Raw genomic sequence first — 144179 nt, 5'->3', positions numbered from 1 at the left:
ATGGTTGTTCTTTAATGCAACATGGGAAATTTAGTGCGTATGCTTCGAGGCAATTGAAGGTGCATGAAAAGAATCATCTGACTCACGACTTGTAGTTGGAAGCGGTAGTTTTTGCTTGGAAGATTTGGAGAGATTACCTATATGTTGTTCACGTGGATATGTTCACAAACCATAAGAGCTTGAATTATGTATTCACCTAAAAGGATTTGAATCTTCCCTAAAGGAGATGGTTGGTGTTATTGAAAGATTAGGATATGAGTGTCCTTTATCATCCGGGTAAAGATAATATGGTTGGGTATGCCTTAGTTGACTATCGATGGGTAGTGTTGCTTATGTTGAGGATAGTAAGAAAGAATTAGTTTCCGATGTTGATAGATTAACCCGATTGGGTGTCTGTTTGGTTGGTTCTAATGAGGGTGGTGTGATTGTTCAAAATGGTATGAAATATCCTCTTTTTTCAGATGTGAAAGCTAAGCAAGATCTTGATTCAATTTTGGTTGATTTGAAGAAGTCAGTTTTTGAAAACGCCATTGAGGTTTTCTCCTAAGGGGGAGATGGTGTCCTTCGATACCAAGGTCGGTTATGTGTTCCAAATGTCGATTAGTTATGGAATCAGATATTGTTGGAAGCTCAGAGTTCTCGATATTCTATTCATCTGAAAGCCACCAAGATGTACTGCAATTTGTGGGAGGTCTATTGGTGGAATTATATGAAGAAGGATATTTCAAAATTTGTAGCTAAGTGTCCTAATTATCAACAAGTAAAAGTTGAGCGTCAGAAACTGGTTAGCTTGGCTCAAGACATTAACATTCCTACATGGAAGTGAAAAGATTTGAATATGAACTTCATTATGGGTTTACCTCAGAATCATTGTTAGTTTGAATTGATTTTTCTTATTTTAGACCAAATAAGGAAGTTTAATCATTCTCTTTCCGTGTAGACTGATGCTTATCGTGACCAACGACACTATCCTACGATATGAGTGTCTATGATAGTTGATAATATAGTAACCCAACCAAGGGTTGGGGTCGTGTCCCAAGGGAGCGGTTTTGAGAATTAATAGCCAATTAGAATTTCATTCAAATTAGTCGTAGTTAAAGACATTTGCGATAAAAGACATTGTAAATTAAAGGGTTGACACAAAAGTGTCAAATATCAAAGGGGGGGGGGGGGGTTTTGTAACAAGTAAATGAACAACAAAATAAACAAGAAAATCAAGTATGGGGAAAGGTTCTTGGGATGTGACCGCAATACAAGTTGAGATAGATTGTTGGGTACATGCTTTCGATAGGAAATTTGCAAAATAATAGTGACTAGGCTAAGCTTTAAATGGAAATAAGTTCCCTCTCGGACACCCATTTGCCGCATGAAGACCAGTCTACGCTTTACCTTAATCACTCTCTCGGGTTGAGTGTTAGGATATGGGACTAGGGCTCACCCTTTCGGGCTGAACCTCATGTTGACCCACCTCTTAGGCCATCAGTCTAGTGGTTTTGGTTTCGCGACCTCCCTCTCGGGCAAGCCGAAAACACATGGGTGGATTTATGTTTGCAACTACAAACCCTTTAGATTAAACCACAACCACCAGGTGAAATCACCATTAAAATACATCTACCCTATCAGCAAGCAAGACCCAACAAGAATATCAACCCATATTTGCTAAATCGCACCCCAAGAATGGAGTTTTTAGCCACATATCAAGAAATAAGAAATTACACCTAACATGATAATGAAATCAACTGGGTATAAGAAATTAAACCTTGAATTAAGCAAATGAAGATGAATAGAGAAGACCCACTTCCAACTTGGGGAAGATGAACTCCTTTCTTCGAGTCTCCACAAAACCCTCTCCAAACTTGAGAGAAAAATATAAGCTAAAGTATGTCTAAGGTGAAAAATAATAGTTCCACACTAAGTCTACAACTCTACTACTATTTATAGATTTCACAGATTTTGCTGCGGAGGATTGTTCGGCAACGTTAGTCGAGTTCACCTATTGACTCGGTGACTCGCCCTTCTTCAGTTTCATCGCCGTTTCATGCTTACCTTCATCATCTTCAAGTTCTGGACCATTAGGCGGTGTAGTACTGCTTCGCGAAACTACTCGGCGACACACCGACTGCTCCTTTCATCGCCTTTTGATCCACTTCCTATAGGACTTCGCATACTGGAACATAGGGCGAAGTGTGTTCCTTCGGCGATTCGCCAAGCGAACTTGGCGATCCTCAGGTGTTCATTTCTTTGTTCTTTTCAGCCCTTTTTGCTCTGTTTTGCGCCTAAGCATCCATGTTTCTAGTAAAATTTCAAATACCTGAAACTTAAGAGTTTTCATCAGATATTGAGGCAAAATAAGCATTCAAGGACACTATTTTCATTAAAATAAAGCCCTAAATGAGTCCAATTTGTGGACAGACTTCATTTTCAGCTGAGGATTATGCCAAGAATTATATTCAGGAAATGGTAAGGTTGCATGGAGTGCCTCAATCCATTATTTCTGATCGTGGTACTCATTTTACAGCTCAATTTTGGAGGTCTTTCCAAAAGGGTCTCGGTACTCAAGTGAATCTTAGAATGATTTTCCATCCTCGAACCGATGGACAAGCCGAGTATACTATTCAAACTTTGAAAGACATGTTAAGAGCTTGTGTGATTGATTTCAAGGGTAATTGAGGTGATCAGTTGCCTTTGGTTGAGTGCTTATAATAATAGTTATCACTCAAGTATCCAAATGGATCCATTTGAGGCTCTCTATGGTAGGAGGTGTAGGTCTCTTATAGGATTGTTTGAAGTTGGTGAGGTCTCTTCGATAGGGCCCGAGTTTGTGCATATGCTATGGTAAAGGTTTGACTTATTCGAGAATGGTTGAAAACAACTCAAAGTCGACAAAAGTCTTATGTCGATGTTAAAAGAGAGCTTGAATTTGAAGTTCATGATTGGGTTTACTTGAAAATCTCACCCATGAAAGGTGTGATGAGATTCAAAAGGAAAGGGAATCTTAGTCCCCGTTATGTAGGCCCATATCATATTTTGAGGCGTATTGGAAAGGTTGTTGATGAATTAGAGTTACCTACTAATTTTGGTATCGGTACATTCGATATTCCATATCTCTTGGTTGGAAAAGTGTGTTGGAGAACTGACGTCTATAGTGCCATTGAAAAATTTGGGAATTAAGAAAAGTCTTTCGTATGAAGAACATTCTATGGCTCGTAGGAAGGGTTCCGTAGAAGAAGTTTCAGACTTTATGAAAATTTTGGTAATAAGGGTTCTACAGAAGAGGTTTATGGAGCATAGAAAAAAATTGACTAATTGTTAAAGGATCTCGTAGAAGTTTTCCAGGATTTTGGATCCTATCACTTGACTCTACGCTTTATCGGGACGACCCATAGAAAGTCCTATGGACCGTAGGTCAGAACAGTATGAGTCATATGACAGTTTTTAATTAAGGGTATTTTGGTCTTTTCCTACCTAATTAAACCCTAAACTATGTTGTTTTGACCCTATAACTACCCCTAAAATGTTTTTTTACTCTTCAAACCTAACCAATTCACTCAAAATCACAAAAACCTTTTAAGAGTTTGTTCTTAAATTCTCTCTCAAGCTCCAAGGAAGAAGACTAGGGTTTAATCAAAGGTTTCAAGGTTATTCTAGAACTCTTAGGGCTTTGATCATCATGGTATGTGGTAATTTACTATGGATCTCTTTCATCTGTTGGGTTCCAAAAGAAAACTCAAATCTCCAATTTAATTTCACCCAATTATCTAGAGTTTTTATGCTATTCTTTATGGGTCATATTTATTTAGATTCAATTGATATTATTTGATCTTATTATGCATGATTCAGTTCAATTATATGTTTTTCTAATTGATTTCATAAGGACCCATGTTTTACACTTGATTATGACTACAAACTTATGAACTTCAATTTATGAATTGATTATGGATTTATGCATGTTATATGAAAAGAATGACTTATGACTAAAATATGCTTTTACTATAAGTATCAACGATTTGTGAACGGTTTCCTCACATTTGAAAGGAATCGTGATTTAGATGCTTATTAGAAAGGTAAGCATCTATTATGAACATTTTATGAAATCATAGTTTTTGAAAGAAGCTATTCTATTATGGACTTATGATTGCATTGGTAGCCTTTAATTTGTTTCCTTTCTAAGTATTTTGATATGATTATGTATTTTTCGTTGGAATTTACTTAGCAACAAGAAGACTTTGGAATGGACACCTTACTGTTAGTAGAGGTTTGGTGTTTAGTAGCAATTCCCTTGTCCCAAACTTCATGCCCCGTAGGATTGTCTTAAATGACCTAGCTAGTGGATCCACCTTAGCATTTATGAATGATACGAAGTCAACCTTTGCAAGTAGACCCTCTCTTCTTAGTGTGAGGCTTTCACCGAATTCTATGTTATAGCTCACATGGTGTTATTATCGGTTAGTGGTAAATATCCCACAAATAAATTATGTTTTCTTCAAAGAAATTGTGAAAGCTTTCTTTATGATTTTAAGATACATTGACCTTGTATACACTTTAAGATTTGGCTTTCTAACTTCACTATGTCTTTACTTAGTCTTGCATATCTATGTTTCTAACTCATTACGATATCAAATTTACATATATGCATATTTCCCCATACTTAGTACATTCATCGTACTAATGCATATTTATGCTTATATTATCTCATAATATAGGATCCAACGATCCTCCACCTAGACACACTTAGGTGGATTGCTCCACTTTTGACTCTTTGCATTGGTGTTGCCTCATGTTTCGAGGGCTAGGCCATGTACAATTTTATTGAGCTTTATCACCTTTTCAGTTTTTAGATTATGTTCGTGTCTTAGGGGTTTGTCCTATTCACATTTATTAATTGAAGGCTTATGTCATGCTTAGCAGTATTCCACGTATTCTCTTATATACTCTATTGGTATATTTTGTGTCATCTTATGATTTGAGACTTATATCGAGTATATCTCTTGGATTGTATTTCATTACATCATACTTTTGTCAAGTGGCTAGTTTAGGATCTCTTGGGGTTTTATTTTCCATGTTACGTCTAGGATGTACTTTTGGTTATGACAAACTTGGTATTTAGAGCATCATGTTTACAGAAGGGTCCTAGGATGTATGACAAGACACAGTGAGAAGAGTCTTGTTCATGAGTGTGAAACATGCAACATTTATGAATAGGAAGCTACAAAGGAATTTAGAAAACTTCACTTCTTTCACTATTCTAAAGTCGTTCCATAGAGTTTAACTCTATAAAAGTCTTTCTCCTTAATATTTTCCAATGATTTTCAGGATATGCCTCTTCAAAGAGCTAACACTAGAAGAAATGCAGGTGACAATGTGGAGCCTGAGGTTCCTCAAGTGTAAGTCGATCCTTTGGCCGAGCAAATTTCACTTGCCAAATTTTACACTACCTTCCTAGTGTTGGATAAAGCTATGAAGACCCAAGCTAATAAAAGTCCATTGATCTCGTGAACCAAAATGTGGGTAAGACAGTGACAAGGGTGAGGGACTTCACTAGGATGAATCCCCTGAAGTTTCATGGGTCGAAAGTAGATGACAATGTTGACACAAAAGGAGGTAAAAATTTTATGGTCGAAAGCTTGTGAGAAGAGTTTCCAAAAATTGATGCAACCTGGGATAGTTATTGCGTATGCTTTGAAGCAATTAAAGGTATATGAAAAAAACTATCCAACTCAGGACTTGGAGTTGGTAGCGAGTGTTTTTTCTTTAAAGATTTGGAGACATTACCTATATGGTGTTCATGTGGATGTGTTCACCAACCATAAGAGATTGAAATATGCATTCACCCAAAAAGACATCAATCCTCCCCAAAGGAGCTGGTAGGAGTTATTGAAAGAGTACAATATAAGTGTCCTTTATCATTCGAGTAAAGCTAATATGGTTGCAGATGATTTTAGTCGACGATCAATGGGAAGTTTTCCTCAAGTTGAGGATTGCAATAAATAATTAGTTTATGATGTTCATAGATTGGCCAAATTGGGTGTTTGCTTAGTTTATATTAATGAGGGTGGTGGTATTGTTCAGAATGCTTTAGAGTCGTCTCTTATTTCTTTATTTGATTTGAAGAAGTCGGTTTCTAAAAAAACCATTATGGATTTCTCCTAAGGAGGAGACAGTTTCCTTTTATACCAAGGATGGTTATGTATTTTTAATGTGAATGAGTTGATGATTCAAATTTTGATGGAAGCTCACAGTTTTGATATTCTATTCACCTAGGAACCACCAAGATGTACCGTGATTTATGGAAGGTCTATTGGTGGAATTGGATAAAGAAAGTTATTGTGGAATTTGTTGCTAAGTGTCCTAATTGTCAACAAGTTAGAGTTAAAAAACCAAAATTGGTGGTTTGGATCAAGACATTACCATTCATACTTAGATGTGGAAAGATTTTAATATGGACTTCAGTACGGGTTTACCTTGTACTCTTCTTTAGTTTGACTCGATTTGAGTTATATGGATCGAATGAAGAAGTCAGCTTATTTTCTTCCTATGAACACTTCATTTCAACCGAAGATTACGCTAAATTTTATACTCGGTAAATGGTAAGGTTGCAAGGATTGCTTTTATCCATTATCTCTGATTGTGTACTCTGCTTACATCTCTATTTTGGAGGTTGATGAGTGATAGAATTACACTTATCTAAGGACTTTTTAGTTCAACGATTAGTGTCCTCAATGCGTAATTATGTCCTATTCTCATGATATTTTGATGATTTGTAGCTATACTAAAGGACAATGCAAGAATGAATACTTGAAAGAAAGGCCAAAAACATTGAAAGAAGTATAAACTCCACACTAGAAGTTACCTAATCAAAAGGGCAGATCACCCAAATGGCATGACCTCGTCCAAAGTGACAGTGCTAAAATTTGAAGATAATCGAGGCAGGTCGGTGAACCAAGACTGAAACAGCAACTCATCGAAAATGAAGGGCAAACAAGATGACCATCACCAAAGGTGACATGACTTGGATAAAAAATGAAGGCGTAAAAGGTGAACTATGGTGGTAATCGGTGATCTGCCAAATGTGAAAGGCAGACTCAAATAAGCTCGCCAACTGAAGTTCAAACACCTGAAGCCTGAAGCAAATGAAAGGCAAGTTGAGGAATAGAAAGCGATCCATCGATCATGTTCAGTGAGCTCAACAAATGTCGTTGAGTTTGTCACACAGTGAATTTTGTGCCAAATTTGGGAAACTATAAATAGCCCAAAGGAGAGAGAAAATAGAGAGTTGGAATTGTGTATTTTTTCAGAGCTTTTGGAAGAATCCTTAGAGAGTTGTGTATGAGATATTTGACCTTGTGAAAAATATCTCTAGTTTGAGGTTTTTTCAATTTTACTCTTGCTTTGGAATTTGAATTCAAAGTGTATGTTGATTATAATTGCTTAATCTCATCGCATCCATGGTTGCTATCATGATAGGTATAATTACTTTACTTTTTGTTATGGGTTGCTAAAACCTCATGTCTAGGGGTGCAATTTTGGGGTTAGGTGTTGATTTAATGGAGTGGGTATTATGTTTTGCTCTGTTTTACTGATGTTCATTCATGAATTTAGGTTAATTAGCATGAGGTTAACTTACGAATTATGGTTGCAAATTTAATCCTATTTTTTATATCTGATTGATGCTCGAAAGAGATCTATTGGAGTGGATAATTAGTTTGATGCATGCAATTTAGGTTTGATTTCTATAGTTTGCTTGAAAGAGGGATTATGGTACAACTCTATTTGCCCCAAATCTACTCGAAAGAGACACATTGTAATGTAATGAGTTGTTTTTTTATTCACATAGATGAGACAAAAAAGAGATTCTGTGAACTGATGCTATGAGATCAAAAGAAGATTAGTGTCATTGAAGATAACCCAGCATATCCATGATTGTTTAGCACTATTTAGCAACACAATTACCCCCATGTGACATTGATTCCAATCCCGACACCCTTACATTACTTGTTAATTACTTGAATTTCCAAATTTTAGTTTAATTGTGACAATTGATGCTATAAACTCTTTTAGTAAATTTAGTGGAATCATCCACTCATTTGTCTTAACATACTACAATGAACAAGTCCACATTCTTAACTTCTTAGTTGAATTCTTATCATTATACAGTTCCTTGTGGGATTCTACCCCCGACTCCTAGTTGAGTACTTTTATTGACAGTGACCACTTATCCTTCAAATATTTTGAGGGTAGTTTGAGAATTATAAAAAGGGTGTCATTGCCGGGGAATGGTGCCTAAGAATTCAATTAGAGAAGTTAGTTTATAAACTTATTAAATTGTAGTAGATTGTTGCTTTTTGTTGTGGTTTTGTTGATTTGTAGGTATAAATCATGAGGGATTATGGTAGTGACAATGATAATCATTACGGGAAAAATGAAAATAAGGGCGACATAAATGACATGTACATGAATGTCATTGCAACCAATTGAGCAATCTGATTACGGCCTACAACAGGGAGAGCGATGTTCCATGTAACATGAACAATGCTACAGCTACTCCAAATGAGAGGAATGTTAGGAGGATTGGATCATAAGGACTCTCATGAGCACCATCAAAATTTTGTGAGGATATATGTGGGCTGTTCGTCTTTAAGAACATCTCACAAGAGTTTATTCGATTGAGATTATTCCCTTTCTCTTTAATGGGGGAAGCCACAAAATGGTTGGCGGATTTGCCGAATGATTCTTTCACTTCTTGGGAGGAATTGACTGATGCTTTCTTAGAGATATTCTTTCCTCCCTCCAAAATGGTTAAGTTTAGGGACAACATGAAGAACTTTAAAAGAGGTGGAGGTGAACCTCTTCACGATACATGGTTGCATTTCTGGAAATTGCTTCTACAATGTCCAACACATGGTGTTTAGGAAAATTTGTTGATGCAATACTTTTATTGTAGCCTTGATTCAGTCAACAATGGATTGGCTGATCAACTTATTCAAGGTGAACTGATGGTACAACTGTTCGATGTGGCAATATTATTGCTAAATGAGTGAATTGAGCATGACATACTATAGACAATTAAATATCTTCTCAACAATGGGGCACAAGTAAGGAGAAAATGGAGAAGGATCATGAGCACGATGAAAACATGTTTAAAATGATGAACCAACTTGTCTTGGCGTCCAAACACATCATGGGAGGTGAATTGAAAATGGTAAATGCCATTGGAACCAGCAGTGGGCAGTGCCTGGAGAGTGCCAAGTTTGAGGCATTGTACAACGAAGAGGTAAACTATATGGAAAATCATCTGGGAGGTTCTCATCCTAATCACCAAAGACAGGGTGGGAATCAAGGTTGGAACAAGGATTGACATAATGGTTTGAGAGAGTTTAGAGATCAAGGTGGCAATTGGAGAGATAGGAAAGCTAAAAAAGATAGGTATGTCCCGCCTCATGATCTGCCAAACCCAAAGAAAAATATGGATCGAAGGGAAAACAAGCTGAGAAAATGCTAACAAGGCCTTTTAACAGGGTTGAGGGGTTCGTCAAGGTGTTGAAGGATTTAAAATATGAGTTCTCCACCTTAAGTCAACAATTACTTCTCATTCAGTTTCAATCAAGAAGCTGGATACTCAAATGTGTCAGATCTCCACCTATATCTATCCAAGGCAAAAGGGAACGTTGCCTAGTGATACCGTCCCAAATCGCAAAAATGATTGTTGATGAAGTGAGAATTGTGTCATGTCACGATATTAAATAAGACACTTCTTTGGAGGCAACCCAAGTTTATTTTATTACTTTCAATAACGTGTTCAGGTTGAAAAAAAGTGAAAATGTTGAAAAAGATAAATTTGATGATGCCAGAAACCATGTTGGCAACTCCTAGAAATCATTGTGCGAACATCTTCATGGTTGCCTTCTGTGCTGAAAATTAAAAAAAATGGTACTGTCAAGTTCGACCAATAGGGATCTAGTCGGCGATTTGTCGAAGTGCACTAAGCGGACTTTCTCGAGTCCATCAAATTGTCTGTAGGTTTTGTACTTATTCAGGCCTTATCAGCAAGGTTAAGCACCTTCAACGATTCATCTAATTCTTTCAACGACGTTAGTCACAGTCCGTTGAGTGCGACTCAGTTAAATAGGCCAAGAGTCTTTTCAAGTTCTAAAGGAAAACCTTTCATCTTTTTGAGCTCCTTTTCTTCCTAAACTCCCTATACCTTTGTTTTGGTGCTTGTGTGACCTCTTTTACATAGATTTTGTTGTTTAGAGTGAATTGTAGTGTTTGCTTCTCAACTCCATACCCTTTTCCTTTGATATTGTGCTTATTGGTCTTTTCTGAGGTTGGTTTTTGAAGTTTTCATCAATTTTTTTGGTTAATCGTGATGCTTATGTTGTGGGTCTCGTAATATATTGCCACTAGCTGTTTAATTTGATTGGGTCTTGCTAAATGTGCTTACTGACCTGTGCTCTTGAGTTATGATAGTCATTTTAGTGCCTGAAATTGTAATAATTAATTGTGAAGGTTAGAATTCAAAATTGACTCTTTGAATGTACTAGGTCTTGCTTGAATTGATTATGGATGAAGTCTAGATAGCCTAGAGTTTCACCAAACACTTTAATTTTCCCAATGACATATAGAGTAACAACTTTCTTAAGGGGAAATCATCAATTTGGGTCGTACTTTGTGAAATCTGGGGAAATTCTGAGTACCCATTGGTAAGTAAAACATGTGGGTAGACTGTAATACTAATTGGGTGATGTCTATTGTTACGTATTGGTATTGAAATTATGAAAATAGGCAGTGGGCTAAGAATTTCCTATTCGGCGGGCTTGTCTTTGCTTGCTAAGATGATTAGGTAAATCACCAAGTAAGACCCAAATCACCTTTTTTGCTTGAATGTGTGACCTGGGTACTATCCCATTAGGCGATCTTGTCTTAGATCGCTGAAACTCACTCAGTGTATCGCCAAGTGGGCGTGGACGTTGCCTTTTGTGCCTGTTCCTCTTTAGTTTTGCACTATCACTTTTGGCGGACTTGTCTTAGTCCATCAAAACCAACTCGGTACATCACCGAGTTAGAAAGGACTCCACCTATCTTGCCTGAGTTAAATTAAATTGTGGTTTATCAACTTCGGCAAGATCATCTGAGCTCGCCTAATCTGTTAGGCGAATTTCTTTCCCAATCGATAAGCTTCAGAACCTATATTGTGTTTCTACTTGAGTTTGATTTCAACTAACCTTCACCCGATCTATGTTTTTAATTTAAAATAAAGGCGTAAAAGGCAAACTAAGGTGGTTATCACTGATCCGCCAAATGTGAAAGACAAACTTGAACGCGTTTGCTAACTAAGGTTCAAACACCTGAAGCTTGAAGCAAATTAAAGGTGAGATGAGTAACAAACATCGATCCACCGACCATGTTCGGTGAGCCCGACTAATGTCGCCGAGTTGATCACGCAATGAATTTTGAGCCAAATTTTGGGAAACTATAAATAGCCCAAAGAAGAGAGAAAATAGAGAGTTGGAATTGAGTATTTTTCAGAGCTTTTGGAAGCATCCTTAGAGAGTTGTGTATGCGATATTTCCCTTGTGAAAAATATCTTTAGTTTGAGGTATTTTCAATTTTACTCTTGCAATTTACAATTGGAAGTTGAATTCAAAGTGGGTGTTGATTATAATTGCTTGATTTTATCGCATCCATGGCTTCCATCACGATAGATATAATTTGCTTATGTTTTGTGTTGGGTGGCTAAATTACCAAGTCTAGGGATGCAATTATGGGGTTGGATATTGATTTAATGTAGTAAATACTGTGTTTTGCTCTGAATTATTGTTGTTCATTCATGAGTTTAGGCTAATTAACATAAGGTTAACTTATGGGTTAAGGTTGCAAACTTAATCCTAATTTTGATCTCCGATTAATGCTAAAGAGATCGATTAAAGTGGGTAATTAGTTTAATGCATGCAATTTATGTTTGATTTTTATAGTTTTCATAAAAGAGGGATCATGGTTCAGATCTATTTGCCTTAAATCTGCTCAAAAGAGAGACATTGTAAGATAATGTTTTTTTTTATTCACATAGATAAGACCGTAAGGAGATTATATGAACTGATGCTATGAGATCGAAAGAAAATTAGTATCATTGAAGATGACCCAGCCTATCCATGATTGTTTAGCACTATTGAGCAATACAATTACCCCTATGTGACATCGATTCCAATTCCCGCACCCTTAGATTAATTGAATTTATAAGTTTTAGTTTAATTATGACGTTTGATACTATAAAATCGTTTAGTAAATTGGTGGAATCGTCCACCCATTTTTCTTATATACTACAATGAACAATCCCACATTCTTAATTTTTTAGTTTAATTCTTATCATTATACAATTCCTTGTGGAATTCGACCTTGAATCTTAGTAGGGTATTTTTATTGACGACGACCACTTACTCTTCGAATTTGTTTTTGAGGGTCGTTTGGGTGTTATAAAAATGGTACTAGTATCGGTGAATGGTGGCTAAGAATTCAATTAGCGAAGTTAGTTCATAAACTTATTGAATTGTAGTAGATTGTTGCTTGGTGTTGTGGTTTTAGTGATATGCGGGTATAAAATATGAGTGATCATGGTAGTGACAACAATAGTAACTATGAGAAATATGACAATATGTAAATGACATGCATATGAATGTAATTGCAACCAATTAAGCTATCCGGTTACCTCCTACAATAGGGAGGACAATGTTCCATGTAACTGGAACAATGCTAGAACTGCTTCAAATGAGAGGAATGTTCGGAGGACTGGCTCATGAGGACCCTAATGAACACCTTCAAAATTTTATGGATATATATGGTCCATTCGTCTTCAAGAATATCTCACAAGAGTTTATTTAGTTGAAATTATTCTCTTTCTCTTTAACGGGAGAAGCAACAAGATGGTTGATGGAGTTGCCGAATGGTTCTATCACTTCTTTAGAGGAGTTGACAAACTCTTTATTAGAGAGATTATTTCCTTCGTCGAAAATGGTTAAGCTTAAGGACATCATCAAGAATTTTAAAATAGTGGGAGGTGAACCTCTTCACGAGACATGGTTGTGTTTCTGGAAATTGCTTGTACAATGTCCAACATATGGTGTTCCAAATAATTTACTGTTGCAACACTTTTCTTGTAGCCTTGATTCATTCAATAATGTATTAAATGATCAACTTATTCAAGGTTACTGATGTGACAACCGTTCGATGTGGAAATTGTTGCTAGATAAGTGAATTGAGCATGGCATACTAGAGATGATCAAGTATCTTCTCAATAATGGAGCACAAGAAAGGAGAAAATGAAGAAGGATCATGACCGCGATGAAAATATGGCTAAAATAATGACCCAACTTTACTTCCCATCCAAAAATGTCATGCGAGGTGGATCAAAAATAGTAAATGCGATTAGACAAGCAGTGGAAAGTGACGGGAGGATGCAAAGTTTGAGGCATTGGACAACGAAGAGGTAAACTACATGAGAAATCAATTGGGGGGAGGGGGGTTCTTATCCTAACTACCCAAGACAAGGTGGGAATTAAAGTTAAAACAAGGATCACGATAATGGTTGGAGAGAGTGGAGAGATCGAGGTGGCGATTGGAGAGATAGGGAAGCTGAAAAAAAATAAGTATGTCCCACCTTATGATCGGCGAAAACCAATAGAACCAGCTGGACCGGAGGGAAACCAAATTGAGGGAACGCTAAGAAGGACCTTGAACAAGGTTGAACGGTCCGACAAAGTGTTGAAAGATTTGAAAAATGACTTCTCCACCTTAACTCAAACATTTATTTCTCGTTCAGTTTCAATCAAGTAGCTAGATACTCAAACGTGTCAGATCTCCACCTATCTCAATCCAAGGAAAAAAGGAACGTTACATAGTGACACCGTCCCAAATCCCAAAAATGATTATTGTGAAGTGAGAACTGTGTCGTGCCACAACATTAAATAAGGAGCTTCTTGGGAGGCAACCCAAGTTTATTTTATTGCTTTTAATAACGTGTGTTGTGAGTGCCGGTTGAAAAGTTGAGCATACTATTCAGACTTTGGAAGATATGTAAAGAACTTGTATGAGTAATTTCAAGGGTAATTGGAATGATCATTTTCCTTTGATTCTGTTTGCTTATAATAATAGGTATCGCTCATGTATCCAAGTGACTCCATTTGAGGCTCTCTATGCTAGGAGGTGTTCGCTTATATAGGCTAGTTTGAAGTTGGTGAGGTCACTTTGATTGGGCCAGAGTTAGTGCATGACGCTATGGAAAAGGCTTGACTTATTCGAGGAAGGTTGAAAACGGCTCAAAATAGATAAAAGTCTTATGTTGATGTTAGAAGAAAGGAGCTTGAATTTGATGTTGATGATTGCGTTTACTTGAAAATCTCACACATGAAAGGTGTGATGAGATTTGAAAAAAGGGAAGCTTAGTCCCCTTTATATGGTCCCATATCGGGTTTTGAGACGTATTGGTAAGGTTGCTTATGAATTGGAGTTACCTTCCAATTAGGCATCAATACATCTGGTATTTCATATCTCTTTGTTGAAAAAGTGTTTAGGAGATCCGACGTCTGTAGTGCCATTGGAAACTTTAGGAGTTAAGGAAATTCTTTTGTATGAAGAGGATTCGATTGAAGTCTTGTATAGACAAGTTCGGAAGTTAAGAAATAAAGAAGTTGCATCCGTGAAATTTTTTGGTGGAATCAATTAGTTGAGTGGGCTAATTGGGAAGGCGAAGCTGATATGATGTCCAAGTATCATTATCCTTCTCCCTCTGCTCCTATTCTACCTTGAGGTATTAGTTACTCATGGTTCATTCTTTTGGATTCATGCATTTAGTCATTCTCATGTTTCATATGCATGCATGTTCATGAAAAGTTGTTTAAAAGTTAATGATTTAGCTTGGAGTTGATTTCTCCTTGATTGTGTGCATTGGATGTGATTTGCATTCATGTTGGGTTATTAGATCTCCCTCCCTACTCTATTCATGCTATCTTGAGTCCCATTCAAGGACAAATGTTCCCATGAGGGAGATATTGTAACACCTTGGAAATCGGAAGATGAGATTGGGAAAGAAAGTTGAAGAAATTCACTAGTTAAAATCCTACTAGCCCATCTACGTACCTTACAAGGTCCTACGGTTCACATAAGGCACTCATGGGAAGGGCCTTGAAATAAGATGATATTCTGAGTTTCTAAACTTTCCTACGGACCAACATAATGATCTGTAGAATGCCCTACAACTCGTAGGAAGGGGTCCGTAGAAGAGGTTTTAGACTTTGTGAATTTTTTTTTAATAAGGTTTCTACGAAAGAGGTCTACGGACCATAGAAGAAATTACTCATTGAAGGCTCTCGTAGAAGTTGCCCAGAATTTTGGACCCTGTACTCGACTCTACGCTTGACAGAGATATCCCATAGAAATTCCTACAAACCGTAGGTTAGAACAGTAAGAAAGTGCTCAAGAATTTTTAATTAGGGGTATTTTTGTCTTTAAATACATAATTAACCCTAAACTATGTTGTTTTGGCCCTATAACTACCCTTATAATTGTTTTTACTCTTCAAACTTAACTCATTCCCTCCCATTCGCTCAAACTCAAAAAAATCTCTTTAGGGTTTCTTCTCAAATTCTTTCTCAAGCTCCAAGGAAGAAGACTAAGGTCATCAAAGGTTTCAAGGTTAATCTATCACTTTTAAGGCTTTGATCATCAAGGTATGTAGGAATTTACTAATGGATCTATTTCATCCATTGGGTTCCAAAAGAAAACTCAAAAATCCAATTAAATTTCACCTAGTTATCTAGAGTTTTCATGTTATTCTTGATGAGTCCTATTTATTAATATTCAATTGATATCATGTGATCTTATTATGCATGGTTCAATTCAATTATATGTTTTTCAATTGATTTCATATGGACTCATGCGTTTTACTTGATTATGACTACGGAGTTATGAACTTCAATTTATGAATTGATTATGGATTTATGCATGTTTTATGAAAAGAATGACTTATGACAAAAAGTTCTTTTAAGATAAGTATAAAAGATTTATGAAAGGTTTTCTCATATTTAAAAGGAATCATGATTTAGATGCTTAGAAAGGTAAGTGTCTATTTTGAACATTTTATGAAATCGTGGTTTTGAAAGAAGCTATTCTATTTTTGACTTATGATTGGATTGGTAGCCTTAAATTTGTTGCCTTTCCAAGTATTTTGATATGATTATGATTATGTATTTTCCATTGGAATTTACTTATCATCATGAGGACTTTGGAATGGAGGTCTTATTGTTAGTTGAAGTTTGGTCTTTAGAAGCAATTTTTTTGTCTCAAACTACGTGCCCCTGTAGAATTGTCTGAAATAACCTAGATAATGGATCAACCTTTGAATTTATGAATGATACAATGTTTAACCTAGGAAAGTAGGCCATCTCTTATTAGTGTGAGGATGACACCAAATTCTATGTTATAGCTCACATGGTCTTATTATCGGTTAACAATGAATATCCCACAAATGAACTATGTTTTCTTAAAAGATTTTATGCATGATTTCTTTATTATTATAAGATGCATTGACCTTGTATATACTTTAAGATTAGGCTTTCAAACTTCACTTTGTCTTAAATTAGTGTTGAATATCTACGTTTCTAACTCATTATGATATCATATTTATGTTTACACATATTTTTCCATACTTAATACATTCATCATACTTATGCATATTTGTTCCTATATTGTCTCATAATATAAGTCCGGCGCTCCTCCACACAACCACACGTAGATGGATACTCCACTATTGACTACTAGGATTAGTGAGTCCTCATGATTCGAGGCCAAGGCAATGGACAGTTCTATTACACTTTATCATATTTTTCAGTTTTCAGATTATATTTGTGGCTTAGGGTTTGCCCTATTCATATTTATGAATAGAAGAATTATGTTAGACTTGTTAGTATTCTGCATTTTCTATTATGTACTCTATTGGTATATTTTATGCCATCTTATAATTTGAGACTCATATGAAGTATATCTCTTGGATTGTATTTCATTACATCATGGTTATGTCAAGTGGCTCATTTAGGATATCTTGGAGTCTTAATTGTCATGTCACATTTAGAGTTTACTTTGGATAGTAACACCCTCTCTTGAACCAAAACCTCCTTGAAGCACTTAGGTGTGGCCATGAACAAACTTACGGAAAACGACTTAGTTGGTGGTGGTGTTAGTATCAGGTAGAACAAGAAATTGGAAGTGAAAGAACTTGGAGGCGTAATACATCCTTCTTGAGAATTCTAGCACCTTATGAGAATTGAGGAACCCGTTCCTTATAAAAAAGGAGAAAAATAAAGAAGATAAGAAAAATGGAGTTTTTTTTATAGATAAATAAGGGGCTCTTGTTGAAAAGTTTGAGAGAAGTAAATGTAGAAGTGGGCATCCAAAAATAATTTCATCACCTATCCAAAGTATGTCAAGTGGAGTGGATGCCAATAGGTGAGAAAGAGTAAAGGCTAATGATGTGCTTCAAGAATGTAGCGCCACTATAACAAGTGGTATCCTACCTTACCCATTGACTACACTACAAGACAACAGAAACCCTTTTCGATCTCCAACCTAACATGTCTCAATGTAGCGTAATGGAAAATATAGGAAATTGTATAGAATGATGTTCTTTTATTTGATCCTCTTTGAGAGCATGCACGAATTGTGTTAATCCCTTGTGTGTCAAAATGATCGCATTGTGAGAAGGGGTATTCTTTGTGTGAGGATACTCAAGTTGCACTGATCTAGCAGATTGAAAAACCCTGATAGGTACACATGAGCATGTACTTGATTTGGAAACAAATAGTCATTTCTTGAAGCTTGTGGTTTATAAATTGAGTGTGTGATCATCAATGCTTGTGACAATGTTTTCAAAATCATGTGGCCAAAGTTATTGTTAGAAAATGGTATGTGTTCAAGCTCCCAAGTAGTAATATATTTGAAGGCATTGTTGTTTTGTTGTGTGTACAATGATTTGCTTGAGGACAACTGAAATTATAAGTCGGTATGGTATGACTCATTTACCTTAATTCTGACATGAAATCAATGTCTTCAATGCCATTTTAAAACATTTATAATGCTAGTTTGTTTGAATATCCGGTTTGAAGTAAAAACAAAGTATCAAGCAACAAAAAGAGGGAAAATAAGTCAAAAAGTGAAAGAAGGGGAAATTAGTTGAAAAGCTACACCACCCAAGGAGTTTGGCGTGTCGTCAAAATGTTTGTGGGTCTCCAAAGGAAACAAATAGACCAATTGATGTGCTTCAAAGATTGACGAAGTGAAAACTAAATCTAGTTCAGTGTGTCCCCAAAGAAGTATGGTGAAGCCAATAAATATCACAAATTTAATAGTCTTATGATGAAAATCCAGGAGAACAAGACTAGTTTAGAGGAAAAAAAAGGAGAAGTTTGGTGTGTCGCCAAAATGTTCGGTGAGCCCGACTTAGATTGCTTGAGTCACGTAGTGGAAAAATTGTAAGTAACTTTGCCTCGATTTCCCTCAGCTGTAAATATGAAATTTTAACATGAAAACCACACATTTTCATACTTCAAAATATTTCAAGACTTTTGAGAATCTGAGAACCTTGCGAACAAAGTATACAAGCTTTTGGTGAAGACTAGTGTATCATGATAACAACATAGTATATGTATATACTATCATGGTATTAGTCGGGTCTACTTCTTTCCTTTAGTGAGACTCATCGGTCCTCCATGATACTATCATAGTATGTTTATCTAATGATATGGTATTATTGATGTATTCTCCAGTTCTTCAATAGACCACAAGATTCAAAAATCTTCTTTACTTTTCTAAATATCGTGTTAAGTCAAAACCTGACATACAAATTGAAATAGAGGAAGTATATTTTTGTTTTCATTTGCTAAAGCGAAAAAAGATAAAAAGAAGAAGATATTTTTCATTAATTTAGATATAATAAATAAGATAGTGGACTTAATTTTTTATTAATTATTTCTTATTGTAGTATAGTTATTTAATTTTTTTTTATTCATCTAAAAGATGCTTGTTAATTTTTTTAAAAAAGAAAAAAAATATAGAAAAAGAGATTTTTTTAAAAAAAGAAAGAGATAAAAGCATTCTGAGAAAACTGAAACAATAAAAATGTTACCATATGAATCTCTAATAAAGTATGAAAGGAGATAAAAGTATAAAAGTAATAAATGAAAAAAATAATAAATGTAATAAATAAAAGAAAATGAAAAATATTAAAGAAAAGTAAAAAAATAAATGCAAAGATAAAAAAAATAATATGAAAAGAACACTATCTCGGATAAAAAGTATCAGCGGATGCAATTAAGCTAAGGAAAGCAATGAAAAAGCAATAAAACAGTAAAGAAGCTTAGAAAAGAAAAGAAAGATAAAAGGCAAATAGTAAGAGACAAGCTATTCTCTATTTAGCTAAACAATTATCTACATAAACTGCAACAAGGACAATTACAATGCTCAAGTAGCGAAGGCATGCCTTGGAGATAGTACAAAACATAATTGTTAGCATTAGACCTAAAGTGTCCAATCCTTAAGCATATCAGGCAATTTGAACAATAACAAAAATTGACTTTAAAAATCTATTGGACTAAATTGTACAGTATGAAACTATATTTTCTTAAATGAAAATCTAACAAACTTAACGGCTAGGTACAACCCCTCAAGTGCACAATACACTCTTCTTAAGCTTATGAGTTCATTCTTGCATCATTTCCTCTTCCTTAAAAATTTCTTGTGCTCAAGAAAAGAAATCAGGAAACCTCAGATTTAGTGTGGGCATAATCTTTCAATGTTGCATCATCTCCTGATCTCATTTAACAAGTATATGTGGAATGATGTATTGCTCTCTTGATCATCTCCTTTCTAGAATCTCTTTAGGCTGCACACAATTTGGGGAAGACAATACTAGGGGATGATTAAAGTGTGTAAGCTGTCTAGGGAAGGGCATTAGTTGGAATACATGAAATCTGTCATGGACAGCCACATGAGAAGGAAGTTATAACTTGTAAGCAACATGTCGACTAATAAGGACCATAATACTTAGTTGATAGTTTATAAAATGTCTGGTTAGAGATGGTGAGCTGTCTATATGGTTGGATCTACATATATACTCATGCTCATTCCTTAAGCTGTCGATCATTCCCGTGTAAGTTAGCTATGGACACCATTCTCTATTGAGCTCTAGAGATATGGAAATTGAGCAATTCAATCTTGAATTCTTTAGTGATAAGTCTCATGTCTATCTCTTCTTCTGCTAAATCTCCTGGAACATAAGGAATATGGATGGTGGGGTTTGTCCATCTAAAGCTTCAAAAGGAGTGGTTTGGATTGCTGAGTAAAAAGGTGGTGTTATACAACCATTCTGCCAGTGACAAAATGTAACACCTCGGAAATGAGTGGGTTGAACTAGAGCCTAAACGTGAGGGTTAACGTCAAGGGTTAAGGGCATGGGCCAACGGTTTTGGTGAAGGCCATGGCTAGGGGGCCAAGGCTGCCTAAAACTGGCCTAGCCACTGCCTACCATGACCACGAGGGTCTTCACAACCCGTGGTGGCCACCACGAGTCGTGGTGCCACCCGTGGTTGGTGAGGCAATGTGCACCCAAAAGGTGTCAAGCCAAGGCTTCCCTTCACGATCCACTTCACGGCTCGTGGTCATGACAACGGGCCATAGGAAGGCTCGTGGGGTTGCCTTAGCCACATGAAAGTTGTGTGATGTTGAAGGAGCTACTGGTCAATGGACCACGGGCACCACCACGAGATGTGGCGCCCTTGACGAGTCGTGAAGGGTGTTCGTGAAGATCCCTTAGGCGCATGGAGGCAAGGCTTGGAAGCCTAGGTGCTGCCTAAAAACCACGACCTTCACCATGATTCATGGTCTTGACCATGGATCGTGGGAGGTATCGTGGTCATGCCTCCTATTTTTAAAGACCAAGACCCCAAGTCAAAGCCACTGCCCAAGGACCACGACTCGTGAGGCCTCTCGTGGTGCCTGGGAGTGGGCTGCCTAGTTGAGGGTCAATTGGTAATTTCCTATTTAATTACTTATTTTATGGGGTCGTTTTTAATTGTCGTATTTCACATATAGAAATGGTTTTAAGTTTTTAAACACCCCATTTATTTCATTATTCCCAAACACCCAAAATAGTTCATCTTCTCCAAAATTTCTCTCTCTAGAAGTTCCCAAAGAAGAAGAAGAAGAAGTGGAGGTTAGGGCTTGAAGAACCAAGGCGTTTCTTCTCAAAATCTAGAGAAAAACTCTATTAAGGTATGGTATTTTTCATCCTTGGTTAGTTTACATCCAAGGAACCCCTTTAAAAGATGATTTCAAAGTTTCCAAAATTCTCCAAAAATTAGGGTTTTCACTCTTAGTCATGGGTTCAATTTCTAAAAGTTTTAAAAGGTTTAATTATGATATATTGTGATTGAATTCATGAATTAATGTTGTTTTAAGATGAAATTTCCTTATGAACCCATGATTCCCTCAAAATACTATATTGTGAATTGTGATTTAGGATTGATTTATTATGGAAGCATGTGAAGAGATTTAGTTTATTGAATTACATCATTATTCATGCCTAAATTGTAGTATTCTAGGTGTATTGGTGAGTGATTTATTGCCTTGAAGGGGAAATTATGAAGGATTGATGTATAATCATGATGTTATGTATGTGCTTTGTGATTTCAATGCAAGTAATGTGATCATGTCTAGAATGCAATTGTGTTATTATTGAAAGTTTATTCTCAACTTGACACTTATGAATTATCATTATGGAATGTGAAAGGTTTCTTCAATGTAATGTTATACCTTGAATCAATAGACTTAATGTTGGTGGCCCTTTCATGAGGAGTCTATGAATGAATGAAAGAATGACAAACCTTGAATCGGTAGACCTAATGGTGGTAGCCCTTTCATGTATAAAATGATGAACCTTGAATCGGTAGACCTAATAGTGGTGGACCTTTCTTGAGGATTCAATGAGCTATCCTCATAATGTACCTTGAATCGGTAGATATAATGGTGGTGGCCCTTTCATGTGTAAATGTACCTTGAGTCGGTAGACCTAATGGTGGTAGCTCTCTTAATTATAATAATGTTAATGAAAATGAACTACTCTATGGGAATGGAGGCTAAGTACCGAGTGGATATGGTAAGATGGAAGCTCTCCCTACGTTAGGCCGGGTTTCGATGAACATCTTTCTTACCCCATAACTATGTGCCCACATAGGTTTATAGCTACTGGATCCACCTAGGCTAAAATACATTTAGTTCTACCTTAGGCAAGTATGGTACCTTCTTTCGGTGTGGTGTTATACGGCACCGGATTCCATGGTTTGCTCTCATGGTCTATGTCGGTTAATGCTTATTACCATCATGTGAGACACGTGCTATGGTTGCTTGAGAGGTTATATGAAGTGTGAGTGGTATTATGGGATGCCATTCATGCATTGCACGAGTAGGCTTTGAGAGGGCTATGGTGTGATTCTCCAATGTCTAAATGTCTAATGAATGAATGTGCTCTTAATGAAGCTAATGAGAATGTTGATTTAAATGCTTAATGAAATGATAAATGCTTTACTTGGGTTCTATTATGAGTTACCCTTCCTTGTCATGACTTATGAAATGTATGTGTTCCTTATGTATGAGTATTGACTAAAGATGAGTATGAAAAAATGGTAAGTTCATCTAAGGTGACCTCAAAGTTGTACTTAGTAGGAATAGTAGTATGGGATGCTATTCTTACATTGCATAAGTGTAGCTTAGGGTTACTTAAGGTAAAGGTTCCAAAGTGTGATAATGGATTATGTGTTTATTATGGTTGTATCTTATGATACTAATGTTCATGATATTTCTAAAGAAATTGGCATAATGCATGGTTTTAACCAAAATGTCCTTTTTAAGCCTGGTTTTTGCATGACTATCATACTTAGTACATTTTTGTGTGCTAACCAATATTTCTTCTATTTTAAAACAAAGTGTAGGTTCCGGCAATTGAGTTGAGTTCTCCTAGTTCAAGCTTGAGTTGACTATTCATCAATTTGTGGTATATCCTCATGGATCCGAGGACAAGTTCTTTATTGTCATTTCATTTCTTCATTGTATTAGACATTTATTAGACTTTCTATTGTAAGAGTCGTGACCCTAGTTTTGACTCAAGATGTTTTTAGATGGCCATGTGCGACTAGTAGACTTCCACTGTTTTAAATGAAGTTTTTTCGATTGTATGGATTCAAAGAAAAGTTTTAATATCGCACTATTTCATATGTCTTATGTTATGAATGTTATGAGGCTTGTATGAGTCTCTTCGGAGTCTTATACGTCGTGTTATGTTTGGGGGTAGACTCGGGTCGTGACAAACATGGTATTACAACACAAGGTTTTGGGATGGTTTTTAAGATTGATGTTTCACAAGCCATGTCGAGTAGAGTCTTGTTCATGAGTGTGAATCGTGACACATTTATGAATGAGAAGCTATAAGACGTAAGGAAACTTCACTTCTTTCATTACTCTTTAGTCGTGCCCAAGAGTTTTAACTCTATGAATGTCATTTTCCTAACCCTTCCTTTGTGTTTATAGGATATGAATACAAGAAGGGCGAACACAAGAAGGATGGAAGAGGAGATTGTCAATGAGGGAGTTCCTCCCCAAGGTCCTCAAGGTAACCAAGTTCCTCAAGGCAATCAAGTTCCGGTTGATCCTCCGGCCATGTCTAATGAGGAAGTTAGATCGGCTCTTTTGATGATGGCTCAAATTGTAGCTACTCAAGCCCAAGCCATGACGGCCCAAGCTAATAGGGGTGTAGAAACTCATGTGAACCCTAATGTGAGCACTATGGCTTCTAGGTTGAGGGACTTTGTGAGGATGAACCCTTCGATGTTTAGGTTCCAAGGTGGGAGAGGATCCCCAAGAGTTTGTGGATGAGGTGTATAAGGTAGTCAATGCTATGGGGGTGACTTATATAGAAAAAGCAGAACTAGCCACTTATCAATTGAAGGATGTTGCCCAAGTTTGGTTCACTCAATGAAAGAGCAATAGGCCGTTAGGAGTGGGTCTCATAGATTGAAAGGTGTTTAAGAAAGCATTCCTTGATAGGTTCTTTCCCCGTGAGAAGAGGGAAGCTAAGGTGGAGGAGTTTATCAATCTTAGGCAAGGTAACATGAATGTTCAAGAGTATTCTTTGAAATTTACCCTTTTGTCTAAGTATGCTCCATCTTTGGTGTCTAACCCAAGGGATGATATCAGTAGATATGTGATGGGTGTTCCCGACCTAGTTGAGGAAGAATGTCGTATGACAATTCTCCATGAAGATATGAACATCTCTAGGCTTATGGTATATGCTCAATCAATTGAGGAGTCCAAACTTAAGAGAAATAATAGGGAGATGAAGAGAGTTAGATCCGATGAGCAGGGTCAACCAAGGTTCAAAAAGAGAGCTCCAAACCAAGATTCTTCCAGCACTCCTAGGGTTAACCAAGAGAAAAGTGGTGGACCTCCATTTTCTAAACCTACTTGCACCAATTGTGGAAAGAAGCATTTTGGGAAGTGCCTAGCCTGTACTAATGGGTGCTATGGTTGTGGAAATATTGATCATCAAGTGAAAGATTGTCCTACTCTTAGGGCCAAAGGAAAAGAGGCCAAACAAGCTTCTCTTAATGGCTCGGATCCTAATGCTCCAAAGAATAGTCGTTTCTATGCACTTCAGGCTAGAGAGGACAAAGGAGCCCTTCCGGATTAAGGCACCGGTATGTTATTAGTTCTTTAAAGTTGTGAATGTTGTTTCTAGGTCCCTATGTGTTTGTGTTATTTTCATATTAGCTTTAGTATGGGTTTACTCCCAAGGGGGAGATGGTATGTTGAATAGTAAGGTTGTTGAGAGTTCCGATATCCTTATCACTTTCTTCTATTCCTATTCAAGCTTGAGACCAAGAGTTCCTTGTGGCTTGTTTCATGTTTTGGAGTCATGTATGAGTTATGTGTTTTCATGATCTCCTTATGATATTCATGTTTTTGATGAATGTATGTTTAATGAGAAATTGAGTTTTCATGATTTTTATTCCTCATGTTGATGTGCATCTATAATGAGTTGCCTAAATGCTTCACAAGTTGAATTGTTGAACATGCTTAAATGTGTCTTTGAGAAGAGTTGCATAAACTGCCTAATGATGTTATTATATGAATTGGAGAAGGAAATTCCTCCAATGAAATGAGAAATGTTGATGTTTCATGCATAATGAGTTTGTAGATGTAGTTCCTACTTCCTTGTGTTGCATTGAGCTTATTGATGTGGAGTTGATGTTTTCTCCTATGATTTGTGCATTTTATTGATGTGTCATGCATGATAGACTGCTAATCTTGAGTCTATAATTCCATAAGGTGTCTAATGTGTCATTCAAGGATGAATGTTCCCAAGGGGGAGATAATGTAACACCTCGGAAATGAGTAGGTTAAACTAGATCCTAAACGTGAAGGTTAACGTCAAGGGTTAAGGGCATGGGCCAAGAGTTTTGGGTGAAGGCCATGGCTAAGGGGCCTAGGATGCCTAAAACTAGCCTAGCCACTGCCTACCATGACCACGAGGGTCTTCACGACCTGTGGTGACCACCACGAGTCGTGGTGCCACCCGTGGTTAGTGAGGCAGTGTGCCCGCAAAAAGGGCCAAACCAAGGCTTCCCTTCACAAGCCACTTCACGGCTCGTGGAGTTGCCTTAGCCACATGGGAGTTGTGTGATGTTGAAGGAGCTACTGGTCAAGGGACCACGGGCACCACCACGAGCCATGATACCCTTGACGAGTCGTGAAGGGTGTTGGTGAAGATCCCTTAGGCGCATGGAGGCAAGGCTTTGAAGCCTAGGTGCTGCCTCAAGACCACGACTCGTGGTCTTGACCACAGATCGTGGGAGGTCTCATGGTCTTGCCGCCAATTTTTAAAGGTCAAGACCCCAAGTCATAGCCACTTCACAAGGACCACGGACAGGACCACGATTCATGGTCTTGACCACGACTCGTGGTGCCTGGGAGTGGGCTGCCTAGTTGAGGGTCAATTGGTAATTTCTTATTTAATTACTTATTTTATGGGGTTTTTTTTAATTGTCCTATTTCACATATATAAATGGTTTTAAGTCTTTAAACACCCATTTACTTCATTATTCCCTAACACCCAAAATAGTTCATCTTCTCCAAAATTTCTCTCTCTAGAAGTTCCCAAAGAAGAAGAAGAAGAAGTGGAGGTTAGGGCTTGAAGAACCAAGGCATTTATTCTCAAATCTAGAGGAAAACTCCATTAAGGTATGATAGTTTTCATCCTTGGTTAGTTTCCATCCAAGGAGCCCCTTCAAAAGCTGATTTCAAAGTTTCCAAAATCCCCCAAAAGTTAGGGTTATCACTCTAAGTCATGTGTTCAATTTCTAAACGTTTTCAAAGGTTGAATTATGATAAGTTGTGATTGAATTCATGAATTAATGTTGTTTTAAGATGAAATTTCCCTATGTACCCATGATTCTCTCAAAATACTAGATTGTGAATTGTGATTTAGGATTGATTTATTATGGAAGCATGTGCAGAGATTTAGTCTATATTGATTTAGTTTATTGAATTATGTCATTATTCATGCCTAAATTGTAGTATTCTAGGTGTGTTGGTGAATTGTGATTTATGGCCTTGAAGGGGAAATTATGAAGGATTGATGTATAATCATGATGTTATGCGCTTTGTGATTTCAATGCAAGTAATGCAATCATGTCTAGAATGCAATTGTGTTATTATTGAAAGGTTATTCTCAATTTGACACTTATGAATGATGATTGAATGTGAAAGGTTTCTTCAATGTAATGTTATACCTTGAATCGGTAGATCTAATGTTGGTGGCCCTTTCATGAGGAGTCTATGAATGAAAGATAAACCTTGAATCGGTAGCCTAATGGTGATAGCCCTTTCATGTGTGAAATGATGAACCTTGAATCGGTAGACCTAGTGGTGGTGGACCTTTCTTGAGGATTCAATAAGCTATCCTCATAATGTACCTTGAATCGGTAGACCTAATGGTGGTGGACCTTTCTTGAGGATTCAATAAGCTATCCTCATAATGTACCTTGAATCGGTAGACCTAATGGTGGTGGACCTTTCTTAAGGATTCAATAAGCTATCCTCATAATGTACCTTGAATCGGTAGACCTAATGGTGGTGGCCCTTTCATGTGTAAATGTACCTTGAGTCGGTAAACCTAATGGTGGTAGCCCTCTTAAGTATAATAATGTTAATGAAAATGAACTACTCTATGGGAATGGAGGCTAAGTACTGAGTAATATGGTAAGATGGAAGCTCTCCCTAAGTTAGGCTGGGTTTCAATGAACATCTTTCTTATCCCATAACTATGTGCCCACATAGGTTTATAGCTAGTGGATCTACCTAAGTTAAAATACATTTAGTTCTACCTTAGGCAAGTAGGACACCTTCTTTTGGTATGGGGTTATACGACACCGGATTCCATGGTTTGCTCTCATGGTCTATGTCGGTTAATGCTTATTCCCATCATATGAGATACGTGCTATGGTTGCTTGAGAGGTTTTATGAACTGTGAGTGGTATTATGGGATGCCATTCATGCATTGCACGATTAGGCTTCGAGAGGGCTATGGTGTGATTCTCCAATGTCTAAATGTCTAATGCACGAATATGCTCTTAATGAAGCTAATGAGAATGTTGACTTAAATGCTTAATGAAATGATGAATGCTTTACTTGGGTTCTATTATGAGTTAACCTTCCTTGTCATGACTTATGAAATGTATTTGTTCCTTATGTATGAGTGTTGACTAAAGATAAATATGAAAAAAATGGCAAGTTCATCTAAGGTGACCTCAAAGTGGTACTTAGTAGGAATAGTTGTATGGGATGCTATTCTTACATTGCACAAGTGTAGCTTAAGGTTACTTAAGGTAAAGGTTCCAAAGTGTGATAATGGCTTATGTGTTGATTATGGTTGTATCTTATGATACTAATGTTCATGATATTTCTAAAGAAATTGGCACAATGCATGGTTGTAACCAAAATGTCCTTTTTAAGCATGGTTTTTACATGGCTATCATACTTAGTACATTTTTGTGTGCTAACCCATATTTCTTCTATTTTTCTACAAAGTGTAGGTTCCGGCAATTGAGTTGAGTTCTCCTAATTCAAGCTTGAGTTGACTATTCATCAAGTTGTGGTATGTCCTCATGGATTCGAGGACAAGTTATTTATTGTCATTTCATTTCTTCATTGTATTAGGCATTTATTAGACTTTCTATTGTAAGGGTCGTGACCCTAGTTTTGACTCAAGATGTTTATAGATTGCCATGTGAGACTAGAGGACTTCCGCTGTTTTAAATGAAGTTTTTTCGATTATATGGATTTAAAGAAAAGTTTTAATTCTGCACTATTTTATATGTCTTATGTTATGAGTGCTATGAGGCTTGTATGAGGCTCTTTGGAGTCTTATACGTCGTGTCACGTCCGGGGGTAAACTCGGGTCGTGACACAAGAAGTTGGCCCAATCCTTTTGCCTATCAGCACAAAAGAACCTTCAGTAAGTCTCTAGTGTTCTGTTGAGTCCCTCTGTCCGACCATCTGTTTTAGGATGGTATTTGGTAGATGTACTTAAGGTCACACCTTGCATTGCAAAAGGATTATGCCATACCTTGCTCATAAATATTAGATTCCTATCACTAATGATATTTTCTGGCATCCTATGGAGTTTGTAAACTTGATCCAACTATAGTTGAGACATATAACTAGTTATATATGGGGGCTAATTGCTATGAAACGCCCATGTTTAGTATGTTTTTCCACCACCACTAAAATAGTAGTTTTACCAGTTGATTTAGGTAACCCATCTATGAAATCTATACTCACACTCACCCATGCAACAACTGATATCTTCTGAGGTTTGAGGAGACCTGAATAGGCAACACTGTCATGCTTTCTCCTTTGGCAAGTTTCACAACTCCTTACCATATTTGTCACATCTTCTCTTTATCCTTTCCAATAGAACATATTAAAAACTCTCTTGTAGGTGTTCTTAATACCAGAGTGCCCACCAACAAGTTTCTCATGTCACATTATACGGATCTCTTTTCTCAACACTGGATTTTCGTGAGTTGTTGATTTACAAATTTAAACTCCTTGACCCCCTCTTCTTGAGACTCTACCTTGATCAAAAGCTCCTTGATAGTAGGATCTTCTGCCCAAGTATTCTTGATCTGTGAAAATTTTTAGTCATTCCAGAAATCACAACCATTGTAGTCACCTCTTCTAGTTGTAATGTGGACAAGGAATCTGCTACCTTGTTCTCTCTTCTCTTCTTGTACTCAATCTCAAAATGTAGTTGCATCAACTAAGCAATCCTTTTATATGAGAGCATGTATGTAGCTTCTGACCTAGTAAGAATTTCAATTCCCTGTGAATAGTTCTCATAATGAACTTCTTCCCCATCAAGTATTGTGTCTATTTAGTCACAGCTAAGACCAAAGTCAATAGTTCCTTATCATATACATATAATCCTTGGTGCCTCACAGATATCCCTTAGCTTATATAGGCTATTGGTTGCCCTTCCTGCATTAGTATAGTTCCAATTCCATAGTCACATGTATTTATTATGATAATGAACACAACAAAGTTATTTGACAAAGTTAAAACAAGTGCTAAAATTAGTGCTTACTTTTGCTTTTCAAAAGCTTAAGATGCCCCTTCATACCATTTGAACCTATCTTCCTTCATTATATTATTCAAAGGCTTGCTAATTACTCTATAGTGATTGAGAAACCTATTATAATAACCTGTCAAGCCTAGGAACCCCCTAAGTTCCCTCAAATTCTTAGGTAATGGCTATTGTCTGACAATATTAATCTTCTTGGGATTAGCTGCCACCTTTTTAGCAGATATAACATGTCCCAAATATTCAATTGTACTGACCCCAAAAAAGAATTTGGCTTGCCTCACACACAACTTATGTTGCATCAGTAATTCAAAGGTTATTCTAAGATGAACCAGGTGTTTGGTTAAACTTTTCCTAAATACAAGAATATCATCAAACAAGACCAATATGAACTTCCTAATATGCTCTTTAAACACGTGATTTATCAAACTTTGGAAGGAGGATGTAGCATTGGATAGCCCAAAGCGTATGACAAAATACTCATATGGCTTGCATGTGTTGTGAAGGTTGTCTTAACAATGTCCTCATTGGCCATCCTTCTTTGATGATAACCTGCTCTTTAAATCTATCTTAGAATAGATGTTAGAGCTACATAGTTCTTCTAGCAACTTTTTTTATAATAGGGATCGGGAATTTGTCCTTAACTATTTCCTTATTGAGCCCTTAATAATCCACACACAACCTCCAACTCCCATCTTTCTTGCCAATCAGCACCACTGGTGAAGCATATGGATTGGAACTGGGTTCTACAATGCCTTGGATCAAACATTTTTGCGATCAATTTCTCAATAACATCCTTTTATGTGCTGATGAATACCGGTAAGGCCTTAAGTTCACAAGATTACTTCCAAATTACAGAGGTATCTTATGATGAAATGGTCCTTTGGATGGTAGTAACCCCTTTGAATTAGCAAACAACTAAGGATATTCTTCAGTGATGGCCAAGATTGCCACTAGTACTGTAGATTTCATCTTCAATTCTTCTTCTACTAGCATTACCCTTATAATAGCTTACCACCTACCTCAACCATTTTATCCAACTTCTTGGCTACCGTAGACTTTACCTTGTTTACAGCTCCTTTCAATATGCAATCATGTCCCTGATAAGTGTAGCCAGTGTTAATTCCTAAAAATTCATACTTAGATCACTCAAAGGAAGAAACCATTCTACTTCCAAGATTAAGTCACAAGATCTAAGTGGTATCAACAGTAAGGTAGTTGTATACACCGTACCCTGCATCATCCAAGAAAAGGATTTACACAATTCATTTGTATGCCTGTCATGACCAACTGCTATATTAATGGCATGAGTTCCCATAATTTCAACATCTCCTTGGAGTTCCCTTGCCAAACCTTCCTCCATGAAGTTATGAGAACTACCATGATCAATCAAGATGTGCAGTGGTTTCTTCTGGCAATGCTCTTCCACTCTTGAAGTGTGGTAGGTAGGAATTAGAGTGCATGCACTGAAATTTCACAAACCTCCCCTTTGTCCTTTTTTTTTCTTTTGGCTCAGGGTCATCTATCTTCACCTTTTTTTTTCTTCATGGTATTCCTCCTCATCTTCAACCTCCATTAGATACAATGACTTTGATCCTCCACATTTGTGCTAAAGGAAGAAATCTTTATCACTGAAGAAGCACAAACCCTTTTATCTTCTCTCATTCATCTCAGCAAATGATAATCTCTTGCTATTGTTCTTATTCAAATTTAGAGGTGATTCTCTATTAGCCTAGTAATAATCCTTCCTGGATCCATACCTTTTGAAAAGGGATCTGTATGAGTTACTCTTGTACTGAGAATCACTAGCAAAGGAAGAGAATCCAGTAAGCTTGAATTGAGCCTAAACTTGAGCTTCAGTATTTCTAGCCAACTGATAAGCTTACTCTTGTACTGATAACCACTAGCAGAGGAAGAGAATATGGTAAGCTTGAGTTGAGACTATACTTAAGCTTCAGTATTTCTAGCCAACAGATAAACTTGAGGTAGAGAAAATGGCTTAACAGTGAGACCTATCCGAGATCTCAAACCAGTAATGAAACTATTGATAGCATATTTCAGAAGGATTGTTAGCCTACTCATGATCTTATCAAACTCATTTTGATAGATACACACTGTTTAACAAATTTAAGTTCAGACATGGAATCCTTAAACTCAGCTCCAAATCTTTCCATGAAAGCATACATATACTCATCCCAAGTAGGATATGGTAGGTGTTACCTACGCTTGATGTAAGCTAGGTGCCATTTTATTCCTAAATCATCAAATCATAGTGAAACAACTCATACCTTCTAAATTGGAGGTATCTCATTCGGAGAAAAAACAACGGATCCACCTTGTAGACCCAAGACCTTAGATATGTTCAGTTGTACCTTGGAAATTCTATCTTGGATAGCCTAGACATAGGGTGAGTGAAGTGACCTTGAAAGTTAGGTTAGGGTGCTCCTCCTCCAAGACCTCCTATTGGTATCTGGCCATGAAACCCTGCATGAGGTATCTGAGTTAATGCTCCAATAGGCCTCTGGTATAGGACTGAAGTTCCTGGACCCATATGCCCTGCAGATCCTACCCCCTCATAGAAAGGTTTTGATGTATAGGTCCTCTTAACGGTGTTTGAAATTAGGGTAAAAACCCCATTCCAAACTGATATCCACTATGTGTAACCATAGCAAGTGTTCCTCCTATGTGAAGTAAAACCCAAGCCATGGGTTAGCCAGAAGGAGAAGACCTCACCACTTCCTTCATTTTCCTTAGTAGCTTTATACTTATCCCCCTTTTCACAACCTATAAGGATTTCTTAAGCTCAACAAAAGATTTTTCATTTTGGTCTTCTATTTGATTTTACTTAACTGAGAAGTGAGATAACTTCATGGTCATTCTTTCAAGAATGTCCTTAATTTCTCTTCCTTCAGCCATTAGTCTACCCACATAGCTTAAGAGTGTGCTCTGATACTAAACTATGCAATTAAGGTTAAGAAAACAATGAGAAATCAATAAAATAGAAATGAAACAACAAAGAAGCTACGAAAAGAAAATAAAGAGAAAAGGAAAAGAGTAAGAGACAAGCTATTTTCTATTTAGCTAAATAATTCTACGTATGAACTGCAACAAGGATAATTACAATGCTTAAATATCCAAGGCATGCCTTGGAGACAGTACAAAACATAATTGACATCATTGGACCTAAAGTGTTCAATCCTCAAACATATTGGGCAACTTGGAAAATAATAGAAATTGACTTTAAAAACTTATTGGGCTAAACTGAACAATATGATACTATTTTTCTAAAATGAAAACCTAACCAACTTAATGAGTAGGTACAATACCTCAAGCACACAATACACTCTTTCTAAGCTTCTGAGTCCATTCTTGCATCATAACAATAGGGTATTTCCATAAATTACTTTGGGATGGGGCGATTCACGTTATTACTTTCATATTTTGGGTCTATTTTATGTGTTGTTTCCTTAATTACATTAATCTTCATTTTTCTCAAATACATGTAGTTAACTATATAAGTTTCTCATATTATTATTTTTATCTTAAATTCACAAGTTAACTAAATTCTTGTATCTCGCAAATTAAAGTTTCATTCTTCTTTCAAGACAAGGTTCACATCCCAATACTTCCCTTGAACTTTGTAGTTGAAATCCGCAAAATATTCATCATTTCTCAATTTTTTTTGTTCCTCATCTCTTCAAAAATTGCATAACAACGATCTTCTATAGAGTTTGGATGGTTTTTATTTATTCTTTTAAGGAATACCCTTATATTCTCATTTGCTCTGCTCCTCGTATATTTAGAAGACGTTTTCTTCTTGAGATTGAAGTTGTCATTTTACAAAATGTGCTTTAGAATACGCATTATCAATTTCATCAAACATTCATCTTCACTAATGTTCTCCTATATATATTGAATATTTCTCTATAACATGAGGAGTTCTTCTTTACCATTTTCTCAATTATTATATTCATTGTAAAATAAATTTTAGGTTCTACAACAATAGATCGCATTTAAAAGCTTTTTTTTTTTCAAGAATCACTTTTTTAAAATTTCATTGAAGCTAGTGTCATGAAATTAGACAATATGCTTTCTCATCTTTACAACCATAATCATATTTATCTTTTCTTGAGTTTCGTAAAATGATACCTTCTCAAACATCTTTTCATAATTCCTTTGAAAGATGAGATTGTAGATTTTCTCATTCATTTTTCTCATGGTTAAACTATAATCTACTACTTTTCTATTCAAACTTCGTTGTCGTGGAGTAACTACTTTGTTAGGGTTGACTCTCTTGTTGGTATCTTTCCAAAAAAAAAACTCTTCAAAACTTTTTAAACTTTTGAAAACTTGGTTATTTAACCTACCAATACAATTTCTTGAAATTGGTACTTTTCTAACACATCATTCTGATAGCTATAATGATTAATTTCTATCATATTCATTTCATTCTAAAAACTCATTTTTTTGAGTCTTTTGAAAATTTGGGGTTTTTCACAGGTCCCTCAAGACAAATTGTTCTAAGACCAAATCTATAACACCCCGAATTTAGAGAAGAGAAAATATTCACTTCATAGTCGATTCGGCGAAGTAAGTTGATAACGCCGAGTCAACTTAGCGATCTACCAATGAGTAGAGCTCCTCACCTTTTTTGCTCGATTTCAGCATCCAATGTTCTGGAACTTTAGGCGAGCTAAGTCGAGCTTGCCGTTCCGTTCGGCGTGTCACCAAAGTCGACTCCCCATCGCCTCAGTTGACTTAGCCCCCAAGTCGACTCACTGTAAATTTCTGTGAGCTAAAGGCTCACTTGGCGAGTCGTTGAGTGGCCTTTTGCGAGCTCCAACGTGCCTTGTTTCATTTTCTAAGTCAGAGTCATTTTGCCCTTCACTAAGACCCTTATATGAGTGTTTTAAACACCCAAATTAGCCCATTCACTTCATTCTCTCCAAATTCACCAAAAGAAGAACTCTCCAATAATTCTCTCTCTAGAAAGCTTGAAGAAGAAGGATTCAACCTAGGGTTTCAAGTCAAGTCTCAATTCCTCCATTGAAGATTAGCAATTGGCTTCAAAGTATGATAGTTTTCATCCACGGATCCCTTCCATCCATGGAGTTTCCAAAAACTCCTATTTTCAAAGATAGAAATCTCCAATTAAGTTAGGGTTTTCTTCAATTCCCATGGGTTCTCTCCATTATTGATTTAAATAATTGAATTATGATCTCCTATGATTTTATGATGATTTCCCCATGAACCCATGTAAATCCCATACTTTCCCAATTATGATGATATGATGTGGGTTTTTGCTTATGAAAGAGGAGTTTTATGAAATCAAGCATGAAGTGATGGAGTCATATGAATTTATGATGAAATCCATATCTAATCCTTATTTTCTAGACGTGGTGATTGAAAGTAGGTTTTGACCCTTTAAAGGTTAATTATGAGATTATACATGTTCTTATGAAATCTATGTAAATGTTTTAAGGATGCTTGAGAGTAAAGTATCAATGATAATGTTGTTATTGTGTTATTGAAAGGAGTTTCTCATGAACAACGTGGAAATATGATTGTGAAAGGTCTTCTCACCTAATTGAATCAAAGATAAAGAATTATCCTAATGAAACATAGTGTGGATTGGATACTTAATTGTACCTTTCCATGGAAAGCTTGGATTGGGTACTTAATTTTACCTTTCCATGGATAGCTTGGATTGGATACTTAATTGTACCTTTCCATGGATAGCTTGGATTAGATACTTAATTGTACCTTTCCATGGATAGTGGATTGGATACTTATTTAACACCCTGTATCCTAGACAGATCAAAATTCAGATTTCAGAAGTTGCAGGTGCCACTAACGGGCACCACCCACGGATAGTAGGGTGACCCACAGACCGTAGGTGGGGTCCGTGGATGGCCACTTGCAACCTCTCCCCAAAAGTCCAGGAAATTTGTCTAAGGGTTGACCCACGACCGAACCCACAGACCATAGGTCAGACCACGAGCCGTGGTCCTAGTCCATGGATCGAGACCCCCAGAACCCATTCTCTCAAGCCAAGTGACGGTTGACAAGAACGAACCGTCGGTCCATCCACGGTCTGTCGGTCAGTCCGTCGATTGGCCCCGGCAGCTTTTAAGTCAGGGGTTGTTCGGTCTTTTCCCTGTGCATTGGATCCCTAAACTACATCGTTTAACCCCTAAACTACGTAGTTTTGGTCAATTTTAGCCTAGTAACTTAATTAGAACTTACCCTAGTCAACTTATTCCCCAAAAATTCATCAAGTTGAACGAAAAGAAGGAGAAAGAGTGACCAAACCCATCTCCATGAACATAGCAGGTTTTCATCAGTTTCAGCCTCAAAATCGAAAGATTTCTCCGTGGAATTCGTCACCAAGTATGTCGGATTTCACTTGTGGGTTCTTTTTCACCCATTAGGTCCCTAGAATTCAGTTAGATTCTTTATTCTTTACCTCATGATAGACCTACGGTTTCTAGAATTTCAGAATGTATGTTGTGATTCAGTTGTTAGACTAATCCAAATCAGATTATCATGTTTTCGTGGAATTTGGTTCTTAGTTCTTGCTTGAAACTCAGAACCCTAGTTGTATAGATTCGTTTAGTTCATGAATTACACTTGATAGGTCCAAATACTCCGATATACATGTCTTAGTTAAGAATGTTTCATTATCAGTACATTAATGTTGCATTTTCAGTCAGCATTTCGGAATATCGAGCTTTCAAGTTTATTTCAGTTATATTGTATTTTAATGCATTCTATTGGGAGTAGGTTTAAATACCGAGTTGGACTAGGGTCAATCACGCTCATAGTCCCAGAACTACATGCCCCCATAGGTTTATAAGTCCCCTCTGTGGGTATCAATTTAGTGATCACGCCAATCATGCCTCTATACCTCTGGCAGGGTATATTGGGTCCTCTCGATAGGGCGTATACATTGGAATCCATGTTTAGCTCACGTGGTTTTATGTCGGTTATTAGTAGCTCCCACAATCATATTCTAGTGCATTGACTAGGTTACCAGTCACAGTTCAGTATTTAGATTCAGCATGTTATAAACTTGGTCATTGCATTCAGTTAGTTCATGTTCAGTATTTTCAGTATAAAATATCATGTTCATCTTATATCATTGCTCAGTATGCTTTGTTTAGTTATGTTTTGTTCTGTTATAAATATTGACGCATACTCTGTGCTACATCTTCTCGAGATATAGGTTCGGGTCATCAACATTCAGATCACGCATAGATCAGTTCTCGATCTACAGTTCAGCAGCATCAGTGGTGAGTCCTCATTCTTCGAGGATGATTGACATGTTTATTTTTCTACTTTTAGTCTTTAGTTCCAGTTTTTCTAGATTTAGCTTGGGCATGTCCCAACATCTCTAGTCAGTTAGAGACTTTATTTCAGACATAGTTATATTAAGTTTTAGCTTTGGATTTTGATATTTTAGCTGTCATTGAACTGAAAGATTATTTATTCAGATTGTAATGGGTATTCCCCATAATTTAAGTTTTGTGATGTTTTAAGCTTCTGCACAGTATTTTCTTTAATCAGTTTATCTAGTATGCTTATGATATACTAGCTCAGGGTTAGCTTGGGGTCATTGGTGATCCTAGGTCTGGTGTTCGCGTCTTGGGGGTAGCCTCGGGGTGTGACAAACTTGGTATCAGAGCATTAGGTTCAAGTTTTCTAGGATGTTTTAAAATCTGCACTAAGTAGAGTCCTTTTCATGGGTGTGAAGTGCACCACATCTAATGAGAGGGAGGGTACGAAGTGTTTTAGGAAAACTTCACTTTCTTGATATTCTTATCGTGCGTTGGTATGATCTCTCTTTCTAATCTATCATTATACATTTTTAGATCATGCCTTTTCGTAGAGCCTATGGAAGGAATGCTAATGCACGCAATGCTAACACAGCTCCTCCAGTCCCAGATCAGGAAGTTTAGAATGCAGAGTTTCGGAATGCCATTCAGTTTTTGGCTCAAAGTGTGACAAAACAGAAAAATCAGCATGCCCAGTTTCTACTAATACTAATGTTGGGTCAACTGCAGCTAGAGTTTGGGATTTTTTAAGGATGAATCCTCCTGAGTTTCTAGGGTCGCAGGTTGGTGAGGATCCCCAAAACTTCATTGATGAGGTCAAGAAAATATTGTAAGTGATGCAAGTGACTGGAAATGATAGGGTAGAATTGGCATCCTTTCGACTTAAGGATGTAGCTTACATCTGGTTTATTAAATGGAAAGAAAACAGGGGTACGGATGCAGTTCCTATCACTTGGGTGTGTTTTAGTGAGACTTTTCTGGACAAGTTCTTCCCAAGAGAGTTGAGGGAGGCAAAAGCTCAGGAGTTCATGAATTTGAGGCAAGGTAGCATGTCAGTCCAAGAGTACGGACTAAAGTTCATCCAACCCTCCAGGTATGCTCCTTAGATGGTTGCTGATCCAAGGGCACAAATGAATAAGTTTCTGTATGGAGTATCAGACTTAGTGAAATCAGAGTGAAGAAATGCTATGTTGCTGGAAAATATGAATATCTCTAGGCTTATGACCCATGCTCAGCAGGTTGATGGAGATAATCTTAGGGAACATGCTAAGGATAATAAGAAGGCTAGGACAGGAAACTATGAGTATTCTCAGCAGAAATTGGGTGGTGGAAATCGCTCTCAGTTCTAGCAGAAATCTTCAGCTCCAACACCTTCATCAGCTAGTGTTCTATCTTTTAGGTTTTGACAGGATCAGAAAGGTAGGGCATCAGACTCTAAAACTCAAGGGAGTGTTTCAGGCACCAGAACCTACCTAACTTGTCCAAAGTGTGGTAAGAACCATCTGGGCGAGTGTCTTGCAGGGAAGGAAGGATGTTTTGGGTGTGGTCAGACTGGTCACAGGTTAAGAGATTGTCCTTCTTCTAATCAGAGTCAAGGAGGTAATAATTGTAGAGCTCAATCTACAACTTCAGCAGCACCAGCAGGTCGCCCGATTCAGCAGGGTAACTTATCTAGTATAGGTGGCGGTTAGCGCCATAACAGGTTGTATGCTCTTCAAGCTCACCAGGATCAGGAAGATTCTCCTGATGTGGTCACTGGTACGTTACGAGTCTTTCATTTAGATGTTTATGCTTTGTTAGATCCAGGGGCTACTCTTTCCTTTGTAACTCTTTATATAACAGCCAATTTCAGTGTTAGTCTAGAAACTCTTTCAAAATCCTTTTCAGTCTAAGAATCCTTTTCAGTCTCTACTCCAGTCGGTGACCCAGTTATAGCTAGACGAGTATACAGAAATTGCCTTGTCACAGTCTCTCAAAAAGTTACCTCAGTAGATCTTGTAGAGTTAGAAATGGCAGACTTTGATATCATTCTAGGCATAGATTGGTTACATTCATGTTATGCCTCAGTCGACTATAGAATTAGGATCGTTCATTTTCAGTTTCCAGACGAACCAATCTTAGAATGGAAGGGTAGTAGCTTAGCGCCTATGGGTTGTTTCATTTCTTACCTTAAGGCCAGAAACATGATCTCTAAGGGTTACCTCTATCATCTAGTTCAGATTAAGGATTCAATCTCTGAAACCCCAACTCTTGAGTCGGTCCATCCACGGTCCGTCGGTTGGCCTCTACAGCTTTTAAGTCAGGGGTCCCTATGCGACCCCTACACTACGACGTTTAACCCCTAAACTACATAGGTTTGGTCAGTTTTAGCCTAGTAAATTAATTAGAACTTACCCTAGTCAACTCATTCTCCAAAAAATCATCAAGTTGAACGAAAAGAAAAAGAAAGAGTCAACCAAACCCCTCTCCAAGAACGCAGCAGGTTTTCATCAATTTCATCCCCGAAATCGAAGATTTCTCCATGGAATTCATCACCAGGTATGTGGGATTTCACTAGTGGGTTCCTTTCACCCATTAGGTCCCTAGAATTCAGTCAAATTCTTGATTCTCTACATCATGTTAGACCTAGGGTTTCTAAAATTTTAGAATGTATGTTGTAATTCAATTGTTAGACTAATCCAAATCAGATTATCATGTTTTTGTGGAATTATTGCTTAGTTCTTTCTTGAAACTCAGAACCCTAGTTGTGTAGATTCGTTTAGTTCATGAATTACACTTGCTAGGTCAGATTACTCAAATATACATGTCTTAGTTAAGAATGTTTCATTATCAGTACATTAATGATGCATTTTCAGTCAGCATTTCAGAATATCGAGCTATCAAGTTTATTTCAGTTATATTGTATTTGAATGCATTCTATTAGGAGTAGGCTTAAATACCGAGTTGGACATAGTCCCAGAACTACATGCCCCCATAGGTTTATAAGTCCTCGCTGTGGGTATCAATTTAGTGATCACGCCAATCATGCCTCTATACCTCTGGCAGGGTATATTGGGTCCTCTCGATGAAGCATATACATCAAACTCCACGTTTAGCTCATGTGGTTTTATGTCGGTTATTAGTAGCTCCCACAGTCAGATTCTAGTTCATTGACCAGGTTACCAGTCATAGTTTAGTATTTAGATTCATCATGTTATAAACTTGGTCATTGCATTCAGTTACTTTATGTTTAATATTTTTTGTATAAAATATCATGTTCATCTTATATTGCTCAGTATGCTTTGTTCAGTTATATGTTTTGTTCAGCTTTTATTCTATCGTGCATGCTCAATACCTTTCAAGTATTAACGCATACTTTGTGCTACATGTTCTCGTGATGTAGGTCCGGGTCCTTAGAATTCAGATCACGCATAGATCAGTTCCCGATCTTCTATTCAACAGCATCAGTGGTGAGTCCTCATTCTTCGAGGACGATTGACATGTTTATTTTTCTACTTTCAGTCTTTAGTTCCAGTTTTGCTAGATTTAGCTAGGGCATGTCCCCGCATCTCTAGTCAGTTAGAGGCTTTATTTCAGACATAGTTAGATGCAGTTTCAGCTTTGGAGTTTGATATTTCAATTGCCATTGAACTCACAGATTATTTATTGAGATAGTAATGGGTATTCCCTATCATTTCAATTTAATGATGTTTTAAACTTACACACAGTATTTTCTTTAATTAGTTTATCTAGTATGCTTATGATATGTCAGCTCAGGGTTAACTTAAGGTCACTCATGATCCCAGGTCCCGTGTACGCATCATGGGGGGTAGCCTCGGGGCTTGACAACCTTTTCATGGATAACTTGGATGGGATACTTAATTGTACCTTTCCATGGATAGCTTGAATTGGATACTTAATAGTACCTTTCCATGGATAGCTCGGATTGGATACTTAATTGTACCTTTCCATGGATAGCTTGGATTGGATACTTAACTTTACCTTTCCATGGATGTCTTATGACTTATCTTGGATTGGTTATTAAATGATATCTTTCCATGGATAGCTTGGACTAACAAGATGATGTGCCCTTCCATGGATAATAAGAACAAGTTAAGAAAATAACTACTTCCCACATTAATAATGAACTAAGGTTACTTCAAGAAGTATCTCATATGTGTTCAAAGGATTTAAAGATGTTAAGCTTGCATTGACCATGTTTTATGACTTATGTTTTCTAAACTTCTTATATCATGTTTTAGCTTTGTCAATTGCATGTTATGAAATGTCCCATTTTATCACGACTTAAATGTTTTATGCATGGCTATCATACTTGGTACGTTGTTTTGTACTAACGCATAATCATGCCTACATTTCCCTGATTGTAGTGTCTGATATTCAAGGTTCTCAGTTTCGTGGCTAGAGGTTGACTAGGTTGATTTTCGAGCTTGGTGAGTCCTCATGCTTCGAGGATGGATTTTCATTGTTCCTAGTTTCCTTCTTATTTTTAGTTTTGAACATAATGTATAGGCTAGGCCAAATCTCATTCTATTGTATTAGATGGCTATTGAGACAAAGTGTTTTAGACTTTCGCTTTTCTTTATAAAATGTTGGACTTGAAATGTTGTATTTACTTCTTATGTTCTATTTTATGTGTTATGAATGCTAAGTGGCTTGTATGGGGCCTCTCGGGGTCCTATACGCCATGTTACATCTAGGAGGTACCCCTGGGTTGTGACAAACTTGGTAACCAGAGCACAAGGTTTAGAATGGTCCTAGGATGTGTCATAAGCCACGTCGAGTAGAGTCTTGTTCATGAGTGTGAAGCGCGCTACATTTATGAATTAAAGGCTACAAGATGATTAGGAAACTCCACTTTTTTCATTACCATTAAGTCGTGCGATAAGTTTAACTCTATAAGGTCTCTTTCCTAATCCTTACCCGGTGCTCTACATGATATGACTACTCGAAGAACTTTTGCTAGAATGAGTGAGAGAGACAATATGGAACAAGAAGCTCCTACCCAAGTTTCTCAAGCTCCGGCCGACCCTTTGGCCGAGCAAGTGACTAATGTGGAGTTTATGGCTGTTTTTCTAATGTGGGATCAAGTTGTGACGGCCCAGGCCAATAGGAAAGTTGTGGGCTTCATGAACCCAAATATGGGTACGATGGCACATAGAGTGAGGAACTTCACCAGGAGTAATCCTCTGAAATGAAGGTCTAAAAAACTAAAAAGGGCAAGAACCGAGGATAGTAATTGTAGGTCCGGTAGACGTGGTCATTCAAGGTCTCGACGAAGGATTCCTGGGCAAGGTTCTCTAAATAATCCTTAAAGGTTTAACAATGAGAGAGTGTCTAACCCTAAGCCTCAAGGAGGAAATAGTGTGGGTCTTTATTTCCCAATTGTGCTAAGTGTAGAAGAAAGCATGAGGGAGAATGCCTAGCGGGTTCCAATGCTTGTTTTAGTTGTGGTAAGATAGACCACAAGATAAGGCATTGTCCTTCAATTGCTAGGGATGAGGGAGATATTCATCGTAAGGCTCAACCATATCCTTCATTCGGTCCAAGTGGTTCGGGTACTAATGCTCCCAAGCAAAATAGGTTTTATGCTCTTCAGACTCGTGGTGAACAAGAGAGTTCTCCCGATGTGGTTACTGATATGTTGAAAGTCTTTCAATTAGATGTTTATGATTTACTTGATCCCGGTTACCTTGTCTTTTATGACACTATATATGGCTATGAGATTTGATGCGTTGTTAGATCCTTTTCCGGTCTCTACACCTATTGGTGATTCTATGATGGCTCAGATGGTCTATAGAAAGTGTCTCGTCTACTTATTCCATAGAGTTACTTTAGTTGATTCGGTAGAGCTTGATGTGCTAGATCTTGATAGTATCGTTGGTAGTCAAGTTTCAGCTCCCGAATGAGCCTATCCTAGAATGGAAGGGGGGAAATTCTATGCCAAAAGGTCGATTTATTTATTGTCTTAAAGCTAGAAAGATTATTTCTAAGGGTTTCTTGTACCATCTAGTTAGGGTTAAGAAAAATGATATTCCAAAAATAGCTTTAAGAACCCGGTATGGTCATTATGAGTTTTTGGTGATGTCGTTTGAATTGAATAATTCTCCGATGGCATGCATGGATTTGATGAATATGGTGTTTAGATAATACCTTAATATGTTCAGTTAGTAGACACTACCAAGGGTGGTGTTATAGTTCACTATAGTTTAGAATCGTCTCTAGTGACGAATGTGAAAGCTAAGTAATGTCTTGATCCGACCTTAGTAGAATTGAAAGAACCGGTGCTTAGGAAGTCCGTAAAGGCTTTCTCCCGAGGGGGAGATGGTGTGCTTAGATATCAAAGTCGTTTGTGTGTTCCCCATGTTGATGATTTGAGGGAAATTGTAAGGTTGCACGGAGTGCCTTTGTCCATTATTTCTGATCGTGGGGCCCAATTCACCTCTTAGTTTTGAAAATCTTTCCAAAAGGGTCTTGGTACTCGGGTTAATCATAGTATGGTCTTTCATCCCCAAACCGATGGGCAAGCGAAGCGTACTAATTGTACCTTTGCATGGATAGCTTGAATTGGATACTTAATTGTACCTTTCCATAGATAGCTTGGATTGGATACTTAATTGTACCTTTCCATAGATAGCTTGGATTGGATACTTAATTGTACCTTTCCATGTATAGCTTTGATTGAATACTTAATTGTACCTTTCCATGGATAGCTTGGATTGGATACTTAATTGTACCTTTCCATGGATGTCTTATGACTTAGCTTGGATTTGTTATTGAATGATATCTTTTCATGGATAGCTTGGACTAGCAAGATGATGTGCCCTTTCATGGATAATAAGAACAAGTTAAGAAAATAACTACTTCCCACATTAATAATAAACTAAGGTTACTTCAGGAAGTATCTCATATGTGTTCAATGGTTTTAGAGATGTTAGCTTGCATTGACCATGTTTTTATGTTTTTTAAACTTCTTATATCATGTTTTAGTTTGGTCAATTGCATGTTATGAAATGTCCCATTTTATCACGACTTACATGTTTATGCATGACTATCATACTTGGTACATTGTTTTGTACTAACACATACTCTTGCCTACATTTCCCCGATTGTAGGGTCCGATATTCAGGGTTCTTAGTTTAGTGACTAGAGGTTGACTCGGTTGATTTCTAAGCTTGGTGAGTCCTCATGCTTCGAGGACGGATTTTCATTGTTCCTAGTTTCCTTCTTATTTTCAGTTTTGAACATGATGTATGAGCTAGGCCCAATCTCATTCTATTGTATCTGATGGCTATTGAGACAAAGTGTTTTATACTTCCGCTTTCCTTTATAAAATGTTGGACTTGAAATGTTGTCGTTACTTCTTTTGTTCTATTTCCTATGTTATGATTGCTAAATGGCTTGTATGGGGCCTCTCGGGGTCCTATACGCCATGTTACATCTAGGGGGTACCCCGGGTTGTGACAAAATGTTTGGAAGTAAGGGAGGATAATCACTCTCAATCAATATACCATAAATGATCTTTAGTGGAAACTAATTAATGACAATAACTTGATTGTCGCTAAAAATGTATTTTTAGTGGCAATTAACACTTTTTCTAAATGTCCCTAAAGCCTTTAGCGACATTAGATCCAATGACAACTAATTACTACCGGTGCCTTCTTTGGTATTGTGTATATTTATTGCCGCTAAAAGATATTTTTATTGTAGTGATCCACTCAATATTTTTTTAAGACAAGTTGAGAAAATGTCTTGACTCTACTTGCTTACATATATCAGTCACTTAATTTGAAGACAAGTAGACTTCTACCAACTTAAGTTATATTTTGGCCTACCAAAAATATCTATAATATCCATATATTTACATGACTTTTCTAGCATGTATCTCGTTTGGAAAATGTATAATCGTTTAATTCAATTTATTCTCCTTTTATCTAAATACTTGTATTCAACCATACAATTCTTACATTAATGTCCTAAATACATGAGTTAATTAAATTCAGATATCATACAAATCATGAACTCTTTTCTTTCCCAGGAGAAGATCCACATATTTCAACAAACTTTTGAATACGATATTATTTGTAGGCTCACAATCAACAAACGATGGTACTAAATAAAAAGTAAGAGATGTAACATTTTATACAAGTATAAGAAGACATAATAAATTTGAAAAATAAAATAACAAAACATACAGTGCTGAAATAAATAGTATAATTGTATATGAGCATGTGAAAATTGGTTGTTGATAACAAAAAGTCACGTGCAAGCTTATTTACATTTACAACAAGGAGGTGAGACTACTCTCTTTGTCTCATGGAAAAAGAGGGTGGTGAATGGTGATAGTTGATATGTAAGAACAGGGGAAAAACGTCCACACAAGTGACATAAACACAACATAATTAAAATGTGCAAGTTGCTAATCCAGCCAAATTGTATAGTTATACAATATTTTGGTTGTAGTATTTTCGAGGCATTAACTTTGGTCATGCTTTATGCTAGCTAGAGTTCCTTGAATGGGCTACTGCAGTTGTAACCTGATCATGAGTGATGAGTTTCAATCAACACATGCATTTAAATATTGTTTGAGTTATCTATACATATAGAATTTCAGAGAATATTACCCCAAACTAATTTCGCATTCTTGTACTGCTCTATTGACATTTAGTTGTAATGGAACACTACTTGATTCCTTTTCTAAAGTATGTACACTGCAACTTCCTTCTTCAAATTTTATCTTGTCAGTTTCTCCATAAACCTGATCAGAAAAAAACAATTATTTTAATTTGTCCTTTCACACAATCCTAATATGAATGAAGTAGAAAAGGCATCTTTAATTTGTTTTCTAATATAGTAGTACCTTGTTATGAAGTTGTCTATTTTCTTGGTGGATGAGAGTTACCTTGTTAGACAATTCCACATTTTCATGACCAATAACAGCACTCTGCAAATTAAAGTATTGCAGGAGTGCTTAGTATTTACAAATATATATCAATTTTTTTTTTGGGATTGGAGTACTAATTAATATCGATTGCAAATTAACCTTTCGATTTAATTCTTCTATCTCATCAGTTAACATATTTTCCTGCACAAGTGTGATCGTTGAATCTTGATGTTAAATAAGGCATAATACATCTCATCGATATTTATGTATTATGCAGTTAAATTGGATACTCACCTTCTTAATGCGGATATTCTTCAAACTCATCTCCAGTTCATTTTCCAGATTGTGAAGATCGCTTATTCTCATGCCACAAAGTTCTCCCCCCTTCAATCTCCTGCAATATTTTTCTTTGTAATGTACACATTTTGTACCTCTAATCCATCACTGCCTAATTTCTTCTTTCGTAGGTCTTTGCTCATAATCAAACACAATCAACATAATAACTACTTTTGATTTCACTTTAAGTTGACTTTTTGTCTTAAATATGCCTTTTAACTTGGTTTTAGCTCATATTTATGCTCTCCAACTTTGAATGTTCAAAGTAAGCACTTAAACTTGTATAAAGTTGAACAAATAGTCACACGAGTCCTATGTGACATTCTACATGACAATTTTCATCCTACGTGGTGTCATTTTAATATTATGTCACGTATCAACTCATGTGTCTATTTGTTAAAATTTATACAAGTTTAGGTGTATACTTGTGCGAACCCAAAGTTGGATCGTTAAAGTAGAGTACATCCTTTTCTACACAAAGGTATGATCTTTCATATAAAAATTCACCTAGTTTTTAAATGTTCTTAATATTTGTGACCACAACCAAGGTTGAATAGAATTATCTATATGCATGGTAAAAAATGGTTAGAATGTCATGTTATAATTACTATTTTCACTTATAAGAATTCCACTAAATATTTTGACATAATGTGCATATACATTAGAATAACTGCACTAAACATAACTTCGTTAGATGAGGGGGATTATGGATGCTCTTGGCAAATGTAATTTGTGAAATTACCAGTAATTTTCTTGAAGATCATCCAATTGTTGTCTCAGCCTTTCTACCTCCGTTCGCCAGAACTACAAATTAAGAAAAAATAGTTGTTCACTATTTTTATTAACAATATTATTGAGTGAAGCATTTTTTTAATCTTATTTATAAATATTTTTTTGTTAAATTGATTAGAAGTAGTTCACTTATGTCCACCCATGTTTGACTATATTTATCTTTCTTAATATACATTCCTTGTTGCTAGTTCTACAATTATGTTAATTGTTACCTTGGAATAGTGTTTACACTTACCAAAATAGCTATTGTTGACTTACTAACACAATTAGCCTATAATTATAACATACTAACATAATTATTCAAAATGACATTATGATTAAGTTAAGTTATGCAACTTTAATGTATTTCTGTCAATTGTCTTCTGTTAAGATTGGACATGTGGATAATGAAATTTTATTGAATTTAAATTTGTAGAATATAAAGATTATATTAAATTTAAAATATATTAGTCTAGATAAATATGAATTAATATAATTAAATAAATTATTTAAGTCCAATCAATATAAATTCAATCAAAGTCCAATTTCATTCGTCTAGCCCATTAAAGTCATCTTATCCTAGAGGTCTAGTTTGATGTCACGTGTCAAATGGTGCGGTATGCCAAGTAAATTGAAGGAGCCAATAGGATCATATTGTATATCAAAATGACATAGCATATTGCCTAATCAAATCAAATGTCAATGAATATACACCATATGAACAAGTGACATGTTCTGACCAATCAAATGTCACCATATATATCAACTTCAATCTGATTGGTCGAAAAGAATTTATCCTCATCACAACTCTTCTATTCCACAACTATAAAATGAGTCTTCATAATCTGAAAAAGACACTAGAATTCTAACAATAAGCCAAAGAGAGCTCATGGATCAAATACCATAATTTCACTACAAGCTACAAACATTCATGCACTCAAGTATTTCTCTACTAGTTCTAGAGATCAAGACAAAGATTCAACATCAAGATCAAACACCCTTGAATTCAATCACAAGTCAAGATCAAGACCATTAGATTAAGAATCAAGCTTCAATTCCTTAAATTCAAGTACAAGTTAAGATCAAGTTCATCAAAATATAGTATCAAGATAAAAATCCTTTGTATTGGGATTTAGCAAATTTTGATGATTGACAAAGAAAGATGAAACACGTCAGTCAACATGGTCCATAGGTACACTGTCATGAGCAGTTGAACTCTAGAAAGCTTTCAAAACAAATAAAGACAAGAGTGCAGAAATAAAGAAATGGATAATGTTAATTTTGTGATAAAATGCAAGGAATCAAACTAGTGATGAATTGAAGAAAAACAATCAATGAGTTTGATTTGAAGAAGGAGTCTGAAGAGGCAAGGAGTCTTACTTGAAGAAGGAGTCTCACTTGAAGTAGAACTCTTCAAGTTACTGCTGAATTGAAGAGTTGTATTTCGACTACAATACAAAAGAATCAATGAATATGATTTGAAGAAGGAGTCTAAAGAAGCAAGGAGTTTGAATTGAAGAAGGAGTCTTACTTGAAGTAGAATTCTAAGTCAAGAGAGTTCAAGTCAATGAAGCGTTTGAAGTGAACAATAACTCTATGAAGAATTGTTCTTAAATAGAGGCAAAGTCATCTAGAGTACTTGTGCACTTATAGAGCAAAAAGAGCAATTGAAAAATTGACTTCACAAGTGTGACCAGCGAACTGAAGGAACACATCGAAGAACCTGGTCCTTTTTTCCAGAGTTTATGTGCTAGGAGTTTTTCTTTGTTATTGAGTCTTGAAATACTCTTAGTTCAGTGAGTTATAAACTGAATTAGGAGTGTTGTCTTCAGGTTGTGATAACTCAAAGAATTGGGAACACATACCTTAGGATGTTTGTGTTGAAGTTTAGGATTTAGAGTTAATTCTTAGGATTACAAGAGTTGTAATCTGAATTCATAACTTCAAGGTTAGGAATTAGAGTTAGTTCATAGGATTGCAAGAGTTGTAATCTAAATCCATAATTAACTTGAAGTTAAGGAATTAGAGTTAATTCCGTAGGTTGCAAAGTTTGTAATCTATTTTTTGTGGAGACTCAGTGATTTAGTGAAGTTGGAGTTAAATCTTATAGGGGTACAGGTCGTGATTTTTTACACCTTTTGAGCCAGGTGTTTTCAACGTAAAATACTGTGTTATTGCTTACTGTTCTTACTGCTTTGTTGGAACACGTTAGGCAACCTATTTCACACTTGGGTGAAAAGTTAAAATCAGTAAACTACTAGGTCGTGCAAAATAACAATTTGAATTTATATTGAGAAAGAAGAATTAAAGGATTCCATTGAGATTGTAGAATCACTATATTTTAAAATCAAATACTATGATTATTGCAATATTTTTCAATCTTAATTATTATTATTTTTCGACGCAAATTTTACTATCTACATGACCCTTCTTAGTCAAGTCCTATCTAGATCCGTAAAGAGCAACATTAGTACAAAATTACCTTGGCTTCTATTGAGGGTGTCAACAAGCGATGGTGTTCCTTTTCTTCATTATATCTTTGAAATATTGATTCCATGCTAAAAAGAACAAGCTAAAACATTAGTCAAATGTACATGTATAACTCTTGCCATGTATTTGATTTTCTTGAATACACAATGCCAAGATAGACGAAATGCAAAAACATATGCTATTTGGTGAGGAGATTAAGAAAATTATATCTTGTGGAGACATTAATAAGAACTTCAAGATTATACACTAAAGTTGATATGTAGTTTCAAAGACTATGTTAAAGTTTAGACCATTTTACAAAGGAAGACTAGTTTTTTGTCACCTCCTGAATAGGAGAGAGGAAAAGCTTGTTAAAGCCTATAAGCTTATATTGGTGGGGTTGTTCTCACATGAAAAATCTTCAATCGAAAAAATTCTGCATGATTTTACAACTAGGTATCTGCTACAAATTAAGAATGGTGAAAGCAGGCATTACAATTGGAAAACACATATTCATTTATTTATTCCATAATAAAAGAAGATTGTTAGAACATATATTTATGAAGAAAGCTACTAATTAAGGGCTATTTTATATTCAGGACAATATGCTTCAACAGAAAGTCAACATATAATGGAATGAAGAGGGAGATTCTTGCACAAACTGCTTCTTCAGCTCCATTAAACAGAAAAGAAGCGGCAATGCATTATTTCAATAACCTATTCATTGAAAAAAAGAAAGAAAATTCCTAATTTTGGAGTTCTCAAGCACATAGATAGAGAACCTTCTAGATTTGCACAATTTAGACCTATAAGCTTATCTAATAAGATTATTTCTAAGATCTTGGCTATTAGACTGAATAGTTTACTTCCTAAGTTATTATCCGATAGTCAATTGATGAGTGGTAGATTTGCACTCAATTAAGATCTATTTAACTCAATAATCAGTATCCACGATACCTAAATTTGCCATATTCTAATGATTTGCAACAATGAAGGTAAATGGACAAGGCAAGGATTGATGTTTCAAACAATAGCCAAAAATGTAAAGAAAAGTGCAAACTACACATTGTTGATCGCCTAACAAGAAGGGCGATTGATTTAAGTGTTATCATCAATCAAAGTTCATAAATGATAATATCTTACTAACCGAAGAGATCATTCATGGTATTAATTAACAAAGGTAATAAGCCTAATCTTGTTTTCAAATTAGATATGAAAAAAAACTTATGATAGAGTTTGTTGGTTCTGCACAATCTTCTTTCTTAGAATATTTGGTTTCTTTAAAATCTTTACTGACTTTACGTGGAGATTACTATCGGACGTTTGGTACTCTGTCAGCATTAATGAGGAAAGAAGACATTTCTCTAACTCTACCAAAGGGTTAAAACAAGGTGATCCCTTATCCCCTTCTCTCTTTATTTTAGCTACTGAATTATTATCTAAACTGCTCAACAAGTTAAATGACAGGGACAGATTTATAGCCTATGTTTATGATATCGTATACTTCACTTCATGGAAAAATTACTCCCTTAATACATTGTGAAGGAAATTGAAGAAATATGAAGAGGTGTTAGGGTAGAAAGTTAACAAGGACAAAATCCTGTTCATTACATCATCACAGGCCTTCCGATGGTACTCATAATAGAATCAAAAGAAGAACAAGCTTCAGGGCAAGTATTTTTCCTTTCATATATTCTTGGTTGTCCCATTTATGAAACATAGATAAGATCGGAGAAACTGTTCCTAATAACTTGTTCAACATCATTAAAAAAGTCCCATTTTTAACTTGAACATCGCATATACATGCATATGGACTATAGAATATCAACAATGCTGATGCGTTCACTTTCTTTTCTACAAGAGAACTCACTAGACAAAAGAAGAACATGAATGTTACCTACAAGAATCTGTGGAACGGAGTCCCCTTCAAAATCTATTTCCTTAATTGGAGGATCCTTAAAATGAAGTTACCTTTAGATGACACCTTATCCAGCTTTGGACAACATGTAGTATCTAGATGCAATTGTTGTGTTTCTTCTCATTCTGAGACTATATACCATGTATTTGCTGAAGGTGAGATAGCCAATAGAGTTTGGAACTATTATGCTAACCATTTGTCAGTGAAAAATCTAAGTAACACAGAGATAAATTTTATGAAATTGGTGGGCACATGATAGCAAAAATGCACTATAAAGATCCATTTGTTGCATTTTACCATTGTTTATCAACTAGGAATTGTGGAAGAGTAGAGGAGCAAGAAGGTATGGGCAAAACTCTTACTCTATAAACAAAGTCATTAACTTGATAAATTTTCAGATTAATATGTTGCTTTACAAACACTTTAAACAAATTGATCTTCACTAGTATTTGTGCTCTTGCATATAATTACAACTCTCTTATAACCATCAATACAGACTAATGGAATAGGCCTCAAATTCATCAATACAAGCTCAACACATACGGAAGCTCTCTGTGTAGTTTGAAGAAACCCAGCGCAGGAGGGATTGAGGAAAAAATGATCTTATCATACTCTGAAGCTCTCAAATATTGCAGCAATAACGACGGAGAAATTAAAGGTGCACTGATTGGTTTGAGATATAGCTCCAATCTGGGACTAAAAAATCATAAGTTAGAGATGGATTCTAAGGTCATAGTTGATATGATCAAAGGTAGCAACAAAACATCTTGGAAGTTTGAGAAGACTATCAAAGACATTTAATATTGCCTTAGAAGAACTGGTGGATACGTTCAACACATCTACAGAGAATCTAACAGTGTTGCAAATTTATGTCCAAACAAGGATCTAGTATGGTCTAACTGGTGTCTTCCAAGAGTATAACAATCTTCCAAAGAATTCTATTGAATTATATAGGATGGACAAATGTTATATGGACAATTTTAGGATTGGAAAAAAAGAAAGAAGGCATTATTTAACTCGGATGGAACAAATGATAAATCTGTTAGCCTGACAACATATTCAACATTATTTGAGAGCTTACTAGATAAGTGGCAACCCCTCATCTAGCAGGAATGGCATGTCATTCTAGGCTGGGTAGTTCTTATGGGATTACCCTTTTTGTAACTTTGGTTATAACTATTATATAAATTTATTTATTTTTAAAAGAAGGAAAATCTCATATGTAGAAGAATCTGAACAAATCAAGTTATAAATGGAGGAGGATAGGACATAAAATAAAAATACAAGAAACTCTAGCATATATATATAGGTTGTGAAGCTCAATCAGAGGTCAAGACCATGGTCTGGCAGAGCAAGAATATCAAACTCTTATTATTGAATTCTCCTTGTTTGCACGTAATAGCTCATTCTCTATATTGTTTATGATCTTGATATATTAGGATAAGGAAAATATGATGCAAAGATATTAAAGAGAGCAAGGATACATCGACTCTCTTGAATTTCATGTCATAATATATATATACCCGGACTGAGCACTTGACTGTAATGGAAATAGTTATGGATCACGTTATTTTATGTGAGGAACATACATGTAATAAAGTGGCTAGAAATTGATGTACCGCTGACGGCACATCTAATGCTTTTACTAAGGATGTTTGTGAGAACTTAAGTAATAAACAGTGTCATTTTGATAGTTTACGCTATGATAGTCAGGACAAGTGTGAAAACAGAAAGAAGAGTGAAATGGAGCTAAGTGCCAGAAGAGCCGCCCTGACAGCAGCACTGACGGGTCGTCATCCTTGTGACTGACTGCTAGTTGCCTGGTCAACCATGCAGGAAACCCAGGGTCTCAGTCAACTTTGACGATTACTTCGACGAGCTGTCAACCTTGTGATGAGTCGTCATCACTGCGTCAAATCAACATAAGTTAGGCTTAAGTTGCAGAGTTTATTGATGGCCACTAAGACAGACCGTTACTTCTATGACGGGCCATCACAACCTTCGTCAAATGTACCTAGGGAACTGCACTTTTTATTTTTAAAATTGAATTTTTTGGGAACAATAAATACATTTTATAGGGTTTTTATTTGATCATCGTGTTTTTGAGAGATTATTTGTTTTTATCATTGAAGAAGATACTATTCTTGAAAAGTTTTGAAAGAGATTTTGGAGAGTTTATTGAAATCATTATCGTCAATTGTTTTCATCTCTTGTAAGTTTCTACTTTTCTTGAATGAATACAATTATTGTTTTTATTTCATTTAGAATGAGCAGCTAAACTCCACAACCAAGGGTTGTGGGATCCATGACGACTTAACCTAAAGCAAGGGGATTTATGGACTAAAATTTGCACTGTAAACGTATCTCGTTCGCTCTTTTGCTTAAATCGATTTCTAATGGTTGCAAACATTAGGACATGATCTAGGTTTGACTAGTTTGAGTAAAATAGTGTAAAACTTGGGAAAAGAGTTGATGAAAAAATTCAGGGATTTAAGCCCGTCTAACAGTAATGTTGTAGCAATATTAGCTACTTGAGTCACTATCATCAAATTGAGATAAACACTTTTAGTTTGAGAGAACGAACGTGATATGCAGTTGATGTGGTTGAGAAACTATTAACTGTTGTTGAGGTTGATATACCAGTTTATTACACGGTGGAGAATCTAGGTCTATAATTTACCCAAAAAATTGGTTAGAAAGTCATGTTGAACACAATCCTGGTTAATTCTCCATAATTATCTTAAATCAAGAGTTATTGTTAAGCGTTACATTTTACGAATCGAATTACAACTAAATCCCAAAATTTCCCCCATTTCCCATTTTATTTCAGAAATAAGTACCTAATAGTCAAATAACCGCATACGACTTAGTTCTCACCTTATTCCCTGCGAGATTCAACCCCAACCTTGTTGGTTCTATAATTGACAACAACCACTTTATACTTCTTAATTGAAGTGTACATTTGGGTGTATGAAATTTTGTCGCCTCTGCCTAAGAATACAGTTAAAATTAAGTCAACTATGTGTTATTTCACTCTTAGTCTTATTTCTCTAGGTTCTCTACAGGTGACACATGTGACTCAGGTAGTGTATACCAAACACCAGAAGTAAGAGAATACCTTTAATTCCTTACGATTTTGAGCTTGCAAGGTCTATTAGAAAAATGGTTAATGCTTAGGAAATTGAAGCACAAAGGTAGAGAATGAGACTGGATGCTGAGGGCCAAGCTAGGGGTGACACCAATAATTAAAAAGACCCGAATAGCGTGGCCATTGAGGATAAAGAAGAGGAAGAGTTGGCACCTCAGTAACAACCACTAGCCCCAAGGAGAAAGGGCCAACAACAAATACATATAGTTGTTGATGATAAAGATTCATACTTGGATGGGGCTGAAGCTACTGGAGCTATAGTGCTCCCACCATTGCCGCCGGGAGTGATATTCACCATCATCAGCACTATGATTTAGTTATTGAATATGAAGGGGTTGTTTAGAGGTATAGCCGGTGAGGATGCAAATCAACACTTCATGAATTTTATAGCAACTTGCAAGTCAGCTGAGATTCCTGGGGTAAGTCAAACTGCAATGAGACTGAAGTTGTTTCTATTATCCTTAACCAGAGAAGCAACAAACTGTTTGAATAAGTTACCACTTGACTCAATCACAACTTGGGTAAAGTTAAGAGAAGCTTTCATGGAAAGATTTTTCCCAGAAGCAAAAGAGGTGCAATTAAAAGATGAAATGGGCGCCCACAAGCACCTACCAGGAAACGCATTGCATGACACATGGTGGAGGTTTGGCCAAAAGCTAAAGAAATTCCCAAACCATAACTTCACAGACATGCATTTGAGGCAGGTATTCTGTAGATCGCTGAATTTTGTGACTAAGCCTGTGGTTGATGCAATTTATGGAGGATCTTTCATGAATAAGACTTTTCTAGAAGCCGCAATTATTCTTGATGAGATTTTGAAAAATAACATAGCCTGGCACACCAGAGATGCAGAGATTGGTGATCTTGGGTTCACATTTGAGCTTTCGGCAGAGCATCAAAAGAAAGAGGACGAGCGTAACCAAGACATGGACCATATGAAAACTCTGGTGAATTTGCTCACGAAATATCTACTAGCAGCTAGTCAAGAGAAGGTGAATGCACTAGGTGTTGCAGGTAGGTATGAAGACCAGGAGTTTGATTATGATGAGGAAGCCAAGTATCTAAAACCAGAGAGGTTTTCAGAATTATAACTCATGCAACCAAGGTTATTATTCTAGAAATCAAGGTAGGAACTATTATAGAGATGGTCAATATGACAGATCCAGAAACAGGGACAAAGGTAGTTGTCAAAAAAAGGATGATTCAAAAATGACTATAATGGGTCTAGTAGCTCTAGGGTGGAATCCACATATGATGGGGTAAAAGAGTTGATGGGTGATTTTTCCAATATCAGTCAGCTGGTAGATTCACACACAACTTCCATAAAGCACCAAGATCATCAAATGGGGCAGCTCTCAACTTCATTGAATAGAGAAAGAATGGAACACTACCAAGCGATACATACAGAACCCAAAGTAGGATGGGCAATGCATAACTATCACTACTAGGAGTGGTAAGTCACTTATGGGATCAGTACATGCAAGTATTGAGTAGAAGAAAAAGGTTGAAACTGATGATGATGATATAGCAGAAAATGATGTAGATGAAGGAGGTTTGGTAGAGACTAAAGTATCTGAAGAGGTAGAAGTTATGCCAGACATTGTTGAAGAGACAAGGATAATTGAGGATCCTACAGTAGAGGTATCACAACCTTTACATCCAATTCTCAAACCGCAAAGGCTTAAAAAGAAAGATGAAGATGGTAAGTTCTTGAAATTTATTAAAATGCTTCGTCAGCTTTCAGTGAACATTCCATTGTTAGAAGCTTTGGAGCAGATGTCAGGTTATTCCAAGTTGATGAAGGTTTTAGTGACAAAGACGATAGTAGTGAGTTTTGAGCACACAAATAACTTGCACCATTGTAGTGCCATCGCTACTAGGTATCTGGTATAAAAGAAAGAAGATCCAGGTGCGTTTACCATACCTTGCACAATTGGTGTATTTGATTTTGCAAAAGCTTTGTGTGATCTCGGGGCCAGCATCAACCTCATGCCTCTAACAATATACAAGTAATTGGGTCTGGGAGCTCCTAAACCTACAACAATGAGACTGATGATGGCTGATAGGTCAGTGAAAAGACCCATGGGTATTCTATGTGATGTGGTGGTGAAGGTGGAGAGTTTTATTTTCCCTGTTGATTTTGTAATTTTAGATTGTGATGTTGATTTTGAGGTTCCCATAATTTTGGGAATGCCATTTTTGGCCACAGGTAGAGCACTGGTTAATGTGGAAAATGATCAATTGATGTTCAGGTTAAACAATGAAGAGGTGAAATTTAAGGTGTGCAAATCTATGAAACAACCACAAGATATAAGTGTGGTGTCTGCAATAGATGTGGCTTATGACGGGGTCATTGAAGCGTCCATTACGGAAAGGTTCACAGTTGAAACATTAGTTGCGGTAATTATGAATTTTGATAATCTATTCAGAGAAAACTACGTGGAGACAGTAGATGTCTTGCAGGGCATGGGATCACATCCTTATGCTCCTAAGAAGTTGGATCTAGATCTAAAAAATAGGCTTGACTCCCCAGTAAAACGATTCATTGAGGAGCCACCTGCACTTGAGTTGAAAGAATTACATGGCCATCTGAGATATGTATTTCTTAGTGAAAGTAACACTTTACTTGTTATTGTGGCTACAGATTTGACTAATAAGCAAGTGAAAGAACTTGTGAAAGTGCTAAAGAGGTACAAAAGGGCAATTGGTTGGACCATTGTTGATATCATTGGCATATCACCTAGTATTGGTACTCATAAAATCCAGTTGGAAGAGGATTGCAGCCAGAGCATAGAGCACCAAAGGCGATTGAACCTACTTATGCAAGAGGTTGTGAAAAAAGAGATTATCAAATAGTTGGATGCAGGTGTGGTATATCCCATTTCTAATAGTCATTGGGTCAGCTCAGTGCAGTATGTACCTAAGAAGGGCGGAATAACGGTAGTAGCAAATGCTAAGAATGAGTTGATCCCAAAAAAACCAGTCACTGGATGATGAGTTTGTGTGGACTACCAAAAGTTTAACAAATAGACCTTGAAAGACCATTTTCTAATGCCTTTCATGGACCAGATGTTAGACAGATTAGCAGGAAGTGGCTGGTATTGCTTCTTGGTTAGGTACTGTGGTTACAACCAAATTTCTATTGCTCTTGAAGATTAGGAGAAAACCACCTTTACATGCCCATATGGTACCTTCGCATTCAAATGCATGCCATTTGGATTGTGGAATGTTTCTGCTACATTCCAGAGGTGCATGATGACCATCTTCTCGGACATGGTTGAAAATACCTTGGAGGTATTTATGGATGACTACTATGTGGTAGGTGATACTTTTGATGATTGTTTGTTAAATCTTAGCAGGGGCTTCCAAAGATGGGAAGAGGCAAACCTGGTTCTTAACTAGAAAAGTGCAACTTCATGGTCAAAGAAGGAATAGTGCTGGGCCATAAGATTTCTGAGAAAGTTTTTGAGGTGGATAGGGAAAATTTGAGGTCATTGAGAAGCTGCCTCCACCTATTTCTGTGAAAGGCATTTGTAGCTTCTTGGGGCATGCAAGTTTCTATCGAAGTTTTATCAAGGACTTCTCTAAGATTGCACACCCTTTGTGTAAGCTATTAGAGAAGGAAATCAAGTTCACATTTGATGAGGCATGTATGAAAATGTTTGAATGCCTGAAGGAGAAGCTAATTTCAGTTCCAACTATTATTGCCCAGATAGGTCTGAGTTATTTGAGGTAATTTGTGATGTTAATGGTGTTGCATTGAGAGTTGTGCTGGGTCAAAAGAAAGATAAGATCGTTTACCCAATATACTATGAAAATATGGCACTAAATGGAGCTCAGAAGAATTATATTGTCACCAAACAAGAGTTGCTGACAATTGTGTATGCCTTTGAGAAATTCAGAGCGTGCCTTTTGGGAACAAAAGTGATAGTGCACACAAGCAACTCAACATTGATATAACTAATGACAAAGAAAGATGCAAAGCCAAGGCTAATTAGATGGGTACTTTTGCTACATCAATTTGACTTTGAGGTTGAAGGTCGAGGGGGTTGTGAAAACCAAGTAGCAGATCACTTATCTCGTTAGAAGCAGAAAAGAAAGAGGAAGCGGAACTTGAAATTGATGATTCATTCCTAGATGAGCAGGTATTTGCCACTACTCTTGATCTTCTTCCTTGGTTTGCTGACTATGCAAATTATCTTGTTAGTATTTTGATGCCTAAGGATCTGATGTTTCAATAAATGAAGAAGTTCTTGTATGATGTGGGAAAATACTTTTGGGGTGAATCCTACTTGTAAAGGGTATGTGATGATAATGTAATCAGGCGATGTGTGCCTGTATCTGAAATGTTGAATATCCTTGAAGCATGTCACTCTTCCCCAGTTAGTGGGAACCATAGAGGAGTTTCACATGTCATAAAGTGTTGCAAAGTGGTTATTACTAGCCCACTATTCATCAAGATGCATTTGATCTGGTGAAAGGTCATGATAAGTGTCAAAGGTAAGGGGCTATATCTAGACATCATGAGTTGCCTATAACTCATATCTTAGAAGTGGAGTTGTTTGATGTATGGGGCATCGATTTTATGGGGCTGCTTGTGAGTTCTTATTGTCAGAAATATATCATGGTGGTTGTTGGCTATGTATCCAAATGGGTAGAAGCTGTTGCATTGGCAAATGATGATGGTGAGAGTGTGGCTGGTTTCTTAAAGAATAATATTTTCTCTAGGTTTGGCACATCTAGGGTAATTAGTAGTGATGGTGGTTTGCATTTATTTAACAAAGTGTTTATCACACTACTAGCTAAATACGGTGTGAAGCATCAAAAGTGGCAACCCCATACCATTCACAATCGAGTGGGCAAGTAGAGGTATCAAATTGAGAAATAAAGTCCATACTGGAAAATAATGTAAATGCCAACAAGACTGACTGGGAAAGAAAGTTAGATGATGCACTATGGGCATACCAGACACATTTCAAGACATCCATTGGCACATCATATCAATTATTGTTTGGAATGACATGACATCTACATGTAGAATTAGAGCATAAGGCCTTATGGGCGCTAAAGAAATTCAATATGAGTTAGAGTGAAGCAACTAATATGAGGTTGGAGCATATAAATGAAATGGATGAGTTTTGACTAAGAACCTATGAGAGGTCTGCTCTCTACAAAGAAAGGATGAAGTTGTACCATGACAAGTACATTGAGGGAAGAAATTTCAGTCCCGGAGACTTAGTGCTACTGTTCAACTCCAGGCTCTGGCTGTTTCCAGGTAAATTGAGGTCCAACTAGTCAGGACCATTTAAAGTTGCACAGGTAATTCAATATGGAGCTCTAGAGCTTGAAAATGAAAAAGGTGAGTGATTCAAAGTGAATGGCCAGAGGGTGAAGCACTACATTGGAGTTCTCTGGTGGAGGTAATAAAAGTGGTATATCTTGATGAAGTTTGAGTAATCAAGGTATTTGAATCATGATGCGATGTTAAATCAGGAACTATTTGGAAGACAACCAAAAATCTTGTATAAAATATGTAATATAGTAAGTTTAGTATTTGGTTGATGTATTAATAGGGTGTTAAGTGTGCAGGACCAAGATTCAAGAATCAGTTTAAGTGTAGGTCTGACGAACTGTCTAATGGACCATCAAGGCACTGACGGGCCATCGGTTCCACCTTTAGATGCACAGTGTGAATTGCACTACCAACTATTGTTGATGGAAGGGGTTGACGGACCGTCACAACCCTGACCGGCCATAAACCTCGTGACTTAAACCCCAGGTGTGTTTTCAAAAATCTACCGAACTAAACCTGACCCACTTTCTTCCTACCCGACCCAACCTTACCTGACCCATACCCCTTCATTTAAATTGGGGGAATTTCAATTCCCCCATATCAATTACAAAACCCAAAGAGCCGCAAAACCCTCTCCCTTCCCACAATCCCTCTCTCTTCTCTCCATGTTCATTTCCCTTTGCTCCATCTCCAAGCACCTATATAAATCTATCACTCCCTCTCCCACAACTAAGACATAAGAAATAAAATCCAACCCTAGTATTGAAGCTCAAAAGAGCAGTTCCAAAAAGGAGGCACACCCATATTTCATTGTTTTTCCATTCTCAATTCGTTCTCCAGCTCAAGGTATTTCATTCACTTCTTTGATTGATTTCATTGTCATACGAGTAAGTCACTTAAATTATATATGTAGTTGATCTCTGAATGTATTCATTATTGTGTGTGATTGGGTCTGTGATAAATGGGTGGAATTCATAGGTTTGTGTATAATTGATGATTTTGATGGGTCTGTACTTACATTGTGGGGAATTCTAATATAGGTGGATTGATTGGCATTGGTCTTGTTGCATTTCTGCACAACTCTATTTTGTATATAACTAAAAAGAAAAACAATATAAAAAACACATATATTGAAAATAACAAATTTGCTTTGTTTTAAGGGTTACATAACGATTCCCAATGATGGATTGAGTGAATACATTCTTAAGGGAAATCATCATTATTGTATTATTATTGTCCTAATGCACTGGGGAAGTCTGAGTACCCGCTAGTGCGATACTTGGTTGGATTAGGATGAAATTTGAATAACCCTTGGTATGCTAAATTGGTGTGGGTGTTTCGTTACATTATGAGATTTTGGTAACCTTAATATTAGAGTGAAACACCAACAAAAAGATGACATACTACTTGTGAAGCTATGTATGACATGCCGTCGCCTTAGTGATGACCCGTCAAAGGCACCGTCACAAGAGTATTTCACAGTAAAATTAATAAAATTAAGCTGACAAATTACATGATGGCCCGTTACACTTTTCACAGTTCGTCAACCTTGATAGTCAATTGTGCAGGAAATTGTCAAAACTTGCTGAATAATCTGACGATGGGTATAACAGACCATCACAGACATAAGGAGCCGTCAACCCTAAACATCACAAGTGCAGGTTCAACTGTACTTTTCCAGTCATTGTTAACGGAGGGGTCTGACAGACCGTCACACCCATGATGGGCTGTTAACCTCAGAGTCATTAGATCAGTCACTTGCATATGGAACTTATTTGCTTAGATATTCTTCACGCGAGTGTACTAACTTGTTTTTCAATAGGTACAAATCCCTCCAAAGCTAAACCCGACTAGAGGGGGAGCCCCAAAGTGAGTAACCCGTCAAATTCATGATGAACCCTCTAAGTCGAAGCAGGAAGTTGACCTTGATCCTTCTCGACCTAGGACCCAGGCTACTACACGCATGCAAGAGGATTTCCCAGTCTGAAGAGGGGGACATATCATACACAGGCTCTAGCTTTGACTCTTCTAAATATTCCAGTGAAACCCCTACACCACCTAATGTCGAGGCTCATATTGACACCCCGAAACTAGTTCATGGGGGTCATTAAGACAAAGAATGTCAGTTTTTGGGATGGAATGAGATGGACAGTTCCAGGGGTGAAAAAGTTATACATTGAGGGTCTTACACTGAATGTCTGAGAAAACCATCAAAAAAGTATAGAGGATGAGCTACGAGTCATTGCATCAGATCTATTTGAATACCTAGAGATTGAGCGTAAATTCAAGAAGTAGAAGCTTGATTAGATGTCCATAGAGCCAGGCGATTACTATTTGGCCATGGTGAGAGAGTTTTATGGAAATTATGTCATATTACTGGAGAAGGGAAAAAAGTACACCACTCAAGGGAAGCTAGTGCACCTGAATGAGATCATACTCAGAGATGTGCCCACAAACATTTCACCAAAGACTATCAACCAGTTCTTGTTTGTCCCGGATTACTTTTCTCTTCAATGGACTATGGAATATGATCAAGGGATGAGAGACAGACTACACCAGAGCCCGTGGTTTGCACAGGTCATGACAAATGGTTAATCTCTATGGTTGACATAGTTTATGGAGTGCATTCAAAAAGCCTCGCTCATATTTCCTACCAAGTTTTGGTGGGGGGTCGTCTAACATAGATTGTTACCTATTGGGGTGACGACACTCTTTTTTAGGATAAGGCACTCTGGGAAGCGGCATTGATGTTAGATTTTTATGTTGATTTTGGTCGCGTTATTACTGATGAGATCCCAACATGAGTTTCAAGACCCACCACCTCTTTACCTTTCCCATGCCTGGTGACTGGATTCTGCAAAGCTGTTGGGATACCTATTTTGGTTGACATGGATGAGGAGAAACATGCCATAAAGAAGTTTGATCTGTAGAAGATGAAGGATGACTTCAAGCATGAGTTGTGGGCAGAAAGAGTTGAGACCCAGTCTTTGGGCCGAAAGAGAGGCCTGGGACTATGCCTTCACCTACTAATAGGCCAGTGCCAACCTCTAGCTCTTACATGGCTAGCCAAACACATGCCATATCCGACACTCCAGCACCTCAGGGTGACGCTATGTATACCACTTCTTCACCGTAGGTATCACCTTATGCATTTATGCCTGCAAACTTTGTACGGCTAGCAAAATGGGCGGATAAACATGAAAAGAAGCAGAAACTACTTGCGGAATAGATTGACCCATTTGTTGATAGGGAGATTGCAAAGGCCATACAACCATGTTCTAAAGTACATGCCCGGATGGATGCCATGAAGGCTCGTACAAATGATATATTGAAGGAGCTTTCATTTCCTAATTTGGCAATGATGGTCTCTGAGTTGGCCTAGATTAGAGCAAATGTGACCCTGCTGCAAGGACGCCCTATTGATCCAGTCCCGACCCCAGATAGTAAGGAGTTAGAAGGTGATGAAAAACCCTTCTTGTAGTTGATTGGAGAAGTCCCTAGAGATGGAGGAAGAGGCCCATAGAGGTTGATGAAGAGGAGGCACCCTGAGATCAGAACAGGCATAGAGATGAAGAGCACCTGTGGAGGGACACATCAATTGCGGTACGACAATCCCTTTATGAGGTAGAGCTTTTGCGTGATGACCTTAAAGGTCGTCTTGATGGGGCATCTAGTAGCTCTTCACAGCTTGTGGTTGATGACACCCCTGTTGACCTGCCACTAATGGCACCTGCCATGGCTGATGCATCAGAGAAAGCAGAGGACACTACCCTACCATCAGACACGCAATCTGACGCTTAAAGCATCTACAGTAACCCTAACCCTATGATCACTAATTTTCATTTTGGATGCATTGAGGGCAATGCATATTCTTTTGTGGGGGTGGTATCATTTGCCTAGGGGGTTTTGCCACCGTGATTCTTTTTCCTTTTAGGCACTACTAGTAGAACCGATATGTTTAGGATTGTCAAAGTGTATGTCTTTTGTACACAAGTGTGATGTGACATGATGTATTTAGTCAGTCATGTATATATATATATATATATGTTTGCATCAAGTATGATTATAAGCATTGAAATGTATTGATGTTCTGACTCTTTAGAATCTTGGTATGACATCTGTTGAGTATGAATGAAACAACTTGAATTAGTGCATCTTATATAAAATTGACAATTGGAAGTGACAGTGCATACTAAGCCATGTGTGATTGTGGACATTTGTTTTCTATTCTTGCCTTGTATATGCATCTAGAACTTGCCTGGTTTATGTTTTCCATTGATTGAAGGACATTGGTTTAGTAAAGGATTGCAAGACGCTGTTTAAATTAGCCCACTCTTCCTATAAGACCAACCAAATGAAATAAGAACCCCGTTGATCCCAATGTTCGAACCTAAATAATAACTTGTTTGGTGCTAGCCTATTAGCCTTCCTTTTAACTTGCAAAACCTCTTCTTTGGCCCTGGTCCCTTCTTGGACATTATGCACCTTAGCTTAGGTAAAATGCCTAAGTTGAAGGTGGCTAATGTAGTGGAGATATAAGAAAATAGGTATGAATAATGATAGGTGGGTACCATGTAGAATTCGAAAAATGTGGTTTCAAAAATAGAAAAAGAGAAAGATAAAGAGAGCCACATTCAAGGTATTAGAACACTGGGTTATTAAGAGAAATAAGGATGGTTGGAAGAAGGAGAAAAGAAAAGGTGGTAATAAGTAGGGCATAGCCACTACTACCAAATGAACCCCACATTTAGCCTGAGCGTATGATAAAAGCAAAAAAAGTCCTAACGTAATCCTAGTCTAGTTGTCTGAAAAGTTAGAGGGAAGCTAATAAGGGCAAGCCTATGGATTGTGTATACATTGCTTGAATTTGTTCCTTAGTGTTAGTTTTTGTTTTATCCCTCACAAATAAGATCTTGTCATGAGAGTGATATGGATTTCTTTGTGGTAAGGGCATTAGTAATGCACTATTGATGACTAATTGTTCAATACATGTACCAAATTGCTTATTGATACCCAAATGGCAATCCTAGAATCCTTTGAGCTGTAACATTAACTGATATACATATGTATGGATGAGTACACTGCTGCGAATATTGATAGTCCATTTGGTTTTATGTTGCTTGAGGACAAGCAAATATGCTAAGTTAAGGGTGTTGATGTATCGACATTTGACGGAACATCTAATGCTTTTACTAAGGATATTTGAGATAAATTAACTAATAAGTAGTGCCATTTTGATAGTTTAACACTATGCTAGCTAGGAAAAGTGTGAAGATAGAAAGAAGAGTGAAATGAAGCTAAGTGTCATACGATCAGCCCTGACGGCAGCACTGACGGGTCGTCATCCATGTGACTGACTGTCAATTGCCTCGTTAACAATGCAGGAAACCTAGGGGTCTTGGTCAACTTTGATGATTACTTCGATGAGCTATCAACCTTGAGACGAGATGTCATCACTAGCGTCAAATCAACAAGAGTCAGGCTTAAGTTGCAGAGAGCTTATTGATGACCACTCTAACAAACCGTTACTCCTATGACAGGTCACAGGGACTTTATCAAACGTACTCGGGAACTATATTATTTATTTTTACATTTGAGTTTTCTGGGAGTTATTAATACTTTTCTTAGGGCTTTTATTTTATCATCGTGTTTTTGAGAGATTATTTTTTTTTATCATTGAAGAAGATACTGCTCTTGAAAAGTTTTGAAAGAGATTTTGGAGAGTTTATTGAAATCATTTTTGTCGATTGTTTTCATCTCTTGTAAGTTTCTACTTTTCTTGAATGAATACAATTATTGTTTTTATTTCATTTAGAATGAGCAGCTAAACTCCACAACCAAGGATTGTGGGATCCATGATGACTTAACCTAAAACAAGGAAATACATGGACTAAAATTTGCACTGTAAGCGTATATCTTGTTAACTCTTTTGTTTAATTCAATTTCTAATGGTTTCAAATATTAGGACCTCCCCTGGGTTTGACTAGTTTGAGTAAAATAGTGTAAAACTTGGGAAAAGAGTTAATGACAAAATTTGAAGACATGAACCCATCTAATAGTTAATGTTGTAGCAAGATTAGCTACTTGAGTCACTATCATCAAATTGAGATAAACACTTTTAGTTTGAGAGAATGAACGTGATATGCAGTTGATGTGGTTGAGAAACTATTAACTGTCGTTGAGGTTGATATACCAGTATATTACACGGTGGAGAATCTAGGTCTATAATTTACCCAAAAAATTGGTTAGAAAGTCATGTTGAACACAATCCTGGTTAATTCTCCATAATTATCTTAAATCAAGAGTTATTGTTAAGCGTTACTTGTTACTGATCAAATTACAACTAAATACCAAAACTTCCTCCATTTCCCATTTTGTTTAAGAAATAAGTACCTAACAGTCAAATAACCACATAAGGCTTAGTTCTCACCTTATTCCTTGTGGGATTCGACCCCAACCTTGTTGGGTTCTATATTTGCCAACGACTGCTTTATACTTCTTAATTGAAGTACTGTAAATTTGGGCATATTAGTAATATAATTTCTGATAATAAATGAGATCTGGGTCACTTAATTTACCAAAATTTTTGGTTGAAAATATAAGTACACTACCAATTAGTATTAACTAGTCCACGTGTCCATACATACCAATATGGATGTCAATTAATAATGGATACTTCTCCGACTCCTAAGTTTTGCAGTAAATTAGAAAGAGAAGAGTTAGATCTCTTATAATCTAATTGATATTGTTACATGCCCCAAGTTTGTTTCATGTTCATGCAGTCTTTATCGATTTTAGATTAAAAAAAAAGAATTAAGCCATTGGCCCTTTAGAATGACTTAAATTAATTTGGGATTTGTTCTGGTACCTTTAAGGGAGTTTTTTTTAAATGTAAACAAGGGATCATGAGCTGCGTGGTAGGGAACCCGCTTTGGGCTTATGTTGCACCTATCTCAGAAGTTTAGAAACAATAAAAATCATACACAATACACGATGGGGGGAACACCTTGGACCCCCTTGTGGCACATTGGACGGTGCACCATTCCCTCTTCGTATCTAAGGAACTTCAATTATGATTTAGTAGCTTATAGTTCAGTTAAGCAGTTTATCTTTCAGGCAGTCCAGGATCTTGTCCTAAGAGATTCATAGACACTAGTAGTTAGTTGTTTTCAGTTCAGCCATTCACATTTGATCCCAATGTTTTCATTTTTTTTAATCATAGAAGAGATTTTCAGCAGTTTAGTCCATTACTATTATTAGTCCATTACTATCATTCTCAACTTCTGCATTATTCAGCTAAACCACTAGTTAGCGCTTAGCCACCGACTACTGCAGATGTTGAGTTCAGAGGAGCTATTCCAATACTCTCTTAGGTTGTTGTAGCATAGTCTCGATGTCACGGCATAGTTTTCCATGAATGGTAATTTGCATGATTTAGTTGGCACTTGGAGGTTTCGAGAGTTTCTCTACAAGAATCCTCCTGTTTTCATAGGTCAAAGGTTAAGGAAGACCTTTTAAATATCATTGATGAGGTGAAGAAAACACTAAGGGTAATGCATGCCAGTGAAACATAGGGATTTATCTTGCCAACTATCAATTAAAGGATGTAGCAAACACTTGGTATGAACATGAGAGTTGATTTGTGGGGAAGAAGCAACTCCTATTGAATGAAATTGTTTTATGGATGCTTTACTTGATCCCTTCTTGCCTATGTAGTTTAGGGAAGCAAAGGATGAGGAGTTCATGAGTATCAAACAGGAAGAAACGAGTGTGAAAGAGTATAGCCTCAAGTTCATTCAGCTATCTCGATATACTCTCAGAGTGGTGTCGACCATGAGGGAAAGGATGAAGAGTTTGTGTCAAGAATGGAAAGATGTGTATCTAAGGAGTAAGCTGCAACCATGTTTCACATGCAAGGATATGGATATCTCCAGACTTATGGTTTATGCCCAACAGGTTAAGGTGGAAAAGTTGTGTTGGATTGAGAAAGATTTTTATGATTGATAAAAGAGGGAACACATGCAAATAACTGGTTCATCCAAAATGTCCCTAACCAAACAGGGTCCAAGTGGAATTAGGAGAAGAAGGCTTCATCCGGCGAAAGAAAGTTGAGGCGGTAGAAGGCTAAGGCGGTGGATGAAGCATAAAAGGAAATCCAAACCTACAAGGGAAGGGAAGGAGTAAAAGGTCACCCACTTCGACTCAAAGAAGGAGAGATTTAGTACAAGGGTAGGATTTTCTACAAAAAAGGTTTGCGCACTTACATAGAGAAGAGATACAATCATAACACAATCAAGTAAGAGATAGTTCATATTTCAGAGAGTTGTGATTGGAGATTTCAAGGTGCTGCAGAAACAGAGAAACAAAATTGAAGAACCTCTTCCATAGGATTGATTTTTCTAGTTAGGTAGTTTTGTTTGTTGGTTGTTGAGTTATTGTCTTTTTTATTCCATAGCTTAGGCTAGTTTTCGAGTTGGGGTAACTTGAAGACTTGGAGAATATAATCGTGGGGGTTTGTGCTTGAGATTAGGAATTAAAGTTTAGTTCATAAGATTGCAAGAACTGTAATCTAATTTTGTTTTAATTTCGGAGTTAATAGAAGTTGAGTTAAATACTACTATATTGTTGTTTTACAAGCTTTGTAGCTCCAGCTCGCAATCACAGGGGCCCACCCCGCGAGGTCAGAGTGGGCTCAGCGGTCAGCCTCCATTCGAATTATGTTAGGGCGAGCAGCCTTTAAACCAAAAAAAAAAAAAGGAGTCTCTCACTTACTTCCCCTATTTTTTTTATGCATTTCATTCTCTATTTGGCCGGCTTCTAACAAAATGAGAAAAAAGGGTCCGATCAATAGCACAACTCTTTCTTTCCCCGGTCTCCTTTCGAAGGAGAGACTTCACATTCCTAATCCAGTAGGGTCGGATGGCTTTCTTTGCCCCGGCTTGGTGAATCGCATCCGCGCACAAGGACATTCTTTGTTTGTGCGCCACTAACTAAAGAACATATAGAGCATACGTGTTCCTTAGAAGAATTGGGAGGTCTATTCTAACAAGTCCAAGTCAGCCAACAATGGGCTAGTCATCAGAGGTCTGTAATGGCAATAGGACATTGTTTCATAAGAGTTCATCTGGACCAGACTGATTGTCAGCCAGTGGACCAACACCCAAGTCTGGGAATGATAAAATATTTATATCATTAGGCTCTCAATCTCATAGCATTGTTGCAGAAGAGTTCACTTACCCAAGGAAGGGCAATGGGGGATTTAAAGGAGAATTTTTGTATATTTTTTGTTGTGATTATACAAAAGATGACAAATTAGTTATAAGAATTGAATCCACTTTTATTTGGTGGAGGCTCCCACCTAATAAACTACTCTCTCATCAGTTAATTTTTTTTTTTTATCATGATATTCATATTGATTAATCTATAATTATTAACGGGGCTTGAAAAATGATTTGAAATAAGTAGTTAATTAATGCTAAAGCTAAAATAGGAAAAAGGAGTGCTAAAATAGACAAGTAAAATCAAATATTAAATTATTATTAATACAATGAATAAATTTAGGGAAAATTGTATGAAATAACAAACTATTAATTCAAATTAAATGTTATAGCTATAGTTTATTTTAATTATAATTCGCAGCAAACATCCCTTTTTTTTGTCATCTGATTCGGTATACAATTAGTCATTTTATACATTTCATTATAAAATGTATAAAATGCGTTTGTGTTTTTATAAAGCGAGAGAAAAGTGTATATACAAATATAAATACATATATTTTCGTTCTATACACTTATAATTATACAAATACAGATCTTATTATACAAAATACAATGTATAAATGAATTTATACAAAATTGAACAATTTGTATAAAATTTGATGTTTGTAGCGAATTATACAAATCAAAAGTTCTATAGCAAATATAAAATTTGTTATGGAGCGCAATTATACAAACTATAGCTATAACATACAAATATGGTTTTTATGTTTGATATATGTGAAAGTTGCTCATAAATAAAAGTGAATGGATCGTCGGAGGAGTATATATATATGTGAAAGTTGCTCATAAATAAACCTACGATCTAAAGACTTTGGGTGCATCAACTTTAGTTGGATTTGAACCTTGGTGTCACGGGTGGTACTCTTTAGCCTTGACCAGCGGCACAAGGCACTAATATTTTCCTACTCCATATCCTAATTTCTGTGAGTTTTCCATAATAGATATACATATATATACATGACTTTTTCCGAAGTTAATGGGTGGAGGGTCCGCCTCTGGATACAACGAAAATATGATGAAATGGGTTAGTTGCAAAACTAATATATATACTTAATCGATTCAAGATTTATAGCAATATTAGTGTCTTTATTTGAACACCATGACCACATACGAACTTGGTGATTTTTTGGCAAGTCTATGATGAACATTAAAGGAAGCTCAATCAAAAAAGTATTTTTCTAGGACAGCTAGCGATGAAAAGCGTGAAAATGTTCTCCAACACATAGTGTCGTCTCAGGTGGCACTCAAATCAACGAAGATCGATTGAACAAAATGTATAGCATGAGAAGACGACTAAGATTAAAATAAGTGTTCGTAATTGAATGAATATTTTTGTTTTTACAAGGAAATAAAAGAAGATGAATTAAGAACCTGGAAGTTGAGTATTCATAGAGTCGTCCAGTATTAGAAAAGATTGTGAGTCCAACTTCAGCCTCACAAAGGATTGCTAGTTCCTTGGCTTTCTTAACTAACCCACTTTTACGTTTCGAAAACGTCACCTGTCTGCTTGCCGGATTCTCAATTCTTCTGATCACGATTTTCCCTCTTGTCATAATTTTAATTTCACCAGATGTGGTTGTTTTAGAAGCTATAGAATGAAGAGGGATTATACAGTATATGTTTAGGTACAAAACTACTTGTTTTGATAAAACCTTATATTTCAAAAGTGGTTTATGTGAGTACGTATGAGATGACTTCATAACCAAACTTAAGATATATATACGGACAAAAGAGTTGCTTAATAGTCTGCCACGTTTAATACAATAATAATATTTGAATGATGATACCTTTGTTCCATAAATCATAAAGTAACAAAGCACATGAACCTAACGTTCTTACTTTGTTGAACTTTTGCATTTTCAGGGTAACCTTGTAAATACAAGGAGACATACCATGTGATTACATTTAATTGGAATAAGTAAACATGTATATATATTAATAACCAACATGTCTTATCATCAACACATATTCGTTATTATTGATATACAGGTTTACTTATTCCTTCCACTTACGGTTTCAGATGATACTTTTTTTAAAAAATTTATTTAACCAAAATGTGTATTGTTATTATATATGTAGAAGACATCAACAGTTTATTGAAATTCACAACAATAAGAGGGCCATACATACATATACTATTGGAGTAGTGCCGTTGTCATGTAATATATTGATAGTGTATTAATGGTATATAATTGTGCATATATATATATATTGATATAATATTTATATATTGCAAATTAAGTTTTCTTTTTTAATTTCAACCAATTCAAATCTCGTTTAAACCATCTAGGAATGACAATGGGATGGTGCAGGGTGGGAACAAGGTGAGTTTAACAGCTTGGAAGTGTAAAAAATCGATTGAAAGTTGGAATGAGAAAAGCCAGTTGGAAATGTGTGAAAGGTGGACTTGTAAGGATGGATTCAAGGAAGGTGAAAGGGTCCACGATCAGTGAACCCAACCTTGAACCCGAACCTTATGAAAAATATTTTAAGGCGAGGGTCTAAGGAAGGGTTCAGGGACGGTGGAAAGATACACAGTCTTTGAACCCATCCTTGAACCCGAACCTTATGAAAAATATTCTAAGGCAAGAGTCTAAGGAAGGTTTCAAGGACGGTGGAAAGGTCATAAATAAAATATTTTCCGTACTTCTCTTCACTTCTCATTTATTTTTTTCTTGGTTGTGTTGGAGCACCTTCTCTCCAACTTTCAAGTGTTGGAGCACTTTCTCTCCAACTCACAATATTTTTTTTCTTGGTTGTGTTGGTGCACTTCTCTCCGACTTTCAAGTCTTGGAACATTTTCTCTCCAACTCACAATATTTTTTCTCTTGTTTATGTTAGAATACTTCTCTCCAACTTCCAAGGTTGATGCCATTTCCACCAGCGCATTTTCTTTTTGGTTGTTTTTTGTTTTGTTTTTGGTGTTTGAGCACTCTTTCTCCAACTCTCGTTGATGCCCTTCCCATCAACTCCTTTTCTTTTTTAGTTTTTTGTTCTCTCTCTAACTTTTAATTTAGAGAAGAGTTTCTTCCTCTTGTGGTTGGTTGCACTTCTTTAAATCTGCAATATTTTTGTAAGTCTTTTCCTCCTAGTATGTTCTTTTCATGCATATATTATTCGTCTAGCCTTTATCAACATGATCATTGGCTAGACGGGCGGCATATATGTGTCATAACCGCCCGTCGACAGTGAAAACTCTAAGATCTTCTACCAGGATCGTAGAAGCTTTGATACCAATTGTGAAGGAAAATATTTTATTTATAAACACAAAAGTTTGATATGTTTCTGTATATTTCTATATATTGCTATATATTTTTTGTATATTGAAAATAATTAGTAACATCTCTATTTATAAAGGTAAAAACCAAATTAAACTAAGACTAAGAATTATTCTAACTAAAAAATCCTCATTAAACATAAATAACAAATCCTAAACAACTTAGGATTCCTACTCCAACTTTAAATTATTATTTCCAACAAATGTTTTTTTTAAATAGCTTTTTCTGAAAAGTTCTTTTTAAAAAAATAATAATTTGTGTTTGACAAATTCATTTGAGAAGTGCTTTTGATAAGCAATTTGTGTTTGACTATCTTTTAAAAAAGATTATTTTTGAGAGTCAAATTACGAAAAAGGGCAAGTATCAATGTGCTCTTAAGATTATTTTATAGAGAAAAACTATTTTAAATATCTAATACATAACTTTAATTAAATTTTTATTTTAATTAAATTAAAATATACATATTCAAATTATTAATCAATATTATACATAGATAAATAAATGTATAAAATATTAATATAATGTTAACATGATGAGTTAAATATAATTAAAAATATCAAGCAAAATAAATTTAAAAACTATTCCACAAATAAAATCACTACATACGAAAAACTTACCACAAAAATAAATAAAGTTCTTCATACATCATAATTCTTTTCAGTAATTTCATCCCTAATTTTATCACACAATATTTTCATAGTAGTAGATGATCTGTCTTGTATTTCTGAAGGTACCTCTGAAGACCGCCCCCCCCCCCCCATCTTCTTCTTTGATTTCTGTAATAATGTCTTCATTTGCAAAATAGTTGAAGTCTTTATTAGTGGTAGAGCGTCGTTATATGAAATTATGTATAGTCATAGTACTTGTAACAAGATGAAGTGTTCAATTTATAAAATAATATATAAAATATAAATAATAATATATAAACTTAAATAAAATAAAAAGTTTATCATATAAAATAAAAAATAAAATTATTTAATGAAACTTAACAAAGCTTATGAAATATGTTAATTAATTAATAAGAGATATATTGATAAATATGTAAATATATAAGTGATATTTTAGTCTTCAAAAAATAATTTTCTGTTTCTGCTTTTTCCAAGAAGCAGATATTTTAGCTTCTTCCCAACTGCAGAAAAACCACTTCTGCTTCTATTTAAAAGCACTTTTGAGGGTTTGCCAAACACTTGATTTTTCAAAAAAAATAATATTTTTTTCTTAAGAAAAAAGCACTTTTAGGCTTCCAACAGCAATGCAAAACATACTCTAAATTGAAAAAAGATAAAAAAATATATTTAAAGGGTTAATAAGGGTTTCGATTGGAAGAGGATAAATCAAGATAATTAATTTATTACCAAAAGAACCATTGTAGAATAGGGATAATGAAGAGACATGATCAGTTTTAAAACTTGCATCTTTTTGGTGAAAACGTGAAGGTGGGAGTTGTATTTTGCGTGGGTAACTTCTCAATTTAAATAATGTACATATTAATTTAAATTAATTTTTAATATACTGTTTTTTGTTTTACCTCTCTTATAATATATAGATTTTAGTTAATTTTTAATATACTATTTTTTGTTTTGCCTCTCTTATTATATAGATATACAATATAGATATATAAAAAATGTATTTTAATAATTAAATTGAATAGAAGCTATGATTAAAAGACTGTCACAATTTGAATTTTAAGAAACTGTAAAAAAGAATTATTGTAAAAAGTTGAAAAATATAAATTAACTATCAGAATTTATTTTATTTACTTAAAATAAAAATTAAAGGAAAAATAGTAACTAATTACTACCTAACTTAACTAATTTGTCTTAAAATTAACACATGTGTTGATTCTATGTTGCCACTTGGCTTGATCCTAGGCTAGACTTTCTTCCTTTTATTTATATACTACTCCTTCCATTTCAATTTGATTGAATTATTGAGACGTTTTTAAAATTAATTAATTGTTCAATCTTCAAGATTACTTAGAATATTCTTTCAATTTTACCCTTCATTAACTAGTATTGGAAATAGTTATTATGATTAATATTTAGTTATTTTAATCATAAATTTGACAATAATTAATAAGGATAAAAATGAAAAGTTATGCCTAATTTATGTCTTAATCTCCTTTTCTTAAAAGGTATGAAACACCTCAATAATTTAATTAATTTGAAATGAAGGAGTAGTATATATGTGCCCGCGTGATGCATGGATAACGACAAAAGAAAAAAAAATTACATTATACAATATGCACGAACTACTTTATAAAACTAAAGAGTACTTCTGAAGCAATATTGTTTCAACAAAATGTAAATGTAACATAAATATTTAAACAATAATTATGAAATATTCTAAAAGTCTAGATTTATTTAGACTAATATACAAATCAGTATAAAATGTTAGCATATTTTACTCATAATTCAATGCCTTCATTGCATTGGATGAATCACAAGTATACTTTAATAAACACCCATTATCGTAACAATGACCTACAATCAGGGCTGGATTTAGCAAGGGTTATGGGGTGTCACAGAGCACTGCTTTGTCAGAAACTTTTACTAAATAGGTACATACTGAAAAAGGAAAACATATACAAAGGATATATAAGGTATATGTCACACTCCTTCAACCAAAATCATGCGCAATTCAGTTGGTTCGTAGTTGGACCTACGGCAGTAAGTCCAACCGTTGGTGGAGGTCCAACAGTTATTTTTAAGGGCTTTTTGGTCCTTTCTCTAATATTTTTAACTCTATACTAAGTCGTTTTGCCTTATACCCTAGGCCCTATTTAAACATTTTAATTCCCAAATTACCCAATCGAACTCATTCTCCTAATTTTTCAAAGTTCTTCCCCAAATATTTCTCTCTATAAGGAAGAAGAAGAGGAGGAGATAAGGTTCCATTCAAGTCTCAATTCCCACCATAGCTTTTCGACTTTGAACTTCAAGGTATGATAGTATTCACCTATGAAGCTCTTTCTTCCATAGGGTTCCTAAAATCTCCAATTTTGTAAAGTTAGATTCTCCAATCAAATTAGGATTTTTATTCAATTGTCATTGGTTCCTTTCAATGTTGATCCAATTGATCGTTTTATGTCTTTTTATGCATGAATTGAAGTAATTACATGTATTTAAGTTGAATCCCCATGAACCCATGCATGACCCCATAAATTCTAGACTATGATGATATGATGTGGATTTTGAACTATGATAGATGAATTTATGAAGATATGCATGTTTCTTTATCAAATTGATGAAAATGATTTAAGTTTACTTTGAGAGTAAAGCATCAATGTTGTTGTGAAAGAATTTCCCACATACGAATCAAACATGATTGTGAAAGGATTTTCTCACATAAATGATTCATAAGTTTGAAATGTTTTCTCACCTAAGATGAATCAAGTTTAAGGAGCTATTCTAATGATTTCTAGCTTGGATTGACTACTTAATGTGTCTCCCATGGATGATAAGACAAGTGGCGACATCCCTAAATGATAAGACAAGTTAAGATTAATGACTTTTCGTGGGAATTATACTTAGCACCGAGTGGACAAGTGGCGATTACCCATGTTCCATAACTATGTGCCAACATAAGTTTGTCTTAGATGGACATTAACTAGCCAGTGAATCCACTTAAGCTAGAAGTTTATGGTTCTTCCCTTGGCAAGTAAGGAAATATCTCAGACACTAAATTCCATGTTATATAGCTCACATGGTGTATATGTCGGTTAACAACTACTTCCCACAATAATGAACTAAGGTTACTTCTAGAAGTATCTCAAAATATGTTTTAAAGATGTTTAGCTTTTCATTGACCATGATTATTACCAAAAATGTTATTTTATGATTTAGCTTGGACATTGCATGCCATATAAAGTCCTTTTTAGTATGATTTTATAATATTGCTATTAGACTTGGTACATTCTATATACTAACACATACTCTTGCCTACATTTTTTCACTAATGTAGGGTCCGACGCTCCTATTCCGCATACTCGTGGCTAGTTGATACCTTGTAACCATTGAAGATTGGTGATTCCTCATGTTCCAAGGACCGAGACTCTTTATTATTTTATGTCCTTTCTTTTCGAATATTGTATATGATGTATGGGTTACGTTCCAATAACTCTTTGATGTATTAATGACTTTGAGACTATGTTAGATTTTCGCTACTTTTTGTCAAACTCTTATGATAAATTGTCTTTTGAACTCGTTAACTTCTATTATCTTGTATGATGTATGCTAAGTGGCTTGTGTAAGGCATTTGAGGGTCTTATACGTCATGTTACGACTAGGGTGTACTTTGAAGAATTCCATAGGTAGTAGTTGTGATAATATAAAAGAAGCTGAAAGAATTGATCCAAATGGTGTAGGAAGTATTGTTAAATGATTCTTATACACAATTAGTAATGGGATCTGGCTTTCCCTTGTCTTAAAGAGAGAAGTAGATTCTCAGGTAATTAAAAATAAGCTAAGTAGATAAAAAAAAAATAGTAGCTGGCTCTTTTCAGGTAATAAGTAAATTTAGCATGTTGGTAAGTTCTTTTTTTTTTTTGGTGAATAATGCAAAAAGTTAATTATTCTTGTTAATGTTTGTTAACCTTAATCTCGATTGAATATTACCTACGTTAAGTTGTAAGATTTTCTTATCTCTCAAAGCTTAAATTGTCAAAAGTTTTTGTGAAGATATATCAATGATAAGTCAAAAGGTACACAGAGAGAAGCACCTGACCTTCATTACAAGAAAAGAATGAACAATGTTCAATTCCAACAAATTAGAAAAGTTAGTTTCAGAAGTGTGCATACAATTAGCCTGCCTGTATTTCTATTTACGTAAAAAAATTGAATTTTCTTGAGCATATATATGTGTTGCTTAGCTCTTTCTTGCATTTTATTTGGTTCTTTGTTCCTATTTCAGAATGTTACTTTAATAAAGGTTTTTTTCCTTACAAGCAAACATGAGTGTTGCTACCTTCTTGATCACTGTAAAGAACTCAAATTCAATGCAACAATAGTCAACTTCTCAAATGTATTAATAAGAATAAAATTTTATTGCTTCCTTTTCTTTGATAATTCTGATAGAACATACCTAACTATTTTTATTCTTTATCTTCTTTTCTTCTACTTGCTTCAATCAAACATGGCAGCTGGATCCTAACCAAGTAAATAATTCTACGAACGAATGGATCCTTATTGTTTCTCTTGCTACCTTTCTGGGTGGGGATTTTATTTGTACATTTATTTTAGGTTGAATTTCAAAGAGGCTTGGACGAATGGCGTCAAACACAACCTACTTCTGAGGCTGGTTCCACAACCCAACTATCATCTAGTGATATTACTTCAATATGGACAAATGTGGCAGGAGGTGTGAAGAAAGATAGAGTTTACGGGCTTGGAGTACAACCTTCCTCGTTTTATCCATCACCATTATTCTCAAGTGCTTCTACTTCTAAATCTTCGATAGAAATGGAAGAAATGCAAAGATAGATTTCAGAGTTGACATAACGAATTCAGACAACTGAAACTAACTTTGCTAAAGTGCAGAAGTTCATGGAGAAACATATAGTTGAATTTGATGATGGGAAGAAGAGACCGATTCTGATGAAAAGTAGATTGTGTTGTGGTTGTTAAGAAATTTTCTATGAGATTTAGAATTGCTTTAAACTATACTTTTGTTTTGAATAACAACTGAATACTTATTAGACTTGATTTTCATGATGCTTCAATTTTTAGATTCAATTATATTGATTGGAATTTGAAAGATTAAGAATGTGTTTGATGTTTGGTTTGATTGTTGAATTTTTATGGTTGAATGATAGTATTATTTAGCAAGTAGTGTAGTTTTTTCGACTACAATAACCAGCAATATCATATAATTTATTTTTAGAAAATTAAAAATGCCAACTGTAGTTATCGGAAGAGCACCTATATATTTAATAGATGAATTATTTATACTGACTATAGTAGTAAGCAGAGTACTTAAATGATTAATAAATAAGTAAACTCTACCACAATAATCAGAGTATATATTAATTAATTATTTAGATGTTTAACTACTATGATAACAATAGTTGGCATTTTTTAAATTAATAAATTATTATTTTAATAATGTTCCGACTACAGTAGTCGGCCATTTAGGTACTTTGATGGTTGGGTCTTGTTTTTCATATTGTGACTACGGTAGTCGAAAGGGTCAGACTACTATAGTCGGAAAAAATGGTCCAACTATCGTAGTTTAGAAATTAGAGTATTATAATCTCAAGCAACTGAAAACTCCTTTTGGAAGATTTAGTGAATTTTTTGGTCTACTTACAATTTATGTGGAAGTCCCAACGTCAAAAATATCAAGAGCTTTAAGAACTCCATCATCAACTAACCTTTTGATATTTCATTAGAGACATGTGCTAATCTTTTGTGCCTAAGGCTTGATGAGTTCTCATAAATAATACATCGTTCAGTGTCAATTTCCTTATCATGCAAAGTCAAGACATTGTAGATCATTATTTAGTTCGCCGCCGGTCTTGTCCCGGCATCTATCTCTAATTCAGTAGAGACTTCATGGATAAGTTAGTTGAGCCAGCTAACTCTTTAACATTCAGATGTTTTCAAATGATTAAACTGTTGTTAACCAGACTTGTTTATTTTTAAACTTTTTGTATAAAGTGTGATGGAAGTGATTTAAATGCTTAAATTATTTCGACGTTCACCTACTTTTTAAGCTTTCACATATGTGTTTAGTCTTCCGTTCAATAGTAAGCTAGACCAAAGGTTTTTCCAAGACCAACAATGGTTCTGGGTGCCAGCCATGTCCAAGCCCAAGCTGTAGGCTCGGGTTTAGATATGAACACCCTATAGTGAGAAAGACTTTCTCCTTCCATTCAGTAAAGTTGTCACCCGACAAAATTGGAATTCGAGCATTTTTGTGAAATAGAGAAGTAGGAAAAGTTGTATTAACTACAAAACCAGGATAAACATACATAAGCTATAAAATACATAACCATCAAAAGTGAAACGCAAAAATACCGATTTTAAGTAAATTTTAAACCTTCTTGTGGGTAGAGGTTTCAATTTATGCATAAAATTCACTTAACTCTATTGTCCTAGTAAGCCAAATAAAACTAGAGAATAATCCATACTTGTGGGAATATGATAATTTTTAAACTGGAAGGCTTAGTGTCTCATTAGAATTAATTCAACCAAACTTGTCACCTCTATGTGGGTAAGGCTACAATTTTAATAAGAAAATTGAACTTTATCAAATGTCATTAATATATCTTAATCACTTAACTTTATGTGATTAAGTAATTTAATTTTCTTTATGTCATTATACTCGGGAATATTGTGGTTAACTCAAATTTACAATAAAAGAACTCAAATTGACACCCCACAATAGTTAACATTAATAATAATAATAATGCACAAGTACCCCCTAAACTATAACCAAAATTATAGCGACACATCTTAACTTAACTTGGGTCTTATTACCCCCTTCAACTATTTTATAATTGCTATAAAATAAAGCATGTGTAGCAACATAAAATGACAAGAAGAGAAGGAGAGAAAGAAAGAGACACAAAGTAGTAGTAAGTAACTTTGTCACTAATAATAACAATAAATAAAATGATACCTCAAAATTCAAGAATTAAATAAACACTTGATAAATGGACCTAATAAAGTCTACATGTCAAATTGTCTTAATGACATGTAGCATATTTTATGGATTTCAAAAATTAGCATACTCTTTATGTAGATATATACAAATCAGAATTAATGTAACTAGTATTATGAAAGAAGCTTACCATAAAGAAAATATATACAATTACTTATCATTGACAAGTTTGTTAATTGTCAACCTAAACGACATGCCAACGCCACTTCAAAGAATCTTTCATGGCAGAAAAAGCCTTTTGATGATACCAAAAGAAAGTAAAATACTTCTTCAAATATTAGTTTGCTTACCTTTTCAAAGCAACTATAAAACAAGTTATGTTAGTACATATAACATATTATAATAATTCAAGAAGTAAATGATTAATAAGTGAAAGAAAAACAAGTGCAAAATAATCAATAATGTTAGTTAATGTAGGTCAACATAAGAAATTTTAATACCTTTTTATTTTTATTTTGATATGCATTCCTTAAATCAACTATATCTCCTTTAAAAATAATTATGTATTACTAGGTGATAACCACAACAAAGTATCAACCAAATTAAAAATTCATCGTTATGCACTTTTAGTCTTCTAACGATTTTGAGTTCAATTATTCTAACAAGATTATCAATTAAGTATGACTTAATTATCCTTTCAATATTTAGCTCAAAATTCATGATAATATTAACGATAATTATATTAGACACATCAAATTTAGACTATCAAGTATAAGAAGGCTTATATAGCAAAATAGAATATACTCTATACTATTTATGTTTCGGCTAATGCACTATCAAAGATGCTCGTAGATGAAGAGACTCGTGCTGATAACGTGTTATAAAATAAAGTATGAGAAAAACATAAAAAGTAAAGACAAAGTTACTTACTACTACTTTGTGTCTCTCCGTCTCTCTTCTCTTCTTGTCATTTTATGTTACTACACATGCTTTATTTTATAACAATAATGAAATAAGTAAAGTATTCGGTCATTTAATTTTTCTCAAAGTAATGTACATATGGCTTTTTTTTATGGAAAGAAATAATTATGAAAAGTCCCTAGGGATAAAGTTATTTGCCTTAGAGTTTCTAGTCTACTTATAAATACGTTTGTGACTCTATCAATCTAGATACTCTTCGATAGGCATAAGTTAGAAGATTCTAGAGTTTTCTCTCTACCTATTTCTTCTTAAAGTTTTTGGAACACGACTTTCAACAACACATAAATAATAATGGCTAAAGGTACGTTTCAATTTATTTTTTCCATTGCATTGTCCTTGATGTGTGTTGAAATTCAACACTTGTTGACTAATTTTAATGATTTACAAACACACTCAACTGCACAGCTGAATCAGTCTGTGATACCTCATTTGAATTTCAACACAGATCAACAAGAAATGCAAGCAAAAATAAATAGGAAAGTACCCTCAGTCATTATATATTGTTCAAGTATTGTTGATAATAACGTTCGTCTTACCGAAAACTTTTATAAGAATGAGATAGAAAGAAAACCTTAGAATATTAGCCTATGCCTATGAAATTGACTGATGGAATCACAAGCATATTTATAGATAGACTAAGGGCACTAAGCTAAATAACTTTAACCCTAGAGGCTTCATAGTTATTTCTTGCCATTAAAGAAATACCATACATGCATAAGTTGGAGAAAAAATAATTGACCGATTTATTACATTACTTGGGAGACTAGGAACATATTTTACTACCTAAAATATGTAGGTCATATCAAAGTCTCTTGAAAGGAAATTCTTACATACTCCTCCAGGGTTGGCATATGTATAAATAAATTATGTTCTCTGAAACTAACATAAAATTGGACATCTTCACAAGACATCCTAAATCTTCATTCTTAAACCATTCTAAACTAATAAAAAATAGATACCAATTTCTTATTCAAAAATCTACTTCATTTTATGAAAATTTACTAATCTTCAAAAATGGCACCTTCTTCTTCCTTCTAAAAATATTCACCGCAAAATCTCACAACCAATGCTTCAAAAAGCAAAAGTAATCACTACTCAAATAGACGTTGAAGATATATAATTAGAAGTATATATATATAAAAATGTAAAGCCTTGAATGAATATAGCATGACATGATCTAAATCAGATAACTAAATCTTAATTCCAAAGTCTATAATCAACACATATTAAAAAGGAAAAAAAGGGGGTTATATATATATGATCATAGAAATATATATAAACATACGCACAGACGATCCAAATGAAGTCATGGATAAAAAAAGAGCAGAAGCATTTGATTAAAATTAGTTTATCTGCAAAGGGAGCAATGTTCAACCACATAAAGTGAGTCATGTTGAATGTCCACCCAAAACTATTTCTTTTCACAACATCTACCTGCAATTTTTTGCTAGTGAACACAATTTACAAAAAGTAAAAGACACAAAAATAGGACAAACCCCCTTGTTTACCCAAATTTAAAGTAATATTTTTCTTTACAACGGAGGCGGTCAACAACAACCACGATTAGTGTTATTGGCTATTAGAATTCTTCACATGATGGGTTAAGCTCTATGTTGCACTAGTCTAGATATCCTAGGGATGCAGAGAAACATCTCTTATGAATTCTAGCCATCAACATTGTGGAATATCTGGGTTTCCAACTTACAATGGTGTATTTATACACTAAGGTCTAGGTTAAGGCAGGGGATAAATTAATGGGCTAATGGGCTGATTAGCACTGCATATGAGTGGATCCGATCCATTAGATATTTCCTTCATTTGATATGCTGCTATTTATTTGGCAAAATTACTAAACTACACTACATATGTTTACATATTATCGTTTAATCCCTACTCTTTCATAAAAATTCAAAAATCCCTATTTATCCCCAAATCCTCTATTCCGGATACTTTATTCTGAAAGAACCCAAAACCCACCTTTCTCATCCCCAAAATCTCGCCTCTAATCTTTCCCCACTACCAAATCAGTTATCGAGTTCAAAGCAATTTGATTTTCAAACGATTCTATCTCTATTAAACCGTCCAAAGTTCAAAATAGGTATTATCATCTTCTTCATTTTTCTTTCAAAATCAATTTTTGTGTTTCAATCGATTTTGGATCAGTTGACAAAATGGATCATCCGTCTTTTAATATTAGGATTTCCCAAATAATAGCACCTAACAATGATCAAAGTTTTGATTCAGATGACCCCAACTATGCAGAACAGAGGTCTAAAAGTTTGCATGCACCGACATTAATGGCAAATCAAACTTCTACGAAGAGAAAATTGAAAAAGGAAGTGGGGGATCATCTAAAGCAAAGGATGCAAAAACTCAAAAGAAAAGGGGTAGAAAGGTTGCCCTTCCCGTTTCTCAACCAACACTACCCATGGTATGCATTTCTTTTGCTTTTAATTTAGACATTATTGAAAAATAAAGTTTTATTGTATATATTGAAATCAGGAGTTGTTACCCAGAAACATTGATTGTTTTATCAAATGTTGGTATTGAATATAACTTTTACATTTGTAGATGAAATACTATTTTTTGTAAAAATTTTGTGTTGAGAATTGTATCTAAGATAGGCGTTCAATTCACAGTATGATATGTAAGTTGTTTGTTGTACAATGTATCACATTCATAAATTGTAATAATGAATGATACGTAAACAAAATATAATAGATCTGGTAGTTAACATTTTGTATCATATTTAAATATAAGTCAGTGTATATACAAAAGTTATATGATTTTGTGTATCAATCATGTATTGTTATTATGTAGTATAAAATGATCTGAAACATAATATTTTGAATCAATATTTGGCCTTTCCCTTTTAAATCTGTATGCATCATTTATCGATTTAGTGATTGATCAACATCATTTATGTTTATGGAATTGCAGAATATGAAATATGTAATTAAACATATTCCAAAGCAACCCCTAAAGTTTGGTCCTACTTACAACTCAAATTTTAATGAAAACTTAGTGTTGTCAATAAAGGATGAAGGTATGAAATTATTTAAGGATACTATATTTGGCCAATACCTTAACATCCCCAAGTGCCACTACCAAGGACAAATTACCAAGTGTTTATATCTTCTAGACGTTGAGCATGACAATTTAGAAAAAGAAATTCATATTCGTCATGCCAAAGGAAATGTATTGCAATTTAGTATCAGGAAATTTGCTAATATTACTGGTCTGAAGTGTACCGGAAATATTAAAGATTTTACATATCCGAATTCAAAAACTAGTAGGTTGGTTCAAAGATACTTTTCTGGTCCAAATTATAATGTAAACAAGGGACGGCTGGTAGATCGTTTTGATATGGGTGGGTGGGACAACACTGATGATGCCCTTTAGATGGCTATATTATTTTTCATTCATACATTTGTATTCTCGCAACTTGGTTATGCACCAATTCCTATCGAAGATTTCTTAATGGTAGAAGATGGAAGCTATCAACAGTTTCTGTGGGGACAACTTGCATTCACAAAGTTAATGAAATCATTTAGAAAAGAGTACAAACCTGCCAAACAAATGTATCGCTTGAATGGATTTCCATACGCACTTAATATCTGGGTATATGAATGTGTGTCTATAATATATAACGAGATAGCTGTTAAAGAAGGAAATGGTATACCAAGGATATGCAATTGGAAAGTTATGGGTGCTAAGCCTAAATTTGAGATGTTTATAGAAAACATCTTTACTGAGGTAATTAGTACATAACACCCTTTTTTACTTTATTTTTTTATTTGCGATACATTATTTAACTGGTTCTCATGGTGTTTTAATTTTTGTTTCTATAGAATGGTTTTTCTAACGTTCAGCCAACTCATGAGGAAATGAGATCACTTGATTTACCAAATAACAGTCATGTACCTCCAACTCAACCAGCCACATCAGATGTTAATCATGAGGAGGTGCAACCAGACGAGGTTCCTGAATTTGAAGATTTTTCATTAAAACCTCCGGAGCAACTGTTAAGGAGATCAACATGAGTTTCTACCTGAAACGACCCCAAAAAAATGCCCGAAAATGTGCTTCGGAAACACCTATAATTGTAATTTCCATATATCTCAAAATCCGTTTCGTTTTTCGAAAATCCGACTTCATATTCTTGTTTAGGGGGTCAAATTGAGTGGGAAATGGGTCTAACCCAAATTTTAGAGCAACCGTATCAAAATAAAAAATTTCCAAGTGAAGCCTTTTTCGAGGGTCTACTTTGGAGGGTCATATCTCCTAGCACACAAATTATTTGGTGGCCAATAATATATCCATGGAAAGCCCTTTGAGTTAGCTATCTAACGCACTTCGTTTCACCTTATTCGGAGTTCGGAAGAAGAAGTTATGCCCATTTTCGTAAAGTCTGTCCGGCAGAAAATCCAAATTCCAGTAGTTGATTTTACTGTTCATCTACTGTTCACCCGCCTGTTTTTTTTTCTAAGTGTTGGACCCTTTTTTTCAAAGGACTTATATTAATTCCTAAATACCATAATCCAATTCCCATCCCAAAAAAAAAACATTTCCCTCTCTACAATCCTCCATTTAAGAAGAAGAAAAAGTGGGAGCTAGGGCTTTGGATTCAAGGCTTTCTTCATCAATTTTCGTGGGAGATCATAGCAAAGGTATGGGGGTCTTGATCCTTGTCTAATTTTCCATACAAGGAGCCAAATCCAAAGTTACTTCAAAATATGAAAAATCTAGGTTTTCACTCAATCTCATGGGTTCTTCCATCAAATGGTTTTAAAAGGTTTCTAATGGCACTTTATGGTTATATTGTTGTTGTATTGACGATTTAAGATGAAAATACTCCATGAACCCATGATTTCTCTCTATTCCTAGTTTATGCCTTTATGAAGTGGTTGCTAGATAATGAATGTATATGAATCAAACTTGTTTAAAGGTCTTTAGATTGTTGAAGTATGTCATTACCCATGCTTATTTTATGGTGTATTGTTGGTGTATTGGTATGTGAGGCTTATGGCCTTAAAGGCATAGTATGAGAAATTGGAGTGTTATCATGACATTATATGAATGAGAATCCAATGAAGATAATGTGATCATGTTATGAATGTAAAGGTGTTGTTGTAGGTTGTTCACTGTTTTGGTTGCATAATTACTACCCTAATTTCCATGCTCTTTGATTTCATTACATGCCTTCAAGGTGTTTGACAAAATGTCCAACTATGGAGAATTGATAAATTGATGTTTTAAAGCTTGAGTTATGAGATGTATGGAACTTCAAAGATGTGTTGATGACAAACTAAGCTTGTGTATATGTTCATTCCATACGTGAGATTGCATTAGAGCCTAATGAGAATTTCCTATATAAAGTGTTGCATGACCATGCCCGGTCCGGGGGAAAAGAACCGGACAACCATGTGAGAGGTTTATATCTCACCACCTAGGATGTTTGGGGTGTGACCAACATCAACCATGTGAGAGGTTTATATCTCACCACCTAGGATGTTTGGGGTGTGACCAACATCAACCATGTGAGAGGTTTATATCTCACCACCTAGGATGTTTGGGGTGTGACCAACATCAACCATGTGAGGGGTTTATACCTTGCCACCAGGGTGTCCGGGTGTGAACGGCATCCCCCATCCTAAGTTGGGGTTATAGATTGGTTGGATCATGCATACACATATGATATCTACTATTAGTATAGATTTACTTAAACATGTTTTAACTTCACTTTGATCATGCATCCTCATATTGTTATTCATAATGCCTATGAAACTATTTCTTGTATTTCGATTGTGTCCTTGTTTATTGTTGTGTTGCACCCCGCATACTTAGTACATTCCAAGTACTAACGCATATTTTGCCTACATGATGTCACCATGTAGGGACCGAAGCTACTCTTGATCCTTCTCTCCATTCACGTGGCTAGTACGACGCTTATCCGAGTTTGTTGGTGAGTCCTCAATAATTCGAGGGCTATGTTATATTTCTTACTCCTATGTTTTGAGACTTTAGCTTGCAATTGTATTTTAACTATGAGGGGAACCGGTAATATGTCATGGCCCCCGTCCTATCTATGTATGTAGAGGTGTGAGTTGGACAAGTATTTTGTAAACGAGCTTGACTCTTATTCTATGATGTCATTTTGAAATGGTTTGCCTTAGTCCCTATTTCCCGTTAATTAATGTTGAATGTACTTCCGCGACCGATGAAGTGTGATGACAAGTTTGAGAGGCTTGTTTGGGGTTCCTTCGGGTTCCTCATTCGCCATGTCACGTCTAGGCCCTAGGCTTGGGTCGTGACAAGCTTGGTATCAGAGCACTAGGTTGTTAAATCCTCGGAGTCCAACACACCGCGTTGAGTAGAGTCCTAATCATGGTTGTGAAGCGCGCCACGACTATGAATGGGAGGCTACAAAACGTTTTAGGAAAGGTTTCCCTTCTTCATGTTCTATGTCGTGCTTAGAGTGTGATAAGGTGATTCCTCCCTAACGCTTGTTCTTTGATTGCTAGATCATCATGCCAAACATGAGGGGAAGACGGGCCCGATCACCGGAAGAGCCACCCACCAATGGTGAGCTCTGTGATGCACTCACCATGCTTGCACAAGTGGTATCTAACCAAGTGCAACAAGGAGCCCAAGCTCCTCGAACTACCACCCCGGGGGAAAGGGTGAGAGATTTCATGAGGATGAACCCTCCGGTCTTCCATGGTTCAAAGGTGGATGAGAACCCGCAAGAGTTCATCGATGAGGTATGCAAAATCTTGACCATTATGGATGTTGGTGCTTGTGAGAAGGCGGAATTGGCGGCTTACCAACTCAAGGGGGTTGCTCAAATTTGGTTTGATCAATGGAAGGGTGAGAAAGGTAATGGCTATGTGGTGTTGTGGGAGGAGTTTAAAATTGCTTTCCTTAATAGGTTCTTCCCTCTTGAGCTTAGGGAGGCAAAGTTGGTGGAGTTCATGAACTTGAAGCAAGGAGCTATGAGTGTGAGGGAGTATGCCCTCAAATTTGTCCAACTCTCCAAGTATGCACCTCACTTGGTGGCCGACTCTAGGTCGAGGATGAACAAATTTGTGATGGGTGTATCCGACTTGGTTAGTGAGGAGTGTCGGTCCGCTATGCTCATTGGAGATATGGATTTGTCTCGGTTGATGACTTATGCCGAGCAAATGGAGGAGGAGAAATTGAGGAAGAGAAGGGGGCACGAGGCCAAGAGGGCCCGATTGGAGAATAGGTTCCCTAAGGGTGCTAGATTTCATCAAGGCCGAGGAAACCCTCATGTCAACCGGGGATTTGCTATCAATGTTCCTAGACCTCAAGGGGGAGGTGAAGTGGGTTCTATGGATGTATGCCCTAAGTGTGGGAGGAAGCATGGTGGTCCTTGCATGAAGGGTTCGGGTGCTTGCTTTGAATGTGGAGAAGTGGGTCATAAGAGGTTTGAATGTCCCAAGATCCGCAACAAGGTCCGAAGTGCTAACACTACTCCTTTGGGTAGAGGTGCTTCTCAAAGTGGTGCCCCAAGGAACAATCGATTTTATGCTTTGCATGGTAGACAAGGTGTTAATGAGACCCCGGATGTGGTGACCGGTATGTTGCAAATCTTTGATTTTGATGTTTATACTTTGATTGATCCGGGTGCCACCCTTTCCTTTGTTACCCCCTTAGTTGCTAGAAAATTTCATGTTGAGTCGGAATTGTTGCATGAGTCATATGAAGTATCTACTCCCATTGGTGTCTCTATTGTTGCTAGAAAAGTGTATAGAAATTGTCCGGTTTGCATATTGAATAAGTTGTTGCCTTGCGATCTTATTGAGTTGAACATGGTGGATTTTGATGTTATTCTTGGGATGGATTGGTTGCATGCATATTATGCTTCTATTGATTGTAGGACTCGTAAAGTCAAGTTCCGATTTCCTAATGAACCCGTTCTTGAGTGGGAGAGCCGGGATGTTGTGGTGAAGGGGAAATTCATTTCTTGCATTAAAGCCCATAGGTTGATTTCCAAAGGGTGCTTGTACCATATTGTGAGAGTCAATGATGTGGAGTCTAAAGTCCCTCCTGTTGAGTCTATTCCGGTTGTTAATGAGTTTCTAGATGTCTTCCCAGAAGACCTTCCCGGTGTCCCTCCCGAAAGAGAGATAGATCTTGGTATAGACCTCCTTCCCGATACTCAACCTATTTCTATCCCCCCTTACCGTATGGCCCCGGCAGAGTTGAAAGAGCAATTAAAAGATTTGTTAGAGAAGGGATTTATTAGACCTAGTCATTCTCCCTGGGGTGCTCCGGTTTTGTTTGTGAAGAAGAAAGATGGGTCTCTTAGAATGTGTATTGATTATCGACAACTTAATAGGGTCACCGTCAAGAATAGGTATCCTCTTCCAAGGATTGACGATTTATTTGACCAATTGCATGGGGCTAGTCACTTCTCTAAGATTGATCTTCGATCAGGGTATCATCAAGTGAAGGTGAGGGAGTGTGATATTCCCAAGACGGCCTTTCATACTAGGTATGGGCACTATGAGTTTGTGGTGATGTCTTTCGGGTTGACTAATGCTCCGGCTCTCTTTATGGATTTGATGAATAGGGTTTTCAAACCCTACCTTGATTCTTTTGTGGTGGTGTTTATAGATGACATCTTGATCTATTCTCGGGGTGAGGAAGAGCACAAGGGTCACTTGAGGGTGGTACTCCAAAGATTGAGGGAAGAGAAGTTGTACGCTAAATATGAAAAGTGTGAGTTTTGGTTGAAGGAAGTTGCTTTCCTAGGCCATGTGGTGTCGGGGGATGGTATTAAGGTGGATCCTAAGAAGACCGATGTTATTAGGAATTGGCCTAGACCTTTGACCCCGTCGGATATAAGGAGTTTCTTGGGTTTAGCGGGTTATTATAGGAGATTTGTAGAAGGGTTTTCTTCTCTTGCTTCTCCTATGACTAAGTTGACTCAAAAGAAGGCTAAATTTGTGTGGTCGGATGAGTGTGAGGAAAGCTTCCAAACTTTGAAAGAAAGGCTTGTGTCCGCTCCTATTTTGTCACTTCCGGATGGGTTAGAAGGTTTTGTTGTTTATTGTGATGCTTCCCATATTGGTTTGGGTTGTGTGTTGATGCAAAGTGGTAAGGTTATAGCCTATGCTTCTAGGCAACTTAAGGTTCATGAAAAAAATTACCCAACCCATGATCTTGAATTGGCCGCCGTGGTTTTTGCTTTAAAGATTTGGCGTCATTATTTGTATGGGGTGCATGTTGATATCTTCACCGACCATAAGAGTCTCCAATATGTGTTCACACAAAAAGATCTTAACTTGAGACAAAGGATGTGGTTAGAATTCCTTAAGGATTATGATATGAGTGTTCACTATCATCCGGGGAAAGCTAATGTGGTGGCGGATGCATTGAGTAGAGTGTCCATGGGTAGCTTGGCTCATGTGGAGGAAGGTAGTAAAGAGTTGGCTAAGGAGGTCCATCGGTTGGCCAAATTGGGAGTTAGGTTAGAAGGGGTGGATAGTGGAGGAGTAGTTGTTGTTGATGGTTCAAGATCTTCCTTGGTTGATGAGGTGATAGTCAAGCAAGATCTTGATCCTTCTTTGGTAGAATTAAAGGCTTCGGTGAGTAGTGGTAAGGTGGAGGTTTTCTCCCAAGGGGGAGATGGTGCCCTTAGGTACCAAGGTAGATTATGTGTTCCTTGTGTGGATGGTGTGAGGGAAAGAATCCTTGATGAGGCTCATAATTCTTCTTATTCTATTCATCCGGGGTCAACAAAGATGTATAGAGACTTGAGGGATGTGTATTGGTGGGGCGGTATGAAGAAGGACATTGCAAAATTTGTTTCGGGTTGCCATAGTTGTCAACAAGTCAAGGCTGAACATCAAAGGCCGGGTGGCCTAACTCAAGACATTGAGATACCTACTTGGAAGTGGGAAGAAATCAACATGGATTTTGTAGTGGGCTTACCCAAGGCTAGAAGAGGCTTTGATTCGGTTTGGGTGGTGGTTGATCGGATGACAAAGTCGGCTCATTTCCTACCGGTTAAAACTACTTACGGGGCTGAAGAGTATGCCAAGTTGTACATTCATGAATTGGTAAGGTTGCATGGGATTCCTTTGTCTATCATCTCGGATCGTGGTGCCCAATTCACTTCTCACTTTTGGAAGTCATTCCAAAGGGGTCTTGGTACAAAGGTAAAGCTTAGCACGGCCTTCCACCCTCAAACGGATGGCCAAGCCGAAAGAACAATTCAAACCTTGGAGGATATGCTTAGAGCTTGTGTATTGGAGTTGAAAGGTAGTTGGGATGATCATCTTCCTTTGATTGAATTTGCATACAACAATAGTTATCATTCTAGTATCGGTATGGCTCCTTTTGAGGCACTTTATGGTAGACGGTGTAGGTCACCGGTTGGGTGGTTTGAAGTCGGAGAGGTGGCCTTGTTGGGTCCGGATCTGGTCATGGATGCTCTTGAGAAGGTAAGGATGATTAGGGAGAGGTTGAAAACAGCCCAAAGTCGTCAAAGGTCTTATGCCGATGTGAGGAGACGGGATCTTGAATTCAAAGTGGGTGATTGGGTTTATTTGAAGGTTTCTCCAATGAAAGGTGTGGTTCGTTTTGGTAAGAAGGGGAAATTAAGTCCTAGGTATGTCGGTCCTTATGAGATAATAAAAAGGGTTGGTAAAGTAGCCTATTAGTTGGGGTTGCCCAAGGAGATGGAATTAGTTCATCCGGTATTCCATGTATCGATGTTGAGGAAATGTGTTGGTGATCCTAACGCTATTGTACCTCTTGAGGTTGTGGGTGTTGTAGAAGATAATTTGACGTATGAAGAAGTCCCGGTTCAGATCTTAGATAGACAAGTTAAAAGGTTGAGGAACAAAGAAGTGGCGTCTGTTAAGGTGCTTTGGAGAAATCAACAAGTGGAGAGTGCTACTTGGGAGGCCGAAGCGGACATGCAAAGACGTTATCCTTATCTATTCAACTCCACTCAAGCCTAAGATATTAAATCAAGTCCTTTGTACTCCATCGAGTCCTACATTTCAGCCTCTGAATCATTAATGTGCATATATGTTTAAATTGATGAGTTATGGATGCTTTACACTAAGTTTTGAAATCTTGAAGTGATGTTTAAATAAAATTTTTGCATTCATGTTGGGGCTGATATGTTCTTACTAAGTCTTGCCTTGTACGTCTCTTCCACATTCGGGGACGAATGTTCCCAAGGGGGAGATATTGAAACGACCCCAAAAAAATGCCCGAAAATGTGCTTCGGAAACACCTATAATTGTAATTTCCATATATCTCAAAATCCGTTTCGTTTTTCGAAAATCCGACTTCATATTCTTGTTTAGGGGGTCAAATTGAGTGGGAAATGGGTCTAACCCAAATTTTAGAGCAACCGTATCAAAATCCAAAATTTCCAAGTGAAGCCTTTTTCGAGGGTCTACTTTGGAGGGTCATATCTCCTAGCACACAAATTATTTGGTGGCCAATAATATATCCATGGAAAGCCCTTTGAGTTAGCTATCTAACGCACTTCGTTTCACCTTATTCGGAGTTCGGAAGAAGAAGTTATGCCCATTTTCGTAAAGTCTGTCCGGCAGAAAATCCAAATTCCAGTAGTTGATTTTACTGTTCATCTACTGTTCACCCGCCTGTTTTTTTTTTCTAAGTGTTGGACCCTTTTTTTCAAAGGACTTATATTAATTCCTAGATACCATAATCCAATTCCCATCCCAAAAAAAAACATTTCCCTCTCTACAATCCTCCATTTAAGAAGAAGAAGAAGTGGGAGCTAGGGCTTTGGATTCAAGGCTTTCTTCATCAATTTTCGTGGGAGATCATAGCAAAGGTATGGGGGTCTTGATCCTTGTCTAATTTTCCATACAAGGAGCCAAATCCAAAGTTACTTCAAAATATGAAAAATCTAGGTTTTCACTCAATCTCATGGGTTCTTCCATCAAATGGTTTTAAAAGGTTTCTAATGGCACTTTATGGTTATATTGTTGTTGTATTGACGATTTAAGATGAAAATACTCCATGAACCCATGATTTCTCTCTATTCCTAGTTTATGCCTTTATGAAGTGGTTGCTAGATAATGAATGTATATGAATCAAACTTGTTTAAAGGTCTTTAGATTGTTGAAGTATGTCATTACCCATGCTTATTTTATGGTGTATTGTTGGTGTATTGGTATGTGAGGCTTATGGCCTTAAAGGCATAGTATGAGAAATTGGAGTGTTATCATGACATTATATGAATGAGAATCCAATGAAGATAATGTGATCATGTTATGAATGTAAAGGTGTTGTTGTAGGTTGTTCACTGTTTTGGTTGCATAATTACTACCCTAATTTCCATGCTCTTTGATTTCATTACATGCCTTCAAGGTGTTTGACAAAATGTCCAACTATGGAGAATTGATAAATTGATGTTTTAAAGCTTGAGTTATGAGATGTATGGAACTTCAAAGATGTGTTGATGACAAACTAAGCTTGTGTATATGTTCATTCCATACGTGAGATTGCATTAGAGCCTAATGAGAATTTCCTATATAAAGTGTTGCATGACCATGCCCGGTCCGGGGGAAAAGAACCGGACAACCATGTGAGAGGTTTATATCTCACCACCTAGGATGTTTGGGGTGTGACCAACATCAACCATGTGAGAGGTTTATATCTCACCACCTAGGATGTTTGGGGTGTGACCAACATCAACCATGTGAGAGGTTTATATCTCACCACCTAGGATGTTTGGGGTGTGACCAACATCAACCATGTGAGAGGTTTATATCTCACCACCTAGGATGCTTGGGGTGTGACCAACATCAACCATGTGAGGGGTTTATACCTTGCCACCAGGGTGTCCGGGTGTGAACGGCATCCCCCATCCTAAGTTGGGGTTATAGATTGGTTGGATCATGCATACACATATGATATCTACTATTAGTATAGATTTACTTAAACATGTTTTAACTTCACTTTGATCATGCATCCTCATATTGTTATTCATAATGCCTATGAAACTATTTCTTGTATTTCGATTGTGTCCTTGTTTATTGTTGTGTTGCACCCCGCATACTTAGTACATTCCAAGTACTAACGCATATTTTGCCTACATGATGTCACCATGTAGGGACCGGAGCTACTCTTGATCCTTCTCTCCATTCACGTGGCTAGTACGACGCTTATCCGAGTTTGTTGGTGAGTCCTCAATAATTCGAGGGCTATGTTATGTTTCTTACTCCTATGTTTTGAGACTTTAGCTTGCAATTGTATTTTAACTATGAGGGGAGCCGGTAATATGTCATGGCCCCCGTCCTATCTATGTATGTAGAGGTGTGAGTTGGACAAGTATTTTGTAAACGAGCTTGACTCTTATTCTATGATGTCATTTTGAAATGGTTTGCCTTAGTCCCTATTTCCCGTTAATTAATGTTGAATGTACTTCCGCGACCGATGAAGTGTGATGACAAGTTTGAGAGGCTTGTTTGGGGTTCCTTCGGGTTCCTCATTCGCCATGTCACGTCTAGGCCCTAGGCTTGGGTCGTGACACTACCATTAGATCCACCCCACCCCCCAAGAGAACAAAGGTTGCACCATATCCAACAAAAAATAATGTGCCCAAAGCCACACAACCAGATGAGCAACCGAATCAGCCATTTCAAACTCCGGTTTCACAATCGCCACAAGTCGATAATGTATCTGGTGTTCCTCATAATACAGTTTTCCGAAGAACAATTTTGGACAATGCAGGACTTGAGGAACTGAAGGGTCACATGAAGTCTTATGTAAGTAAACATAACTATGTCATTTAAACATTTTCATGTTTATTGTTAATTCCACTTAATATGCTTAATTTGAATTTAGGTTGACAACAAAATTGGAGCTCTTGAGGCGTTAACTATAAAAAATCATTCTGAGTTGATGAAAGCAGTTGGTGCGAAAGATAACAAAAGTGATAAGGTAGTATTTTTATTTTTTGGCTTCCCTTTTCAGTTTTGTGTTAACTGATTTTTTGGATCATGAAGGACAATGGATTTTATGCCACATATAGTGGATGATTCAGTAAACAAAGGTAATGTTGATCCACAATTCGCTTCTGATCAATTCTTCCAACAAACCATTTCACCCATACAAATGGATTTTGCAACTGTTGATCATGATGTTTATGCATCTGTTGTGGAGGTTGAAAAATGACATGTTACCGAAGAAAATGTTGCAAAGGTATGTATATGATACTTCAATTTAATTGTATAACTTAATGTCTTTTAATCATTAGTTAATTCGATTAAAATTATTAGCAATGTATCATTTAATAAGATTGATATTTTAGTAATTTTAATTCACATAATGAAACAAACGTTGCCTTTTTGTGTATCATTGGCTGTACATTATACACTAAAATCTCAGTTGATACTATATATTCTTTTTGGAATCACCATTAATAGATACTTTATGATATATTTCCTTATATACTAATATACAAACACAGAATGGTGAGACATCCATTAAGGAGCATGTTATTAAAGATTCAATAGATGTTATACCCACAACACACCATAGTCATGTTCCGGTAGAAGAGATTGTTCATAATAAGGAAGTGGTAAGTAAAAGTTTTTGAATTGTTATAATCAATTAATTTTGAAAAAAATCAAAATGCTATGTAATATTTTGTTTATTAGGAGGATGCAGGACATGAAGTCCCCCAATTACACACAAAAGTATTTAACGGTGATGAAGATGTTGCTGATACAATTCAACAAGACTTCCAAAAACATGCTTCAAATCCAGTAATTATTGATACATCGGTCTGGTTCTAAATTGTTTACTGAAAAATGTCAATAGTTACGTATGTAAATTGTAATATTTTGTTATGATTCCCTGATATCATGTAGGATTTTACCACATCGGCTTCTATTTCATCTGGCACTGAAGCAGTCATAGATGTAATTGTCTACAAACTTTCAAACAAGCCAATTAATGTCACACCACTGAGTGTAATCATTCCTCTACAGCTAACCAACAATGATGATTTTCTATCTGACAGCCAGCTACCCACCCAACTTCCAGTCAAGGAGTCTGCACACAATCTTGATACAAAGACTCCAGCTCCACGTCACAGAATGCCTTCAAAGATTTTACAGTCTTCTTATGTAAACACCTTTGGATCCAGCGATAAGGGCAAGGGGAAAATAGATGATGACATTCGCCCATATACTCCATTTGAAGGATGTGGCATCACCTATCAAGCTTCATCAGTTTTAATGCAATAGTACTCCCAGTGGATACAGAAAGGACTCCTCAAATCACATGCAAACAAGTAAGTTTTTTTTATTAATGTATCTTTATAGCAAAGCATATGCGAATAAGTAAGTTTTTGTATTATTGTATGTTTATACTTTGATTTTGTATTAAATTATTCTTATGTTGCTATAATCATTCTCATAGGAAACCGTCAGAGGATAAATATAGAGGCAAATCTGCTCTATTTGGGTTTGATTATATGGATTTTGTTGTTGCATTTTCTTTGGACAAAAAACTAGTTTTATACTATGTCACAACCATATAAATGCTGGACTGATCATGTACAATATACAATACAATTATATATATGATACACATGTATAGCTCAAAAATTCAGATTACTACTTGTATTTGCCAATTGTTATATGTATCATTTGCTTTTTATCACATATTGTTGTTTTATGTATTATGTTCTTTTTTTCTTTATTTTTGCAGCACATAGATGTAATTTTTTACTATCTACGCAAGAAGTCAAAACTAAGAAGCATGGATCAATACAGATACACTACCTGCAACTGTTTGTTCAAGTCCTATATCAACAATGCGTACAAAAGATATTATTGCAGTCCTGCAGATGATACTCTTAGTACACATGAACACATTGCTCGAGTTGATGTTGTATCTGTATATGAAAGGTCCATCAAAGACGTCATTAATGAATTTTCTGTCCCTGTTGCTTTACCATGGCATCTGGTAGATGAGGTATATATTCCAATCAATTGTGAAGAATTTCATTGGGTGTTGGCTGTGGCTGTTTTAAGGGAAAGGTTAATACGAGTTTATGACTCATCTTTGGGATCAAGGAAGAAAGTTCAATCTGATGAGATAAAACAGTTGTCTATCATCCTTCCTAACTACCTTCATGATAGTGGATTCTTTGATAAAACCGACATAATTGATTGGGCAGCATTGAATGCATATAAAGACAACAAAACTGGTGAATTGTTGGGTCCACAACGTCCATTTGAGGTGGAATTTGCTCGAGATATTATGCAACAAGAGAGTGATAGCCTGTCAGTATTGTATCCACCCAACTTTACTTACACATTCATTCAATTTATAATGTATCTTCTTTCTATTTGCAGTGATTGCGGAACGTATGTAGCTCATTTTGCTGAATTTCTGAGTGACGAAATGAAGGTCCCATCGATTCCTTTTCAAAGTGACTATCTTCGCTCAAGATATGCAACACTGTTATGAAAATATGGTACCGACAAGGCCAAGGCGAGATACGTTAGCGTGAATGATGATCCTACAAGGCAAAAGGGTGTCTTCATTCCATTGACATATGATGAACTGATTAATGTAGAATAATAGTTTATTTACTGACTTACAGTTAAGATATGAAGTTTTATTTTTTTGAAGATACATTAAGTGTTTTGGAGTATTCCTCCCCAGGTCAACATTATATTTCTAAGTAATTCATACTTCTAAATTTGAAGAGTTTTTATGTCCATAATTTTTATGTCGCTTTTAAATTCGTTTTCAATACATTTTAATACCTTATTAATTTTTGTATATTATAAGTATTATACATATCACTACAGCTTATACTACAGTGAATCTGATACAAAATTTCCACAAAATTATCAAGTATATGATACAAAATTATTTTCACAATAACAAAATTTTATTCTTCACACAACTGGTACAAATTATATATTATAAGATTGGTACAAATCTCAACAGATGATACTAAATCATTATCATTTACATAATATTATGTATATGATATTTAGGTGCTTCAAACATCTCAAATTGATACGATTTTATTATTTCATGCCAAAGTCACAAAGATATTAAGTATCAAATACACAAAAGTGATACCAAAATTACTCAAACTCTTTTTAAGATGATATTAAATTTTCAGAAAATTATTATGTACATGAAATACAATTGCGTACACAAATATCAAAATTGTATGTATATAATATATAATATTGATAAAAAATACAACATCCGATACTTTATTATTAGTAGATACAAAATTTAGAAGAAGATATTATGTATATGATATATCATTGCTTCAAATGATACCTTTTTTACATGTTGTCTCTTTTAACTTTGGCACACATCGTTACAAAGATATTAAGTATCGAATACACAAAATTGATACTAAAATTACTCAAACTTTTTTTAAGCTGATATTAAATTTTCAGAAAATTATTATGTACATGAAACACAATTGCGTCCATATATATCAAAATTGTATGTATATGATATATAATATTGGTAAAAAATACAACTTTCGATACTCTATTATTAGAAGATACAAAATTTATAAGAAGATATTATGTATATGATATATCATTGCTTCAAATGATACCTTTTTTACATGTTGTCTCTTTTAACTTTGGCACACATCGTTACAAAGATATTAAGTATCAAATACACAAAATTGATTCTAAAATTACTCTAACTTTTTTTAATTTGATATTAAATTTTCAGAAAATTATTATGTACATGAAACACAATTGCGTCCACAAATATCAAAATTGTATGTATATGACATATAATATTGGTAAAAAATATAACTTCCGGTACTCTATTTTTAGTAGATACATAATTTAGAAGAAGATATTATGTATATGATATAAAATTGCTTCAAATGATACCTTTTGTATATGTTATCTCTTTTAACTTTGACACACATCACAACTATTGATACTATTATTCTATCCCATACAAAATTTACAAACAATTAAGTGTCAGACACATCAATGCATACCAAACTAACTTTATTAGAAATTCACAATAAAAAAATATAGCCAGAATTCGAAACATAACATTTTTCATATATTGCATCATAAAATAGTAACCTAAAAGTACTTAATAAAGTATCAAATTTGAGAATTATTAGACATGCAACATAAAAGTACTTCTAAAAAGCAAGCATCAAGAATCTTTCGGGAAAAAAGTACATGTTCTTCTATTGTGACTTTCCTGTCCACATTGTCCACAACAGTTCGTGTTTGTGGTAATCTTTCCATCTGGATTTTTCTTGGCCTTCCAGGCATTTTTTTGTATCTTGGTGGCAAGACGACTTCTTCCAAAACACATTCCGGAGCTATCCAATCACTTTTGTTTGACATTGGTTCTATTGGAACTGCATATGTGTTTGTTATTGCATCATGTTTATAGTAATCAGAGCAGTAGGGGTGTACATCTTTAATATTCATCTTCTTCAAAACAGCCATTGCGTGCGCACAAGGTATCTCGTCATGTTGAAATCTACCACATGAACAAGTTTTCCTCTCAAGACAAACAATGTATCTTATCCCACCTTCATGCACTGCAAAAATATATTTAGAAGATGCAACAACCTGCAAATGTTTAAAAATTAAAGACACATTAAACGAATTTTGATTTGGTGTACATAACAATATAATGAGAAGTAAAGCTAGAAACATAATACTTCTAATACAGATATGTACCTTCATTTTTGCACATTTGGATGCGTTTATAATCAATATTTCTTCAAATCTTCTCCCTAATGATTCCTTTGTATAAGATGCTATTTCTCGATTTTTGCAATTCCAAGTACCACATAAAATTCTAGCTTCTTCCAGAAAGCCTATAATAGGTAATTGTCGTGCATCAACAAGGCAATCATTGATACATTCTGCTATGTTTGAAGTCATCATTCTCCCCCTGTTCACTGTTGCATGAGATCTAGCCCACCTTTCATACCCAACATCTTGAAGATACTTCTTAACTCTGCCATCTACTTTTTCCACTTTAGCCATTAATTTTTCAAAATCATCTTTCCGATAAGCCTTTGCCATTAAATAGAACAGATCACTTAGTATGGATCTGCTTCTCCTGAAGTATGTACACACATTTTTCCAGAGGTGCCATATGCATGAAAAATGAGGAACATTTGGATAAACAATACTTACACTCTTCATTATGCGTTCATTTCTATCTGATACAACACACATTTGTTCTCTATCACCAAATACATTTTTAAACTGTTGGAAGAACCATGTCCATGAATAATCATTTTCCGTGTCTACAATTCCATAAGCTAACAACAATATACAACCTTAACATTGAAACACACAACATTATGATTCCTTATACATAATTGTTGCAGGATGTTATATTACTATCTTAAAAAATTAAATTAATAAACAACATGACATACCTTCCCCATCGAGTGTACTTGCCGATACAAATGTCCCTCGATAAGCTCCGCTAAGATGTGAAGCATCAACAACAACAGGCCTATAGAACTCAAACCCTCTGATCATTGGCCTTAATGATATGAAAAGATACATAAACTCATTATTTTTCGACTTGTGCATCCGTATATATGAATTTGGATACAAAGTTTCCAACATATATATGTATTTTGGCATCTGTTTATATCCATCTACAGGTTTATCCCTTATCATCTCCAATGCACATTCTTTAGCACGCCATGCTTGTTGGTAAGAAATTTCAACTCCATACCCTATCCCTCAATGAACATGTATGTTCACTATTGAAGTATCTCACTTTGAATATGTCCGTATTTTTCCTAACAGATGCCTTGAAATTCCAACAACAATCATCTGAATAACATACTAATACGTAGATGCAATTATGCCATATATATTTGTTATTTGATCAGGTTTAATGTATCAATTCATAATATTAAAAATAAAATAATAGTACAACATACATTATTACAAATACTTTTAGTTAAATAGTAATGTGCACACATATCACACAGTTTGATGACGACTCAGTTTATATTGTTGATATACAAATCAGATAACAAATTCAAAATTCACTTATTAACCTGATTTCACTTATCATTCTTAATTGATACTTTAATAAATAGAGCTAACTCAAAATGCACATGATACTTTATTGTATCCAATGAACACAATACACACACCTATCCTTCTTAATTAATACATTAACAACTAGAAGTAACTCAAAATGAACATGATACCTAACACCTACAATTGCACGTAACACATTTTATTTGTGTATCATGATCAACATAATAGCAAATAAATTATAAAAAATAAGAATGTTATAAGATTGAAGTATCACATACCTTTTGCTATCAGATCTTATAACTCTAAAATTGAAGCTATGCTTTATTTGTATTTTTCCATTACAACCAATAGAGTTTCCTTATCCTTGTACAATTGCTTCACTTCCACATTAGAAACATTTGTATATGATATATAATTTTCCACCTCCATTTTTGGTATATAATAGGAATCACAAATGTTCGATTCAACAATGCATAAAGCCTTTGCGTCCCTTTTTCCACCTTCAACACACACAATTGCACCTGATGTTGCATCAAAATTTTGTATCTCTTCATCACTTTTATCCAATGTATCAATGCATAGTGGATACATACCGAATCCTACCTCATGTTTCTTCACTTCTATGTACAATTTCACCCCATATCATTCCGAATACACAATGGAGATGAATTACCTTCTACGACGTTTCTGATCTCCATATTTTTTTGATTCATCAACATTCAATTCTGTTGCAATTGTTGAATTAAGATTAACGAACGCAATATTTTCCCCAACCACTATGCCATCACTTCTATATCGCTCATATCTAACATCACTTTTCCATATTCCTGAATGCCTTAACAAGATCAAAATATTCATTACAAACCTTCACCAAAAAATGCGCTGTAAATTTTTTTGAACCAGCCTTCCAGAGCTTTTCGCAAAACAGGAAGAGAGAATTTCAAAATTTGAAATTTGAAATTTTAGTTCAGTAATCATTTTATGAATGACTGATTTGTAGATGAAAGAAACGTATGCGTGAATTGTGGTAGTCAATTACTATTTCTCTTTTAAATTCCTTATTTAACACACTAAACTGATAAAATCCCCTTTTTAACGCACTAAACTGATAATTACAACTTCTAAATTAAAATATCCGCCCACATATTAAAGAATCCACAAGACAATAAAATAAAGGGAATTTTGTAATTTATGAAAGAGTAGGGATAGGAAGTAATTTGTTTATTATACTATGTGCTTTGTATAATTTTTATTATTTATTTTGATATTTTAATGATGGGGAGGGAGGTTAGTAAAAATTAAGCCCTTACCAATTAAATTTCTTATAATTTGGATAAGTACATTTAATAAATTAATTTTGGTCTATATACACTTTTGGTAATTTTCCTTGATAATTTCTTTTCCTTAGCTTCTCATCTTTCTTTTAAATACCATCTTGGTAAACATTTTGAATTTCTTATTATAATTAGAACTAGTAAAATTACCCACGTCTTGCGCAAGAATTCAATATCACTAAATTTATCAGTCATTAAAACTAAAACACTATATTATCTTATATACAAGATTACGTAGTAACAAACATTAATATTTTTATGATTTATCCTTTTGCTTCCAGGAAGTGTTACTATTTGATATTTTTGGGGAATCAAATGAACATCATCCGTAAAAAGTAAACAAATATTCTATTTTGAACTTGTAAAAAGTTCAACCCCACCTTTTCCTTTACATATATCATTTTAAAGTTTCTAATTTAAATATATCATAAGAAATTATTTAAATGGAAAATTAAACGAAGAATGTATCATATTGGAAATAAATTCAACATACCATATATACTTGAAAGGAAAAAATATTCCACAAAACTATTCAGTTTGTTTGAGTGCTTTTTAAAAATCAGCATATCAGAGTGATGAAGTTCAATTTGAAACTACACTTCTATTCCAATCGCAGTGTCGAGAAACACATCTATTACTTCAAGAAAAGTATTTACAACCTGCAGTAAATTTGAAAATCTATCCATACTTCATATTGAATATGAACAATTAGTTTATTGTATAGTTATCTATGTCTTTGGGATTAAAAGAGGCTCCAGTCTAGTCATATTCCTTTATAGGTCATCCGACACAACATCCTTGAAGCCATGTCAAAAGTTTATTATTCTTGTCATCTTTTGCTGGTTCACTTTGCACATCAAGGTACGATAAGGTTTTTAAGGTTGTTATGTCCTTACAATGACATACCAAATTTTAGTTTGTCTTCAAATATGCTAATATAGATCTTTAAGGGATTTTTTTATTGTACCATCAATAATTTCAATAGTGAAAACTTGCGTGAATACTCAAATAACGTGTTCCATTTAATCCGTACTAACAAATACTTATAACAATAAATTTGTAGAAACATAAAAAACAAAATTTAAATCATGTACTCAAAAACAACAATAATAACATAAGCGAAAATTAATAACTTTAAAAAATATACTAGGATCTGTAACAATAGAATGAAATTGAAAGAAAAAAAGCTCAAAGGAAGTTAGATATGAATGCCGAGCTAGCTAAGAAATAGGCAAATTTGTTTAACTCGAATCAGATGTCTGCAAAAAGAATGAGCCTAAGCTATGTGAATCCAGTCATGAAGAATGGAGAGAAGGTCATAAAGCTGAAGAAAGAGGAAATCGATAAAGCAACAGAGGACTGTACCAATTTGGGTGAAATACCCAAACCTGCCTCTCAATTGCTGGAGTATGGACTCCTTGAGCAGGATAAGTAGTGGGTTAGGTGAACCGCTATATGCTGATGAATGTACTATGAAGGTAGATCGTATATCATATGCTCAAGTACTTATTGAAATGGATGTAGCTAGAGAGTTGCCTAAAAATTTGAAGGTTGAAGATCCAAATGGTAGGATGTTTGAACAAGCAGTGCAGTATGAATGGGTGCCAGAATATTGTGCTGAATGTATGCAGGTAGGGCATAAATGTCATGTGAAGGAGGGGGTAGAACTGCTCCATTAAAGATAGTAAGTAAGTGGCAGCCTAAGGTTGATGGAGGTAACGTAGAGGAGAAACAAGGGGATAAAGATCAAGTTGAAAAACAATTGAATGTGCCCTGGAAATAGATATCAGCAATAGCAGGCAGAAGTCCAAGTAAACAACAAACATATCCTGTGTTGGTGATGAATGGCTTTGAAACTCTTAACTGTGAGCAGGGAAGTACAAGTCAAGAAAGTGGCAAGTAGAAGCATAAGAAGGGTGTGGGAGAAGATATAAATAAATACAGTTATGCAATTAGTAACTTGGAATATTAGAGGGTTAAACAAACCACATAAACAAAAGGAATTAAAGCTGTTTATGAGGGAGAATAATGTTAGTATTATAGCTATATTGGAGCATAAAATAAAGGCAGTAATGCAGAAAAAAGTAACTCATAAAATTGCACCTGGATGGAATTGTGAGGAGAATTATGAATACTCTGATAAGGGGAGAATTCGGGTACTATGGAATCCTCATTTTGTGGAGTGTGTAATGGAGAATAGATCTGATCAATATATCCATACTAGGGTAAAAATAAAAGCAAGGGGAATAGAGTTCAACTTTTCCATGATAACAGAGATCAAGAAAAAGAGATGAGAAAACAACTTGAGAAATGGAGTATGATTGAAGAGGGGGCTATGTGACAAAAATCTAGGGTGAAATGGATAAAGCTGGGAGATGCGAATACATGATATTTTTTTGTTCACATGAAAAATAGATTGGCTCAGAATACTATATCCAGTCTTACTATTGCTGCAGGTATAATTGTGCACTTACACGAGGAGATTGAAAATAAGGCCACTATATTCTATAAAGCACTACTAGGACATACCACTTATAATTTACCAAGTGTGGATATAAACATAATGAAAAAGAGAGGAACACTGAACAGAGAGCAACAACTTCAACTAGCTAGCCCAGTAACAAGAGAGAAGGTGAAATTAGCTTTACAGGGGATAAGTGATCTTAAAGCTCTAGAGAAGGATGGGTTAAATGCAATGTTCTTTAAGAAAGCTTCGTAAGTGGTGGGTGAAGAGATAACAAATGCAATGCTAGACTTTTTTTAACACAGGGATGATGTATCAGGCAATAAGCTGTACAAATGTCGCACTCATTCCTAAGGTCCAGAATCCAACAAAGATAAGTGAGTATAGACCCATATCATGCTGCTCAATAATTTACAAAATCACTTCCAAAGTGATTACTGCTAGATTAAAACTGGTTTGGTTGCAAATGAAGATAAGATTAGGGTCTATTTTGGAGGAGTCAAGCAGCAACAACATGATGAAATCTTGAAGGAATTATAGTTTGTAAAAGGGGAATTACCTTTTAGATACCTTGGAGTCCCATTGAGTACCAAAAGGATCTCCATAGCGCAATCAAGCCACTCTTAGACAGGATGCTTAACAGAATAACCAGTTGGACAACAAAATTTCTATCATATGCTGGAAGAGCTCAACTCATCAAAAGTGTTTTGTTTGCAATATAATGTTTTGGTCCCAAATTTTTACCCTGCCCAAGAAGATCATCTTGATAGTGGAAAGTATATGCAGAAGGTTCTTGTGGACAGGAAATGTTGAAACCTCAAGGAAGGCATTAATTGCATGGGACAAGTTATGTTGGCCCAAAACATGTGGGGGAATGAATTTTCTTGATATCTATACGTGGAACAAGGCTGCAAATAGGAAGATGCTATGGAATTTATGCAGAAAAAAGATAAATTATGGGTTGTGTGGATTCATACTTACTATGGGAAAATGGGCATATGGAATGTACAGGATGGGCAGGCTTCTTGGGTGGTACAGAAGATTTTAAAGGCTGTAAAACACTTGCAAGAGGCTAGCTTTACTGAAGCAAACATGGAAAGTATGGAAAAATACAATGTGAGCAGAGTGTATTTGCAGATTAGAGGCAGAATGGAAAAGGTCGGATGGAGATCACTAGCGTGGAAAAATGTTGGATCTCCTAAGTGGTTATTCATTTTATATCTTGCGGTGATGGGAAGGCTTGCTACAAAAGATAGATTGGCTAAGTGGGGAATAGTTCAGATCCAAACATGCCATTTATGTCAACAAGAGAATGAAGATCATGATCATTTATTTTTCAAATGTAGCTATGCTGCAGAGGTGTGGACTAGTATATTGAAGTGGAAAGGGATAAATAAAAACACCAAGAACTGGATGGAAGAGATACAATGGGCTAGCAAATGTATGAAGGGACAAAATGGTAAAACTATGGTGTACAGGATGGCACTGGAAAATACAGTCTATTGCATATGGCTGGAATGTAATGCCAGGATATTTCAACAGAAGAAGACAACATCAAGCATACTGGTGAAGCACATCATCCAGGAAATACATGGGAGAGGAAGTAGATATGCCAAGGTAGCCACTAGATTAGATGATTTGAACAATTATCCATAAGCGTGGTTAAATGTATTGTGACTGATATGAATAGCAAGGATAGAGTTTATGTCCATGCCGGCTAAATCTTTCTGTTTTGTAAAAGTTTACTTGGTAAATAAAATGTTTACTTACCAAAAAAAAAAAAGAAAGAAAAAAATTGAGCCTACTAAATGCAAAGTATCCCCTTAAGGAAATTATTCTCCTCTAGTATCCGAGGTTTAAAGGAATAGATCCCCTCAGGATCGAATGATTATATTCAACAGTGTATTGATACAAAAATAATGGTGTCAGTGAGCCACTCAACAAGAGAAAAGTCCACGAATATTCAATTGTGTAGAAGAAGAAGAAGAAGTTCAGAATTTTTATTGTTTTAAAATGAGAGGAAATCCATCTATTTATAGACAACAAAGGGTAGTGTGAACAAATATTTATTGTGCCTTATCAGAAAGGTTACAACTCTTTGGAAAAGTTACAACTCTTCGGAAATGTCACAACCTTTCATAAAAGTCACAACTTTTCATAAAAGTCGCAACTCTTCATAAAAGTCGCAACTTTTCATAAAAGTCACAACTTTCTATGAAAGTCGCAACTCTCATATTTCATTCATATCTCTTAAAATCCAACAACGTGTACTGCAGATATTAATTCAAAGCTCTAATAAATGACACTAACATTAAATCTTTATTGTACCACCCCTAGACAAAATGATTAAATCAAATCACCAAAGGTCTTAAGATTATCGAGAAATGGTAGACTAATGCTTGCAACAATGCAAGTATACATAGGATTAAGTTTGACCCAATATTCCTATCTGGCAATCAGTTGCTTAAGTAAGCTAAAAGGAGGGCTAATATTTATACATATGGAAGATTTGGTGGAGGCTTAATTTGTAAGATGGTGGTGACGGCTGTGAAGGTTTCTTAGGGGAGCGGAAGGCTAGTTTTGAAAATAAATAAATTAAAAGAGAATCTTGGTTTGTGCTGGCGCCACGTAGGCGGGATTAGGTTTTTTTTTTATATATATATGTGAAATGATTCCTTGAATAGATAGAATTTACACTAGATAACATATTATTATTTAAAATCTTCGTAATGAAATTATTTAGACATGCAATTTGAACTGGGATTCGCACTAAAAGGGTACAAAAAGTAGGAGTGAGTATTGTGTAGTGATACTCAATATTATAAGCCGATCAAGAAAAGTATACAACTAAACAAGTAAAGTAAAATGTAACCAATGCTTACGATGGTGGGCCTTTTGATATTTTTTTGTGCAATATATAAATGTATGGGTCAAGTTTTACATTTAAAAGAATTTGAAATCCTACATTTTGAAGAATTTGTGATTAAAATTTCAAAAATCAAGATTTATTTCAAATCAAAACTTGAAAGTGGGTTCCTAAGTCCTATGGTCAAACGCCTTCTTAGATTTTCTTACCAAAACAAAACAAGTAAATAAGGGAAAAAATAAGTGTTTGTTTGAAACCACTTATTTAACAAGAAATTTATTTTTAGAAACTACATATTTAACCATAGAAACCATGTCATCTAAGAACTAATATACCATCATTATAACAAACAAATCAAGACTTATAAAAAATGTGTGAAATAACATGAATACAAGTAGCTCATTAATTATGAGAAGGATGTAATAACGATAAGTTCAACAACAAATGAAGAAAGCACGAGCTTTATTATTGCAATATGGGTATCAATGCTCTTGTCTTGGAACCTAGATACCATTTTGAAAATGTGGTATCCTTCACAAGCTTCTCAGGAAGGAAAGCTCTAGTCTAGTGGATTGGTGCACACGCATTTGGCATTCAAGTAGGCTACAACTTACTTTCTCTTAGACTTGGCTCATTGAGGGCATTGGTATGATAACTTGCTAGTTGGGGGGTGGGGCTTTTAGGATTGTTTACCTTGTACTTGCAAATCATGTTAGACTAAGCATATTTGTGCATTTTTGAGTAAAATGTATCATCCCATCCTTAGTTATTTTGTTGCCATCCCTTTGGACTTATTTTAGGTTAATCACGTTAGCGAGACAGTCATTTAGGACTTAGCCTAAATTTTGGATAAATTCTTGCTTCAGATGAGTTTCTCGGAAGTTCTAGTAAGTCTAATACCTTTTCCGCATAGACGTAGAATTTCGACCTATGTTTTTATAGAATAAGAGTTGTAGGGTTAATTTTGAACTTTTGTATTACTCTTCCGCATGATCATTATCTATATTATCTTAGCATATTGATTAAGGACCTATATAAATTATGATTTCTGACTTAATGATTCTTTCTTGGGAAATGCTTCCAAGAGATTGACTTTCTTGAAGGATTATGGTAATTTTAAGCCACGATTCAGGTCGGGCACCGTATATTCTTTGATTACTAGTCCCAGTATATTCTTATTTTTGTTCTTACATAAAACTACCTATTGTCTGTACTCATCGGGCTTTATGCGGGTTGTTGTTTATTTATAATTACTTATTGTGTAAGTGTACCCTCTTGGATTATGGGGTCCATCTAGCTTACAATTAGTCTATCTCAGTTTGCTTTATCAAGTTATTTCATCGTATTACTCTCGATTGATTATTTATGACTCTTTGTTCTCTTCTTCCGCCTTTTCTTTCATACCTTGTTAGTTGTACTCATATTTTTCTATACTTATGTCTTATTTGATCTCAGTCGGCCTATGATATCTATTGAATATCAATTTTTTTGGTAATCATAGTGGACTTTGGCATCTTTTTTTCTTGATGCAGATTCGAGTACGAGTTATGCACATAGACGCTTACATCGTGTTGCACCTGCTTATTAGAGATAAAGATGAGCTTTAAGGCGATCATAATTTTCCACGTGCTTTTACTTTTGACTAGTCTTGTCATATATAAAGAGATAGTTTGTATATTTAGTTTCTTGTCATTACCGAAAATTGGTCCATAATGGCTCCCACTATAACCCTCGAGTAGGCAAGCCTAAACCAAAAACAAGATTGCCGAAGAAGCAGTTTAAGTAATAACAATAAGAATATGCGGAAGTAGAAATATAATATAACAAATGGGCCATATCATAAGTTTGCAATATAATGCAAAATATACAAAAGAGGCCCAAAAGTACCGATATTACAAACTAACACAAGAACCAATCCCATCTTTTTATACTTAGCCAACAACACTTGGGCTTTCCCTCTGAACTTTCTCCTTTCTTCCTCTTCATGGCTCTCGACCTCCACATTGTCCTCTTCATCCTTCTTTTTTGCCCTAAACTCACTCATCTTTTGATACACTTCATTGACTTGAGAGGGTGACATAGGATGAAGGACATATTTATGTTCATCCAACACAAGTGAATATTTTTTGGTTCTTCCCTCTTGTTTGGTTGAACGATCAAATTGCTAAGGTCTTCTGGGTAGTACATGACAAGCTTGTATTGGGACCACATTAAATAGGATCTCATCTTGGTATTTCCTAATTTTGAACTTGATCAACACTTATCTATGAACCCTCAATTTTACACACTCACTCAACCATTGAAGTTTGTAAGGTGTAGCATGCTTAGTGGTAGAAAGTTCCAAGAAATCCACTAAAGTAGTGCTAGCAATGTTTGCAAAACTTCCAGTATCAATGATCAAGGAACATACATTATCTTTGATGAGACACTTGGAGTGGAAAATTATTCTCTCTTTGACTTGGATCAACCATGGCCTTGATAATCATAACTCGCCTTACAACATATTGGTATGATGTACTCTCCTTTTTGAGGCCAAGCTTCTTCAATTGGTGCCTTCCACATCAAACCATTAGGAACGACGACATCTCTTCCCTCAGATAGGTCTTGTTCCTCATCTTCATCACCTTCAAATTCATCATATTCTTGGGTTTCTCCTTCACAACTTCTTCTTGATCTACCCCTTCACCAAAATATAATTCCCCTCCTTGGATTTGAACATTCAACCGATTGGGACATTCACTCATCATTTGACCCCATCCTGTACACTTGTGACATTGAATGCCTTTAGGAAACTTGATTGGGTCTTTATTAACTCTTTCTTTTGATGGGTACTTTGGAGTGTTCCCTTCAAAGGGTTTCTTCTCATAAGGCTTCTTGAAATCCTTATTTTTGTTCCAACCCGAAGATGTTTGAGATCCTTCCTTGTTCTTACTCTAAGAATTTGAAGATGAAAATAGTTGTACTTAGGTACTTTCTTCTCTTTGAGTTTCCATCTCTACCTTATTAGTCACTTCGAAGATGCCATTCAAGCTAGAAAACATGTAAGTAGTCATTTTGGAAGATATCTCTTTGTTCAACCCTACCTTAAAATGAATAACTACATTCTCTTCATTCTCTTTGTATTCTAGCTTCAAGATCAAATTTTGGAACTCATCATAGTAGGACGCAAAACATTTTTTCCTTGCTTCAAGTTGTACAATTTTGCAAGTGACTCTTGTCGATGTCTTTCCAGTACATACTTTACTCTCATAAGGGATTTCTATCCGGTCCATGGTGGAGGGTGTCCATCTTGAAGTACTAGATGATACTTTTTCATGTATTCTCACCACATAATAGCAAACCCTTCAAATTGAGAAATGGAAAAACAACTCTTCTTGACCTCGGTCAAATCATTGACTTGGAAGATCCTTTTACAAAGTGACTCCCATTCTAGATAATCATCGGTATTGAATTACCCTTTGAAAGGTGGGAGATTAGTCTTGATGGAGTTGATTCCAACATCTCAGCCTCAATTTCCACCTTGGTCCCCATAACAGTTTCCTCGGCCCTCACCTACTTTGTTAATGTTATAGTAACCCCTTTGCACTCCCCTTTATATTGGTTAGCCGGAGCAGTAGCCAGAGAAGCAAGAGCAACAAGGCTAAAAGTGGTCTCAGGCATTCCAACTGTCCTTCTCCCAAAATTTGACAGTACTCTTAATTTGCATAAGCTTCCCTTGGTTCTCCACTTTGAGGTTGGTTCCCATATTGTCTTCTCACATGTGGTACCGGGCCAAACTTACCTCCTCGCCCTCTATGCCTCATTTGACCTCTTGGTCTATTCCTTTGTGCTTCATTCCATGGTGCTTGTTCACCTTCACCTTCATATCCTCCTTGGTACTCATCATCCCTCACCTCTACTACTTGGATTGGTTGGTTTTTGTTTTGAGGGGCTTGGTAGGGTGGATATTTTTTATGGCATTTGGTAGGGTGCATTTTGGTTTAGTGGTGTTTGGTAAAAGGTCGGTTATAGTTTTATGGAGCTTCTTGATTGAGTTGGGATTGGAGTGGTCGACTTGTATTTCATACATTGGGACAGAAATTGATTGGTGTTTGGTTGAACGCTTGATGGAAGGTTCCGGGTGTGATAGTAGGAGAATTAGTGTGGGCGTGTCCACTTGTGGAAGCACAATAGGTAGCTTGTGGGGTGAAATTAGTAGAGTTACTTCGACCCTCCACATTAATCATTGCATCATCCATCATCAACACTCATGGTAGTCATTATCAACTCCATTATAGATTCCAAAGTAACCCCTCCCATAAGTGGTTGGGTTTCACTTTCGGTTTCCATGGTACCTAGCAATAAGAAACTCACCAAAAACAATAAACAACATTAGCGTTAGTAAAATGAACTCACAATCACTCGTGTTTACACACCTTTGATTGCCTCTCAAATTGGATCGGCTAATAATGAAGATTGCATATACTCGGTTGTTAACAAACTGTCAATTTCTACTCTTAGTCGGAATGGATTCTTGTTTCAAGAAAGGATGGATGACTTGATTAAAGCAAAACGGACTTGAATCAAAAAGTTACTACGAAGTAAAACGAATAACAACATGAAAAGAAGTGGCACTAGCAAAGAAGAGAATTCAAGAACCAATAATCAATAAGTAGATCAATTACGAGTTGAAAATTAGTTAAGGAATCGTGAGAACGATTGAGAATCAAGAAAAGGAAACTAAGCAACTAGAACCTCAGATTGGTGGCATAAGATGAGTTTCAGGTCGCCAAATTCTATGTTTTCTTCGCCAAATTTGAAGTTCAGCTCGCCAACATGAAGTTCAACTATCCAAAGTTGAAAGAAAGTCTGGGCAATTCGCTGAGCTGGGTGTCAATTTGCTGAGTTGCTGAGCAAAGTCGGGCTCGTTGAAAAGGACCAGTGTGTGCACCTGAAGACCTCAGAATTTTGTGCTTTTGTGGTCCCCTCGTACTTCCTACTTTATTCCTTACCCCTTTTGGTAAATTCCCTTATGCACTAACACTTATCCACTTTCTCTTTCTTTTCCTTTTGGATTTTTATAGATTCCTTCGTCTTGAAGATTTGAATACCCCCTTAAGAACACTATGAACAAGATGAATATCCAAAATAAAACCCTTAACAATCCCCAATACTTTTTATCTTTCAATTCCTCTCCAAATCCTTCAGATTTCAAAACCCATTTGCATCTTCTTCAAGCTTCTTCACCCAACAATGGTGGAATCTTCAATCTTACCCCAAACTCTACCAAATCTCATATTTAGACTCAATTAAGGCTAGGGAACACTAATTAAGCATTAGAAATTTCAAACAAGACTCAAATAAACAGAAAATATTTGTTGGATTTTCTTGAAAATGAATTTGAATCTTTTTTTTGTAGTAACAAATCCAAGACTTGACTTGTAGGAATGAATCTAAACACGACTCTGATACCAAATGATGTAATTCTCACTATGACTTAAGAATAAAAATGTGGAAATTAAAGACAAGAAAGAAAGATAGATAGACACAAAAAGAGGAAATAGAAAGCAACCAAAAGGTATATCAAACCTTAAGACCTCAATCTGTTAACCCTAGAATGAGCACTTACCTTTTACGATGACCTCGAGGGAAATGAATTCACCTTGCAACCAACATTTCTAAACAATAATCAACTACAGCTTGTACCAAGCTCTCAACACTCTTACAAGAGTTTCAAAATATCAAAATTCAAAATAGTCTACTGAAATGAGAACCTAAACTAGCTATATATGGTTTTACGTAGTTACAAAAGAGGCCCAAAATTGGGAAAAGCGCGAGCTGGGTCATCTTCGACAAATGGACTCTGTGAGTCACTGAGTGGGTTATCGAGCTGACTCTTCTTTGGAGCTTCTGGAAATTTAGGCGAGCTTAGGAGCCCTTGCCTAAGCCAGTAGGCAAGTCGCCGAATGAGTCAAGCTCACTCATAGTGGCAGCTTGTTCAACCGTCTTCCCTTCACCTCCTAAAGCAATCTTTAAGGCATGAAACCCTTTATTTTCCATCAACACAAGCTCAAGTACCTCTAACTTTATGATCAAACCTTGCATTCTGTCATGACCCAAGGGTACACCGTAGATATAACATGGCGTATAAGACCCTGAGAGGCCCCATACAAGCCACTTAACTTTCATAACATAAGATAATAGAAATGAGTGGGAATTTAAAACATTTTCAACAATATCAAAGTCTTTATAAAATGAGCGAAAGTCTAATACATTTGTCTCAAACCATCTAAAACTTGAAAGTCTTTGGGACACAACCCATACAATAGTCAAAAACATAAAATGAAACACATAAGGAAATGGTGATCATATCCTCGAATGCTATGAGGACTCACCAATCTTCGAAGCTCAATCTACTATGATCCTAGCCACGCAGATGGAAGTCAATATCGCCAGACCCTACATTTGATAAGAATGTAGGCAAGAGTATGTGTTAGTACAAAATATACTAAATATGATAGCTATCATAATCATCAACATATGAATTACATAAGCGTTAGTCAACCTGAGACATAGGCTATAAGCATAAGAGATAACAACATAAGTCATAAGCATATTCAATGTACATAAATAATCATACTATAAGAGGAACTCTTCTCAAGTAACCTCAACTTATTCTTACTCAATACTTGGGTCATGCACCTCTAGTCATACATATCAAGGAAGGCAACTCAAGTAACAATTCAAGCTAATCTATCATCATGCAAGTAAATCTCATATCAAAACCTGCTTATAATACTTCCTTGAAGTAATCTTGTTTCATCATAACTATGCTACTTTGATTAGGGACTTATCCCTCTTTAGCTATTCTTACTATTCATGGAAGTGTACTTCTTTACTAGTCCAAGACAAGTCATTACTCATGAATGGTTACAATTTATGAATTCAAGGCTATCAAGGAAAAACACCTCATTATGCTAGACCAAGCTATCATGGAAGACATTCTCTCTTGCAAGTCCAAGCTACTCAAGGAAGGGTACTATTTCTCAATCAAAGCTATCATGATATGGTGTGGCCTCACCAAGTCAAGCTACCATTCAAAGCACTCTATTGTGCTTAGTTCAAGCTAACCATAGGAAGGGTACTTATCCTCAATCCAAGGCTATCTAAGAGATCTACTAACTCAAGCTACCAAGCATGGTCTTGTCTTACCAAGTCAAGTTATTCATGAAGGGACCTCATATCACTGCTTCAAGCTATCATTGTTCATACATGCTTTGATTCATTTTAAGTGAGCAAGCCTTTCAACCTAGAATCGTTCTATGTGAGAAAATATTTCACATAATTAATTCATACATACATAAAGTAGTTCATGTGGGTATCTACAAATCAACAATCATCATATACCTTTACTCTCAAAGCCCTACTAAGCATCATTCATCATGTAAGATTTACTCTCAAAGCCCTACTAAGTATCATTCATCGTTTAAGCTTTACTCTCAAAGCCCTACTAATCATGATTCAACATATAAGCTTTACTTTAAAAGATCTACTAATCATCATTCATCATACATGCCTTAGTTTCAAGACAAATTCTAATCTCAAAGCCTACAAGTCATAATTCATCATATATACTTTGATTTCAATCAATTCATGTCTACATGCTTCACTCTCAAGAAATTCATATCTATATACTCTAATCTCAAGCAATCAACAATATATCTCATCAATCCTAGAAGATTATATCTAAATCCTTAATTTCCTCTTTCATCTCATAAAACCCATTTACATCAAATTCACCTTCGAATCATGGGTTAGCTATGGGTACATGCAAATTAATCCTAAAAACATGTAATTCTATCAATTCAATCACAAACAATCACAATCCACTAAATTGGATCAAAACCCATAACACATTAGAAAAACCCTAACTAGAATTGGGGAATTCTTCTTCTAAATTGAGGAAATCATGGGGGCTCCATGGATGAAAAGACATCATATATGTCGTGCTTCGAGCTACCACTGAGATGCGGACACAGGACCTAAGATCACAAGTGACCCCAAGCTAACCCTGCTGGCATAATCATGAGCATACTAACGATAAACTGAGAATTAAAACTGATGCGGAAGCTAATAATAAGTAAATTTGAAATGATGGGGAATACCCATATACTAAATCTGAATATCAAATTTGAGAGTTTAATACATAAGATATATCAACTAGAAATACTAAGCTGAATCTAACTATGTCTGAAAATAGCCTCTAACAGACTAAAAGTGCTGGGAGATGCCCCAGCTAAGTCTAGCAAAACTGAAACTAGAAGATTGAAATGCTGAAATGATAACATGACTATTTTCCTCGAAGAATGAGGACTCACTACTGATGCTGCTGAACTGGAGATCGGGAACCGATCTAAGCGTGATCTGGATGCTGAGAACCTGAACGTACATCACGAGAAGATGTAGCGCAAAATATGCGTCAGTACTTGAAAGGTAATGAGCATTCAGGATAGAATAAAGATGAAATAACATCATAACTGAATAGAGCAATAAAGCAATAATGTAATCTAAAACATAATATAGATACTGAATACTAAGCTAACTAAATGCAATGACCAAATTTAATATGTTGATATTGAATACTGAATATACTAAAATGTGGTCAATGCAATATAGTCTGATCGAACTGTGGGGGCTACTAATAACTGACAATAAAACCACATGAGCTAAATGTGGAGTCCGATGTATACGCCCCATCGAGAGGACCCAATACACCCGACCAAAGGTATAGAGGCATGCTGGCGTGATCACTAAAATGACACCCACATAGGGGACTTACAACCTACGTGGCTCGTAGTTCTGAGACTATATGGGTGACTAACCCTACTCCAACTCGGTATTATGCTACTCCCAATAGATTAAATCTTTAACACATTAAGACTAAATTCTATGATATACTGGATAGCTCAAAACTGACATGCAAACTAAGAATGCACATTTATATACTGATAATGAAACATTCAAGACTAAGGCAAGTATATCTGAAATAATGAATTATCTGACCTAGCATATGCAATCCAAGAACTAAAGAAATACATAGCTAGGGTTCGAAAATTCATCCAATAAACGAAGTAATAACATGATGATCTGATTTGTAACATATAATTAACTAATTGATGAGAATCTACTGAAGTTCTAGAAACCCTAGGTCTAGTTAATAATAGGGAATCAAGAATCTGACTGAATTCTAGGGACCTAATAGGCGAAAGCAATCCACTAGTGAAATCCGACATACCTGGTGACGAATTCCACGGAGAAATCTTTCAATTTCGGGGATAGAACTGATGGAACCTTGCTACGTTCTTGAACTAGGGTTGCTCGCCTCCTTCTCCTCTTTCTCTTATAATTTTATAAGTTTTGATTAAAGATCCGACTTAGGTATGTTCTAGTTATGTTTCTAGGCTAAAACTAATCAAAGCCACGTAGTTTAGGGTTAAAACGACATAGTTTAGGGGTCCAACAAAATAGGAATAGCCAAAAGACCCCTGACTTAAAGCTGCAGACGAGCTGACCATGACCTCTTTCATGGATCGTAAAAGTGACCACGGATGGTGACGGCCCTCGTGATCTGCACTTGGTCCGGTGGTTCTAAAGTATTGGTCCACGAGGCATTACCACGGCCCGTGTGGAGGACCACAGACCGTGAAGGTCCCCGTGGTCCTCACTTGGGCTGAGGTTTGAAGGCTATGGTCTGAGGGCTTACAGGCTGGCCTTCATGGACCCTACCACGGGCTGTGTGGAGGACCACAGACCGTGAAGGTCCTTGTGGTCCTCACTTAGGCTTGAGGGTCTGAGGGCTAGTCTAGGGGGGCTACTACCTAAGTCTTCACGGACGCCCCCACGACCAGTCATCAAGACCACAGACCGTGAAGGTGCCCGTGGTCTGATGTCAGGGCCTTGTGAGTTCCAAGTCGTGACCACGAGCAGGTCAACGGACCGTGGACCCTATCACGGTCAGTGAACCCTAGAGTGGTTCATTGCTTCAGCTATGTTCTACAATTTTTTTCTGGGTCTGGTTTTCGAGGTGTTACAATATCTCCCCCTTGGGATCATTCGTTCTCGAATGAAGACTAAACTAGCTGAAATGGAGAGAATGAGCTACAACCCTACTACAAAACACTGGAGATTGATTTCTGACTGAACTAAGTTCCAATAAGATGCAAATACACTGAAAATGCAAGTGCAAACTGAAGAAACATGATACTAAGACTGAATTCACAGATGAATGACTGAAAAACTGAAGAGGAACTAATACCTCAAGCTGGAGTGGAATCGACATGAAAGAGGTGAGGATACTTGGAATTCATGGCTGCTTCTGCTTCCCAAGTAGCTCCCTCTACGAACTGACTCCTCCACAAAACCTTGACTGATGCAACTTCTTTGTTTCTCAACCTTCTCACTTGACGATCAAGAATCTCAATTGGTACATCCTCATAAGAAAGACTATCTTTCACAAATGTGAAAGACTGGATGAACTGCTTCTAATTCTGCTGGCAACTCTAACTCATAAGCCACTTTACGAATCCTTTTCATAATCTTATAAGGGCCTACATATCTGGGACTGAGCTGCCCTTTCTTGCCAAATCTCATCACCCCTTTCATAGGTGACACTTTCAAGAAAACCCAATCATTAACTTGGAACTCTAGTTCCCTTCTTCTCACATCTGCATAAGACTTCTCGATACTCTAGTCTGTGTTAAGTCTATCTCTAATGAGTTGCACTTTCTCCATAGCATAATGGACTGAATCTGGCCCTATCAAGGCTGCTTCACCTACTTCAAACCAACCAATATGAGATCTACATCTACGCCCATACAATGCCTCGTAAGGGGTCATCTGAATGCTGAAATGGTAGTTATTATTGTAGACGAACTCTATAAGAGGAAGGGGATCATCCAAATACCCTTGAAGTCGATCACACAAGCTCTCAACATGTCCTCTATGGTCTGAATGGTACGCTATGCCTGACCATCCGTATGTGGATGAAATGTTGTGCTAAGATTAACCGGAGTACCAAGACCTTTCTGAAATGACTTCTAGAAATGAAAGCCAAACTGAGGACCTCTATCTGAGATGATAGACAAAGGAACCCCATGAAACCTAACTAACTCATTAATGTAAATCTTGGCGTAGTCCTCCGCCGAATCTGTAGTCTTGACCACCAAAAAGCGAGAAGACTTAGTAACACTGTCAACTATCACCCAAATGGAGTCATGCTGTCAGCGAGTATGAGGTAAGCCTGTGATGAAATCCATATTGATCACTTCCTACTTCCATGTAGGAATGTTAATCTCTTGAGTCATACCCCCTGGTTTCTGATGTTCTACCTTCACTTGCTGACAATTCGAGCACTTAGCCACAAAATCTGCTATATCCCTCTTCATGCCATTCCACCAAAAGACTTCCCGCATATCACAATACATCTTAGTGGCTCCTGAATGAATAGAATACTTGGAGTTATGGGCTTCTGCAAGAATTTTCTGTCTCAACTAGCCCACGTTAGGAAGACATAATCGACTCTGGTAGCGAAGCACACCATCTCTCCCTTGGGAGAATACTTCAACTCTCTGTTGATGGACTGCACCCTTGAGTTCGAGCAATATCAGATCACTATCTTGCTTTTCCTTAACCTCTACTACCAATGAAGATTCTGATCCATTTTAAACTGTCACACCACCATATGATATGCTCATAAGACGAACTCCTAAACGAGCAAGCTTGTGAACATCCTTTGCTAGCTCTTATCTTTCTTCCTCAACATGTGATACACTACACATAGATAGTCTACTAAGGGCATTTGCTACTACATTTGTCTTACTCGTATTGTAATGCATACTCATGTTATAATCCTTGAGGAACTCAAGCCATCTTCTCTGGCGAAGATTCAACTCTTTCTAGGTGAACAAATATTGAAGGCTCTTATGGTCAGTGAACACTTCTATGTGAACACCATATAAGTAGTGTCTCCAAATCTTGAGTGCAAACACCACTATTGAGGGCTCGAGGTCATGAGTCAGATAGTTCTTCTCATGCACCTTATGCTGGAAGCCTAAGCTATAACCTTACCTCACTGCATCAACACACAACATAGACCGACTCTGGATGCATCACAATAAATCACATAATCGTCTGAACCCTCTGGTAGAGTCAAAATAGGAGTTGTAGTCAACCTAGTCTTCTATTCTGCGAAACTTTTCTCATAATCATCTTACCACTGAAACTTGACCTTTTTCTGAGTTAACTTAGTCAATGGAGAGGCTATGGATGAAAATCCTTCCACGAACCTTCTATAATAACCCGCTAGACCTAAGAAACTTTAATATCTGTAGGAGAGGTAGGTCTGGGCCATTGTTTCAATGCTTCTATTTTCTAGGAATCCACTCAAATCCCTTCGCTGGATACTATATGCCAAAGGAAAACAACTGATTGTAACCAAAACTCGCACTTGTTAAATTTGGCGAATAACTGGCGATCTTTGAGAGTTTGCAGAACAACTCTCAAATGATTCGCATGTTCCTCCTCATTCCTAGAGTAAATGAGGATATCATCAATGAAGACGATAACGAACAAGTCCAAATACTGCTTGAACACTCTGTTCATCAAATCTATGAAAGCTGTAGGAGCATTGGTTAGTCCAAATGACATAACTACAAATTCATAATGACCATAATGTGTTTTGAATGCTATTTTCGGAATGTCACTATCTCTGACTTTGAGCTAATGATAACCCGATTTGAGGTCTATCTTTGAGAAATGACTAGCACCCTGAAGTTGGTCAAACAAGTCATCAATCCTGGGGATGGGATACTTATTCTTGATTATGACCTTGTTCAACTGCCTATAGATAATGCACATTCTGAGAGAACCATCTTTTTTCTTCACGAACAATACTGGTGCACCCCATGGTGAAATACTAGGTCTCATGAAGCCCTTACCTAGAAGGTCTTTCAACTGCTCTTTCAATTCTTTAAGCTCAGTTAGAGCCATTCTGTAAGGATGAATAGAGATAGGCTGGGTATCTGGAAGGAGATCAATTCCAAAGGCGATTTCCCTATCGGGAGGAACTCCGAGAAGATCTTCTAGAAACACTTTTGGGAACTCATTAACTACAAGAACTGACTCAAGAGTCGGGTTTTTCAGAGCTTGAATCCTTAACCCGAACTAGATGATAGAGACAACCCTTAGAGATCATCTTTCTAGCCTTAAGGTAAGAAATGAATAGACCCATAGGCGCTAGGCTACTACCCTTCCATTCTAAGATTGGTTCGTCTGGAAATTGAAAATGAACAATTCTAGTTCTAAAATCGACTGAGGCATAACATGAATGTAACCAATACATGTCTATAATGACATCGAAGTCTACTATTTTTAACTCTACAAGATCTGCTGAGGTGAATTTCTGGGAGACTGTGACAGGGCAATTTCTGTATACCCTTCTAGCTATAACTGGGTCACCGACTGGGGTAGAGATTGAGAAAGGTTCTAAGAGAGTTTCTGGACTAACATTAAACTTAACTGCTATATAAGGAGTAACAAAGGAAAGAGTAGCCTCTAGATCTAACAAAACATAGACATCGAGATCAAAGACTCGTGACGTACCCGTGACTACATTAGGAGAATCTTCCTGGTCCTGGAGAGCCTGAAGAGCATAAAGTCTGTTCTGGCACTATCCGCCACCTGTAGAAAATGAGTTACTCTGCTGAGTCGGGTGATTTGCTGGCGCTGCTGAAGTTGTGGACTGAGCTCTACCATTACCTCCTTGACCTTGTTTAGAAAGGCAATCCCTCAACCTGTGACCATATTGACCATATCCAAAGCATCCTTCCTTTCCTGCAAGGCACTCACTCGGATGGTTCTTACAACACTTAGGGAAAGTTGGGTAGGTTTTGGTACCTGAAACACTTTTCTGAGACTTAGAGCCTGATGCCCTACCCTTCTGATCTTGTATGTATTTGGAAGATGGAACACTAGCTGATGAAGGTGCTGGAGTTGAAAATTTTTGTTGAACCTGCGAGCGATTTCCACCATCCGATTTCTGCTGAGTATAGTCATAGTTTTTGGTCCTAGTCTTCTTGTTCTCCTTAGCCTAATCCCTAAGCTTATTACCCTCAACATACTGAGCATGAGTCATGAGCCTAGAGATGCTCAAATTTTCCAGCAACATAGCATTTCTACACTCTGTCTTCACCAAGTCTAACACTCCATATAGAAACTTATTCATCTGAGCCCTGTAATCAGCAACCATATGAGGAGCATACCTGGAGAGTTGGGTAAACTTGAGCCCATACTCTTGGACTGTCATGCTACCTTGCCTTAAGTTCATAAATTCTCGAGCTTTCGCCTCCCTTAGCTCTCTTGGGATGAATATGTCCAAGAAGGTCTCACTAAAGCAATCCCAAGTGATAGGAGCTGCATTTGTACCCCAGTTCTCTTTCCACTGAGTATACCACATATGAGCCACATCCTTAAGTTGGTAAGATGTTAACTCAACCCAATTATTCGTAGTTACCTGCATTACTTCAAATATCTTTTTGACCTCATCAATGAAGTTTTGGGGATCTTCACCAATCTACGATCCTAAGAACTCTGTCAGATTCATCCTAACAAAATCTCACACTCTGGCTACAGCTGACCCAACAATAGCATTTCTCAGAACTAAAGCCCGCTGATTATTTTGGTTGGCCACACTCTGAGTCAACATCTGAATGGCATTCTGGAATTCTGTATTCGAAACTTCTTGATCTGGCACTAGAGGAGCTTTGTTTGCATTCCTGGCATTCGCATTCCTGGCACTAGCTCTACGAGGAGGCATGATCACCGAAACGTAGAACATCTAGTTAGAATGGAATTAGATTATACCTTACGCACGATAAGAGAAACAAAGGAAATGAAGATTTTTCCTAAAACACTTTGTAGCCTCTGTCTCATTTGATGTGGTGCACTTCATACCCATGAAAATGACTCTACTCGGTGTGGCTTTTCAGACATCCTAAGATTCTTAAACCTAATGCTCTGGTACCAAGTTTGTCATATCCCGGGCTACCCCCGAGATGCGGACACAGGACCTAAGATCACAAGTGACCCCAATCTAACCCTGCTGGCACAATGATGAGCATACTAAAGATAAACTGAGAAATAAAACTGATGCGGAAGCTAATAATAAGTAAATCTGAAATGATGGGGAATACCCATACACTAAATTTGAATATCAAATCTGAGAGTTTACTACATAAGAAATATCAACTCGAAATACTAAGTTGAATCTAACTATGTCTGAAAATTGCCTCTAACTAACTAGAAGTGCTGGAACATGCCCCAGCTAGGTCTACCAAAACTGAAACTAAAAGATTGAAATGCTGAAATGATAACATGACTATTGTCCTCAAAGAATGAGGACTCACCACTAATGCTACTAAACTGGAGATCGGGAACCAATCTAAGCATGATCTGGATGGTGAGAACTTTAACCTACATCATGAGAAGATGTAGCGGAGAGTATGCGGTTTATACTTGAAAGGTACTGAGTATGCATGATAGATTAAAGCTGAAATAACATCATAAATGAATAGAGCAATAATGTAATTTGCTGAATACTGAGCTAACTGAATGCAATGACCAAATTTAACATGCTGATACTGAATACTGATTATACTGAAATGTGGTCAATGCAATGGAGTCTGACTGAACTATGGGAGCTATAAAACCACATGAGCTAAATGTGGAGTCCGATGTATAAGCCCCATTGAGAGGACCCAATACACCTGGCCAAAGGTATAGAGGCATGCTGGCATGATCACTAAAATGATGCCCACAGAGGGGACTTACAACCTTTGTCGCTCGTAGTTTTGGGACTATATAGGTGACTGACCCTAGTCCAACTCGGTATTATGCTACTCCCAATAGATTAAATGTTTAACACATTAAGACTGAATTCTATGATATACTGGATAGCTCAAAACGGACATGCAAACTAAGAATGCACATTTATATATTAATAATGACAAATTCAAGACTGAGGCATGTATATCTGAAATATTGAATTATCTGACCTAGCATGTGCAATTCAAGAACTAAAGAAATATATAGCTAGGGTTCTGAAATTCATGCAATAAATGAAGTAATAACATGATAATTTGATTTGGAACATATAGTTAACTAATTCATGAGAATCTATTGAAGTTCTAGAAACCCTAGGTTTAGTTAATAATAGGGAATCAAGAATCTGACTGAATTCTAGGGACCTAATGGGCGAAAGGAACCAACTAGTAAAATCCCACATACCTGGTGATGAATTCCATGGAGAAATGTTTTTATTTCGGGGATAGAACTGATGGAACCTTACTGTGTTCTTGAACTAGGGTTGCTAGCCTCATTCTCCTCTTTCTCTTCTAATTTTCTAAGTTTTGACTAAAGATCTGACTTAGGTAAGTTCTAGTTATATTTCTAGGGTAAAACTAATTAAAACCACGTAGTTTAGGGGTCCAACGAAATAGGAAAAAACCAAAAGACCCCTGACTTAAAGCTGCAGACGGGCTGACCACGCCCCCTTTCACGGACCGTGAAAGGGACCACGGATCGTGAAGACCCTCGTGGTCTTCACTTGGTCCTGTGGTTCTGTAGACTTGGTCCACGAGCCACTACCATGGTCCATGTGGAGGACCACGGACCGTGAAGGTCCTCGTGGTCCTCACTTTGGCTGAGGATTGGAGGCTTAGATCTGAGTGCTTATTGGCTGGCCTTCACGGACCCTACCACGGGTCGTGTGGAGGACCACAGATCGTGAATGTCCTCGTGGTCCTCACTTGGTCTTGAGGGTCAGAGGGCTAGTCTAGGGGGGCGACTGCCTAAGTCTTCACGGACGCCCCCACGGCCTGTCATCAAGACCATAGACTGTGAAGGTGCCCGTGGTCTGATGTCTGGACCTGGTGAATTCCAAGTCATGACCACGGGCAGGTTAACGGACCGTGGACCCTGTCACGGTCTGTGAACCCTGCCGTGGTTCACTGCTTCAGGTAAGTTCTGCAATTTTTTTCTGGGTCTGGTTTTCGAGGTGTTACAATACCTTGTTTACAAAGCCCACAAAATTTTAAGGATTGGAGAATTGACCTTGATCCTAGCTTGAACTCTTTCTTCTTCTTCAAGTTCTAGAAAGAGAAATATTTGAGAGGAAGAGTTTGGGTTTTGTTTTGGGGTTTTGAAATAATGTCTTGAATGGTGTGTTTAAAGGGTTAAAATCACTTATATAGGTGTACTAGGCTTAGGCAAAATGACCTCACTTTATTTTAATTAAAACCGGAAAGACCCAAAATACCCTTCACTTGGCAGTGCACTGCCCCTTTCACGGAGGGATCCATGAGCCTTGGTTCCTACCACAAGCTGTGGTCCCTCTCGTGCTCACTTTCCAGTGGCTAGGCAGCCACTCTTTGGCCCTTAAAAGAGTTCAGGCACCTTCACGACTCCTCCCACGGCCCATCAAGGTTTTCACGAGCCGTGAAGTGGCTCGTGTGGGGGAGTAAAACTTAGGGAAACCTTGGGGAGCCACTGCATCACAACCACGGGTGGCGCCACGATCCGTGGTGGCCACAACGAGCCGTCAAGGCTTCCGTGGAAGGTGGGCAGTTCCTTGGGAAGCTTGGGCAGTCTTGTCCCTTCCCTTGGCCCTTGCCCTTTTTCCTTGGCTCTTGCCCCTTGTACTTGTCTTGTTGCCCTCACACTTAGTCCTAGTTAGTCTACTAGACTACGGGGTGTTACATATTTTTTGAAGGTCCCTAGCTTGAATTCGAGTGAACGGTCTTGCTGTAATCCGAATTGCATCATTATAGATAGCCTAGTAACTTTTCAACACAAACGTGGAACTTCGACCACTGTTATTAAAGTAGGTATCATCATGATCTGAGATTTTGGGCCGTGACAATTTAACTTTTTATTGTTACTTTCCTATAGGGGTGTTCTCGTTCTTAAAATATTATGCAACTGTTTGTCTATATACTTTTGGAAAGAGAACAAATTAAATTATACAAAGAAAATAATTTTTCAGTACACAAAAAATAATAATTTAAAGTTGTGGCAAATTTGAGAGAAAACTTATTACTTTTATAAGTGATTAATGATAAAGCAAGATTTATGGCTTAATTAGGTTCTAAAGAAATGTAAAAATCTTCTAAAATTTGAATTATCATCATGGTATGAGATTTTGGGCCGTGACAATTTAACTTTTGTTTTTACTTTCCTATAGGGGTGTTCTCGTTCTTAAAATATTATGCAAGTGTTTGTCTATATACTTTTCGAAAGAGAACAAATTATATTATACAATAATTTTTCAGTACACAAAAAATAATAATTTAAAATTGTGGCAAATTTGAGAGAAAACTTATTACGTTGATAAGTTATTAGTGATAAAGCAAGATTTATGGCATAATTAGGGTTTTAAAGATATTTAAAAATCTTCTAAAATTTGAATTACCAATTGTTTAAGGTCCACAAACCAGTGCTCACAAACCAGTGCCCACAAAGTGCTCAACTTAGTGGGAGAGGTTGCTGGTTATCCTGGGGTTCCAGAAAAATTCTTAGAATTTTTACTATATTTTTTTCTTATCATATATTTTAGGATTTCTTAAATTTTAAAATATATTTTAGGATGCCATAATTTTTAAAATATTTTTTTTTATCTAACCAAATATAATCGGAGTACTAAATTATTAATTATCCTAATGCTTCTTACCATGTGTTTATTATACCTTATATAATATATATTTTAGGATTCCATAATTAAAGTATATTTTCCTCTTACTATTTTTTTAGGATTACTGAAGTTTTCACAAAGATATTTTCCTCTTACCATATATTTTAGGATTACTTAAGTTTTCACACATATATTTTCCTCTTACCATATATTTTAGGATTTCTTAATTACTAATTTTCCTCACATATCTTAACATATATATATATATATATTGCCTTTTCGTTTTCTCTACTTTGAAGAGTTAGTTTTCACCATGGTAGTTGAGCAAACAACGCATACCAAACAATGGGATGATTATTAGGGTTCGGTTCGTAATGGTTTTATAATTGAAATTATTTGGAATCTTAAAATATATATGGTAAGAAAAACATATTTGGTAAGAAGTATTAGGAAAACTAATTATTAAACAATCCTAAACTATATGGTATGAGGAAAAATATATTTTAAAAATTTTGGAATCCTAAAATCTATATGGTAAGATGTATTAGGAAAATTAATAATTAAACGATCCTAAACTATATGGTAAGAGGAAAATATATTTTAGAAGTCCTAAAATATATATGGTAAGAGAAACACACACACACACGGACACACACACACGCACACACACACACACACACACAGATATATATATATATGGTAAGATGTATTAGGAAAATTAATAATTAAACAATCCTAAACTATATGGTAAGAGGAAAATATATTTTAGAAGTCCTAAAATATATATGGTAAGAGAAACACACACACGCACACACACACACACACACATATATATATATATATTACCATATAGTTTAGGATTGTTTAATTATTAATTGTCCTAATACATCTTACCATATAGATTTTAGGATTCCAAAATTTTTAAAATATATTTTCCTCATACCATATAGTTTAGGATTGTTTAATCATTAATTTTCCTAATACTTCTTACCAAATATGTTTTTCTTACCATATATATTTTAAGATACCAAATAATTTCAATTATAAAACCATAACGAACCGAACCCTAATAATCATCCCATTATTTGGTATGCGCTGTTTGCTCAACTACCATGGTGAAAACTAATTCTTCAAAGTAGAGAAAACGAAAAGGCAATAGCGTGGCCATATCCAATTTCTATCACCTTCAACACAAGATTCAACCTCATTAATCTTCTTAGCTAACAAAAACAAGGAACGATCAGCTTCAGTGTGAAGTGGATGCCTTGAGAGTTGAATTTTCAATTCTACGTCAGGGTGTTGTCCCTGTGCTAATAGTAAGTGTTTCAATTCACTTGTTCATTTTCACAAATCAAAAGAATTTTGTTGTATCTTTCTCATACTACCCTTAATATCAAATAGCTACATACGTAATAAGAGTAGTAGTAGTAGTACTAGTTGGATTTCTTTCTGAATCAAATGATTCATTAATTGTTGTTTGCATACATTATTACTGATTTTCAATTAATGAACTTTGATTTATATTGTATTCATGTCTTTAAAGAAGGAATTAAAATTTTAAATTTTTTATACAAGGATTTACTTCCACAATATTCAGTATGCATAGGAAATGATTTGAAATCCCTGTAGTGCACATTCACAATAGTAGTACCACATAGCCCATTAAATCAACTAAAAAGAAACAGAAAAAGGGAAGCAATTATAAATAGAAAAATTACTCTACCAAAAAAGGTTACTTCAAAAAAACTTGAAGTATATAATATGATTCAAGCTTTCTTTTACCAGAGTTGAAAGATAGACGTACCACATTGAGTACAATCTTGTTCATAAGTGTGAAGCATGCTATATCTTATGAATAGTAGGCTACAAATTGTTTAGGAAACTTAAATTATTTCTTTACTAAAAAGTCATGCTATAGAGTCTTTCTATATAAATATCATTTTCCTATGTTGTGTTCGATTCCTTTTTAGGATATGGACCCTCAAAGAGCTTACTTGAGAAGGAATACATGTGAGAATGTGGAGTTCGAAGTTCCTCAAGTTCCAGTTGATCTTTTGGCCGAGCAGGTGACTCATGCCAAATTTTGAGTTGCTTTCCAAGTTATGGCTCAAGATATGATGACCTAAGCCATAGGGAATTCATTTCTCCCATGAACCCAAAGGTGAGTACAACGGCGACAAGAATAAGGGACTTCAAGAGGAAGAATCCTCCAGAATTTCTTGGTTTCAGGGTTGATGAGGATCCTCAAGAGTTCATTCAAGAGGTGTACAAGATTGTAGGTATCATGGGTTTGACTATGGATGAAAAGGTGGAGTTGGCCGCTTATCAACTTAAGGGTATTGCTCAAGTGTGGTTTGAACAATGTAAAAGTAAGAGGGTTGTTGATGTGGGTCCTCATGATTGGGAGAAATTTAAAAGAGCTTTTCTTGATTATTTCATTCCTCTTGAAATGAGAGAAACAAAAGTCCTTGAGTTCATTAACCTCTGACAAGAAAATATGAGTGTAACACCTCCGACTTAGAAAGAGTTAAGTTAGAAAGAATTAAATTGAGATTCGCACAAGTGCTCTTCAATTTTTAAGATTTTGGGTCAACTTCAAATGACCATATCTTTTAGCATATAAAGAGTTAGGTGGCCCAAAAGATATCAAATCAAAGATCTTCAAGTCTTGTTTACAATGCCACAAAGTTTGCCTCAATCAGATCTCTAAGTAAAAAGTTATGACTGATCTTGGTAACAGGTCCGCAATGGCTCCGCGTTACAAAGCCAATATGGACCTCACTGCTTGTTGGAAAATTATTTCGACTTCCACCTCGTTTTATTTATTTTTTAAGGGTATTTAAGTCCTAAAGAAGTTTAGAAAAATCAGTTTTCATAAATCAAAAACTCTCATTCACTCCTAAATTTCTACGCTCAAGAACTTCAAGAAGACGCTACCGCTAGAGTTCATCTTCCAAGATTTTCCTTCAAGTTTCATCAATCTTATTGTTCTTCCAAGTATGCGAGGTTTCTCATAGTGATAGAATTGTTCTTCCTCACGCCAATCATGTAATCTTTCCATTAAATTCATTGATGAAATTGTTTATGTAAAAGTTCTTGATGAATTCTTGTGTTTTAAGTTAGTCCGTTAATAATGGTGGTTTCGAGTTCTTGCAAATGAGGATTGTTCCCTGCTATATTTTGAGGGATATTTCATGAAATTATGTTGGGATATTGAATCAAAAAAGGGAATTCTGAAGAACCAATCTATCCAAAATGAATTAGGACCCTAAAGATCGTAAGAAATTCTAGGTTTTCGGGTGGGACGACGATGGATCCCTCTCCGCGTCGCAGAGAGGATACGGAGTCCTCTGCCTAAAAATTTGATGAACAAAATTTAAATTTCCCTCTTCATGTTGCGGAGAGATTACGTACTCCTCTCTCTATGATTTTCAGTGTGTGTTCCTTCAAATCATGTCTTCGCTCTCATCTTGATATTTATCCTTAGAGTTTTCCTTAATCATTGAGAGATGCTTCATATACTAATCAAATGTCTTAAATTATGTTTCATTTCTTTTTCCAAATCAAGGTGAAGTTAATAAAGGAAGTACAAAAGTTCTAGTTCATACGAAAACTTAAGAGTTTCTCAATGTTATTTCAATATATATATATATATATATATATATATATATATATATATATATATATATATATATACCTATGTACTTATGTACTTATGTTGATCATTGAACTTGAAAGATAAGTTTAGAAGCATATGCTTTCAAGAATGTATATATGTCTATGGGTTTTGGAAGTCTTTCAACAAGTATCAAGTTCCTTCATTGAAATGGGTAATATTGAGCATAAAGTTATATCAAATGTTTTCGGAATAGAACCGAGCACCAAATTGGGTTAGAATCTCTTATAACTCTAAAGTCCTATAAAATTACGTAGCCAGCGTAGGATAGGGTAGCATTGATTCTTCATGCGACTCCTCACCGTCTCTAAGAAGACATATAGTTTGATCCATAGTCACAATATCATCCTATACCCCCGACAAAGTATAGGATGGGCTCTTGCAACATGCGGCGGGACATTGTATCATTACTAGGCTCATAGTAATGGTTGTCAGTTAGAGAAACTCCCCACAATGTAAAGTATATTATTTTCATGTTGGTTTTCATTGCATATTATGCTGTAAAGTTTAAATGGTTTCCATCCCATACTCATGTATTGATCCATTTATGTTGTTTTCATCCATTCAAGCCAGTTTGTTGTTTACTCTAACCTAATCACTTACCAGTACATTAAATGTACTTACATCATTTGACCTGCATAGTTTTATGATGCAGATACATGTACTCAGGATCATCAATAGGTGCTTCATTGAGATCATTATCCATTAGCAGAATGATTTTGGTGAGGCCTCCCTGCTTCCAGGAGACTTCATTTTCTTTCAGTTTAGTAGTTTAGGAGGTGTCATGGGTCTTGTCCCGACACCTATCGTAAGTTGTTAGAGGCTTCATAGACATATGGTTTTAGTTGTTTTCCATTGTTTTCACATGATGTTTTATTATTTTATAACTCATGTTAAGTATTTTGAAAAGACTATGTTTAAAAACTTCCTTGTAATGTCTAAGTGTTCACCTAATCTAAGCTTCCAAGTATTGTTTAGTGTAATGTAAGTAATGTAGACAGGCCAAGGATTCGCTTGAGGATCAAAAATGGTTCTCGAGTGCCAATTACGCCAAGGGTGTAGGCTAGGGGTGTGACAAACTTGGTATCTGAGCCCAAGGTTCAATAATCATACAGTGACTATGAAGTCGTGTCTCTAGAGTCCTAGTTATCAATGTCAAGCGTGCCACATCTATAATTATAAGGCTACATAATTTAGGGACCACTTCCCTTTCTTCTACTCTTTTTCGTGCGATAGAGTTTAACTCTTTGAAAGTTTCTTCTAACTCGTGCTTACGCGTATCTTTCAGATCATGCCTCCCAAAGATCTTCCTGAGGACATCTTGTTAGAAGAAATGTTTACCCTCAAGATCAAGGGGTTCCCAATGCACCAAGATTGCAACCACCTCAGGGAGATGTCACAAATGCTGAATTAAGGAATGCAATTAAAATGCTGAATCAAGTGGTGACAACATAGGCGGGTTGCCAAGAAGCGGGGCATCAAGATGGGAATGAGGCATCCAAGGTTTGAGAATTTCTGAGAATGAGTCCCTGGAGTTCACAAGGTCAAAACTTAATGAGGATCCTAAAAACTTTACGGATGAACTTCAAAGGGTGTTTGAGGTCATGCATGTTGTTGATGTTGAGCGTGTGGAGTTGGCTGCTTACCAGCTCAAAGGCGTTGCTAAGATATGGTTTGATCAATGGATGAAGAGTAGGGTTGAGGGGGCACTACAATTGACTTGGTTTGTATTTGAAGATGCCTTCTTAGGGCGCTTCTTTCCCCGTGAGCTAAGAGAAGCAAAGGTAAGAGAATTTCTAAATCTGAAATAAGAGTCTTTGAGTGTGCAATTGTATGGTCTCAAATTCACCCAACTATCTCGCTATGCTCCGGAGATGGTGGCTGATATGAGAAGTAGAATAAGTTTGTTCGTGTCTAGACTATCCCATTTATCGAGTAGGGAAGGTAAGACAACTATGTTGATCTGAGACATGGACATAGCCAGGCTTATGATTCATGTGCAACAAATTGAGGAAGACAAGCCGAAGGACAGGGAAGAGTCCCATAGATAGAGAGCTAAGACAGTAAGTCATGAGGCCGACTAGTAGAGGACCGAAAATACGAACCAGTCATCCTTTCAGCAGAGAGCGTTTGAAACTGCTCCATCGTCAACTAGTGTGCCTGCACCAAGAGGTAAAAATGATTTTAGAAACCAGAACTTACATAATTTCAAAGTTCAAGGTTCTCAGGTGCAAGGCAATTTAGCACCAGGGTTCACTCGCAACCCACTTTGTGGTAAGTGTCACAGGCTCCATCTTGGAGAATGTTGTGTAGGTATTGATAATTACTACAAGTGTGGAAGGACGGGTCATTTTTCTAGGGAATTCCCTAGGAACAAGAAGGGAAATGGTAATGGGGGAAACCGAGCCTAATCATCTTCAGCAGCTCCAGTAGATAGGGCTGCTCAAAGGGGAGCTACTTCAAGGATATGCAAAGGGAAAAACTGTTTGTATGCTATAACTAGTCATCTAGAGAAAGAGGATTCACCAAATGTAATCACGAGTATGATCAAAGTCTTTACTTTTGATGTATGCATTACTTGATCTCGGTGTTAGTCTATCCTTTATCACTCCATATATCGCTACGAGATTTGATATTCTTCCTTAATGACTTCTTGAGCCCTACAATGTTACCAGACCTATTGGTGAGTTTATTCTAGCTGAGAGAGTTTATCGTGATTGTACCATCTTTGTCAATCACAAAGACACCCTGACTGACTTAGTCGAGTTAGACATGGTGGACTTTGATGTTATTCTAGGTATGGACTGGCTTCATGCTTGTTATGCCTCAGTTGATTGTAGAACTTGAGTAGTAAAGTTTGAGTTTCCTAATGAACCAGTTATTGAGTGGAGGAGTAGTTCAGTAGTGCCTAACGGTTATTTTATTTCGTACCTTATGTCCAAAAAGTTAATTTCAAAGGGGTGCATCTATCACTTAGTCTGAGTTAATGACTCTAGTGTTGAGACATCACCTATTCATTTCCAGTTGTGACTGAGTTTCCAAAGGTCTTTTCAAATGATCTTCTCGGAGTCCCTCTTGAGAGAGAAAGAGACTTCAACATAGATTTTTTTTCCTGATACTTGACCTATCTCCATTCCGCCATATAGAATGGCTCCCCCTAAGTTAAAAGATTTAAAAGAGCAGTTGAAAGGATTTCTTGATAAAGGTTTTATTCGACCCAGTGTCTCATCTTTGGGAGCTTCAGTCTTATTTGTGAGAAAGAAAGATTGTTCTCTTAGGATGTGAAAGATTGTTCTCTTAGGATGTGTATTGTCTACTGCCAATTGAACAAGGTCACTATAAATAATAAGTACCCCCCTCCCAAGAACTGATGATCTGTTTGATCAACTTTAGGGTGCCACTTTCGTTTCTAATATAGACCTCTGATCTGACTATCATCAGTTGAGAGTAAAAGAAAGTGACATCCCCAAGACAACCTTCAGGACCCGTTATGGTCATTATGAGTTTGTAGTTATGTATTTTGGTTTGACTAATTCTCCTGCAACGTTCATGGACCTTACAAATAGTGTGTTTAAACCAAATCTTGATATGTTTGTTATCATGTTTATTGATGACATTCTGATTTATTTGAGGAATGAGAATGATCATGCTAGCATGCTAGTAATCTCAGAGTAGTTCTCCAAACTATCAAAAATAGAGAGTTGTATGCCAAATTTTCCAAGTGTGAGTTTTGGCTTGAGTCAATGGCGTTCTTAGGCCACATTGTTTCTACTGAAGGGATTCGAGTTGACACTTAGAAGATTGAGGCAGTACAGAACTGGCCCAGACTCACATCTCCAACTGATATTAAAAGCTTCTTTGGATTGGCTGGTTATTATAGGAGGTTTGTCAAGGGATTTTCATCTATTTCATCCCTTTTGACAAAGTTAACTCAGAAGAAAACAAAGTTTCAATGGTTTGAAGCTTGTGAGAAAAACTCTCAGGAATTGAAAACGCGGTTGACTATTACCCCAGTGTTGACCTTACCAGAGGGTACATGAGGCTATGTTGTGTATTGTGACACGTCTAGAATTGGACTGGGTTGGGTATTCATGCAAAATGGCAAAGTTATAGCTTATGCCTCCAGACAACTTAAGATTCACGAGAAGAATTACACAACCTATGATCTAAAGTTGTTTGCTGTAGTGTTTGACTTGAAAATATGGCGTCACTATCTATATGGTGTTCATGTTGATGTGTTCACCAATCACAAGAGTCTTTAGTATGTTTTCAGTCAAAAAGAACTTAACCTCAGACAAATGAGGTGGATGGAGTTACTCAAGGATTATGACATGAGTATTCTCAATCACCCAGGTAAGGCTAACGTTTTCGTTGATGCTTTGAGCATGTTATATATGGGTAGTTCTTCCCATGTTGAGGAAGGCAAGAAGAGATTAACTAAAGATATGCACAGACTTGCACGATTGGGAGTCCAATTGATGGATTCTAATGGAGGTGGAATAGTTGTGATGAATGGGGTTGAATCATCACTAGTGTCTGAAGTGAAGGAGAAACAAGACCAAGATCCTATCTTGCATGAATTGAAGGCAAATATTCATAACCAGAAGGTTATGGATTTTTAACAAGGGGGAGATAGGGTATTGAGGTATCAAGGTAGATTATGTGTACCAAGGGTGGATGAGCTCCAAGAGAAGATCATGGAAGAAGGCCATAGTTTGAGATACTCTATCCATCTCGGTTCCACAAAGAGGTATCGTGACTTGAGAGAAGTCTATTGGTGGAGTAGTATGAAGAGGTGTATTACAGAGTTCGTTGCTAAGTGCCCGAATTGCCAACAAGTCAAGGCAGTGCACCAAAGGCCCGGTGGTATGGCTCAGAACATAGATCTTCTAGAATGGAAGTGGAAAATGATTAACATGGATTTCATTACTGGTTTTCCGGTGTCTCACAGGCAGCATGATTTGATTTGGCTGATTATGGATTGGATGACTAAATAATCCCATCTTACCGGTAAAGATTACCTATTTAGCAAAAGATTATGCTAGATTATTATTCAAGAGATAGTCAGACTTTATGGAGTTTCGGTGTCCATCATTTAAGATATTGATGCACAATTCACCACACAATTCTGGAAGTCTTTCCAGAAAGGTATGGGTTCGAAGGTAAATTTGAGTATTGCTTTCCATCCTTAGACTGATGGTCAAGCAGAGCGTACGATTTAGACTTTAGAATATATGTTGACAGCTTATGTGATCAATTTCACGAGTAATTGGGATGATCACTTACCTCTCATTGAGTTTGCTTACAACAACAATTATCACTCTAGAATCCAAATGGCTCCCTATAAGGCTCTTTATGGTCGAAGATGTAGATATCCTATTGGATTGTTTGAGGTTGGTGAAGTCGAGTTTGTAGTACCAGACTTGGTTTATCAAGCTATGGAGAAAGTGAAGATCATTCAAGAAAGACTGAAGACAACACAAAGTCGTCAGAAATCCTATATAGATGTTAGGAGAAGAGACTTGAAGTTTAAGGTGGATTATTGGGTTTACTTGAAGGTTTCACCCATGAAGGGTGTTATGAGTTTTGTCAAGAAGAGGAAGCTCATTCTGCGGTGTATTGGTCCTTACAAGATATCCAAGAGAATATGCAATGTAGCTACCGCCAGAGTTAGCAGCAGTTCATTCGGTGTTTCACATTTGTATGTTGAAGAAGTGTGTGGGCGACCTTCACTTATTATACCTACAAAGAATATTGGTATTAAGGACAACCTTACTTATGAAAAGATACCCGTTTAGATTCTTGATCGTCAGGTTCGCAAGCTGAGAACCAAGGAGGTGGCTTCGGTCAGTGTCTTATGGAGGAACCAATTTGTTGAGGAAGCTACTTGGGAGGCTGAGGAGGATATGAAGAAGAGATACCCACATCTATTTCCTCCTAGAGGAATTCAAAACCAAGGTAATAACTTTTGACAATAACTCTTTAAATTGATATGCTAGGTTATGTTAATTGCATGTTGGGTATTGATGTTTTCAACCTTTGTTCTACTTAGAGTTACTTCATTCGAGGATGAATGTTCCCAAGGGTGTAACACCCCATATCCGAAAGAGGGAAAAAAAATAAGTTTTAGGAAAATGCAGGTGCCAGCCACGAGGGCCACCCACGTTCCGTGGATGGTTCTGTCTAAAGTGGTCTAGAGGCTCAAGACCACGGCTTAACCTACGAACCGTAGGCCATACCACGGTCCATGGTTTGAGGACCAAAATTGATGTTTCTGATGACCAACAACAGTCCACCAGGACGGGCGATGGGTCAGACCTTGGTCCTTCGACGGGGTCCGTCGGTTAGTAGGTCAGTGGTCAACTGATAGTTAAATCAGGGGCAGTTAGGCCTTTTCCTAATTAATTAATTCCTATATTACGTCATTTTACCCTTCACTAAGACCCCTATAAAAGAACTTTCAACCCCCAAATTAACAATTCAGTTCATTCTTCCAAATTCACAAAAGAAAACCAAATCTCCTCTCTCAATGTTTCTCTCTTTAGAAACTTGAAGAAGAAGAAGATTCAACTTAGGGTTTTAAGTCAATGTCTTAATTCCCCCATTGAAGGCTAGTTTTTGGATTCAAGGTATGATAGTTTTCATCGATGGATTCCTTTCATTCATTGAGTTCCTAAATTCTTCTATTTCAAAAGGTAGAATTCGCCAATTGAGTTAGGATTTTTTAAAATTATCATGGGTTCATTTCATTATTGATTTAAATGATTGAATTATGATCTCTTATGCATGAATTGATGAAATATGATGATTTTATGTTGATTTCCCCATGAACCCATGTATCCCATGTTTTCAAGTTATGAATCATACGATGTGGGATATTGATCTTCAAGGAAGAGTTTTTTAAATTGAGCATGTATTGCAAGCTTTACATGTATTTATGATGAAATCCATATCTAACCCATATTTTCCAAGTGTTGATGATTTAAAGTGAGTTTTGAACCTCAAGATCTAAATTATGGACTTATTTTTTTTTATGAAATCTATGCAAATGTTCTAAGGGTGCTTTGAGAGTAAAATACCAATGATAATGTCGTGTTGTGAAAGGACATTCTCACTAAACACATAAAAGCATGACATGAAATGTTTCCTCACATAGAAAGTATAGTTAGGTTGAAAGGCTTTCTCACCTAATTGAATCAAAGAGTAAGAGCTATTCTAATGAACTATCTTGGTTTGGTTGGTGAAGGGCACCTTTCCATTAATAATGAAGTCAAGTAAGAAATGACTATTTCGTGGGATTTATGCTTAGCACCTAGAGGATATTGATGATGAGATGGAAGCTCTCCTGTTAGTAGAGGCCGGGTATCTAGAAGAAATCTCATGAGATGGAAGCTCCCCCATTAGTAGAGGCCAGGTTTCTAGTAGCAATCTCCTTATCCCTTAACTATGTGCCCCCATAGGTTGAATAGCTAGTGGATCCACTTAAGCTAGAAGTTCATGCTTCTACCTTGGTATGTATGACACCCCTTTTCGCTGTGGGAGACACCGGGGGATCATGTTGTAGCTCACACGGTCTCTATGTCGATTAAGGCTAATTCCCCACAAGTAATAATGAACTAATGTTACTTCAAGAAGTATTGTATATGATTTCAATGGTTTTAAAGATGAAGTTAACTTGCATTAGCCATGATTTATGAATTATGTTTCTAGCTCTTTTATATCATGTTTTAGCTTGGTCAATTGCATGTCATTATATGTAATGTCCCTTTTAGCTTGATTTATATGTTTTATGCATGTCTATCATACTTGGTACATTATTTTGTACCAACCCATATTTTTGCCTACATTTTCCCCAAATGTAGGGTCTGGCAGTCAGGGTACTCACTTTCGTGGCTACAGGTTGCTTTGAGATATTCCGATCTTTTGGTGAGTCCTCATGCTTCAAGTACGAACCTTCATTGTTTAGTTTCTTTAATGTATTTTCTCTTCTGAACATGATGTATGGGCTAGGCCCAATTTCACTCTATTAAATTAGATGGTTATGATGAGACAAGTGTATTAGACTTCAACTTTGATTTTCTTAAATGTTTTGAACTTGGACTATTATTTTACTCTTATTGTTCTATTTCTTATGTTATGAGAGCTAAGTGGCTTGTTTGGAGTCCTTCGGGGGTCTATACACCATATTACATTTAGGGGGTACCCCTGAGTCATGACAAACTTGGTATCAGAGCGCAAGGTTTAGAATGGTCCTAAGATGTCTCAAAAGCCACGTCTAGTAGAGTCTTGTTCATAAGTATGAAGTGCGCCACATTTATGAATGAGAGACTACAAGATGATTAGGAAACTCCACTTTTTTCATTACTCTTAAGTCGTGTGATAACGTTCAACTCTATAAGGTCTCTCTCCTAATTCCTATCCTATGTTCTTCAGGACATGGCTTCACAAAAATCTTATACTAGAAGGAATGTGAGGGAGAATGTGGAACAAGAAGCTCCTCAAGTTTCGGTCTATCCTTTGGCTGAGAAAGTGTCGAATACGGAGTTTAGGACTGCTTTTTAAGTGTTGGCTCAATCCATGACGGCCCAAGACAATAGGGAGATACTGGTTCCCGTAAACCTAAATGTGGGTACGATGACTTCAAGAGTGAGGGACTTCACCAGGATGAACCCTCCAGATTTTTATGGTTCCAAAGTTGAGAAAGATCCTCAAGAGTTTATTGATGAGGTCTATAAGGTTTTGATGATCAGGGGAGTTACGCAGGTGGAAAAGGCTGAGTTGGCCGCTTATTAACTGAAGGGTGTGGCTCAAATATGGTATAACCAATGGAAGGAAGGGATACCGAAAGATGTGGGTCCTCTTGATTGTGAAAAGTTTAAGGCCGCTTTTCTTGATTGGTTCTTTCCCCTTGAGATAAGGGAAGCAAAGGTTCTTGAGTTCATTAACATTCGAAAATGAAGTATGAGTGTGAGGGAATATGCTCTAAAGTTCACTCAATTGTCTAAGTATGCTCCTTCAATGGTTGCCGATTCAAGGGCTAAGATGAGTAAGTTTGTTTTGGGTGTGTCCGAAATAGTGGTTAAAGATTGCTGACCGCTATGCTCATTAATGACATGGACATGCATCATCTCATCGTGCAAAAGGGCTAAGACTAGTGATGGTAATTTCACTAATGCAAGGTCCGATGGACAAGGTCATCCTAGATTCCGACAAAGGTTTTCCGGTCAAGGTTACTCCAATGCTCTTCCTAAGTTCAACCAAGATAGGGTGTCTAACCCTAAGCCTCATGGAGGTAATGGTAGTGGATATTCATTGCCTAGGTTTAGTTGCACTAAGTGTGGAAAGAAGCACGAGGGTAATTGCCTAGCCGACACAAATGGTTGCTTTGGTTGTGGTAAGAGTGGTCACAAAATGAGGGATTTCCCAATGCTTATGGCTAAAGAAAGAGAGGGCAAGGAAGCTACTGCTAGTGGTGCGGGTTCCAATGCTCCTAAGCAAAACCGTATCTATGCACTTCAGACTCGAGGTGAACAAGAGAGTTCTCCTGATGTGGTTACCGGTATGTTGAAAGTTTTCCAACTTGATGTATATGCTTTACTTGATCCCAGTGTTACCTTGTCTTTTGTGACACCATATGTAGCTATGAGGTTTGATGTTCTTCCGGATGCGTTGTTAGGTCTCTTTTCTGTCTCTACTCTACTTGGTGATTCTATTATGGCTAAGAGGGTCTATGAAAGTGTCTTGTTTCCTTGTCCCATAGAGTTACTCTTGTTGATTTGGTAGAGCTAGATATCTTAGTCTTTGATTTGATTCTTGGTATGGATTGGCTGCACTGATATTATGCTTCTATCAATTATAGAACCCATATAGTCAAGTTTTAATTCCCAAATGAGCCTATCCTAGAGTGGAAGAGGGGAAATTTTATGCCTAAGAGTCAGTTTGTTTCTTATCTTAAAGCTAGAAAGATGATTTATAAGGGTTGCTTTTACCATCTAGTTAGGGTGAGGGATATTGTCACGATCCAAGGGTACCCCCTAGATTTAACAAGGCACACAATGCCCCTCAAGGCACCATGTAAGCTACTTAGAATCATCATCACATAAGTAAAGAACAATAAAGTGTAAAAGACATTTTCACAAGTCCTAAAAAGCTTTCATAAAAGCAAAGCGGAAGTCTAGACATTGTCTCACTTAGCCATCTATTACAATCGAAGTCTCAAAATAGGGTCATAGCCCTGACAATAGAAATCCGACATGAAATACAAAGAAATGAAAGGAACAACAAAACATCACTCGTCCTCAAATCCATGAGGACTCACCACAAGCTCTAGAGAATAGTCAATCCAAGCTTTGCACAAGAAGAAATAATGTCGGAACCTACAAAGATTGCACTAAGTATGATAGCCATGCACAAAACAATGAAAATATGATAAAAAGGGACAGTTTAGTTGGAGAGCATGCACTTTATCAAGTTTGAGAATCATCATGAAAAGTGGAGTGAAAGCATAATTCGTGAGCATATTCAGTATATAAGTCACCATATCATAATAGAAACCCACCATGAATACCCCAACGTCTACTTGTGCCATGTATAAGTAAGATCTCTTAATCCTACCCATGCTAAGTAAACCTCCTTGAGCAACCATAGTTAATAATTCATCGTTTAATTACATTGGGAATAAGCCTTAACCAACATAGACCATGTGAGCCTAACATGGAATCCGGTGTCATGCCCCACACCGAAAAGAGGTGTCCTACTCTCCTAAGGTAGAACTAAATGTATTAGCTTTTAGGTGGATCCACTAGCTAAAGACCTATGAGGGCACATAGTTAAGGGATACAAAGATTGTTATTACAAACCCAACCTTATTTAACGGAGGAGATTCCATCTCATGAGATTAATTTTAGAAACCCAACATTTCTTAATGGGAATGCCTCTATCTCATATTCAATATCCACTCAGTGCTAAGTATTACTTCCCACAATTTTATGTTTAGTCTTTGGATTGCATTTACTAGCATGAATGAGTGTCTAAACCCTCAATCCAACACAATTCACAAAATAGCTCATCGATTCAATAGGTGAGAATGGACTTTCAACCTTAGAATCATCATATAGTGAGAAGAACTTTCACATCATGATCATTATGTGTTTATGAGAATGAACTTTCAATTAACACAATAACTAGATTATAATCATGTTCATAAAGCATGCATACATAAAGCTCACAATTTGGCAAAATTCCCATGTTTTACCCTTCTTGGATCAAGGTTACACTCTTGCAATCAATTTAGGGTTACTACATTCAACATGGATAATAATATGATCAAAAGAACTAAATTACAGTAGATACAATCCCATACAATTGGTCTAACTACAATTCACCCCATCACAAAGTCATAAAGTAGGGTTATGGGGATTTCATGAATTCATGGGAGATTTTATCATAAAACAAACATAAAACAACAATTAAATCATAATATATGTTAAATAAATCATTGAAAATGTTTTTATAAAGAATCCATGACTTGGAATGAAAATCCTAGGTTCTAGCGAATTGTTTACTTTGAAATTGGTAGTTTAAAGACTCCATCGAAGAAAGCATTCCATGAATGAAAGACTACCATACCTTAGGTGTAGAAATCCAACAAATTTGGGTGAGAAATCCCCCTTCTTGAAGCCCTAACTTGATCTTCTTCCTCTTTTTTTTTTTTTTCCTTCTTCTTCTTCTTCTTCTTCTTCAATGGAGTGTTTAGAGAGAAGATTTTGGAGAGGTTATATTTTGATTTGGGTTGTTGAGATTTTTATGAAGTCTTTGTAGTTAGTTAATGACTTAAAAGTCTAATATATGTCTATTAAAAATCATATAAAATGACCCTACATTAAACTAACTTAATTAGGAATTTACCTAAACACCCCTCCATAGGACGAAACTAGGCAGATTACAGGTGCCACCTACGAACCTAGGACCTACGGTCCGTGAATGTACCTACTGACCATTTTGCAGGTTCGTAGGTCCATGGTCTGGGGCTTGACTCACGATCCCCACCTACGGGGCGTGGGTGGACCTACGCGCCGTAGTTGCCCTCGTGGGTCACTGCCTAGGTCACTTTTTAGGGCCTTTTCCTCAAGGATCGATGGTTGGTCCTTGGGGTTTAGACCTTGACGTTCTAGCCCGAAAGGATGAATTTTAAGGTACGGGGAGGTATTTACTAGGCTTTAACCCTAACGTCAAGCTTTAGCTAAGCCTATTAGTTTTGTGTTAGACTCTAGTTTAGTTTAAAATTTTCCGGAATGTTACATTATCTCTCCCTTGGGAATATTCATCCTCGAATGATGACCTAGACACTTTACAGATTTAAAGACTCAAGACTATCAGCCCATCATGCATGAAACATCAAAATATGCAAAATTTACAAATGCATTATTCACAACATGCACTATTCAAAGGAAGCAACTTCAACTCCATCTCAAACATGATCAATGCATAATAAGGGAGTAGGAACTACATCTAACACCCAATATGCACCCAACTCAATAATTCTCATTTTCATAGGAGGAACTCACTTCTCCAACTGAAATAATGCTCAACAAAACACCACGGATCCAATATGCAATTACTATCAAAATCTTACTAAAGCATGTTCATTAACACATCTCATGAAGTCAATTAGGCAACTCTTACTAAATGCACAACAACATGAGGAACATATATCATGAAAACTCATTTTCTCATTAAACATGAATTTCATCAAGAACATGCATCATTTAAGGAAACCATGGAAAACATACAACCTACACATGACTTCCAAAACAAGGAAATTCTAGAGGAACTATTTACCTCAAGCTTGAGTAGGAGTGGAAGGAAAGAGATGAGGGTATCGAGACTTCATATCGACTTTGGCCTCCCAAGTATCACCCTCAACTAGATGATTTCTCCATAAAACCTTAACGGAAGCTACTTCCTTGTTTCTCAATCTCTTGACTTGCCGATCAAGGATCTCTACAGGAACTTCTTCATAGGAAAGGCTTTCATCAACTCCCAACCCTTTTAAAGGAATAATGGATACCGGGTCCCTAATACACTTTTAAGCATAGAAACATGAAATACTGGGTGAACCGAAGCCAACTCATTTGGCAAGTCCAATTCATAGGCCTCTTCCCCAATACGCTTCACAATTTGATATGGGCCTACATACCGGGAACTAAGTTTCCCATTTTTGCCAAACCTCATCACACCCTTCATGGGTGAGATTTTAAAATATACCCAATCACCTACTTCAAATTCTATGTCCGTCCTTCTCACATCGGAATAGGACTTTTTCCTACTTTGAGCCATTCTCAATCTCCCTCTAATGAGCCGAACTTTCTCAATAGCTTCATAAACTTATTCGGGACCAATAAGAGCGACATAACCTACCTCAAACCAACTAACCGAATACCTACATCTCCTAACATACAAGGCTTCAAAAGGAACCATACCGATACTTGAGTGGTGATTATTATTGTAGGAAAACTCTATCAATGGCAAGTGGTCGTCCCAATTACCTTTGAAATCTATAACACACGCCCTCAACATATCCTCTAAATTTTGAATGGTGCGCTCCGCATGACCATCCGTTTGAGGGTGAAAAGCGGTGCTAAGTTTCACCTTAGTACCAAGCCCCTTTTGGAATAACTTCCAAAAATGTGAAGTAAATTGAGTACCCCGATCCAAAATGATGGACAAAGGAACTCCATGTAACCTCACTATCACCCTTATATACAAATTAGCATGGTCTTCCGCCAAAAGGGAGACCTTGACGGGAATGAAATGGGCTGATTTTGTCATCATATAAAAAATGACCCAAATAGAATCATGTTGCATTCGAGTACGAGGCAAACCCACAACAAAATCCATATTCAGCTCTTCCCACTTCAAAGTCGGAATTGGTATATTTTGCAACAAACCTCCTGGCCTTTGGTGCTCAACCTTAACTTGTTGACAATTAGGACATTTGGCTACAAATCCCGCAATA

General features: G+C 36.3%; 3 protein-coding genes and 2 pseudogenes across 3 annotated transcripts; 3 read left to right on the top strand and 2 right to left on the bottom strand.

Moving 5' to 3' along the window:
- Positions 1-24202: 24202 nt before the first annotated feature.
- Positions 24203-24781, top strand: LOC125828847 (uncharacterized). The gene has a single exon (XM_049508169.1). It carries the CDS (start codon positions 24203-24205, stop codon positions 24779-24781), a length of 579 nt encoding a protein of 192 aa, XP_049364126.1.
- A 20904-nt stretch (positions 24782-45685) lies between these two features.
- On the bottom strand, positions 45686-70715 carry LOC125828820 (MADS-box transcription factor 23-like). The gene is made up of 7 exons (XM_049508146.1): positions 70534-70715; positions 49539-49614; positions 47028-47089; positions 46244-46343; positions 46109-46150; positions 45926-46009; positions 45686-45823 (listed from the first exon to the last, which is right to left on the bottom strand). Exons 1-7 carry the CDS (start codon positions 70713-70715, stop codon positions 45686-45688), a joined length of 684 nt encoding a protein of 227 aa, XP_049364103.1.
- A 12605-nt stretch (positions 70716-83320) lies between these two features.
- Positions 83321-97643, top strand: LOC125828846 (uncharacterized; annotated as a pseudogene).
- Positions 97644-99224: 1581 nt separating this feature from the next.
- LOC125828819 (uncharacterized) lies at positions 99225-100114 on the bottom strand (annotated as a pseudogene).
- A 5775-nt stretch (positions 100115-105889) lies between these two features.
- LOC125828845 (uncharacterized) lies at positions 105890-106555 on the top strand. Its single transcript, XM_049508168.1, has one exon. It carries the CDS (start codon positions 105890-105892, stop codon positions 106553-106555), a length of 666 nt encoding a protein of 221 aa, XP_049364125.1.
- The last annotated feature ends 37624 nt before the right edge of the window (positions 106556-144179 follow it).

This window comes from Solanum verrucosum, unplaced genomic scaffold, assembly GCF_900185275.1.
Source record: "Solanum verrucosum unplaced genomic scaffold, falcon-dt-bn FXZP01000198.1, whole genome shotgun sequence".
NCBI lineage: Eukaryota > Viridiplantae > Streptophyta > Magnoliopsida > Solanales > Solanaceae > Solanum > Solanum verrucosum.
This window is presented reverse-complemented; position numbering and strand designations above follow the sequence as displayed.

Coding starts and splice junctions, on each gene's coding strand:
- LOC125828845 (XM_049508168.1), top strand. CDS start 105,890: ATGGGCATATGGAATGTACAGGATGGGCAGGCTTCTTGGGTGGTACAG.
- LOC125828847 (XM_049508169.1), top strand. CDS start 24,203: ATGAATGTTCAAGAGTATTCTTTGAAATTTACCCTTTTGTCTAAGTAT.
- LOC125828820 (XM_049508146.1), bottom strand. CDS start 70,715: ATGACAAGAGGGAAAATCGTGATCAGAAGAATTGAGAATCCGGCAAGC. Junction 47,090..49,538: donor CACCCTCAATAGAAGCCAAG/GTAATTTTGTAC, acceptor CTTAATTTGTAG/TTCTGGCGAACGGAGGTAGA. Junction 46,010..46,108: donor TAGAAGAATTAAATCGAAAG/GTTAATTTGCAA, acceptor TTTAATTTGCAG/AGTGCTGTTATTGGTCATGA.